Raw genomic sequence first — 105826 nt, 5'->3', positions numbered from 1 at the left:
AAGAAACTACATGTTATTTTTCGCTTCGACGCCATGTATGTTCAAGTTCAATGAACACGTGTGAATTAGTCGACTGTTTAACGTTCTTTGTACCAATACCATCCTCGTATCTGTACTATAAGTATACCAGTCTATATACAAGGTGCGCGTTTCCGCATACGGGTATTAGGACGTTCTATGACCTATGGTTTAGCGTTCAGGACGTCGAACGCATTTAGCAATAATACTGTTTTTTTTTCACTATTTCTCTACTCGCAAAAAATTACTAGTGGCTGAAAACTTAACTCGCAATCGGTATTTTTCACTCGCATTTTGCGAGTGTGCGAGTGTTAATTTCGAGCCCTGATTAGATACTATTGATCGTAATTTATTGATACAAAACAGAAATATACATTAGGAATAATGGCAATGGAATAAAAACACACAATACAAACGGCAATAAGTGAATCATCCATTCATATTTGACGTTTCATCACACTGATAATATATAGGCGGATAGGCGTGAATAAATATAGGATCTTGCATGAGTGGTCGTTTTGTATTTAATTTATTAAACGACTCATCTAAATAAAGATAAAAAACGAGGCTTGCCGAGTTTTTATCTTTATTTAAATGACAAGTTAAATAAATTCAATACAAAATGACCACGAATCTAAGATTCTATTTATAACATGACCAACAAATTTTCTCTTTATTTTATGCTCTTTTCACCTTTTTATTCACAATGTAAAAGAGTTTAACTGAAGAAATTCGCTGGAATAATGACGTAATTTCGTCACAAAAATGACGTCATTTCACAGTTATATAACTAGTGTAATAACACCTGTGTAATAAACAAAATTGAGCATTACGTTATTTCACTCCTGGAGCATAGGTCATGTTTTACTACCGTATATTAGGTGTGAATTATAACGGGAAACTTGCACACCGTTGATGTCACCTCTGTGCAACACAAAAAACAATATTATTTTATTTCAAGATAATTTATTCAGGTCAAATGTTTTCTTTACACGCATTTCAAGCGATTTCAAGATGTTTTTACATAAATGTAATACATAAACAAAATGAATGTCAGTTAAAGATTTATCATGCTTTATATAATACATTAACAATATTGAGAGTGACATGTAAAACCCTAGGTCGTGACCCCCTGCTCGAGTGTTAATTCTATAACTATCAATTAAAAATAATCTCTCTCTCTCTCTCTCTCTCTCTCTCTCCTCTCTCTCTCTCTCTCTCTCTCTCTCTCTCTCTCTCTCTCTCTCTCTCTCTCTCTCTCTCTCTCTCTCTCTCATACTCTCTCTCTCTCTCTCTAGGTCATTCATTGTGAGATTTTAAAATCACTATGTGCATTTATTTTGTTCACAGTAATTGGACGGCGTGTTTCTTGGATAGAATTCAAGAGTGTAAAGATTAAAATGGCCATAAATTATAATGGCATAATAATTCTTAAAACTCGCTATAAATCAGATTCTCTTGTTTTGTGAAGACAGCACGCAAAATATTCTTCTGTGTCAATGCAGCATGTGGGGGTATACGTCACGTCTGTGACAAAGCTCTAGTAATAATTGTTAACATGTAATGTTGTCATTTACTGCATTAATTAATATACATATCCCGTCACGATACGGTATTATTCATTGCACACCCATCCGCCTAAATATTATCAGTTGGACGAAACGTCTACCAATATCCAACACAAATATCAGTGGCACGAACTGGTAGTGGCACGAAACATCCATTAACCGAAATATGTATATGCGCGTTTTTTAAGAAGACATGTTTTGTACTTTACCAGACATTTTTATTAGTTACGATTATTAATAGCATCGGGAATCGCGATGATCATGCTAAATGCATTATTAAAAAAGGGAGGAATAATTTTAATTAAATTACCGGTATTCAAACATAGTATTTATGAAGGAATTGTCGAAAACACATTAAGAATCTGTTATCGGTATGAAGTCATAAAGAGCGCTCATAAAACATAACAAAACCAGGAAGCTTTTTTGTCTCTTGTAAACTTGACGTCGGAGCTAATGACGATTCTCATGCTAAATGCATGACCCTATGATATTGGGCAATCATACGAAGTCATTTTTAAATAACAGAAACACTTAAACGAACGTGGTAACACGAAAACATACGTCTTCTAATTTAACCATTAAGCATGACATTGGTATAAAAAAAGCTTTTGCATAAGACATGCTTTCTCCTGCTGGTGAAGATTTCTGCTAATTGTATGTTGGTAATCATATCCAGATATGACAGGTTTATTGTTGGCCAGAAACAACTGTCCACGCCATTACCTTCACTTATAAAATGCTTTCCGGGGATTCTCAAACTGATGGTACAAGTTTCTCATTAATTGTCATATTCCAAGCATAATATTAGTGCTACTGACTTTGTACTTACTAGTCGTGGTAGCATAATAAATAAAAAGTTGCATAAAATATATTAATCTGTGCTAACGAACTTTATCAATTTTGTTGATAAAAAATTAGGGGTTGGGGGAGAAATGAGGGACAGCGACACTTAACTCTTTAGTCAGGTCTGTTGTGCGCTGCTGAGAGTATCTAATCCATGGTAAAGAACGTCCAATCTTACACATGTTCCATTTGGCTGTTCTTTTTACCACAGTTGGTTAGAGTGTGGCTATGATATTATTTAGTGAAATTATCATTTTGATTGATAAATAATCATATTATAACGAAAAATAAACTTTTTTGAAAAAAAATATTTCACTATCAAATATATATATATATAACAAGGTATCCAACTCAAAATCACCCGAAAATGGGGTGCATCGCTTGAACAGCCATAACTTCATCAAGTATGCAGCGACTTTCACGATCTCGGTCTTATTCAACGCAGAAATTAATTTGATCGCCAGTGAAGATAGGCTATGTTTTCTTATCACTTGGTGCACACATCCCTGATCTGTCAATTACCCGTTGTGCCCAATCTAGCTGACATATAACCATACTAGTATTTTCTCTTTAAATTCAAACCTCCTCTAGAGTCATACTTAGTATATGATACATTTCTGTGAAAACTGTGTTGTAGATGATAAACATTTTATTATGAATTTACTTTGAAACTTTAGAGGAGGTTTGATTTCAAAGAGAAAATACTAGTAGGTTATATGTCAGTGACTGACATGTAACCATAATAGTATTTTGTCTTTGAAATCAAACCTCCTCTAGAGTAATACTTTATCTTACATTTCTTAATAAAGGTTTTTGATTTTCAGAGGTTGTTTTTCCTTCTAAAACATTATACATTTCTGAAATCTAAAGCTTAAAACATGTGTGTCAGTTTCACACTTCAAAAAGGTGCTGATTTACTTGTTATATAACATACATTTATAGCGCAAAATCACGTTTTTAAACGCATTAAAACTCACCTTGAACAGTGCTCAATAAAAAAATATACATTTGGCAGGGGCAACCCCTCCCGCACCCTCCCCATTGGGCCCCCAGTCAAACTTTCTTGTGTATGGCCCTGGATGCTTCATTTCTTACTTAACCTTATATTATAATAACATGGTGCATTTAAATTTATTAAATCTATCAATATTGTTTAACCCAGTATATATTGGATCAAATGGAACTGTAACAAATGAGGCAGTGAGTGGATGAACAGATCAAGCACACGAAACACATCTTTTTCGTGAATATTTACGCAATTATTGATTAATGTTGACATTTTACGCAGACCGTTACGTCTTAGTATTCTTTGCGTTGTATCTGTTTCCTGGGACTAGTTAAGTTATTTGCCTTGTTCCTGTTCGCGCTTAGTTCAAAACAAACACAACTTCGAAAGCTGCAATATTAAAATGAACCGTGATACACCCGATAATGAGTGGGAACTTAGTAAAGAAAATGTTCAGCCCATTAGACAAGGCAGAAAACTGTCGAGTTTAAACGCGGGACTAAAACAATACGGCGGTGTAGAAGATCAGCAAATTAAAGAAGAGAAACAGTATGTGCTTCAGTTTATTATATATAAATTATAAAGCCTCATCAGGGGTGTGAATGCTTGATTTTAATACCCATGCATGGCACGCTCCAAACCATATTAAATTTCCTTTCATTTATTAAGGTTTTCTTCTCAATTAAACCATTTTTTTATTAAATTAATTATTCCATCTACAGTGCTCACACTGGCCTCCAGAAAATAATAGCCATCATGTTTTCCTTAAAAAAATAATAGCCAAAACAGACGCGGACTTTTCCGCAAAACGGTACTGAAGGCAAAAAAAACAACAATGATTTTTATTTTATCTATGTTTTATTAAATGTTTATTCAGGGCTTTCCTTTGACCCGAGCTCCCGGGTTTTGACGCTTGAAAACTACAGAAGACCCCTTTTTGACTCTTGAGAAAATTACGTCATGCGTCACATTTGACCCGGGGGAATATACTGACTTGCGTCAACGAGATCAAAAGTTGTTAAGACTAAGCGATAATTGGCTCGGGGCGGAGTATCTCATTTAGTACACGCTAATCGTTAACGCCTGTTTCCAATCATCGAAGCACAAGTCCACCCAGTAGGCGGAGTTTGGTTAATTAAGAAATCTAGTATTGACCAATTAAAACACTGCTGGTTCGATGACGCGTGTATTAACTTTCCATTATTTATCATAGCGTTTGTTATCAGCTGTTTGCGGAAAAGACGTGTATTAAACCCACCTAGTTGCAATAATCCAACTCCCAGCTATTGACCCTCTGAGCTGTACGTATGTACTCATAAAAGCTCAGAGCATTTAAGAAGAACTATAAACCCACCAAAACAGAATGGACTCATTCGCGTCCGTTTTAATAATATTCAATATAAAATAATAACATCCATATCCACAGAACACCGTAAAGCATATTTTGAGATATTTCCAGAGTATGGCAGAATGTATTTCCAAAGCTAAATGCACCCATCACTGTTTTACTTCATGATTGCTCAGTTCAAAGACGCGCGAAAGTTATGCTGGCATATGTACTGTCTACAACGTCAAATTACACGCTTTGCATCAAAGTTGCTAAAAATAACTATGGAACCGATATAACTGACCTTGTGGCAAAGTGACAATTTTTGCATGAGCTAATTGATTACAAAATACATGTAGGCGTAATAATTGACCGTTTGAGAAGGCATAGAAAACGGCGTGTTTGTCGCACGTCTTCAGTGAAGATGGCACATGAAATAATTAAAGGGCGTCGGAATTTTTGATGGGATTAAATACGGAGGCACCTTTATCGGCGAGTAGAAATAATTTCCTTTTATAGTTTACCGATTTATATAGGCTTTTGTGTTTAGGTACCACCCGTATGTTGTTGTTTTTTTGTGATAGCCAGCGGAAATGTTTTTTTTTTCACATTTTGTATTTCATTCTTAATTTAATAGCCACGCGAAACGGTCAAACAAAGTTATTGGATAAAGTGTAATTGTGCAAAGTGTAATTGTGCTTGTGCATTCGGAAAATGTCGCAGAGAAACCTTTTCGAATTCGGAATCGGTAGTAACTCTGAAAGTGTGTGTAAGACGCCAACGACAAAGCGTACTTTAGATCTAAATGACAGTGCTCCTAACACCCCCAAACGTGCGAAAGTAGAACATATGACATATTACTCTGCTGTATACATGAAGTTAATGTTGTATTAGAATACATGTTGTGTATTTATTAATCATTGAAATATTGTGTTTAAATGCATAGTGTTGTAGTGACAGTAAAATGTAAGAAATAAATGTTAACATACATGTATCTTTTAATTTGTTGCTTTTTATATATTATATCTCAGTAATTTGCTTAAATTGCAAAAAATCGTTGACTCTCCTGCGTTATTATTAGGACTCTCAGAAGTTTGATTTTGACTCTTGAAAATATGGTCCCAAGAGTCCTTGACTCTTGAGATTTGAGGTCTAAGGAAAGCCCTGTTTATCTTTTGGATTTAAGTTATAATTTATTGTTAAAAACAAGCATACTATCAGCGTCATTTTCTAAAAAAATATCATGGCTTTACAATAAAGAATCAGAGCTCCAGATAAGGATTTGTGAAATTAGTAACGGTACTGCCACTGACAGAAAGAAAAGGAGTAACGCTTAAAATCAATTAGTACCTGTACTACCATATCCAAAAATACAGGTAGTACTGTACTACCCGTGTTCTTGGATATTGAAGGGTGAATAACTGACTTTACAGAAACATTTGCAGCAATTATAATAAATATATGTAGCTTCTTAAACAGTTACTGTATTATGTTTTCCAATCTGAATTATGATGCTTATACAACTACACATTAAAACTCATGACTAATACTATTTCTTCATTTTTCTAGACAAGAAAACACAAGCAAACTAGTAAGCTAAGTAAATGAACACTTATTTCACTGTCTTATCCGTTTCCCATCGTGTTTTCTAACGCTTTACGCCACCGATGCAATCAAATCGTTTAATATCGGGGCGACAATGTCTTTTTCTGGGTCTACAGATTTAATGTCAGGATGGTTAGAAGACACCGTATGTAGTCATTATATGACAACAAAGTGTTGTTTTGAGCCGCTTTCGGTTAAGCCGGCATTCAATTGCGCGCAGACATATCGTTTTTGACGAATTTACAAGTTACAGGAAATCACGCCACAGAATAGACAATAATATATGAATCCAGTCTTCAACTTTTCGGTAATTTAAATTAACGAAAAGCGCCGTTCGGTTAGAGACCAACAAATCACGCCGTGCTGATGCAGACGTACAGCTAGATTTTTTTCGTAAATGCGTAAAATGGATATTAATGTCGTAATTGTACGTCCAGTTTATAAAAATAAATGCGTTAATCTTCATGAAAAAGGCGTATTTACGGCTGTACGGCCCTTATCTGGAGCTCTGAAGAATACAATCAAGGTTGTGGGTGTGACATAACAAACCAGACTCAGCTACAGTAAACTTTACAACAAGCATAATATCACTTTAAAACGAATTATATCAGTTCTTTTTCTTAGAAAATATTATCGTGACTTTATAGAATACAATCAAGGTTGTGGGTGTTACTTTACAAACCAAACATCAGCTGCAGTTACATACATACAAGCATACGGCCCTGACTAACAACGCTGTTGAAATCGTTTGTTTCTTTATTGCAATCGCGAATTGCTTTACAACGATTAAAACAAGAGATGACAGTTAAATGATTCATAAACAAAACTTGCAAAATTGGAATTAAAATCGGTGAAATGAAATGTATTTTTAAATTGTAACGACAAATAGCCGTAATCACGGGGATACTTAGTTGATAGCGATTAAATAATTATTTCATCAAGCAATGCTCAACGTAATCTAATTGCAGAAAAAAACGGCGTAAAAAACAATACCAGCAAACAATTTTCACTGCGATTTTCGATAATGACTATAAAATAATAATTGGGGAAAAAATAATGAAGATCTAACCGTTACTGAGAATTGGTAAAGCACGGGGAGAATAAAGAATTTTTCTGAAATATATCACTTCTGTCGGACACTGATTGAGAAAAACGCTCTAGGCCACAATGTCGCAGAAGTTAAATGACGCGTTTATGACAATACACAGGGTCGAGTGTGTACACAGTAATCTCGTTATCGATTTGTCCTGCTTGATGGCCCGATTTACACACGTTTCGCACTTGCTGGAAAACTTGTAAAGGCAATTTTTATTTATGTATCCGATAAATAATCGCCATTTTTTTCTCGCCAATTTTAAGAAATAATAGCCAGTTGGATAAAATAATCGCCATTGGCGATAATGTCTGGCAGCATGAGCACTGCATCTAACATGAATAAAGAAGTAATGGTGATAATGTTTAATTCTAAGATTCAATGAAATTAATTAATTGACTTAAATATTTGACAAAGTACTCTTAAGAAAATAGTAGCCTAATAATAATATTTTAAACAAATGCACCAATTTTATATGTTGTAACTAACACAGTTTATAGAAAATACATTGGTTGAATTGCATTCGACAAAAATCACAATGTCATCTTTCATTTACATACTTCATTTTTAGCTCGGCTGTTTTCGGAGAAAACCCGAGGTATTGTCATAGCCAGCTCGTTGTCCGGTGTCTGCAGTCCGGCATCTACCGTCCGCCATGCTAAAACCTTAACATTGGCTCTACAATCAAAGTGCTTCTACCTACAACTTTGAAACTTCCAGTTTTTTTTATGGCAATTTTGGGGCTGATATTCGTCCCCATTCCCCTCAAAAAAGAGTATATATTTTCTCCCAATTTTGTAGAAAATTCCCCTCCAGAAGTTAAAAAAAATATTTTATTTTTTTTTAAAAAAAGAACTCTTATGATAAATATATCTCAAATTAATTTCATAAACAACTAACAAAGTATATAACAAATTAACATGATTTTGAATTATTATAAAGAGTTATATTAAATTAGTTTTTCCCACATCATGCAGCGGACTTTTCATATGAATTGCATTTTTCCCAAAATGACCAGGAAAAGACCTGATGTATCTATATTGTGTCAATATTTGTTGATAAAAACATTCCACTTTGGTCCATTTTATTGATAATAAATGCTCAAATTTGCCATTTTATCGATTAAAAAATCCCAATTAGAGTTGAGATGGCTAGGAAAACTGAGACTGTGCATGAAGGCTAAACTGTCTGAAACTAATGTTGAAAAAATCATTGATATATATTTAAGAAAAAGGAAAGGGAAATTCAGCTGTGAATATTACATTCATACATACATGTGTATTCATATAATAAATATCATAACATATAAAAGAGTGAATTTTTAATTTTCCCCTTTTCCTAAAAAGTGACGCGTTTTTCCCCTTTGGAAAGGCCCCCCCACCATTGCCCTATTTGTGAAAAAAAACACTGACTTCATATGTAGATGCACCTTGATGAGTTATACACGCCCCAACCATTTTTGGGTCACTAGGTCAAAGGTCAAGGTCACTGTGACCTCTAAAAAAAATCTGAAAATCTTTCATTTATCCAAAACTGCACCCGCAGCAGTGCACCAATTATGCGGTGCTCTTGTTTTATTTTCACGTCAAAATTGTGCTGCAAAGTCAAAATTATAACCCCAAAATATCTGCTCACAACTTATTTTCAAATATGACAAAAGCAAATGACACTAAAATGTCATTTAAAAATTGGGGATGAATTGTCCTTTGGGGTCCAAGAAAATCAAATTCTAGGGGTGAATTGTCTTGGGGTGAATAGTCCAAGATTCCCTATTCCCAATGCAGTGATTTTTTTGTTAAAAATTACTGCCGATATTCGGCTGCTTCCCAATCGCAAAAATCAACATTTTTTTCCCCCCAAAAAGCCCAAATTTCCACAATTTTTTTTTTTTTTTTTTAAAGAAATAAGTCTCTTATGACTTATGATTCCTTAACTCTAGATCTCAACTTTTTATTTAAACATCCTAAAAAATATCTAACTTTAATTTAGTCCTTTTTGTGGATAAATAATTTCCAAATTGGCCACTTATATCAATTAAAACAATCTCAGTTTGACTAGACTCCTTTTCCCAAAATGGCTAGAAAACACCCTGAACATGCATTCACTTAAAAACAATTTTAGTTCTGTTACTTATAATCATATTTATAATGCTTAATTTTTCCCAATTTCATGGTTTATCACACTATTTTTCCCAATGTCATGGTTAATCGCGCTAATTTTCCCAATTCAAATACCACAGGCTGTAAAAAATAAAAGCAAAAAAAATTACTGCAATGGAAAAAAAGTATTTATTTTTCCCAAATAGGACCTGAAAATTCCCAATTGAAGATTTCAAAGATGATATTTTAAAATACATAAAAAATATCAACATTTACCATTTTACAGTATAAGCACTATAATGGGGCATGTTGATTTTCTCTTTTGACATATTTCTTAGTATTGTGGTAGTCTGCATTTATAATATAAGTTTAAATACAATTCACCGTACAATTTTTTCACATTTATTGTCCGATCTTCATAAACACTTGGTCAGAAGATTTGTCCCAATGATATATTGGATGAGTTCAATAATGGTTCAGGTTGGTTAAAAAAGATTGGTGCTAGGGGGCAGGGCATTTTTAGCCCACCTGAGCACAATGTGCTAATGGTGAACTTTTGATCGTCTTGTGTCCGTCATGCGTTTTACGGCATCAACATTTCCCTTGTTGACACTTTAGAGGCCACATTTATTGTCCGATCATTATGAAATTTGGTTAGAAGTTGTGTGCCAATGATATCTTTGACAAGATAGGAAAACATACATACTTAAGTCTTATTGCTGTGTTTTTTATGAACTTTGTGTTGGGATTTTTTCTTGCAATTGTGAAAAGTAGCAAGTATAATCCTCTAATTGGTAAAATTCGCGCTGTGAAATCCCCAAATTGGGAAATTGGAATTGTGAATTGTGGGTAATTTGAGGTCTTATTAATTACAAACATGTCAACTGTCTCAATACATGTCAACTGTCTCAATCGCATACATGCAACCTCTCCCATCTTTATCCATTACTCTATAATCCAATATATGCAGATTTCCATTTTTAAAAGCAAATTATGGGTGGTTAATAAAGACAATACGAGTAGTCAAGAATGTCAATAACACAAACGTTTGCAATTTTCGAAAGTATCAAATGAATTTCTGCATATGATTCTAGATTTGATAAATTTAGTGCCCAATCAAAACAGTTGTATTCCAACATGCGTAAATCACCTGACACGGTTTGCACACGTCGTGTGCAGCTATTTTTGGTTACAACTTCTACATGAAATAAATGTATTTCTTTTTCCTGAAAAAAAGGGCATGAAAATTGGCGTTGATGTATTTATTTGTAAATAAAAATTTCGTAGCGGGTAGTACAACATTGAGATAATTTTAAAAGTTTCATTGTGAATTTCAACTAAACTTCCGGGGTATCTCACGAATTATTTGACATTGACATTTCCTCTTAATAAAATATAATTGAAACACGCTGTAATGTTACTGTTATGCTGTTTCAGTTCCTTCATTATTGAAACAATTATTGTATTGTATACTGACTGCACACAAATGTTGTAACATACTGATGCCAGGGTTTTTTATCTGATTTTGGGGAAAGGGCCTGGCCTTTTTTGAGGGGAAAAAAATCGCGCGAAACGTCGAATTTTGGGGGAAAAAATTGTGCGAAAAGCTGGATCTTGGGGAAAATAAGCAAAGTCTAAAATAATCAATTTAACATATTTTACTGTTTTTAAAACAAATTCAAGGCAACAGATAATTTAATTATGCAAGATTTTTCTAGTTTCTACAGTGGATCAGGATAACTTATATATTTAAAGGAAAAAAAAAAAAAACATTTTTTTTTTTTTTTTTTTTTTTTTTTTAGGGGAAAATGAAATCTAGGGGAAATTTTACCAGCTGAGGGGAAAAAAAATCCGAGGGGAAAGGGCCGATTTTCGGCGGGTCCCAAAGAAGGAAAAAAAAACCTGGATGCAGTACGTAAATTCAGACAGTACTTAAGTCGGACACAAGTAAATAAATGATTTAATACTCACTTGATTTCTTTGAAACTCAATATTTGTTGATAAAAGGGCAATTCATGAATTGCATAGATAAACACCTTGAGAGTTAATAGTATTTATCATCTAAACGCTTTATTTACGTTTCGGACTTTACGTACATTCCGAATTTAAGTACGCATACATGTGCACATACAAAATTGCCAGGTTTGGTTATTTGATTAATTGTACTTTTTTAGCTCACCTGAGCACAACGTGCTCATGGTGAGCTTTTGTGATTGCCTTTTGTCCGTCGTGCGTCGTCCGTTGGGCGACGTCAACATATGCCTTGTTCACTCTCTAGAGGCCACATTTATTGTCCAATCTTCATGAAATTTGGTCAGAAGATTGGTTTCAATGATATCTTGGATGAGTTCGAAAATTGTTACGTTTGCTTGAAAAACATGGCTGCCAAGGGGCGGGGCATTTTTCCTCATATGGCTAAAGCAAAATCTTGTTTACACTCTTGAGGCCACATTTATTGTCTGATCTTCATGAAACATGGTCAGAAGATTCATCCCAATAATATCTTGGATGAGTTCGAAAATTATGCCGGTTGGTTGAAAAACATAGCCGCCAGGTAGCGGGGCATTTTTCCTTAAATGGCTATAGTAAAACCTTGCTAACTCTCTAGAGGCCACATTTATTGCCCAATCTTCATGAAATTTGGTCAGAATGTTGGTCTCAATAATATCTTGTTTAATTTCGAAAATGGTTACGTTTGCTTGAAAAAACATGGCTGCAAAGGGGCGGGGCATTTTTCCTTATATGGCTATAGTAAAATCTTGTTTACACTCTAGAGGCCACATTTATTTTCTGATCTTCATGAAACTTGGTCAGAAAATTCATCCCAATAGTATCTTGTACGAGTTCGAAAATGATGCAGGTTGGTTGAAAAACATGGCCGCCAGGAGGCGGGGCATTTTTCCTTATTTGGCGTTAGTAAAACCTTGTTAACACTCTAGAGGCCATATTTATTTCCAATCTTGATGAAATATGGTCAGAAGATTGGCTTATTGATATCTTGGATGAGTTCGAAAATGGTTACGTTTGCTTGAAAATTATGGCCGCCAAGGGGCGAAGCATTTTTCCTTATATGGCTATTTAAGGATATAGTAAACACTCTAGAGGTCACATTTATTTTCCGATCATCATGAAACTTGGTCAGAAGATTTGTCTCAATGATATCTTGGATGAGTTCAAAAATGGTTTTGGTTGCTTTAAAAACATGGCCACCAGGGGCAGGGCATTTTTCCTTATATGGCTATACATGTAGTAAAACCTTGTTAACACTCTAGAGGCCACATTTATTGTCCAATCTTCATGAAATTTGGTCAGAATATTGGTCTCAATGATATCTTGGATGAGTTTGAAAATAATTTTGTTTGCTTGAAAAACATGGCTTCCTTTGGGCGGGGCATTTTTACTAATATGGCTATAGTAAAATCTTGTTAACACTCTAGAGGCCACATTTACTGTCCGATCTTCATGAAACTTGGTCAGAAGATTCATCCCGATAATATCTTGGATGAGTTCAAAAATGATGCCGGGTGATTGAAAAACATAGCTGCCAGGGGCTGGGCATTTTTCCTTATATAGCTATAGTAAAACCTTGTTAACACTCTAGAGGCCACATTTATTTTCTGATCTTCATGAAACTTCGTCAGAAGATTTTGTCCCAATAATATCTTGTTATCTCAGGTGAGCGACTTTGGGCCTTTCAGGCCCTCTTGGTGTTTAGATTACATTTGTTTAGGAAGGCATAAATAGAAGGAACACTCATATTGTTCCTTTTTTTTTCAGTTTCTTTGAGACAGAACTGAGAACATATTGTGGTGCTGATCCAATAGAAGTGTGGTACAGGTAAGTGTTATACAATCAATGTGGTTAAGCCACATTAGCCTTAATTCAGGACAATATCCTTCAAACATTTGGGCACTGTCAGACACAATATCTGAACAAGGGCTTGTCACAGTAGTGCCAAATCCCCGCCGAAATGTGTTTGCTTGTATGACATCATTTGTTTTAGAGAGTAGAATAATATTTGTAAAAACAAATAAATGGAGATAATTCATTATGCTCCGGACAAAAATTTACTTTGAAATTAAATAAAGGAAGATAATTCAAACACTAAGGTAGATAGAATTATGGTTCTTAATCACTGCACTTCTCCTACTTGCCATCTGTTTTTATTTCAAGTTTCAAGTAAATCCCTTCAGTAGATTAAGAGTTATGCTCCGGACAAAAATTTACTTAAAAATTATATAAAAGGGGAGATAATTAAAAAACTAAGGTAGATAGAGTTATGGTTCTTAGTCACTGCACTTTTCCTACTTGCCATCTGTTTTTATTTCAAGTTTCAAGTAAATCCCTTCAGTAGATTTAGAGTTATGCTCCAGACAAAAATTTACTTTAAAATTATATAAAAGGGGAGATTATTAAAAAACTAAGGTAGATAGAGTTGTGGTTCTTGGTCACTGCACTTCTCCTAGTTGCCATCTGTTTATATTTCAAGTTTCAAGTAAATCCCTTTAGTATATTTAGAGTTATGCTTCGAACAAAATTTACTTTAAAATTATATAAAAGGGGAGATAATTCAAAAACTAAGGTAGATAGAGTAATGGTTCTTGGTCACTGCACTTCTCCTAGTTGTCATCTGTTTATATTCTTAGTTTAAAGTAAATCCATTGAATAGATTTGGAGTTATGCTCCGGACAAAGTTTCGGCCGGACGGACAGGTCCAATTATTATATCCCCTGCAAAAAATTTTTCGGCGGGGATAAAAAAATACATTACAAAAGTTTGATTGAAACAAGTGTCCATGTCTAACATTTTTACCAAATGTCAGACAAGATAACAATCTAATCAGACATTGTGTTATTAGAAGTGTGTTATTAATTGCATTAAAAACAAGCGATGTGTTTGTGAAACACTATGTCCCCATATCTTTGACCTTGAAGGATGACCTTGAAATTGACCCCTTCACCACTCAAAATGTGCAGCTCCATGAGATACACATTGCTATGTTCAATATTCAGGGCCCTCAATCTATCAAATCTGCCGCCGAAAAAAATGTCCCCGTCTGAAAAGTATATTTTCCCCCCTGAAAAACTTATTTTTTCCCCCAAAGAAAATGACCAAAAAAAATGCTGATTTCTAGCTGAAAATTCACTCCAATATATCACGGTCCGTTATATTGCTTTGTCCTATTTATCACAAATAGGCTATGGTTACGGCTCAAAAAAAAGTGACGAGCATAATCCATAAATAACATGTTTTTATCTGAGAATTTGCCGAGATCAAATCAGTTTCAAGCTAGTATTTTACCCTTTTTCCACCCTCTTTAATTTTCTGTTTAATCCGACATTCATAATCCAGTTTTTACCAGATTGTTTGCTTTAATTGTACATCACTTTAACACCTGTGTACTGCGACAAACAATAACTCCACTTGCCAAACATCACAGGTCATTTCGGGTGTTACCATTCTCTCTTGAATTAGCTTTGAACTGACGAAACACACCAGTCCACACATGAAGGTTCAGGGGTTTTTTTTAGAGAAAGGGGAAGACGCTGGACGCTGGGTGAAAGGGGAAAAAGAGTGCGAAAGAGACATATTAGGGGAAAAAATAAAAACTGTTCATTTCAATGTCTATAACTCATCAAAAGAGGCTTGTCTCTGTCCTTTTTGTTCTTAAGCACATTTAACACGTATTAAAGTCAAAGTCCTTAATAAAGTTGCAGGTGTAGATCTAATAATGGGAACTGTTTTCAACTATATTTCTGTACTGGGGTCTGGGGACGATGTCAATTTTGTGATTTCAATTTCATGATGAATGGGTTGCTGATCTTGATCTTCTACAGTATTGGAAGGGAAAGGATCGGCAGCTGCTGATTGTCTACTTTCACTTTCACAATGTTCGATGTTGATTACCTCAGAATGCTGCTGGGTTATAACGGTTTTCGATGATTCTTTCTTAAAAAATGCCTCGATGCGTTCAGTATCTTCCGAGTCAGAATGTTTTATTTTGTTTGTGGAAGAATGCCAATTGTGAGACATTTTTTTCTGTTTTCACGTTTATATCTTGGCTTGCATATAGCCCGGATGAAAATTCGACTAGTTTCCGGTAATTAATTGACGAAACACGCTTCTCGCGCATCCAGTAAAATAGTCACATGATTATTACGATTAGTTGCCCAGTTTACATGACGTAATTTAAGAGCTATATTTAGAATAACTGGGATTCCCAGGTTTTTTGTGTTCGTCTGGAGAGAGAGAGAGCGAGATCGTTGTACTTGGTGCAAATTGGATAATTGTCGAATGCCAAAAGGAAAAATAAACATTTCTTTGAGGGAAAATGTCCCCTCATCCAAGCTTTAGTGAGGGATGAAGGGGCATTATTGGAGTATAGCCGGAGGCTGAGCATGTATAAATTAGCATATCGTTCTAGCGACTCGCTCTTTACAGAACCGGTTTAACCGATTGAAAATCATTTAATTGAGCGAACCCTATGACGTCAACAACCACATTTCTCATAAGTTTAAAGCTAGGCGTTTTTTGTGAATACCCGTATCATGGGAGGGAATCCAATACATATGGGATTAAAAAACAATCTTCATAAAATATGTAAAAGGGTTGGGTTTATACATGCTCAGCCTCCGGCTATACTCCAATAATGCCCCTTCATCCCTCACTAAAGCTTGGATGAGGGGACATTATTTTCGTATAGCCTTCAGCTTCACATGTATAAATTAGCATCTTTAAAGACAAAAAACGCCTGCATAAATAACAATTAGAACATATACTCAGTTTAAAAAAGAACAAATCAAAACCAACACTGAGCAATACCATATGCAAGAAAAATACATTTATTTTCCCAAATTTCATTGAATATCAAATTTGTAGGATACATGTAAATATCAACAAATTCAATAAGAAAATGAACATATGTAGCCTAACAACCACAATTATTGACATTACTGTAACAATGTCATAATGATGAAGTATTCATAAACAGAGAAAAATCCCGTCCTAATATTTAATTAAACGTTACTTTGAAAACACGCTGTTTACAAAACTTTTTGAATCAACAGACTCCCTCAAATAGAACTTTTTAAAATTCTTATCTGATGTCCAATCAGCTGTACTTAAGATGTCTTTAAGTCTACAACCTTTTGCATATGCAGCTGATGTAGAGGCACTTCGAAATGAATGTGCTTTAAAATAATCAGTGTTTATACCTGAAAGGTCCAACACACTCTTTAGCCATCTAGCAATAGTACTTGATGTAACTGCTTTATAAGTCACATAAGAAATGAACAATTTTGAAGATTTCCTAAGTGGTTTCGTAACTCTAATATAAAACAACAAAGAATGCAAAATGCATAATTTTTCATCCTTAAAATGTTCAATCTTCATAACATAAGGTCTACCTAACTTGGTAGTTTTCAATAAATTAGGCAACACACAAATAAGCACAGCCCCTTCTTTTTTCATACAAGACAAATCCATAGAAATCAAAGTTTGAGCTCTAGGTGCATTTCCTAATGCCAAAAGTGCAACCACTTTAAATGTTAACATTTTTAATGATAAATTACACAATGGATTCAAAGACTTTAAAAAATTCAATACAAGAGTAACATCCCACACAAACTGGTATCTAGGTACTGGAGGACGAGAATGAAAAACTCCCTTCATAAATTTCTGAATTAAAAAACAGTCTTTACACCACTTATTTCCAAAAAAGGGTAATGTTTGCATTAACATTGATTTATGAGTGTTCAACACAGAGTATGACTTGTTAATAGACCTTAAATGCTCCAAGTATTGAAGTACAGTTACTTCAGATGAGTTAAAGGGAGAAGTTTCCCTGCACATACACCAAGACATCCACTTCCGCCATGCAGAATCATACTGTTTGAGAGTTCCTCTTCTCCAGGCAGCCAAGATGATGGTTGTAGTCTCTGATGAAAGTCCTCTACAACGGAGGGCCTCCCCGATACAACTGCCGCGACCAAGTCGAGTCTCTTTGACAACGGGTGAACTTGTCCATTGTGTGGTAATGTCAGGATGTCTCGATGTCTTGGAAGTCTGACCGGAAAATCAGAAATAATTTCCATTAAACAAGGAAACCAAGGTTGTGTCCGCCATAAAGGAAATATAACAATTGCTCTGTCCACAGCATCTTCTTTAATTTTGCAGATTACCTTCCCTACTAATGAAAACGGTGGAAAAATATATGGTTTAGTATCATGCCATGACATATGAAAAGCATTAGCAAATATTGCACCTGGCTCTTGAAACCATGACACAAATAGCTCGGTTTGCTTGTTTAACCTTGATGCAAATAGATCAATCAACGGTGTAAAAAACTGACAGCAAATTCTTTCAAAAACCTGTTTCTTTAACATCCATTCTGATGAATCAGAAAAATTTCTGGAATAAAAATCAGCTTCAACATTTTTGACACCTGGTATGTGAACGGCTGTAATAAATATGTCCCTTTTAATACACCAATACCATACATCCCTGGCTATAGAGTCCATAACACTGCATGTCATTCCACCCATATCATTAATATACTTGATGGCGGTTACATTATCTGATTGGATTTCAATATGTTCATTACAATAGTCTGAATAAAGGGATTGCAAGACATTAAAAATTGCCATCAGTTCCAAAATATTTATGGATAATTGCATTTCATTTGTCGTCCATCTGCCATTAGCATATTTATTATTTTGGGTATTCACACCACCCCATCCTTGAAGAGAAGCATCAGTCTTGCAATGACAAGAAATGAGTTTTGGTTTTATGCTTTTACCATTTTTGTCTCGCACATTGTTAAGCCACCAGATAATGTCATTTCTGGATGATATTGACAACTGAATACTATTGTCAAAGTTTGAGTCTGAACACAAGCCAGTAAGCTTGTCTCTTTCTAAAGATCTATAATGTAAAGGCGCTTCTAACACTGCATTAAATGCATTAACTAACAACCCAATAAAAGACGCTAAATGTCTTACAACAACTAATTTTGTTTTTAACAACTTTTCAGCTTGTTTACGTATTTTCTCCAACTTTTCTTCTGTTAAAAATACTCTGAAAAGTACAGTGTCAATTACAAACCCAAAAAACACTATTCTTTGTGTGGGAACTAAAACAGATTTCTTGTCATTGATAGAAAATCCCAGTGATGTAAGAATATGGACAACTGTATCAGTATTGTTTTTGCAAGTCTCTTTGTCTTTATTCATTGTTAAAGAGTCATCAATATAGTACGAACAGCGTATCCCAATCTGACGAAAATATGAAAAGACTGGTTTCAACACTTTAGTAAACACATATGGTGCCGATGCTAAACCAAAACACAAACACACAAATTTATATAAATGGCCATTCCAATAAAATTTCAAAAACTTTTGACTTTCCGCATGTATTGGTATATGAAAATAAGCTTGCTCCATATCAACAGAAGTCAAAAAATCATCTTTTTGCAATAAATCAAGAACCACCTTAAAGGTTTCTTGTTTAAAATGATTGTATTGAACAAACTCATTTAAAAACTTTAAATTTATAACAGGTCGATATTTCCCGTTCGGTTTTGGAACAATAAACAGTGTTGAAATAAACTCGTTTGGTTCGTGTATAGTTTCAACAATGGCACCTATGTCTATCAAGGTCTTAATTTCTTCCTCCACAATCTTACCCTGTTCACTTATAAAGGGAATTTCCAAAGGCACTCTTTTTTGAATAGGTTGTTTATCAAAAACAATCCTGTAACCACTGACAGTATCTAAAACCCATTTATCTGAGGTTAATCTTCTCCATGAATCAATAAAGAACTGTGTCTTACCTACCATCGATCTATTTTCCACTTGGGGATTGGCCGTATCCACCTCGTCCTCGAAAACTGCCACCTGAGAGACCCCTTCGAAAAGGTCGCCCGCCTCTCTGTGGGTATGGTTGGAAACGGCCTACACCAGCGCCACCATAATTTGAATAATTGGAACTGCCTCTGTATGGCCTGTGAGTTGGACGTAGAGTCTTTGACTTCCACCATGGTTTTCCTGATCCTATATTAAACATTGAGTCACAGGCTTTCAGGTCTTTTGTAACATCATCTCCAAACAACTTGGTAGTGATTGGCATACTAACATTGCATAGTGATGCATACTTTTTATTCAGGTGTGGCCTAATACCATATCTGCGTTTAACAGAAATATTGTATTGCACTTGACCCATTAGAGTAAGGGCATCTGCAATATATTCCTTGCATTGAACTTTAACATTTGACTTTTTAACTGTTTCTGCCAGCTTGATAATGGGAACCATAGCAGCAGTCAAAATTGCCTGCACATCTTGCAGCCCCTTATCTGAGGCATGGCCTTTTCTATCCATTATACGCCACACCTCGGCATTAACAATAGGAGGGCAGGCTTTGTCAAGGTTCCCAGGAATTTTATATTTAGAAACAATTCCCTCAATGTCACAAGGTGTACTACAAGCTAAATTAATCATATTAGCAAGGGAATCAGCAATATGTTGACCCTTCTCCATTGCTTTGGTTTTGGGAGGCGACCATTCCTCGTCAGAATCACTATTGGAAAAAAGTTCATTACAAATTTTCCTTGCCACACTAGAGCCATGTTCATTGTCCGAAATGTGTTCATTATCCGAAATATGTTCATTGTCCGAAATGTCATCTCTATCAATTGAGACTTGAATATTGGGTCTGTCATAAAATGGTCTTCTGTCAGATTGCTCGGCAACTAAACCAAGCTTTTGTTTCAATACCAAAAGGTCTTCAGAAGACAAATTATTTAAGTCCATAGTTTGTTTTTTACTTTTCGAACATGAAGGCTTTTGCGAATCCGGTTTAGGTTTCTTTTTACTTTCAGGTTTGGATTTTTTAGAGGATTTTACAATCTTTTTCCCTTTCACCGGACTTTTATGTCGTTTTTCGGTACAGACATCGTCTGTACAAACATCAATTGTTTGAGCAACGTATGGCGTGTCGACAATGTCGAAACCAGAAAATTCAGTATCCGACGAGTCGGATAGTCTGAGGACATCGTCCCCACGAGTGCTGGTCATTTCAATTCCCAAAACCAAAGCTCTGGACAGCGTCCTTAAGCGCACTCAATATAAAATAAAAATCACCAAGTAAGACTTACCAACCGAACACGTGGTCCAAAAGAAGAATAGAATTAACGTGCACGATGTTGTCGCTTCGAGCGCTAAAACGATTATGAGAAATGTGGTTGTTGACGTCATAGGGTTCGCTCAATTAAATGATTTTCAATCGGTTAAACCGGTTCTGTAAAGAGCGAGTCGCTAGAACGATATGCTAATTTATACATGTGAAGCTGAAGGCTATACGAAAATAATATTATATTTTGGTGAAAAATGATATTTTTGGTGGGGAAATTGCATTTTGAGGGGAAAAATTCTGGTAGGGGAAGACGCCGAATATCGGCGTCACTTTCTTAGTAAAAAAACCCCCTGAGGTTTATACAATTACAACTGTAAATGTCACAAGTCATTATTGACCTATCACAACAAGGGGTGCGCATTAGATACAGTGTAAACTACTTGCTTTTAATTTAGAGGTAAAGATCCCTCAGTTTGTCAAAATGCACTACTATTAAAGCCCATGCTTTCCATGAGGATAAATGACGTCATTTTGTACATGGGTCTAATTTGTGCATGCTTTCTTGAACAATAAAACGTGACAATTGCTTTCGGATTACAAAATTAATTAAATTAAACCGTTAACGCATTTAAAAATACTTACATGGAATAATAATTTTGTTTTATACCAATTAATAACATATGGATATAACACATACTTCAATAAGGTAGGTAAATAGCATGTTTTGAGATTTCCAAACTATGCTAATGCATACATAAACATGCATGAATAACCTGACAATTTGTATGGAGCGCTGGATATATCACGGTTGCGATCTTTGGACCCCTTCAATCGCGAGATATTGGAGTTACAGTGTATTAAAACAAGTTTAAGACAAACTTTGCATGCAAATGGACACAGCACTAGCTTGTTTAAGGAACAAAAAGGACATAATGGTGGACTTTTGAATAAGATTACTGTTATATAGATTGAGTAAAAGTCCGCCTTTCTGTCCTATAGACAGTCACATGTTTATAACAGTAAAACACAGTTATTGTTTTTTGTTATAAAAATCCCCCCATTAACAAAAAATTCCCCCTTATAAGGGCTGCAGACCGCTTCCCCCAAAGTAGTGTGAGGGCACTGATATTACAAAAGTGTACACTAAATGAGCAATTTTTACCCATATATTTGACCTTGAAGGATGACCTTGACCTTTCACCACTCAATATGTGCAGCTCCATGAGATACACATGCATGCCAAATATGAAGTTGCTATCTTCAATATTGCAAAAGTCATGGCAAAATGTTAAAGTTGGAGCAAACAAAGCAACAAACCAACAGACAGGGCAAAAATAATATGTCCCCCAGTATTATGGTAGGTGACATAACAATAATGTGAAACAATTCATTGTCACAGTCAGTGCTCCAGCTAGCAATAAATAGAGGGGCGCCGCGCCCCTCTAAAATTTGACCCATTAAAAAGCGCCCCTCTATTTTCCCATCAAATGCCCTTTTGGCGAATTACCTTCTATCATAAGTTTCCAAAATCCGGTCACTCGACTGTTGTAAATTGCACAATCTCACAGCGGGGTACACATTATCTGCTAGGCATAAATAGCCAGTATCGATATTTCCGTCGCTGTTGACACCTATGATAGACACCTGTGTGTATTTAGAGAGTTATTGCCGCAGGGAAATAACGTTGCCATGGATGGCACGCGCTGTAAGCCGGTCGTATTATTTGTTAATTGCACTTTGTGTAAACTAGACACCGTGAAGGCGCGAAAAACCTGATTGAACTGAATTAATTTACGGGTGCAAAGAATATATTCGACTTCCCGATATTACATGTCGCTATATAGCAAATCTGCTGTGTATTTAGGATGCACACGTCGCTGTCAAGATTTTGTCTTAATGCACAAGGCCAATTTAAATAATGACTAACATTGGTCATTTAGGCTTGTTGAAAGCAATTTGATAACGTCACATTTTTTTAATATTAATGCACGCACATGTGCTTTTAATCCCATTTGAGATTATTATAATTGGCCGTTTTTTATTTTGCTTTTAATTTATTGTAACCGTTTGTAAAAAATATTTAAATAATGCCGTTGAATAAAAGTGTCTTCGCAAAAGAGAATGGAATGAACAAAGATTTATTTATATTGTAAAAACTATTCATACTGTAGTCATAACATCATTCGTATGTGCAATCATTGTCTGTGAATTATTATATTATAGATACATGGTTCATACAAAAGAAACAAACCGTAATCAGGGTCCTACACAAACACATCTTAATTGACACGTAATTGGCACTTAATTGGCAGTCGTTTCGAAACTATAATTTTAAGTTTGACTGTGCGAAGTCATGTGGCCCATGTATTAAGGTGTGAAGCTCCTTGTGATGCAAATTCTCGCATGCCAATTTGAAATGTCACAGACAGCAGTCGCCACAACACTTCTAAAAAACATATATATTTTGTTGCTTTTTAGACAAGAGTTATACCCAAATCGAATAGTCCAAAAACGCTGTCTAGAAAATTATTACAATATTGAATTTTCAAAATCTACGGCTTGTCAACAATCAAATTGTCAAGAATTGACGACATATTCGTCAAACATTAGAAAGAATATTTCAAGAAAAGAAATTGTCAAAACATAGAAAGAATTTAATAAATTGTCATTCACGTACAACATGCCTTCTTCAAAGCGGAAAGCAGAGGAAATGGAAAGGGAAAAGCTGAAAATCGCCAAGACCAACCAAAAGATTACTAATCTTTTCAAGACCTCGGGGGCGGCTAAAACCTCATCACCGCCGACAGCGACATCATCGGAGGCGATATCGTCTTCATCGGTGGCAGCGGCAACATCGGGGGCGGCTAAAATCTCATCACCGCCGACAGCGGTAACATCGGAGGCGATATCGTCTTCATCGATTGCAGCGGCAACATCGGGGGCGGCTAAAACCTCATCACCGCCGACAACGGCAACATCAGCGGCAGTGTCAACCCCATCTAAGTCCGGGCATCGCCTTGGGATGAAAGACACATGGAAGACGAAATACCCGTGGGCCATCTTCATCACATGTGCTGATCAGAATGAAGGCACAGTCGACGTAGTGCTCTGCGCATTGTGCAAGCGCCATCGCATCCATGGCAAGAATGGGAAGAAGACTTGGTCGGAAGATGGATATCGCCTTCTTCGTGATGACAAGCTCAAGGACCACCAGGACAGCGACCAGCACAAGGAAGCGATTGGCATAGAGCTGAATTTAACGATTCAAGAGGCTAGCGAAAAGATGACATCCGTTGCGACAGAAGCTATCATCGATGCGCTTCGATGCTTGTATTTTTTAATTTCAAACAATTTGCCACTCGATCTCCTGAAGAATGTCATGGACCTATGTATCGTGACAGGGTCCACTACACTTTCGCAGTTCAGAAAGTCCAAGAATGCCACATACTCCAGCTGGGACATCATAAATGAACTTCTATGCACGATCAACAAACACGTCGAAGAACAAGTCACTGGAGAAATCAAATCTAGTCCAACCTACTCACTGATGTGTGACGAGGTCGCCGATAACAGATCCATCAAGCACCTTGCCGTTTGTTCACGGTATATTGCACAGAGCGGGGACATCAAGACAGCGTTCCTTTTTGACAAGGAACTTCCTGTGGCCAATGCAGAGACGATTACGACAACTCTGCTGTCGTCGGTGGAAGAACTTGGACTACACACCAAGGACATGTCTTCGTTTGGATCAGATGGGGCTGCTGTGTTTACAGGGAAACGAAACGGCGTGGGGGCAAAGTTGAAAGAAGTGAACAGCTCGATGATAACTTATCACTGCCGAGACCACCGCCTGGCACTGGCATGCCGTGACACATACGCAAAGATACCCGCCATGAAGAAAACGGACAACCTTCTGGAGAACATCTACAAATATTACAAATACAGCTGTCCCAACACTGCAAGCCTGAAAGAGGTACAAACGGCATTTAAAGAGGCGCCACTGGCCATCAAACAAGCGAAACATCATAGATGGCTGAGTCACGAGGCGGCAGTTACATCCATCGTGAAGTCGTACCAGTCGATCGTGGTTGACTTAGAAAAAAAGACCATCAAAGATGACCCTGTAGGTAATGGGATCCTCAAGGAACTGAAGAAAACACAAACGCTACGATGTCTGCTCTTCCTGGCCGACACGCTGCCGATAGTTTCGACTCTGTCAAAATTTTTCCAAGGAGAGAAAGTTAACCTGGGCCAAGTTAAGATGCAAATGGAGAAGTCACTTCGCCTGCTTCAAGACAGCAAGGAGAAGATGGGTCCATGGCAGAATAAAGAGAAGACCATCACAGAGAAGATAGGACTCCACATCACCAGCGATGACGACAATGACTTCAAGACAACCATCAAGACGCCTTTCCTAGACATGCTGACAGAGAACATCAAGAACCGTTTTGAAGACAGCGATATCATCGAGAATTTAGCAATCCTGGACCTATCCCTTGAGGAGAACATTCCCGCCATGTACGGACTGAATGAGATGGAGGATATTGCCAGCCACTTCAACATAGAGCCAGAGGATCTGCAACTACAATGGGAAGATTTCTGCCAACTGATGAACTTGAAGACGAAGGACCAGAGGACCATGGACAACATCATCAAGGACTTCAAGAGAGAAGATACCGGCCTCATCTCACAGTACCCACTCATTTACAAGATAATGAGCACTGCCCTCGTGCTTCCACTTTCTACTGCCGAGGTGGAAAGGGTATTTTCCCAATTTAAATTGATAAAGACAGCCCACAGGTCCTCTCTCAAGACTGCAAACTTGACAAAAATAATGAACATTAAGTTGAATTGTTCTGAAGAAATGTTTGACAGAATCCTGAAAGGTGTGGCCAAAGACTTTATGGGTTCAAAGAAGAGACGCTTTTGAACTATTGTCAGTTTGATTCATTAAGAGGTTATGTTACACTCCTGGTTGTTATTGCTAATGTGATCTATTGACTTTGTGTTTTTTTTGTCTGACAAAAAACACAAATTCTATATTGAATAAGTATTACAGTAGGTGTATATTTCTATTTGTCTTCATATCTTCATTTTGTCTTCATCTTGATTTTCATTAGTTTTCTCATATTTGAACATGTCTTAAAATTGTTTTTGATTATCCAAAATAAAAGTTAGATATTATTGAATCCTGTTCTGCTTCATGATAATATAAGCGATGGTACAGCCATATCATAGGCTATATTTATGTAAATTAATACAAACACTAGAATAGCAATATATTTATTTTCTTTATTGCAAAAAATGAGGTACAGCATACAATTGATGAAATGCACTAAAGTTTACCATTTATAGTATAACCTAAGTATATACTTAAGTATATTAATAAAGATGCCCTTTTTTCCAAAACTACGCGTGAAATGTGCCCTTTTTGGGGAAAATCCCCTCTATTTTGAGAAGCTGGCTGGAGCACTGACAGTGTTTCTTTTTCATCATATTGAGAATGGGTTCCTTTTGATTTGGAAAAATGGAGGCGTTTTTAGTAAAACTTTTAATATCATTGGGAAATAAGTGTTTTGCTAACAAATACTTCAAAACTGAAAATAAAAGTGTTTTCAATATTATATTTACTAAGCTTCAACTTATAGAGCTGGATGGGAACTAAATATTGAAATCTAAAAAAATACTCTGTGGTTTGAATCTTTCAATTAATTGAAATGATTGTTGTTAAGATGCCAGGTCCATTTTTGATATGTTGCTTGGTGCATTATAATGATTGTTGCTTTGTTCATTGGCTCATTATGGTATTGCAGTATACTTAATGTGGAAAATTTTATTGATGTTATGTCTGCAGGTACATATTATGGGCGGAGCAGACATTTCCGCGGGGCGGGCCAGAGTCTGTGCTCACCAAGTTGCTGGAGCGCTGTGCCCGCCAGTTCAAGGACACAGAGAGCTACCGAAATGATGAGAGATACATCTATGTCTGGATGAAAATGGTATGCTGTACAAAAGTAATCATCTAAAAGTCCTACAAGCAATTTAAAATGATTTTTAGCACAATAAATTCTCCTGGAAAGCTTTTATAATTGCCTTTTGTCTGTTGTCGTTGTGTGTCTTCAACATTTACACTCTAGAGGTCGCATTATTGCCCAATCTGCACGAAACTTCAAAAAACAAAAATTCTTAGCATAGTTTTAAACTGGGTTATGTGTAGCCAGGACTAAGTCTTCAGGTCAGATTGAAGAAAATCATGTGAAGATTCTAAATGCCTCATTTATTGCCAAATCTCCATAAAACTAGGTAAAAAAACTTGTCCCAAGTATACACGCAAGAGTTTGAAGCTTGGTCAGTTGGGATAAAAAAACAAAAGGTCACATGGTCATATGAAAGAAAAAAAATTGTCAGCACTAGTGGCCTGATTTGTTGCCAAATCTCCTTAAATATATTATCTTGTTAACAAAATGTTTCAATTATTCATTATACATTTTATGGGTATTTTCACTTGCAGGCAGATATGTGCAACGAGCCCTTGGAGATGTACAATTTCATGTATGTACAGAACATAGGGTGTGAGCTGGCGTGTTTCTATGAGGGCTGGTCATCCATGCTGGAGCAGGTTGGCAACTTCAAGAAGGCTGATGCAGTGTTCCAGATGGGGCTAACTAAAGGGGCCCAACCACTGGACACCCTCAAGCACAAACATGAGTAAGCACTGACACATTTAAGTGCAAACACGAGAAAGAACTGACACATTAAAGAACACACATTAGCAAGAACTTGCACCCTTAAGTACAAACATTAACTAGAACGTACACATATTTCACACACGAGCAATAACTGGCACCCTTAAGTACAAACAGGAACAAAAACTGACACAATTTAGTACAAACACAAGCAAGAACTGGCACCCTTAAGTACAAACATGGTGAGCTTTTGTGATCGCCTATTGTCCGTTGTGCGTTGTGCGACGTCAACATTTGCTTTGTTAACTCTCTAGAGGCCACATTTATTGTCCAATCTTCATGAAATTTGGTCAGAAGATTTGTCTTATTGATATCTTGGAATAGTTCGAAAATGATTACGTTTGCTGGAAAACATAGCTGCCAAGGGGCGGGGCATTTTTCCTTATATGGCTATAGTAAAATCTTGTTAACACTCTAGAGGCCACATTTGTAGTCCGATCTTCATGAAACTCGGTCAGAAGATTCATCCCAATAATATCTTGGACGAGTTAAAAAATGATGCCGGTTGTTTGAAAAACATGGCCACCAAGAAGGGGGGGCATTTTTCCTTATATGGCTATTGTAAAACCTTGTTAACACTCTAGAGGTTGCATTTATTTTCCGATCATCATGAAACTTGGTCAGAAGATTTGTCCCAATGATATCTTGGATGAGTTCGAAAATGGTTTTGGTTGCTTTAAAAACATGGCCACCAGGGGCAGGGCATTTTTCCTTATATGGCTATATATGGCTATAGTGGAACCTTGTTAACACTCTCGAGGCCACATTCATTGTCCAATCTTCATAAAATTTGATCAGAAGATTGGTCTCAATGATATCTAAGATGAGTTCGAAAATAATTATATTTGCTTGACAAACATGGCTTCCAAGGGGCGGGGCATTTTTCCTTATATGGCTACAGTAAAATCTTGTTAACACTCTAGAGGCCACATTTACTGTGCGATCTTCATGAAACTTGGTCAGAAGATTCATCCCGATAATATCTTGGCTGAGTTAAAAAATTATGCCGGTTGGTTGAAAAACATGGCCGCCAGGGGGCGGGGCATTTTTCCTTATATGGCTATAGTAAAACCTTGTTAACACTCTAGAGGCCACATTTATTTTCTGATCTTCATGAAACTTCGTCAGAAGATTTATCCTAAAAATATCTTGTTATCTTAGGTGAGCGACTTTGGGCCTTTCAAGTATTCTTGTTTAACAAAATGGCAGCAATAATCCTTGTTTTTTTTTATTATGTTTTTATCACAATTGGGAATTTTATCATTTTTATACGCCCGTTTAAAAAAAACGGGACGTATCATAGTTTCACCTTGGCGGCGGGTGGCGTCCACAGCAGTGTCTGCTCTCTAATTCAAATAGTTTTCATCTGATCTTCACCAAACTTGGTCAGAAGTTTTATCTAGACAATATCTAGGTCAAGATCGAATACGGGTTATGCTGGGTCAAAAACTAGGTCACAGGGTCACTAAGTGTATTTTAAGTATATAGCATGGTGTCCGCTCTGTAATAGAAGTAGTTATCATCCGATAATCACCATACTTGGTCAGATGTTGTATCTAGACAATATCTAGGTCAAGTTAAAATATGGGTCATGCAGGGTCAAGGGGTCACTTAGTGCATTTCAAGCATTTAGCATGGTGTCCGCTCTCTAATTGAAGTAGTTTTCATTTGATCTTCACCAAATTTGGTCAGAAGTTGTGTCTAGACAATATCTAGGTCAAGTTCAAATATGGGTCATGCCGGGTCAAAAACTAGATCACGTGGTCACTTAGTGCATTTCAAGCATTTAGCATGGTGTCCGCTCTTTAATTGAAGTAGTTATCATCTGATCTTCACCAAATTTGGTCAGAAGATGTGTCTAGATGATATGTAGGTCAAGTCCAAATATGGGTCAATGTAAAGTTATCAAGTTGTCCAAAACCTTCAAATGGGCGTATCTTGTGACAGTTTGGCACTCTTGTTGATAGATTGAGACACTATTGTTTACTGTTACATCATAAAGAAGGAAACAACCTTTGTGCAAACATGTAAGAAGTGACACCTGAAAGTACAAACATGAATACAAACTCATATCCCCTAGTACTTACAAACTAAGTCAAAACCCACACCTTAAAGAACAAACACAATTAAGAACTTACCAAAATACATTTATTGAACAAACTGGTAGTGTCCACATGTGCTACAGATGGTACGTGTTTCAGGCAGTTCCTGCAGCGTGTTGCCCGGCGTGTGGCCACCAACATGGACTCTGGTCAGGACTCAGCCAGCCCCCCTCCGGAGGCAGAGGGGCAGCACCGCCAGGTTCTCTCTCAGCTGAGAACCCTTGGCAAGCACAAACAGGCACCTGTCAACAGGGCTGGATCTGCTATACGAGGTCTCATGGACTTCCTTGTGAGAAGTCTTGTTCATTAATTATAAATACGACTGAAGTATAGAGAATATTTTTATGCTTACTATATATATTGTTTATTGTGACAGTCTAGTAAATGACTATTGTCATGCCTTTTAGGCAGTGCTGGTGTGTTGGCTGGTGGCAGTGTTGCCCGGGCCAGCTTCAATGTGTCTGGTTGTAGTATCAAGGTCTACACCGATGAGAACCAGCCAGCCAGTGTGCTACCCCCCCCAGACAGGCCAATACAGCACAGGGCCCCATGAGAAGGCTGTAAACAAGGAGAATGAGAAGAAGGCAGGACAGTGGCACAAACACAAAGTGAGCACACTTGCAGGGTTCTCAATAACTTTTGAACCAACAGGCCAAAATGTGAAACCAACAGGCCTTTTAGGGGGGTCCGGGGGCATGCTCCCCCAGAAAATTTGAAAATTTAGCACTTGATTTCCTGAATTTTGGGCCATTTTATGGCTATTTTAATGGTCAACCAGGCACTTAAATTTGAGCATTTTTTGTGTGCATTTTATGAATTTTAGCTTTTTTTACTAACAAAAGATAAATGAAAAAAGCTCTTGGTTTGGGAATTGGGCCAATATTCGGCCCTACAGGAATGGGCGGAAAAGGCCTCAGGGTTTTTTCCACTTTTTTGGGAAGATAGCCCATGGCTTTGGAATTGGGAATTTTATCGGCATTTTCATGAAATTGGGAAAATAAATTCATTAGCCTTTTTTTCCACATGAAAAGTCCACTGATTAGGGAAATACTAAATTTGATATATCTCTTTATAATCATTCAAATTAAAAGAACAAAATCATATAATACTTTGTTAGATGTAATTGAATTGATATTGAGATAAAATATGGATAAGACTTCTTTCTAAAAAAAAAAAAAAAAAAAAAATTTTTTTTTTTTTTTTTTTTTTTTGGAATTTGGGTATTTTTTGCCACATTTTGGGAAAAAAGTATACTTTTTGGGATTGGGAACAGGGCCGAATTTCAGCTATAAAATCGGGCCAAAAAAAAACCTTGGCCTGATCGTCCGTCTACCATGCACATTTTGCGTGACACTTCTAGTTTGAAACGTAACTGAATTAAAACAAACTTTGACAACAACAAAAACTTTGCATTAACACAAAAAAGCAAGCAATCAGGAACAAGAACTCACCATGTGATGAAAAGAATGTCAAAATATTTTACTGCTTTTTGACGGATTCCAATTTGCGCCTTTTCATTGTGTTGTAATTCTAATGCGCTGTCGAATGTAGCCATCGACTCTTAGTGCTAACGAGATTAATGACATTTTAGTTTCCGGGAATGAAATGTTGGACTGAACCGGGTGTCTAATGATACGAAGGTCATTATTATGACTCAAAAAATCAAACCAGTAAAAAAAACGCGTTAAGGGAGATCATCAAGCGAAGTCTTTGCTTAATAGCAAGAAAGGTGCAAAATTACCGAAAAGACACGCAAATTTCAAAAAGTCAATTGCCGATTTTCGATCTGAGCGATTTTCAACCGGCCAAAATCTGATTTCAAACGGCCGATTTGGCCGGTGGCCAGCTCTTATTGAGAACCCTGACTTGCTTGCATACAAGATTAACTATGAATACATATCAGTGATGCATCATGCATCCATTATTTTCAATATCATAAAATATGTTCAATATTGTGATCTTTTTGTGTTGCTTTTTGCAACAGAAAAGTCTCAACAAAAGCATTTGCAATTGTTCATCTATAATATTAATATAATTATGTACTTTTGTGTTAAAACACTGGCACACATTTCAGTTGAAGTCAACGAGCATTGTTCCTGTGTCAGAGGTTCTTCCCTTCACAGTGCATGTGGATGATGAGGATAAGAACCTCAGGTGAGCTACCAAATGTGCACTGAACACGCATGATATTCATCCACACAAAAGTTTGCCACCTCATTTCTGGCTTGATTTTTCTCAAACTTTTACTAAAATTTACAGCCATATGACGTAAATGTTAAGATGATCGTTAAAGATGGAATTTCAGCTGCAATCAGTTTTCACAGAAAAATGGCTATTTTTAGAGTATTAAACATATAAACAAGATTTTTAGGCCCCCGGTAGGAGGGCATATAGTGATTGGTCTTTCCGTCCATCTGTCCGCCACACTTTGCGTTTAGGTTTCGAAAAATTCTCATAACTTCTATGTCACTTTAGATGTAACCTTCATATTTGGTATGCATGTGTATATGGACAAGGCCTTTCCATACGCACAAAATGTTGACCCCTGTGACTGTGACGTTGAACTTAGGGTCCGCATTTAGGTTTCGAAATCTGTGTTTAGGTTTTTAAAAATGCTCATAACTTTTATGTCCCTTAAGATATAACCTTCATATTTGGTATGCATGTGTATATGGACAAGGCCTTTCCATACGCACACAAATTTTGACCCCTGTGACCTTGACGTTGAACTTAGGGTCCGCGTTTAGGTTTCAAAATCTGCGTTTAGGTTTTGAAAAATGCTCGTTACTTCTATGTCCCTTGAGATATAACCTTCATAGTTGGTTTGCTTGTGTATATGGACAAGGCCTTTCCATACACACAAAAAATTTGACCCCTGTGACCTTGAACTTAGGGTCCGTGTTTAGGTTTCGAAATCTGCGTTTAGGTTTTGAAAAAAAGCTAATAACTTCTATCAAGTGATTATAGGGGGCATAAGTCATCCTATGGTGACAGCTCTTGTTGTTTTTTTTTTTATGGAAGCAAGAACGATCAGTGACCTGATCAGTGGATTTGACCGTGTCCAAACATTTATTATTGTGGCATCAGTGTCTGTGATTTATCTAATGTGTAAATGTCTTTAATAATCTCATCAGCATGTTATTATACCCCCATTCAAAGAAGAGGGGTATATTAAATGGTAGCTCGTCGGTAGATCAGTTTGTTTGCAATCAATAACTCGTCAATGGATTGATCGATTGGCTTGAAAGTTCACATGTGCATTGGCCTTGGACAGTAGATGACCCCTATTGAAATTGAGGTCACTAGGTGAAAGGTAAAGGTCACTGACACAATTAGTGTGAAAATCATTTCCGAGCAATAACTCGTCAACAAATTGACCCATTGGCTTGATACTTTACATGTACATTGGCCTTGGACAGTAGATGAACCCTATTGAAATTGGGGTCAAAAGGGCAAAGGTCAAGGTCACTGTCACAATTAGTGTGAAAATCATTTCCGATCATTAACTCGTCAATGAATTGACTGATTGGCTTGGTTCTTCACATGTGCATTGGCCTTGGACAGTAGATGACCCCTAAAAAAATTGGCGTCACTAGGTCAAAGGTAAAGGTTACTGTCTCAATAAGCATGAAAATCTTTTCTGATCAATAACTCGTCAAGGGATTGACAAATTGCCTTGATACTTGGCATGTGCATTGGCCTTGGACCGTAGATGACCGCTCTTGAAATTGGGGTCACTAGCTCAAAGGTCAAGGTCACTGTCACAATAAGTATCTAATCGTTTCTGATCAATAACTCATCAGCATATTGACTGATTGGCTTGATACTTCCCATGTGCATCGGCCCTGCACTGTAGATGACCTCTACATAAATTGGGTAACTAGGTCAAAGGTCAAGGCCACTGTATGAATAAGTGTCACAATCGGTTCTGATCAATAGCTTGTCAACCAATTGACAGATTGGCTTGAGACTTCCCATGCCTATTAGCCTTGGAAAGTAGATGACCCCTTCTAAATTGGGGTCACTAGGTCAAGGGTCAAGGTCACTGTCACAATAAGTGTGAAAATCATTTCCAATCAATAACTCATCAACAAATTGACTGATTCACATGTGTATTTGCTTTGGACAGTAGATGGCCCCTGTTGAACTTGGGGTCACTTGTTCAAAGCCCTGTTTGGGGGGCATATGTCTCCAACTGCTTGTCTGGGCCATAACTTTGTCATTTATTGTGAGACTTTAAAATTATTTGGCACATTTTTAGCCAGGTTTTCCGAAGGAAAAAACTGGTTATTAGATTGGCGAATGCGGGCTGGCAGGCGGGCGGGCGGAACAAGCTTGTCCGGGCCATAACTTTGTCGTTCATTGTGAGATTTTAAAATCATTTGGCACATTTGTTAACCATCATTAGACGGTGTGTCGCGCGAAAAAATTACATCAATATCTCCAAGGTCAAGGTCACACTTTGAGTTCAAAGGTAAAAAATAGCCATAAATGAGCTTGTCTTGGCTATAACTATGTCATTCATTATGAGATTTTAAAATCATTTGGCACATTTGTTCACCATCATGGGACGGTGTGTCGCACGAAAGAATCACGTCAATATCTCCAATGTCAAGGTCGCCTCGACTAAAAATAGATTTATTTTAAAACAAACTTACAATGGGGGTTAATTTTTTTTGTTCATTTCAAAAGTTCAGTTTGAGTTGTCTCCCTTTATCAGATTTTTTTTCACAATGAAAACCTGGTTTTGTGGCAATTTTGTCCCTTGTTTCACCATCATTGGACGGTGTGTCATGGGAAAGAATGATGTCAATATCTCCAAGGTCAAGGTCACACTTTGAGTTCAAAGTTAAAAAATGGCCATAAATTAGCTTGTCTGGGCCATAACTATGTCATTCATTGTGAGATTTTAAAATCAATAGGCACATTTGTTCACCATAATTGGATAATGTGTCATGCGAAAGAATTACGTCGATATCTCCAAGGTCAAGGTCACACTTTGAGTTCAAAGGTCAAAAATGGCCATAAATGAGCTTGTCCGGGCCATATCTATATTGTTCATGGTGAGATTTTTAAATCATTTGGCACATTTGTTCACCATCATTGGATGGTGTGTCATGCGAAAGAATAACGGTGATATCTGCAACGTCAAGGTCACACTTTGAGTTCAAAGGTGAAAAAAGGCCATAAATTATCTTGTCCGGGCCATAACTATGTCATTCATTGTGAGATTTTAAAATTACTGGGTCCATTTATTCACAATCATTGGACAGTGTGTCATGCCAAAGAATGACGTCGATATATCTAAGGTCAAGGTCATACATTGAGTTTAAAGGTCAAAAATGGCCATAAATGAGCTTGTCCGGGCCATAACTATATCGTTCATGGTGAGATTTTTAAATCATTTGGCACATTTGTTCACCATCATTGGATGGTGTGTCATGCAAAAGAATAACGGTGATATCTGCAACGTCGAGGTCACACTTTGAGTTCAAAGGTCAAAAAAGGCCATAAATGATCTTGTCCGGGCCATAACTATGTCATTCATTGTGAGATTTTAAAATTACTGGGTCCATTTATTCACAATCATTGGACAGTGTGTCATGCCAAAGAATGACGTCGATATATCTAAGGTCAAGGTAATACATTGAGTTCAAAGGTCAAAAACAGCCATAAATAATCTTGTCCGGGCCATAACTATGTCATTCATTGTGAAATTTTAAAATGACTCTGTACATTAATTTTGTTCACAGTCATTGGACCGCGTGTCATGCGAAAGAATTCAAGAGTTCAAAGGTCAAAAAAGGCCATAAATGATAATGGCACAATAATTCTTAAAAATAGCCAAAAATCTAAGCTTCTCTTGTTTTGTGAAGACAGCACGCAATATATTCTGTGTCAATGCAGCATGTGAGGGTATACATCACCTTTGAGACAAAGCTCTTGTTTGGTCAGTCCATCAGCAAAAACTTATATAACTCAACAAGTATATGTCATCACAAAACTGTTAATTATGATGACATAATTATGCCATATCTTTAATTTGTGAAAATTTCTAATGGCAGGTGACTTTTACTTAAAATAGAATGCTCATTATTCTGCAATTACTCAAATAAACATAGCATTTTTTATCATGTAAGTTGATAAACAAGTGAATTATTAAGTTTGATATACAAGTGACTATGAAGTGTAGATGTGCACATCACTTTTTAGCTCGACTTTTATATATGAAATATATATAGTGGAGCTATCCTACTCACCCCGGCGTTGGCGTTTCCGTGAGCGTGCAAATGTTAAAGTTTGCGTACTACCCCAAATATTTTCAATGTCCCTTGACATATTGCTTTCATATTTTGCATACTTGTTTACCATCATGACCCCAACCTATAAACAAGAGCAGACAACTGTATCAAGCATTTTGACAGAATAATTGCCCCTTTTATACTTTTAATATGTATATTATTGATAAATCTATGTTAAAGTTTGCGAACTACCCCAAATATTTCCTATGTCCCTTGACATATTGCTTTCATATTTTGCATGCTTGTTAACCAACATGACCCCAACCTATAAACAAGAGCAGACGACTGTATCAAGCATTTTGACAGAATTATTGCCCCTTTTATACTTAGAATATGCATATTTTTGATAAATCTATGTTAAACTTTGCGTACTACCCCAAATATTTCCTATGTCCCTTGTCATATTGCTTTCATATTTTGCATGCTTGTTTACCAACATGACCCCAACCTATAAACAAGAGCAGACAACTGTATCAAGTATTTTGACAGAATTATGGCCCCTTTTATACTTAGAATATGCATATTATTGATAAATCTATGTTAAAGTTTGTGTACTACCCCAAATATTTCCTGTGTCCCTTGACATATTGCTTTCATATTTTGCATACTTGTTTACCATCATGACCCCAACCTATAAACAAGAGCAGACACCTGTATCAAGCATTTTGACAGAATTATTGCCCCTGTTATACTTAGAATATGCATATTATTGATAAATCTATGTTAAAGTTTGCGTACTACCCCAAATATTTCCTATGTTCCTTGACATGTTGCTTTCATATTTTGCATGCTTGTTTACCAACATGACTCCAACCTATAAACAAGAGCAGACAACTGTATCTATCATTTTGACAGAATTATGGCCCCTTTTATACTTAGAATATGCATATTATTGATAAATCTATGTTAAACTTTGACAAAACAACACTTACCTAACATACCACAATGCACTCCACCCAAACCATCCCCCTCGCCCCCCCCCCCCCCCGACCTCCCCCCCGACCTCCCCCCCCCCCCACAAAAAAAAAATAAAATATTTTTATGTCCCCCACCCACTATAGTGGGGGACATATTGTATTTGCCCTGTCTGTCTGTCTGTTGGTATGTTGGTCTGTTTGCTCCAACTACTGTAAAATCATTAAAGTTCGTGTGGTACTAATTTTCGTGGATTTCGTGGTTCTGCCGAACCACGAATTCAAGTACCAACGATTTTTGATACATTTTAATCCGAAATCGGTCTTTTTTTAATGTCATTTCCGCCATTTTCTTTTGTTGTCGGTTGTCCGAGATATTTGTTTTTTGTAAAAGTAACTTCACTTCAGTAGGTCACATTACACTTTATCTCGACTAATTAAAATATTTCCAAATTGTAAATGTTGTTGTTATTTTCCACTAATTTGACGTAAATTATTTATGTTTGAACTAAGATGTTTATGATTACTTAGTATGATAAGAACTACGATGTTAATGATTAATCAGTATGAATAACAAGTACCGGTAGTGTGTTTATATAACATATCAATTTGTTCGCCATCCAGTGCATTAATAAAACACTAAAGTCGTGTGAGTTTTTCTTTTTTATTCATCAACGTAAATATACGTTTAATTCATCATGGTTAATAAATATAATGCATAGCATTAAACAAAAATAACAAGTCATATTGGTACTTACAGTTAAATATATGATTTCATTGCACATACTAATGCATTTACACGCATGAAATTTATCCCAGAATAGTACTTCTCAAGCACCATTATACTCACAAACACGTGCAGATTAATAGTACTAGTATTTAAGCACTAATGGTCAGTCCAGCTTTTCGGAAACCCGCCTGTATCAAGTCCCGACGCTCGGACATCTTGTCATGGGTGAAGATGAGCCACTCAGCGTGAATGGGCTTCAATGTGGATGTCCTCAGGTCCACGTTTGCACAAGAAGATGGATCGCCGTCCTTCTTTCCCTGGTTTCGTCACAGTAAGAAGCGTAATCCCCACGCTTCCATTTACGTCCAATGACCATTTCTTCTACTGCATTGTTAGCTGCCTGTGTTAATAAAGCTTCAGTCGTAGACAGAGCTTTTGCAGGGTCGGGCAATCCTGCCATAGTAGGAGAACGTGTCTGTACTTTTCCCGTTTTCAACCATTTTGAAAGAGACATTGTTTGAACGCTAGTTAATGCGATATGTTGTTTTATTGATAAGTGTTTGGTTAATAATGCTTTTATAATCAAGCACGGTATATAAACTGTACATCAACGACTATCCTCTTTTACGGGACGTCGTCCAATTAGTGCCAATTAAACTTAGAAGAGACATTACGGTTTTCACACGTGTATTTTTGGGACCTTATTACTCAATTGTTACGACTAGGGGACCTATTGCGCTGTGATTTACAAATACTGTTAAAACAACATTGATGGCAATTAGCGAGTGGGGACCCACAAGTGCGCCGCTTTATCGATCTTATCGACAATTATCGGAAACACTTTCACGCTTCAATGCACATTAACCTCGAGTCTTGCTGTCAACACAGATAAGCAGATTACCGGATATGCTTCGTTATTACTCTGGTTGTTTTATTAAAACTTTAATAATTATGACGGTAAGTTGTTTTTTTATTTGAAATCCACGAAATTACGTGTCAACGAATTAGTTGAATTTTATTTGAAATCCACGAAATTACGTGTCAACGAATTAGTTGTTTTTATTAAACCACGAAATTTCATACCGACGAATTTCTATACGTTTACAGTATAACATTTGCAATAACTTTTTCAATATTCAAGATAGCAACTTGATATTTGGTATGCATGTGTATCTCATGGAGCTGCACATTTTGAGTGGTGAAAGGTCAAGGTCATTCTTCAAGGTCAGAGGTCAAATATATGTGGCCAAAATCGCTCATTTTATGAATACTTTTGCAATATTGAAGATAGCAACTTGATATTTGGCATGCATGTGTATCTCATGGAGCCGCACATTTTGAGTGGTGAAAGGTCAAGTTCAAGGTCATCCTTCAAGGTCGAAGGTCAAAAAAAAAATCAAAGCGGCACAGAAGGGGACATAGTGTTTCTGACAAACACATTTCTTGTTTTTTTTTCTTATTTTTGAAAGATCATCTATTAAATGATCACATACCCACATTATACCCCCCCCCCCCCTCCATGATGGCTAACGTTATACTGCAAGCACTCGAATAGTCGAGCGTGCTGTCCTCTGACAGCTCTTATGTTCCCCAGTCTATACTCGGGGACATTATTTTTGCCCTGTCTGTTGGTTTGTTTATTGGTTTGTTTGTTGGTTTGTTTGCGTCAAGCAACTTGATAATTGGCATGCATGTGTATCTCATGGAGCTGCACATTTTGAGTGGTGAAAGGTCAAGGTCATCCTTCAAGGTCAAAAGTCAAATATATGGGTCAAAATCACTCAAACTTTTACATTGGCCATAACTTTTGCAAGGTCAGAGGTCAAACATATGGGGGGGACATAGTGTTTCACAAACACATATTGTTTCATCTCCATTACATGTGTTCAGATAAAAGGCAATAGGAACATAATGCAGAAAGAGCTTATACAGAATATTTTTATGCCCCCCTTCGAAGAAGAGGGGGTATATTGTTTTGCTCATGTCGGTCCGTCGGTATGTCCGTCAACCAGATGGTTTCCGGATGATAACTCAAGAACGCTTAGGCCTAGGATCATGAAACTTCATAGGTACATTGATCATGACTCGCAGATGACCCCTATTGATTTTCATCACTAGGTCAAAGGTCAAGGTTACAGTGACCCGAACTAGTAAAATGGTTTCTGGATGATAACTCAAGAACGCTTATGCCTAGGATCATGAAACTTTACAGGTACATTGATCATGACTCGAAGATGACCCCTATTGATTTTCAGGTTTCTAGGTCAAAGGTCAAGGTCACGGTGATTGAAATAGTAAAATGGTTTCCGGATGATAACTGAAGAACGCTTATGCCTAGGATCATGAAACTTCATAGGCGTATTGATCCTAACTCGCAGATGACCCCTATTGATTTTCAGGTCACTGGGTCAAAGGTCAAGGTCACGGTGACCCGAAATAGTAAAATGGTTTTCGGATGATAACCCAAGAACCCTTATGCCTAGGATTATGAAACTTCATAGGTACATTGATCATGACTCGCAGATGACCCTTAAAGATTTTCAGGTCACTAGGTCAAAGGTCAAGGTCACGGTGACTCAACTTAGAAAAATGGTTTCCGGATGATAACTCAAGAACGCTTATGCCTAGGATCATGAAACTTCATAGGTACATTGATCATGACTCGCAGATGACCCATATTGACTTTCAGGTCACTAGGTCAAAGGTCAAGGTCACAGTGACTTTACACAGTAAAATGGTTTCCGGATGACAACACAAGAAAGCTTACGCTTAGGATCATGAAACTACATAGGTACATTGATCATGACTCGCAGATGACCCCTATTGATTTTCAGGTCACTAGGTTTAAGGTCAAGGTCACAGTGCCAAAAAACGTATTCACACAATGGCTGTCTCTACAACTGACCGCCCATATGGAGGGCATGCATGTTTTACAAACAGCCCTTGTTTATGAAAAATAGCACTTAGGCCTCTTTATTTCCTCTATATACATAGTAAATGTTGTACTGTTCTAAGAATTTGTTTGTTTGAGTTTAACTTGGTAAGTTTTATTGTACTATTAAGGTTTATATTGATATCTATATCCCTCATTTTTAGAACTCCAGCAAAGGTACCTGATATTGGAAAACAGGTGTTAAGGTAGGTCATTTTTTATACTTCTGTAAACTAACCATTTTTAGGTGTTGAGAATACAGTATATTAAATTATTCCTATTATCAAAACGGTTATTGGAGAAAGGACTATTCTTCAAATTATGTTGGCTTTCTCTATTTCCGCATAAATACAGTCAATTATGATGAGAGAAGATGAAAATGTATGGAACATATTTTGTTTCAACAGATGTTTGGTTTTGTTATAATGTAGTTCGAGGAAAGAAGAGAAGTCAAGCACCAGCGACTATCTACAGACGATGTCTGGGGCCACCAGTGTGGAGGAGCGTCATGAGAGGCCCATGTACTGCAAGAGCAAGGTGTACTGTGGCCTGGAGGAGTTCAGTTTTGAGGAGTTACGGGCCATGATGTGGACACGCAAGCAGCACCAGGCACAGGAGAGGGCTCTCACAGGTTGTACACACAGCAGCTGTCTCCAACCTGATTGCCTTATATTCAGCTTCAATGTTTATCAACAACAAAATAATAAAAAAGGCTTAACTTTTTTGATGACAAACTTTAATATGTCAATTATCATAAGAGATTGTTTTTATGCCCCCAATGGAGGGCATATAGTGATCGGACTGTCTGTCCGTCTGTCTGTCTTGTCGTCACACTTTTGCGTTTAGGTTTCGAAAAAGGCTCATAACTTCTATGTCGCTTCAGATGTAACCTTCATATTTGGTATGCATGTGTATATGGACAAGGCCTTTCCATACGCACTAAAATTTTGACCCCTTTGACCTTTAACTAAGGGTCCGCGTTTAGGTTTCAAAAAAGGGTTTTTTGGGGGCGTATGTTCTCCAATGGAGACAGCTCTTGTTTTTCGTTAGGTTGGCGTTAAACCACCTTACTCAAAGGATTGCCTCTACTTAAGAGATGACTTCTAAGATAAATGATTGCCTCTACTAAGTTTTTTTCTTAAGACAAATGATTGCCTCTGCTAGAGAGTTTCTTCTTGACAAATGATTGCCTCTGCTAGAGAGTTTCTTCTTGATAAATGATTGCCTCTACTAAGTTTTCTTCTAAGACAAATGATTGCCTCTGCTAGAGCGTTTCTTCTTGACAAAAGATTGCCTCTACTTAAGACTTTCTTCTAGACAAATTATTGATTTGCCTCTACTAAAGTTTTCTTCTAAGAAAAATGATTGCCTCTACTAAAGAGTTTCTTCTAGACAAATAATTGTCTCTACTAAAGAGTTTCTTCTAGACAAATTATTGCCTCTACTAAAGAGTTTCTTCTAGACAAAAGAGTTTCTTCTAGACAAATTATTGATTTGCCTCTACTCATGGGTGTCCGCACACAGGGGCAAATGGGGTCAGCTGACCCCCCCCTGGAAAATCGGTGCGAGGAAAAATTATAATATGGAAAAATCTCGACGTGTAAAATTATGATTCCTGATTTGAACAATTTGGATCAGAATGACCCCTGGTTAGTTTCTTACGAAAATCAATTCCCATTTACATGTAAACAAATCATGGATGTGGTTATTGCACAATTTATTTACTCTCAAAACTTTCAAAAATGATAAATTCGTGCACAGTCAAGGGTAGAATTCTATAGATTAACATTTTTCAGTCCCTGAATAGGAAGTGAAGGCGACGTGGGTCTCTGCCAAATTTCTCAATGTTTTTTTGTATGAATACGTTCTTGTTGGTGTTGATCCGATCCCTGTGAACGCTCATCATGCATAATCCTGACAGCCTGTCATCGGACATTGTGGATCTTAGCCATGTCTTGACTCGTCTCAGCGTGCTAAATGAACCTTCCACCGTACAAGTGGTGGCGGGAAGGGTAAGTAATATAATCATAGCCTCAAGCACGGCTGGAAACAAATCCGTTTTTGTGACCAAGTCTACGAAATCTGACTCATTCTGTTCGACGGTTTCCTTCTTGCTAATGTCGTACCATTGCATTGCTTCTTGTCCAAAATTATCGATTTGATAAAATTCGTTGATGGTTCGGACTGTATATTTATAGTCTGATCGATCAATTTTTTTAATTTGGTTCGGATGGAGTTGAAATAACATAAATGCAGGCATATTCGTTTCTGGAAATCGACTTCCTAGAGACTGGATCAGTGAGTCCATGTACGGAATATAAATTGTGCATCGAAAGTAATCTTCACGGGTTCCACCAACATTTGCTCGGTGTACTTGACGGCCACATTGCCGTGGTATCGTCATTGTAATACCAATATCTTCGGCTGTTTTTAATGCCGGACCGAATATATCCTCCGCGAAAATCAAGTCCGCATTTTGCCGATGATCGGTGAACATCGATGTCAGATTATCAACGTGTTTTTTGACACCGATCATGTCTAATTGAACAGCCTGAAGTGCTTGCGTGATGGGCTCTAAAATGAATGAATATTTTGCTATTATGTGGAGCGATATCACAAATGTCGCTGTTCCACTAACTGTCCATAGCTGATGTGCAGTTTGTCGTCCTTTGGTATTCGTTTCGTTATGCGCTAAAAATTCTAACTGACAGCGTATTTCGATGAAATGGTCAGCAAAGATTCGTATACTTTTATACTTTGCAGTCCACCTTGTTTCCCATAACAATGGTGTGTTCGGAACAAGCCGTCTTCTCTTAGGGCTGTCTCTGAAATACTGAATGATTTCTTTCACGGTTCCTATGGTTTAACATACGTCAGAAACTGCATTGAGATCATTTACAACAAGATTAATACGGTGAGCCGAACAATGTACAAACACGGCGAGGGGATAATCAGCTTTAATACGGGCTTGTACTCCATTTTCTTTTCCAGCCATAGTCGAGCATCCATTGTATCCTTTGCCGCGTAGCTTGTTCAAGTTCAGACCGTACTTCTTGCACTGTGTTAAGATTGTCCCTGCAATAGTTTCTGCGTCCATTTCATCAAGTGCTGTATATCCAAGGAACTCTTCTCTTATGGCGAGTTTCTCTTCATCAAAAAATCTCAGTCCAAAAGAAAGTTGCTCCGTTCCCGAGATATCAGCAGTCTCATCCGCTGGCGCTAAGATTGAATCCAGTTGAATTGTTAGCTGCAGTAACAATATTATCCCTCACAGTCTCTTCACATAGACTAATCAGTTCATTTTGGATTTGAACCGAGGTATACTTGGTATTGTCACTTACATGTTCTATATGGCTCTTCAATACATCGTCACCAGATTCAATTCGGAACGATAACAAATCATTCAAATTGCCGGATTTGGAATCTTTACCCCTTAGTGCAATGTCATGGGTACCACAGAAGATAATGCTTGATAAAATTGGAATTAATTTTGCACGGTTCCTTGAAACATTTTCATTGAAGGCACTGTCCAATAAACTGTCGACACAACTTTCTGGATGTTTCGTGTTGGCAAGGAACTTGTTAGCATCCTCTTGAGATTGATGGTGCCAGGCACTACTCATGTGGTTTTTCGCAGCGTTATGGAAGTCGTTATACTTTCGACAAGGGGCACTGATGAAGGCGCCAGTTATGCCACGGTGAACAGGTTGTGGAAATAACACACATAGTTTACATACCGGTCCTTTCAGAATAGGCGAATACGCTATTGCGTCAACCAAGGATGGCGAAAACATCTATTTCCTTTGGAGTCTTCTAGAAAGTCGTAGTCAATAGGAGGTATGTATGCGTTTGTTAAAAGCTTATGGCGGGTATCACTAGAGATGACTGGATCGTTAGTGATGTGCTTCCCAATATCCATATCATGGCAGACTTGAACACTTTGAGCGGTTGGCGGTTGAGGATCGGGGGTAGCGCTAGTTAACGGTTCAGGATCGGGAGCAGAGCTGATTGACTGTTCGGAAGCTAGGTGTTGATTATCTGGCGAGGGCTATTTTGGCACAGATACGTTAACACTGCAGTCACGCTGTTTGCTACGAGGTGCTCCTTCGTATTCAGAGGAAGGATCAGGTTTACGCTTGGTGAAGTAATGGCTGATGTCCATGAAGTAATGGCTGATGTCCAATATAAAACGTCGGATATATCTGATTCTGAAAATAGAGATATTCATGATGGATTAACATGAGGCTCACAAAGCGAAGGCGAGCTGTAAAATCTATTGTATGATCAACATCATGATACAAACAATTGTAGAGATACGATATCATTATCTCCTCATGAAGCAATGAAATCATTTTCATTAATATATGTATACACTAATCAACCCGCAATGACAATCAGACCGTAGTACTAGAGGTATTAGAGTGAGTTCTAAATTGATAAGGATAAAAACATATTTTCAAAACATGCGCAGCCATGGATGTGTCAATGCAATCCCATCTATATATAGATGCCGCATTTTTTTATTATTACATAGTGTTTGAATATAAACTTATGTATTGTAAGCGATTAATAAACAAACTTTATATTCAATACAAATGCTCAATATTTACTTCTAATCACCAAATAAGAAGGCTGAGGGGAAGCCTATGATATTATGAAAACGAAAATAATTTATGATACTTTCATTATATGTACATCATGGGCGGCTATAACACCTCATAAACAAATGAAGTGTAGAAAGTGTTCACCTACTTCTGTGAAGATTTATTCAGGCTCTTCTGCAACACCAGCAAATCGATGACTGGAAACTGATTTTACAAGCTCCATCAATGGCCATCATTTGCCCATCATGCAACATTGGTTAAACTTATAACACAACACTCAACACTAAGATAATATTATTGTTCTGTTTTGTACTTTTTTGTAATAGTATTTTATTTTTACCACAAGTTTCAAAATATATATTCCAAATAAAACGGTTTGTTCTTTAACACATAATGTTAGGCCATATTCTTAGCCAAAATTCAACTATTGTTTGCTATTGCCTGGTCTTATTGCAACTTTTCCGAAAACTCCCTAAACAATGAGAATTTCTAAAGTATCAGGTTTCTGTATTATTTCAAAGAGATAGCATTGACATTACCATGAAGACAGAGTTTGGAAATGTGAACATCGAAACCATTTCACCTAATTAATAAAGACAATTAACCCAAGTTTATCAACACCACCGTGGTGTCTGGTAAATTACGGGTGAAATGCTCGCATTTCGAGATATTTAGTCAATTTATCAATTCTAAATCCTGACTCGTAACCTTCCAGATATATACTTCATGATGTATCATTATCTTGCCTTATTCTCGAAAAAATTTCACCTCCGGCCGCAAAGGGGGAACATCCCCCCCTTGACCGCCCATGCCTCTAATAATGTTTTCTTCTAACACAAATGATTGCCTCTGCTGCAGAGTTTCTTCTAGATAAATTATTGCCTCTACTAAAGTTTTCTTCTAGACAAATGATTGCCTCTGCTACATAGTTATACCCCCACAAACAAAGTTTAGGGGGGTATATAGGAGTGAACTTTTCTGTCAGTCGGTCCGTATTAGGTGTCCGCTCTCTAATTTAAAAAGTTTTCATCCGATCTTCACCAAACTTGGTCAGAAGTTGTATCTAGATGATGTCTAGGCAAAGTTCGAACATGGGCCTTGCCGGGTCAAAACCTAGGTCACGGGGTCACTTAGTGCGTTTTAAACATTCAGCATGTTGTCCGCTCTCTAATTCAAGTAGTTTTCATCCCATCTTCACCAAACTTGGTCAGAAGTTGTATCTAGATGATGTCTAGGCCAAGTTTGAACATGGACCTTGCCGGGTCAAAATCTCGGTCACGGGGTCACTTAGTGCGTTTTAAACATTCAGCATGTTGTCTGCTCTCTAATTCAAGTAGTTTTCATCCGATCTTCACCAAACTTGGTCAGAAGTTGTATCTAGATGTGTCTAGGCCAAGTTCGAACATGGGTCATGGCAGGTCAAAAACTAGGTCACGGGGTCACTTAGTGTGTTTTAAACATTGAGCATGCTGTTCGCTCTCTAATTCAAGTAGTTTTCATCCAATCTTCACCAAACTTGGTCAGAAGTTGTATCTAGATAATGTCTAGGTCAAGTTCAAATATGGGTCGAAAACTAGGTCACTGGGTCACTTAGTACGTTTTACACATTCAGCATGGTGTCTGCTCTCTAATTCAAGCAATTTTCATCCGATTTTCACCACACTTGGTCAGAAGTTGTATCTAGATGATGTGTAGGTCAAGTTCAAACATGGGTCATGCAGGGTCAAAAACTAGGTCACAGGGTCACTTAGTGCATTTTAAACATTGAGCATTGTGTCCGCTGTTTTTTGTGAAGACAACATGCAAGATATTCTGTGTCAATGCGGCATGTGGGGGTATTCATCACGTCTGTGACAAAGCTCTAGTTTCTTCTAGACAAATTATCACCTCTACTAAAGTTTTCTTCTAAGACAAATGATTGCCTCTACTCTAGAGATTACTCTTGAATCAAAGGGTTTTCACTTCTCTAGAGATGACTGCTGTGTCAAATATCTACCACTCCCCTAAAGATGAATTAAGGAGATCACTCTTTATACTGATTCCCTTACTGTGTGCTGCTATTGTGTGTTGTAGAGATGCGTGAGAGGCTGGAGAGGGAGCGGTTGCAGCTCCTGGAGGAGGCAGAGCGTATCCGTGCCCAGCGCCTCACACTGCAGCAGGAGGAGCAGGCCATGTTTGATGAGGCCAAGAGGAAGAGAGCAGAGATCAAACAGCAGTTACTCAGGGAACGGTAACAAACAGTAGAATGCACCATACAATGAACAGCAGCTACTCAGGGAACGGTAACAAACAGTAGAATGCACCATACAATGAACAGCAGCTTCTCAGGGAACGGTAACAAACAGTAGAATGCACCATACAGTGAACAGCAGCTACTCAGGGAACGGTAACAAACAGTAGAATGCACCATACAATGAACAGCAGCTACTCAGGGAATGGTAACAAACAGTAGAATGCACCATACAATGAACAGCAGCTTCTCAGGGAACGGTAGCAAACAGTAGAATGCACCATACAATGAACAGCAGCTACTCAGGGAACGGTAACAAACAGTAGAATGCACAAACAATGAACAGCAGCTACTCAGAGAACGGTAACAGACAGTAGAATGCACCATACAATTAACAGCAGCTACTCAGGGAACGGTAACAGACAGTAGAATGCACCATACAATTAACAGCAGCTACTCAGGGAACGGTAACAAACAGTAGAATGCACCATACAATAAACAGCAGCTACTCAGGGAACGGTAACAAACAGTAAAATGCACCATACAATGAACAGCAGCTGCTCAGGGAACGGTAACAAACAGTAGAATGCACCATACAATTAACAGCAGCTACTCAGGGAATGGTAACAAACAGTAGAATGCACCATACAATGAGCCATACCATTTTATGAGAGTATGACCTGCGTACATGTTTAATGTGTTTTTCATATCCATAAACTGGTCCACGTGCAGTTACTTCCCTTAGTGGATTCAATGAAGTCATTATGAACTTTTTTAATAACTCCAGCCTTCCAAAACTTTCCAAGCATAAATGGGGAACTGAATATGCACCAGTTTCCTCATGCATGCAGGGATAAAGGCAATGAATATTTCAATCCACTTTTCAAATTATACTATCTGCACTCTCTTGACAACAGCTTTATTTTATTGGCAACGTCAATGAAGTTAAGGTTATTTACTCAACACTTGCAAAAGATTATGCTGTAAATGTAAGTGTTTACCGTCAATGCTGTATGCTTGAAATACTTCAGTGACAATATGTTGGCAGTATTATTTTTTAGAAAATTTAGTTGGAATGAAATAACATAGACATGTAGGCAGTACGAACGAAACATCTATGAAAACAATGACTTATTCTGAAGATATATTTATCTGTCACGACACATTAATTCCAAACTAATTCCTCATTTCTTAATTTGCGCGGCTGCATTTCAAATTTGCACTAATCCACTGTTTAAACACATTTAAAATCCAAAACTGCTTATCCGAAGGTAAAGCCTCGTCATTCCTGATGATGACCGAATGAGGCATATGTAAAACACAAGCTTGAACGGTATGAAATCATATGAGATAATCGAATTATTTTGTCGATGTCGAATGAACAAGACATTGTTTTTAATGTTATTTTAATTTATTTTGGTACACGTGATTTGTTTATGCATAAATAGCGAAAATACACATTTTCTCGGACATGATCATCTGTAGGCGCTCAAAAAATCCGTTTCTGCCCTCGTGCTACTCACTCGGGCAGGAACGGATTTTTTGAGCGCCTGCAGATGGTCATGCCCTCGAAAACGTGAATTATCCCTATATTGAATACCTTATGTGAGAGTGTAGTTATTATTTATTGCCAGGTAAAGTGATCAATGAGATGTTTACGTGTGTGTTTTGTTTTAGTGAGCAGGAGGAGAAGCGCCACCATCAGGCTGTCTCTGACACCATCCAGAGCCGTGTACAGGAGCAGCAGGCTGTCTCTGACACAATCCGGAGCCGTGTACAGGAGCAGCAGGCTCGCACCCAGAGCTTCTCATCAGCAGCTAAATCTAGGTAAGTACCACATCCAGCAGGGGCCTTCCCTCACCTGGCTTGCAATTATTTAAGTTGAACCAATAATTGGCCAATATCCATCTTAAACCATGCTATAGTACAGGGCTCCCCCTGGCATAACATTTCCTTTGGCCAAATTTATGGTTGAACACAGAAATTCTTAACAATTTATCAGTATTACGGGTTATATGAAGAAAAAGTTATAACCAAATGGATTTTTTTAGTCAAATTTCCTAATTTGTAGCCATTTGCTAATTTGAAAAATGGAAGAGCAGGACCTGATTGTAGTTGTATAAACTAATGTTTTTTAGTTCGTGAAAGTAAAAATCGGGTCAAACATGGCTGAGAAGTGAGAGGGAGTTTTTGAACATTAACATATGCATTATTGCTGTTTTACTCCATTTAAAGAAAAGGCTACTTTGGAAATATTTTCATTTTCATAAACCATTAAATAAAGCTTTCAATTAGCTGTAAGTTCGAATTTTTCTTGTATCTGTAATATCTATCTTTTTAACAATTTATGTTCAGTATCAATATGACTTATCTTCTGTTTATGCCCCCATATAGTGATCCGTCTGTCTGTTTGTCACACTTTTTTGAAAAATGCTCATAAGATCTATGTCACTTCACATGTAACCTTCATATTTGGTATGCATGTGTATATAGACAAGGCCTTTCAATACGCACACAAATGTTTACCCCTTTGACCTTGACCTTGAATTTAGGGTTTTGCGTTTAGGTTTTGAAATCCGTGTTTAGGTTTTGAAAAATGCTCATAACTTCTATGTCGCTTCAGATGTAACCTAGATTTTTGGTATGCATGTGTATATGGACAAGGCCTTTCCATACGCACACAAATTTTAATCCCCTTGACCTTGAACGTAGGGTTTGTGTTTAGGTTTCGAAATCTGCGTTTAGGTTTCGAAAAATGCTCATAACTTCTATGTTGCTTCAGATGTAACCTTCATATTTGGTATGCATTTGTATATGGACAAGGCCTTTCCAAACGCACACACATTTTGACCCCTTTGACCTTGACCTTGAACTTAGGGTTCGCGTTTAGGTTTTGAAATCTGCGTATAGGTTTCGAAAAATGCTCATAACTTCTATGTCGCTGCTGATGTAACCTTCATATTTGGCATGCATGTGTATATGGACAAGGCCTTTCCATACGCACACAAATTCTTAACCCATTCGACCTTGACCTTGAACTTAGGGTCCGCGTTTAGGTTGTGAAATCTACGTTTAGGTTTCGAAAAATGCTCATAACTTTTATGTCGCTTCAGATGTAACCTTCATTTTTGGTATGCATGTGTATATGGACAAGGCCTTTCCATACGCACACAAATTAACCTTGAAGTTAGGGTCGGCATCTAGGTTTGGAAAATGTGTTGTGTTATTTAGCTGTTTTACATAACTATCAAAGCTTTTTTGGGGGGCATATGTCATCCTATGGAGACAGCTCTTGTTTTAAATAAATGTTGAACACTGGCAGCACCCAAAGCCACAATATGATTGGGAGTGATTTGCTCAGAATATGATGTGAGCTTAACCATTGAATGATTCACCACCTAAAGATACAGCTCTTACCAGATTTATGTTCACTTGCAAGTGCATTACAAAATGAACTAGGTGTCATACTCCATACAAACATGTTTGCTAGTTAAAACAATGCATATTTTATTTGTAATATTTTTAAGGTTTTAATTCACTTTTTATGCTCCCGAAGGAGGGCATATAGTGATCGGACTGTCCATCGGTCCGTCTGTCCGTCACACTTTGCGTTTAGGTTTTGAAAAATGCTCATAACTTTTATGTCTCTTCAGATAGCAACTTGATATTTGGCATGCATGTGTATCTCATTGAGCTGCACATTTTGAGTGGTGAAAGGTCAATGTCAAGGTCATCCTTCAAGGTCAAAGGTCAAAAAACAAATCTAAGGGAAGTAATAAGTTTTAAAGGGAGATAATTATCTGTACCTGCCAAATGATTAAAAAAAATCAAAGCGGCGCAGAAGGGGGCATTGTGTTTCTGACAAACACTTCTCTTATTTTCTTTATCAAACAATTTGAATCAATTAACTTATTCAAATTAGATAGCACTGTATCCAATAAACTATAGAGTCACTGGTTATTCCATATGTTACGCCTGAGGAAAGTAAAAGGCTGAAGTCATTAATTAACTAACCTACACCTCAACCTGAAGTCCATTAGTTACCCATAGCAGGGGTTTTGGACTCCAAGAGTCTTTATCCTCTATTCCTATAACTTCGTGCAGCCCTATAACATCGTGTACTTTTTTATGACGTAAACTTCTAAGCAACATTCAAACGAACGTGCCCGAAAACTGTTCACTTTTGTAACGCGAGAATTTCCACAGCCGATAAGACAAAAATCATGAGGAAAAAAAATAAATATGATATAAATTGTCCGTTTTTCTGACCTCGTTCCAAAGAAATAGCCAAAACAATGTTTAAAATCTGCACATTTCCTTCACCAGACGGCTATGTTTGTCAAGGTTTTGATCGTAAAATGTTTTAAGAGTAGTTTCCCTTGGAGGCCCGTCTCGAATTTGTATCGTGCTCTCTGTACTTTGCATTACAACACGATTAAAGTATGCTGTGTATGCGGGAAATTTTACCCCCAAATGATGACACGAGACCATACGTTAAGATCGTGTCCGGCCTATTGCGATAAAGGTTCTCACTGCGTCAATTTGGGATTTTGTCACAAAACAACTGTCATTAGAAGGGTGACAGCCTTTTATGCCCCCATTGTGAATAGAATTTTATTTAGCTATTTTCCGTTAGTAAATACACTTTATCTAGACCTCTGAATACAGTTATCACAGTTCATATTTCGTTTTTATGAAGACCAGTTTTGTTTAAACCATTATTTTCAATACAGTTTATTCACGAAATTCATCTAAAACAACACATATTTAATACAAATAAACACATATTCACAAAAACATATATCGGCTATTATAAACACATCCCAGGGCCTCGCTGTGACGTCATCAAAATCGTTGCACGATCTTATAGGGTAATTCTGTGTGACGCAGACTACCATATACATGAATGTTTAAAGGTACGTAACTCCATTATTATTATCTGTCAACCAACATATTTCACTCGTTATTTGTTAAACAAAAGATAAATCATAAAGTATATATCAAGTTTAGTTATTGTCTAATGAATTTTCATGAAAGATATGCCATTGAAATTTAAGGTGCACGAACTTATAGGTTTAGAGGCTAGATGTAAATACTCAGTTGGGTCAAATTTCTAGGAGGAATAGGCTTTAGCTTCACAGACATCAATCAAGAAAACCAAACATGAAGCAATAATAAGTGGTGGAGCTTTATTGAATTAGGAATTATTGGGGTGGGGGAGGCATTCAAAATTATGAATGGGAATGCTAGGTTGGCGCTAAGGAAAAAAAAGTAGTAGCCAAATTCCAGTTCTACAAAGACAACTCACGTAATAACCTACTTTGCTCAATGAACAACATAATTATCATCATAAATTTATAGGTATCGACAAGCATTGTATTAAATTATCAATCAAACCACATTTAAATAACTGATTTGTTACCTGAAATTAAATACTTGTTTCATGTTTTTGTTTTTAGCTCTACTGGCCGAAGGTCGCCTTGGTGTAATGGATATGGTGTTCGCCTAGCGACCGGGAGGTTACGGGTTTGATCCCCACCGTGGGAGCGTTCTTTAGATCTCTCCCAAAGACACCAAGTACTGGTTCTAGGCCCAGGAAATGGACTCGAGAGCATTTATATAAGCCTTAGGCTTTCGATGCAATCGAGCTAAACTAAATAGGTTTAAACTAAGAGCTTATGTTATGGCGCGGTTTCCGTCGTCCATGCGTGCGTTAGACTTTTTCTTGTTTACGCGATAAAGTCCACAGTTTCCATCCGATTATTTTCAAACTTGTCCTGTGTCTTTATATTAATGAGGACTCGAACCCTATTGAAAATTGGTTACATCAGAGTAAAAAGTCCAGAATTATCTCCCCTTGAATTTGAGAAAATTGTGAAATAAGGCTTGTTTACACAATTAAGTCCACAGTTTTCATCCAATCATTTCCCAACTTGCACAGTGGTTTTATCTTAATGATGAGTCAAACCCTATTGAAAATGAGCAATATCAGAGTTATAAGTCCAGAATTATCTCCCCTTGAATTTGAAAAAAAAGAGAAAATCTTTAACATTTTGCCATAACTTTTGCAATATTGAAGATAGCAACTTCATATTTGGTATGCATGTGTATCTCATGGAGCTGCACATTTTGAGGGCATATAGGTCAAGGTCATCCTTCAAGGTCAAACGTCAAAAAATAAATATCAAAGCGGCGCAGAAGGGGACATCCTGTTTCCGCACAAACACATTTCTTGTTTGTTTACATATAAAGTTCTATCCTTTTGAAACATCCACGGATGTTTAATATCATCAAGGGCCATTTGAAGTTTAACTTTTACGTTTCTTCTTGTTCATGCGATAAATTTCCTATTTGGGTCTGTTTATTTAAAACTTACTCAGATTGTTCATTCTATCAAGGGCTTGAGCCCTATTGATTCCAGCCAGTAGAGCGATTCAGGCTCTCATGGGCCTCTTGTTTTATGTGATTAAGTCCATAATTTTCATCCAATTCTTGGCAAACTTGCACAGTGTCTTTGTATCAATGAAGACTCAAACCCTTTTGTAAAAAGAGCAATATCGAAGTAATAAGTCAAGAATGACTTCCCCTTGAATATGAGAAATTTTGAAATCCCGCTTGTTTACGCAATTAATTCCACAGTTTTCATCTAATTATTTCCAAATTTGCACAGTTTCTTTGTATCAATGAGGACTTAAACCCTATTGAATATGAGCAGTATCGGAGAGATATGTACACAATAATCTCCCCTTGAAATTGAGAAAATTCTCCTTGTTTGCGCGATCATTCACAGTACACAATTTCCATCTTATTCTTTCAAAACTTGCACAGTGTTTATAGCAGTAGAGCGATTCTTGCCCTCATGGGCCTCTTGTTTCATTTTATGTACATTTATTTTCATGTATTGGCGATATACAATGTTTGAGCTTTTCCAGAGATTGTTTTCAGACACCACAGTCTTAGATTGGGTGGGTCTTGCCATGGGTTACTCCTATCTGCTCCCCTCCTTCCCCATCTCCCCAATATTTTTTACAAACATACTTGCCAAATAAGGTAGTCTTGTGCTTTTTGGTTCTTTAATAATACATTTACTGCAACGTCTTATTCGTGAATTGACATATTTTTCTATAGTTTTAATAGATCATTTATTGAAACGTAATTTCTTCAGTGTAAAATGTACTGCATTGCTAGTCTATATTTATTTACAGCACATGGTCTGTTGCAAAACGCACGCTTTCCATGTGTGGCACTTGACATTGCAGATGACAGCAATAATTGTGCGCTCTTTCTTAAAACACTGGTTTTACATGGCATACATGAAAAATGAATGGTTATTATCACCTGGCTGTAGAATTATTGGTGTAAATCAGTTCTATAAATAGATACAATGAAATATACATGCACTGGAATTAAATAGGTACGGAATCAAATTGTAAACGTGTTTTTCACAACTTACTCGCCATAAGTAACTAATTGCTCACCATTCGCAATTAACTTTTGATAAGTAACAATTGTGTACTGTAAAAAGGTGTGATGATGTCGCCTGAAACCATCTTTAATGTACTGTTCTTTTTCCCGTTTTTTATTGCTTAAATGGTAAAACTGTGAACTCTTACTTCATTTCCGACGTCAATTAAATATTATGTTCGCCAATTAAATGCCCCCATATGCATTTTTGTAATCAATTGGACAGTGAACATCACAGTTTTGCGTCTGGAAAGTTACCCAAGAATCCATGATGCATCTCACATGACTGTGTGATGTGACTTGATTATTCGAAACGCACGTCATGGTATCTGTTATCAGTTGATTATCTCTTACAACATGTTGCGTTTATTGTGATGACCCGTGAAAGAAGGTACCGAATTCTCTTTAAAAAAGGGAATAGTGAAACACTTATAGAGAAACATTGATTTGTTTGCTAATGTCAATCACTATTTTTGTTTAAATTTCAAACTTAAATCGCCAGCTGAAAGATTCAATTGCTGATGGCGATTTTGGCTATCGGAAACGCTGAGATAGGGAATGTGGCCCATATTATTGTGTGTTCAATTAGGGACGGAAAAAAATGTATTAAGCAAGACATTAAGCTATTCTGGTTAACTCATATTTTTTAGGGGAGGGTCACAGCAGTATTATGCTCCACTCCAGATCGCACATGGAATATACCTCTATGTTCATTACGCTAACGAAGGATCCATGTTAGTTTGTTGATATCTGGGAAAATGAAATGTTTAAACATTCCAACTTGAATTTCACTTATGTAAAAGAAGTGATAAGCAGATGATTGTGGAGTACAAACAAGCAACATTTGAAGGCACTTAAAATTTGAAACAAGAATGAAAAATTGTGTCATTTCTTCAACAAGGAATTTCCTTTCATAAGGGCTCACTATGCTTAAATGTTTGTATACATGATGAGAAAACCATCAACTATAGTCTGATATACAAGCAAAATTAACTCCTATTGGGTATTGATTGTTTACTTGATTCGTTTTTTGCTTTAAAGGGATAAAACTGTAGTGTGTAACCCATATTTTTGCTTTAAAAGTTCTGCTACTTCTTCAACATTATTGTGTCACTCATTTTACCCAGGTTTAAACTGTACTATTCATGAGCATGTATTTCACTATATCTTTGATTGTGATATTTTACAGCAATCGTCATACATTCATATAAATGAGTATTGTTATAAGTTCTTTCCAGTTCCAGACAGCAGTTGGTTTTCTGCGACATCACCACGAAAGGCAACACGGAGAACATCCAGCCAGCTAAGTCAAAGTATCTGCCTTCCAATGGATGGACCAGCACACAGCAGGCTGGGAATAGGGATTCTAGTTGTTCAGGGAGTCAGTACCCACAGTCTGCCCAGGCAGGGAACCAGTACCTACATTCTGCCCAGGCAGGGAACCAGTACCCACAGTCTGCCCAGGAAGCGAACCAGTGTCAGCAGACTGGCTCCAACAAGTTTCCACTGACTGGGTCTGGTGTTAGCAGTCAGATCACAGATGGTAGACGGAATCACAGTCTAAACTCCAGTAATCCAACTCCAAACTCTGTGCACAATGCCAACAGCTTTGAAAGGGTATGCAAAACAAATATTTAACAGATGTAAAAAGTACATGTGCTATATTCATGGTGTTGACAATTATCCTTATTAGATGAACTTTAATCCAAACCAACATAACAGAATTTAAATGTTCACAATTGTCAATGCATGACCCTTAGAAGCATGAAGCCTTTGTTGTGTGCTCAGTATACAGTCAATCTTGTATTAAGAGACCACTCAAGGGAGTAATCAAAAGTGGTCTCTTAATAAAACGGTCTTTGAATACAAAAGGCCATTCTGGAAGAATGCTTACCCTCAATTTTAATCTATATGAAGGATTATCTCTTTTATCCACAATGATTTTAACTTTTATAATAAAATGAATATAAACACAATACATAAACAATATTTTACTTATAATGTGTTTTATTTTTCACTTATTATAAATTATCATTTATTATAAATCAATTGTGTGTACATATTTATTTGCAAAAACAACATAGACAAGGAAATATTTTTCCTAAGAACAAAGAATTTTGCTAAAAATGTGTAACAGTCTACATATACATGTGTACAGCTAAAACTAGAAATAAATGTCAGAAGCCAAAAGCTATGATATATTATCACATGTATTTCTCTTTCCGTTTCTATATTGCGCGTTTTTGTTCACCTGACACATTATTTTCCACGTCTTCAAGCACCTCGGCTTTACGCTTAAGAATGTTCTGAATTTGGGTTTTTCCGACTCCAATCTCGTCTGCGATTTTACGTGCACTTATACTCTTTGACAATTCCAAAACCCGAATTTTCTCGTTCAACGTTAACACTTTTTGTTTTGACATTTTAATTTCTGCATGTACGCTTAAGGAAATCTAACTCGATTATGATACATAATGAGCTGAAAAAATTAAAACACGTCAATTGAAAACAAACAATCAGACCTGGTTGGAAAATTTATTAAGTAAATAACAATGTGATTGGCTTACAAATATCTACTAATTAGCATTATTACAAATTGGTAATGTACGGATTTCGACAGATGTTGCCGATTAATAGTTTATTTTCCGCACTTCTCAGGAAATGTTTGTCGCGTACAGTGCATTGTTTCTGCACCTGTTATCTATACTCGAGAAAAATCGGCATTGTCTCTTAACGATCCACATAGTAAACTATTTAAGCTGTAGACTGTGCGCAATACGTTCCCCTATTATTCAACTCAATAAATTAATACGCAGTCTACAACAATACCGGTCAGAACCGGTCAACGAGACAAAGCATAATCATAATGGTTGTGAAAACAAAGCAGAGGTGTAACAGTACATCTTATCGGCTTAGATAAACAATTAACACGGATTTGTCCCTGAAAGATCGATAGATTAACCACTTTTACCTCCTAGTGGTCGCTTAATACAAGATTCGGACATCAAAATACACACAAATCAGCGGTCGCTGGTCGCGTAAGACAAAAGTCGCTTAATACAATATCATTATATAGCGAAAAAGCTCCGTGGGATTTCAAAATGGTCGCATAAGACAAAGGTCGCTTAATACAAGTGGTCGCATCCACAAGATTGACTGTATGTAGTAGTTAGAATGTGTGCTCAGTATATGTACTAGTTAGACTGTGTGCTCAGTATATATACTAGTTAGTATGTGTGCTCAGTATATGTACTAGTTAGTATGTGTGCTCAGTATACTGTGAAACCATTTATTTTCGACAGCAGGAAATTCGTCATTTTAGCAAAACTGGGTTATCAGTGTATGTAGTAGTTAGTATGTGTGGTCAGTATATGTTGTAGTTAGTGTGGGCGCTCAGTATGCTATCTTGTTGATACATATTCTACAGACAATGCATGGTGGGGCGTCGCCCACAGTGAATACCAAGGAGGCCCTGCAGCTTGTGATGGGCATGTTCAACGGCTCCCTGGATCTGGAGCACTGCAAGGAACCAGACACCAGTCAAATTGACACACAGGACATCCCCAGTCATGGTAAGTAGCCAGACACCAGTCACATGGACACACAGGACATACCCAGTCATGGTAAGTAGCCAGACACCAGTCACGTGGACACACAGGACATACCCAGTCATGGTAAGTAGCCAGACACCAGTCACATGGACACACAGGACATACCCAGTCATGGTAAGTAGCCAGGCACCAGTCACATGGACACACAGGACATACCCAGTCATGGTAAGTAGCCAGACACCAGTCACATGGACACACAGGACATACCCAGTCATGGTAAGTAGCCAGACACCAGTCACATGGACACACAGGACATACCCAGTCATGGTAAGTAGCCAGACAATAGTCACATTGACACACAGGACATACCCAGTCATGGTAAGTAGCCAGACATTAGTCACATGGACACACAGGACATACCCAGTCATGGTAAGTAGCCAGACATTAGTCACATGGACACACAGGACATACCCAGTCATGGTAAGTAGCCAGACACCAGTCACATGGACACACAGGACATACCCAGTCATGGTAAGTAGCCAGACACCAGTCACATGGACACACAGGACATGCCCAGTCATGGTAAGTAGCCAGACACCAGTCACATGGACACACAGGACATACCCAGTCATGGTAAGTAGTCAGACACCAGTCACCTGGACACACAGGACATACCCAGTCATGGTAAGTAGCCAGACACCAGTCACATGGACACACAGGACATACCCAGTCATGGTAAGTAGCCAGACACCAGTCACATGGACACACAGGACATACCCAGTCATGGTTAGTAGCCAGACACCAGTCACATGGACACAGGACATGCCCAGTCATGGTAAGTAGCCAGACACCAGTCACATTGACACAGGACATACCCAGTCATGGTAAGTAGTCAGACACCAGTCACATGGACACACAGTACATACCCAGTCATGGTAAGTAGCCAGACACCAGTCACATGGACACACAGGACATACCCAGTCATGGTAAGTAGCCAGACACCAGTCACATGGACACACAGGATATACCCAGTCATGGTAAGTAGCCAGACACCAGTCACATGGACACACAGGACATACCCAATCATGGTAAGTAGCCAGACACCAGTCACATGGACACACAGGACATACCCAGTCATGGTAAGTAGCCAGACACCAGTCACATGGACACACAGGACATACCCAGTCATGGTAAGTAGCCAGACACCAGTCACATGGACACACAGGACATACCCAGTCATGGTAAGTAGCCAGACACCAGTCACATGGACACACAGGACATACCCAGTCATGGTAAGTAGCCAGACACCAGTCACATGGACACACAGGACATACCCAATCATGGTAAGTAGTCAGACACCAGTCACATGGACACACAGGACATACCCAGTCATGGTAAGTAGCCAGACACCAGTCACATGGACACACAGGACATACCCAGTCATGGTAAGTAGCCAGACACCAGTCTGACCAATACACATGCGGTGTTGCGGATGCTCTGGTTTTTAATATTTCGAACTGTGCTCATCAAGAATTGCAACTAGACTAAAAAAAAACAATTAGCTTAAGCTCAAATTTGGGACAATTGTCACCCCTGATTGAACAATCTGGATGAAACTTCAGATAAAGCAAGCTTGCATGGAGATCTAGGTATGGGATTGTCTTTGGCATGTGTGGGGAAAAACTGTTTTAATGTTACTAAAATAAAGAATAATGGCTTTATTGAAAATGGAAAATAAGACTTATTAATTTCTGAATATAAATTAATAACATTTATTTTCGCGGAAACGATTGTTGTATACTGGTTTCTATAGATACGACTACTTTGTCTGTTTTGTTATGCACAGATTGCCTTGGTCGAGATCGTTAGTACTATAGCATTACGCAATTTCCGTACCGCGTGATATGACCTCATTCCGCCTTTTGTTAACTGCCTGTGCTGGTGTTATGATTGTCAAAAACAAACGTTTACAATTATATCTCGAGCAATCTGTGGAAATTCCTTGAGGCAGAAAACGGAAGCAACGGGTATCAATGGAGGACTTTACCCGATTCCTTATCCAGGTAGTGTTATTTCTTGATTTTGGGGTAGATGTTTTGTGCATCATAAAGTGTTTCTTCAATCTTCAATACAAACAACGAAGCGGGGTGCGGTGTTAGTGGGGAATTTGTTACTACATTATGTCTTTATTTAGCCATTAATCTATAATTTGGGGCGATCCCTGAATACCGGTCAGTCACATGATTTACGGTGTTTAACAAACAATGACTTGGCGCACGCGCCAGTCTCGCTGTAGCAACTCATTGAGAGGGCTGATTATGTGAACGCGCTTAGTATATTCTATTTATTTTTCAAATAAATATTCAGAGCATTTGCGTTAAAAATGGACACAGTATTTTAAACAAATAATCTTAGTTAAGCTCACAAAATCATGTCATAAGGTTGTGACAATAAGCTATTCTAATTTAAGTACTGTAGCAAGTCTATTTTCTACTATTACAGTATTACGTATTTCATATATCATAATATTTAACATTGTCTTCAGACATTTCTTTTTCTCCTAACATAAACTGTTTCTAAAATTCACGATAATCCAATACTTAATTGTGTCTACCTTATTAATAGCTTGTTTTCAGTGTGATCCCAGTCTGTTATCATTCCCTTGCCGAACCACGACGTTTCCTGTATCTGGCATTTGTTATAAAAACATTTGTCCTACGCAAAGCCTCTATCGGAGATAATAGCGACAATTTTTTGTGGAAAATTAGCGAACACATATTTTCGTGAACGATTTTGTCTCACCTGTTGTTAAAATTGTTACCTTGATTTTATCAATGTCATAATTTCCTTTCAAAGAAATTTGGCATTAATTCGGGTAATATTTGTCACATAGAATTTTCTATTTTCAATACAAGTTAAACTCGCAGGTTTACAACACAAATTCTCAATATGATTTTTTACGAAAAGAGAAGTATATAATGTGTTATGACAGGTTATGTTATTCTCCTTCTTGGTACTCCTTCCCTAATTAAAAATTGTGCAGTTTAAGTAAACCATTACTTGCATCGTGAACAAGCAGAAAATTAATTTATTACACAGTGGCAATCGCTTGTAGGGTCCATTACTTCATTTGCAGGGAGATTCCATCCGGCCGCCCGTTTTACCTGCGGCATAACAAATGCCTTTCACCGCATTCATATAATGCAAACTGTTAGGCAAGACCTTGAAATGTGGTTAACATTTTTGGGCTAATACCATTAAGTGTTAATTTTTCATGACATTTTCCTTGCGGTCATATGTAAGTTGGTTTCTAGGGGAAATCGTGTAAACGTTACGTCGGTGTATACATACATTGATTTACTAAGTCTATTTACTCCTAAATTAAGTTGCTTCTAGGCTAAAGCTAAGTTGGCAATGCAAGCTGAAGCAATCTATTAATGCTATCCACGTTACTAAGGCTTTTCTGGATATTTGAATTTCAAGAGTAATTTAAATTTGTTGATTGCTCTTGGGGAGGTTGGTACATTATAATTTTGAGTAGAATACTTTTTCAAGTATGTTACACACTTGTCGCGAATTGCGATTAATTATACCTTGGGCGTGGATGATGGATCTAATATCTGATATTGTTCGAGAGAGAGTTTGTTGGGTTTACGATTAAATTTGCTCTGTTTTTAGCGAGATGACATTTTCGGCTGTGTATGTTGTGAATGTTGATAAGTGTGGGTCTGTTTTCACTCGGGTGTAAACTAATTCACATGTCACTGCTTAGATTTCCCAAAAACTGTTATACTTTGTTGAAACGCCAGGCTGCAATCTATAGGGCAAATTGGGCTACTTCTGTTAAAATGTGTTATTTAATTATGGTTTTGGTCATGTGTGGGTTTATCAGGATATAGGTAATGTTGACGCATTTTTTACACCTGTTCAAGGATCGCCTTATTTTTGTCACAAGCAACAATGGCCTGGGGGTTTATTCGACTCGTCACGGTGTCAGATTATAATCATTGCTTGTACAAAAAAATATTTTTCTCTTAAAAATTACCATTCTCCTATAGAAAGCGCTTGCAAAGTACAGCTGCTCCACCAACCAGTTTATTATTAAACCTGGACGACATCTTGGTATAGTGCATGCTTTTAGACATTGTCCACATTGTCTAATTGTAGAAATCACTTGTGTCATTGAAAACGAATTTCATGTATTTTTCATTGCTCTATTTTTAAAAAAATAAAAAATAAAAATAAACCAACAAACTATTATCTTTTTTCTTGGTATTGCGGACACAAGGAATAATTCGTTTTCTTAATCTTATGAAACGGAAACATTATCTACACTTGTATTAAATTGCATTAATTATATATACCGGTATCTTAAGGCAAAAAGTATATAAAAAAACATAAATATTCGTTTATATGCATTGAACATTTAAGCTTACAAGATAGAAGCCATACCGTACGAGAAAAACTTGTATGTGTCTAATCGCTGGTTGAACGATTCTTGGTATTAAAGGTCCGAGTTAAACAGTGTGTATTCGCTGGTTGAGCGATTATGGTGCTTACATGGCCATGTTGTAAAAAGTGTGACTTCGCTGTGTAAGCAAGTTAAAAAACCACGTCACAGGTCACCAATAGTTTGTCGTTCAACTCGTGACTTTCGTACTATACCGCACCAGAATTTGTGGGGGATAAATTTGCTGTGAAATTTATTGAGGCAGAAAATTCTGTTTGCCGGGGGATTGGAGGGGCATGCGTACTTATTCTACAACATTTATCTCTACAAACTAACCTTAGCGACAATGAATCAACACATTGGCTCGAATGGACTCTGGGCTTCAGGCGTAGTATATCAACCTAATTTAAAGGTTAAGCTTTAAAAATAGGAGCAATGCCGCAGGGAAAAAACTTGTATAGCGCTTATTGGTATTAAATGTCCGAGATAAAAAGTGGGTACTGGTCAAGTGACCATTAGTATTAAATGTCCGTGGTATTAAATGTCCAAGTTGTGTCCGCGTTAAAAAGTGTGTAATGGTCAAGTGACCATTGGTATTAAATGTCCGTGGTATTAAATGTCTGAGTTTAAAAGTGTGTAATGGTCAAGTGACCATTGGTATTAAATGTCCGAGTTAAAAAGTGTGTAATCGTCAAGTGACCATTAGTAGAGTGTGTAATGGTCAAGTGACCATTGGTATTAAATGTCCGAGTTAAAAAGTGTGTAATCGTCAAGTGACCATTGATATAAAAAGCGGTATGATCGCAAGTGTAGCGATCAAGTTAAAGTGTGATAAGTAAAAGTGTGATCGCAGGTGTAAGTGTAGCGATCAAGTAAAGTGTGATCGCCAGTGTAGTGATCAAGTAAAGTGTGATCGCAAGTGTAGCGATCAAGTAAAGTGTGATCGCAGGTGGAGCAATCATTGATATTAAGAGGTCAAGCAACTGGTAGAGCTAGGTCTAGCCCAATCAAGTAAATGGATTTTCCTGGCCCGGTCGCTTGATGATCAAGAGTATTTTTATTTGGGTAGGCGGTGTTGCTACTATAGCATCGTTACTTCACATCGGTAATTCAACGTGTGCTCTTCCACCCCCGGTAGGCATAATTTTCTTGCAGTCAACTTCCACGAGTGTATCATCCAATATTTTTCGGGGCTCCTGGTTACCAACAACTGTTATGGTTAACGCTGCGGCCATTATATCCCACTGTCTTACTTGCATAATATATTATATAGATCTGTTAGTGAATACTTTATACATGTACATTCGATTTCATTTGTGTGATGTTTATTGGGAGGCGAAATATATTGTAATCATGTCATTAAAACAAGTCAACTGAACAAAGGTGTTGTTTAATCGATATCGTTGCAGTCGTAAAATAAATGTCATATCATGCATATATGCTATATATATATTCCACCTTACCCTTATTTCACCGGTCATTTGACGTTTATTGTCATGATGGTCAAATTTCGGTTAAGGAAAAATCAGTAAAACATTGGAGACTTTATTTGAGAGTGTTAATAGCTACCCTGTTCTGGTTTCCAATGTTAGCACTCAAACAATTGTAGGGGCTGGTAAAGGCAGCTTGCCATTCCAAATCTATGATGAGTCCGAGGTGAAGTCAGTGCAACCTAGTGTGTCAATCGGACAGACCTGTGCCCCTGTGCCCTTCCAGATATACGATGAATCTGAGGGAAGGCCAACCCCAAAACAACAAAGTGATTCCATGGGAAAGCCTATCAAATCGGTCCCATTCCTGATATTTATGGAAGAGAACACTGCCAGGTAACTCTTCTCAATGGTATAACAGCCATTACAATGACAAATGTTTAAGCCCTTAGTTTGTTTGATGCCAGAAATTAAATCAAGTTGTAATTAGTTCAAGTTGGAGGAAATTCTAATGAGCATTGAATGATATATGCCCAACAGTGAGACTCATTGATGATATTTTTATCAGCAGCTGCAGCAGTATGAACCAGTCCCAGAATGTGTCTGTGAGGAGGCAGCGTGTGAAGACTGCCAGTGGGACAGACCAGGACTCCAGTCAGCGTCTCCAGGACAGAGCACTGTCCATGGTGAGGCACCATCTAACACTCTCACTATTTTTATTAATAAATGACTAATTGGATAAATATTTTTGGATAAATTGTTGTGTGTTATATTCTGATAAGTGAATATATCTAGGGTGAAAGTTAAGTGAGTACATTCAGGATAACATATGTGGTGATATGTGATATATACTGTGAAACCATTTATTTTTGTCGGCACCAAATTTTGTCATTTAAAAAAAAAAGAATATTTTGTCGGCACTTAAATTTGCAGATTTCTGGTTTTGAAAAGAAAATGAAAAAATGCGTTGGTCATTATCTGATTTTTTTGTAATACTTGAATTGTAACAAATTGTAGTGGGGAGAGGGGGGTTACTTGGGAGTCACTTGCATGACCTGTTTTTTATCACATGCCAATTAACTAGTGATTTTATGCTCCCCCTAAAAAATTTGGGGGGAGCATATAGTCGCCGCTTCGTCTGTGTGTCCGTCCGTCCTTGCAAAATTTTTGTCCAGGCTATTTCTCAGCAATTAATGACCCGAATTTAATTAAACTTTATGAGAAGCTTCACTACCAAGAGGAGATGTGCATATAATCAGCCAGTTCTGGTCAGATGATTTTTCACAGAGTTATGGCCCTTTAAAATTTTCCATAAAGTGTACATATAGTGCAATTCTTGTCCAGGCTATTTCTCAGCAACTAATGACCGGAATTCAATGAAACTTTATGGGAAGCTTCACTACCAAGAAGAGATTTTTCACAGAGTTATGGCCCTTTGAAATTTTCTATAAAAAAATTCTTGTCCCCCCAACTACTGTGCCCTCAAGACGTTTCCTTTTATCTGAATATATAGTGCAATATTGTGACAAAAAAAAACTTTGGGGAACATCACCCGTCTCCAACAGTTTCTTGTATTATCAGGTGATAGAAATGGGCCCTTATTATTACATTCCATTTAAAAGTTCATGGCTATGATAAGTGGATAAGTGGGACTAAATATTCCTTAGTTACTGATTCTGTTACTATTTATGTGCTATCAATCTTTTGAATCATCAACAGCTTTGACAAGTTTAACGAGGTATGTTTCATTTCAGTGTTATTTTTGGATAATATAAATTTAAATATTGTCAGCTAAAATGCAATCGAAAACGTAACAGGCACAGGTGAATTAAATAATTTAATCTTGACAATTTAGTTACCTGTAATTGTAAACAGAAATTAACTTTCATTTTTGCCCAGTATCAGAAAGTCCCTGGGAAGCAAGTTATTTGCATGACTGAGTATGACGCAATCAAATGTTGCTTTGTATCGTATTGCATTCAATCTTAATTAACAGATTGTCCATTGGTTGTTATAATTAAAATGAAACAGTACCTAATGAAACCTATTTCCCATAATGCACTTTACACTTCTGAAAAATTGCGTATGTTTGTGTTTATAAAATTAATTAACATATTTATTGTCTTAAATGGCTATATATATTTTTTTTAATGATGTAAATATATTGGATTATCGAACATAGATGCATATTAGAAAAGAGGTATGTATACAGTTATCAATATGGTTATCTGTATGCCTTCACACCCATGAAAAACACAATACACACAATGGCTAATAAAGTTGTTAACAGTTAGCGCTAATCCTTACTATTCTACCTAAACAAAGTCAGATGTTTTCAATACAGCTTTACTGCATTAGCGTTTTAATAGCTTAATTACGTTACCTGATATCATATGCTATTTACTCCGATAGGATCATAATTCATCCGGAATTTTCTGTCCGAGGAATCCCACACTTTTCATAAACCCGTCAGGTAGGTCAGAACGGTCACATAGTGCCGTGTAGCCGTACAACCAAAACATTACCCAGAATCCACTCTTATTCCGGATGCGATATACAAAGGCAGACATTTTTGTTATTGACTTAATTGTTGCTTCTGTTTCGCTGGATTCTTCTGTTTAACAGAATAGAGAAGTTTTTGTATTGCGTTAAAACATTCTCCGTATATATATCCGTGTATTTCTGTATTGTTTTGTGTATTTGTTTGTTTGTTCAAGGCAAAATATGCCTCAAACACGTGGCTGATGTGGACACATAAGGGCAGCATGGGACAACCATGGTAGCTGCCTGTCGTATGCAGGATGTACCCAGGATAACTGCTGCCCTTTCTGTGAGCATTGGTCTGCAGATACCTGGGCCATCAAATGTCGACCCTTCAAGAGTCGTGGACGCAACAAGAATAGTTCAGATCAAAGTAGGGAAAGTTCCGTTTGTCGGGACTTTTCACCACACGATCTTGACCATATGCCACCAGTAGCTGCCAGGTATCGGTCCTTACCCCGTGACGACACCGGACAAAATTTGCCCGGTCCGTTCATTGGGAATGACCAGTTGACCGGTCCGGAGACTTCACCAGTCACCGGTCAACATTGACCGGTCCGGTCACCGGTCATGCTATGACCGGTCACTGACCGGTCCGGTCACCAGTCATGCTATGACTGGTCCGGTCATTGACCGGTCCGGTCACCGGTAATGCTATGACCGGTCCGGTCACCGGTCATTGTAATGACCGATCCGGTCACCGGGTACCGGTCTGTGCCACAGACCGTTCCGGTCACCGTAGATGTTGACACTACCTTGTCAGTACTCCACAAAGGTAGACGCAGCCGCGTTTCTACTGTGAGTCACAGACGTAAACGTGTAGTGTCTGATGTTTCCGGCTACTCCTCCACCTCGGGCTCGTCGTATGACTCATCGTCTACTTCAAATAGCCCTCATCATTATCGGAGGGGACGTCGTTCACGCTCACTGAGTGTTTCTCGGCGTAGATTGCCTTGTAAAGAGCGATCACGCCAGCGCTCGGGGAGACGTTCGATCAGGAAACATCATTCCCAGCGCCGCCGAACAGTGTCTCGGCATCGCAGGGATAAGGGACATAGACCTTCCTCTATTTGGCGCTTTCGGACTCCTAGGTCCCCTAGTCGATCCTTCTCTGAGGAATCTATTGACACCCTTCCACGTGTGTCGGCCTCTATTTTGGCCTCAACACACACTTCAGCTGTTCCTACAACCACTGAGCATAATTTGTATTCAAACACTAGTTTGCATACATATTAAGCTCAAGGTACAGGGGTTAATCTAACCACTTCGGCTGCATTTTCAGCCCCACGGGTCTCTTCCACATTGCATAGAAGTATACCCCGGGCTGCCGCTACACCATCAAATCCCAATACTTTGTGGATCCAACAGTCGCCGGGAATCTTTGTCCCTTTTTCGACTGATCCTTTACCAGCGACCTTTGGTATTCAAAGTGAGTCTGCTGACTTGATCTCTGAGAGACCTAATTCACCAGCTATATCTTTGATGGTGCCGGAAAACGATTCTCTCATGATAGAAGCGAATGAATCTATTATTCCTACTTCTATATCCACCGGTTTCAATCAATCCAATGCTCCCGCAGACGGTTCGATTGAGGCGGGTTCGGAGTCTAATGAGGCCGAACTTTATTATTTGGCCTCCATCAATCAGGTATACGAACTTATGTTCAATACCTTAGATGAGGACTTCTGCCCCCGCCCTTCCTTGTCTCTCACAGGATCTGCGGTTACCGTTACAGAACAGGTAGCACGCAGACGAGAGCCCGGCAGGATAAGTAAGGCTACTTCCCGAGTGGATCTACACCTTCCTATTGGCTCTTCCACAATGGCTGTTTTCCAGTCACTTGAACCAGCCAATAAGCCTTCGCCATCTCCATGGAAAGCCCCTAAGGAGCTGACGGAGCCTAAACAGATGGACGGCGGGAAAAGTTATAAGGCCCCGGTACCCGACCCTGCTACCGGTTTGGACCTTTCCAAACTTCCGGTTCCTGATGCTGACATTAGTAAGCTGTCACTTACAATGCCTTCATCATCTACCCATACATCAGTCCCTTTTTCCCTGTTGGAAAATTGGGAGCTGAGAGAACGCCGTTCCATAGGTCTGGCTAACCAGCTAGATCTCATGGCAGCCACAGCCTTAGACTTTGTTTGGGAGCTCTCTGATTCAATCCCAGAGGAGCTCCGGGCCTTGTTGATACATCTTTCACGTACTACGCAGTGTTTATCTCACAATGCTGCGTCGTTTATGTCTGAGATGTTAAGGCTTCAGAGAGACCTCATCCTCTCTTCCTTGCCCAATAATTTCCTTTTGGAAACAGGCGTAAACTCCCTTCGAACTGCTCCACTAACAGCAGATTCTCTTTTCGGAGGGAGGATACAGTCGGCACTTACTGCTGATCGTGAAGATCAGATACATGCCTCCTTAGCTAGGAGCAACTCTGGCCAGCGCCCTGTGGTTTTTAAGCGCCCTGCTTCTAAGCCCCCAGGAGCCCCACCGGCCAAGAACGCTAAAAGGGACAGTTTCCCTACTAATCGTCCTTCTGCTCCACGTCAGCCCACAAATAGGCCTCCTTTTCAGAACAGAACAACTTCCTATCGGAAGCCTTCTGTAAACCAAAATTGGAGTAAGGGCAAACCCAATGCCGACAAGAAGTCATTTAATCCTTCTTCCGGCAAGGGTGGACCTCCTAAAGGTCAGCCCTAGGTCATACCCCTTTCTACCGCCACAACCTCTGATGCCGGAGGTACCAGTTGGGGCCAGACTTATGCACTTCGCAAATCGATGGCTCCAAATAACTTCGGACGCGTGGGTTCATTCTCTTGTCACACAAGGCCTCACTTTTCAATTCGAAAAAAGGCCCCCACTCTCTCGCGTCCCAATAGATCTGGTATCTCCGCATCCACAACTTCCAGACTCCATTCTCGGACTCCTGGAAAAACAGGGGGTAGAAAGGGTTCACGACCCTTGTTCTTCAGGATTTTACAGTTGCCTTTTCCTTGTTCAAAAGAAAAGCGGCTCCTGGAGACCAGTCATAGACTTAAAAGTGTTCAACACGTTTCTAGTCAAACCTACTTTCAAGATGGAGACTCCTGCCTTCATTCGGCCCTCCATCAAACCCATGCAATGGGGGGTTTCCTTGGACCTGGAAGATGCATACTTCCATGTTCCTATATATCCCAAATACCGGAAGTACCTGCGCTTCTCCTTTCGAGGCCAGGTCTACCAGTTTCGGGCGATGCCCTTTGGATTGGCCACAGCTCCACAAGTTTTCACCAAACTCATGGCCGCAGTGAGCGCACACCTCTGATTACACGGGGTTCAACTGCTTCAGTATTTCGACGATTGGCTCTTACATCAGCTCGATCGTCGACTGCTTCTGCTACACCTAGAGTTCTCTTGGAAGGAGCTCCTCTCTTTAGGACTCCTTCTCAATGTAGCCAAGTCAGACCTCATTCCCTCTCAGGATTTCATATTCGTGGGAATGAATTTTCTGACCCACATCAATCGGGTCAGGGTCTCACCGCAACGTGTATCAGACCTCCTTTTGAAGGTCAGATGGGTGCTGTCCCAATCTCATATCACAGCTCAAGATTTCCTCTCACTCAACGGTATCCTGAGCTCTGTAGCAGACTTCGTGCAGTTGGGACGTCTCTTCCTACGTCCTCTTCAGCACTATCTCTCAGCTCGATGGAAATGGTCTCCAGACAATCTGCTAACACAGATTCCCATCCTTCCGTCCTTAGTCCCCCACCTTCTATGGTGGCTAGACGAGGAGACCCTGTTGGAAGGAGTACCGCTTCTTCCCCCGCAACCGTCTTTACATCTCATAACGGATGCGAGCATGGAAGGTTGGGGCGCTCACCTGGAACCCCGCAGCCTGACATTATCAGGATTGTGGTCTCCTCAGGAGTCTCTCCTGCACATAAACAATCTCGAAATGCGAGCAGTCTTTCTAGCTGTTTCTCAATTCCAATCACATCTTCGAAACTCCTGTGTGATGGTATCGACAGACAACACATCAGTCGTGGCTTACATCCAGAAACAGGGCGGTACACACTCTCACTCCCTGTATCTGGAAACAATGAAATTACTTGTTCTTTGCAAGAGCCTAAACGTCTCTCTCTTGACCAAACACATACCAGGTCGTCTCAACGCCCTGGCGGACGGTTTGTCTCGCAAACACCAGTTACTTCCATCGGAATGGACACTTCATCAGGAAGTGGCCAATCAGATATTCCTCACATTCGGTTATCCACTGGTCGACCTGTTTGCGACCAGAGACAACCACAGACTTCCTCTGTATGTGAGTCCAGTGTACGAACCAGCAGGTGGGCGGTAGACGCGCTTTCGTTCGATTGGGATCAACTGGACGCTTACGCTTATCCCCCACCCATTCTAATTCCCCAAATCTTAGGGAAAATCAGTGTGAGCTCTTGCCGGATCCTCCTGATAGCCCCTTGGTGGCCCAGGAGATCCTGGTTCAACGACCTTCTCGGTCTCCTGTGCGAATTTCCCAGGTAACTCCCGCACAGGTCAGATCTCCTATCTCAGAGAGGCAGACTTCATTTGGATCCAGACATGTTCCACTTACACGTCTGGTCGTTATCAGGCAATCCCTGCAGAAGAAACGCTTTTCTGTCAGGGCTTCAACGCTCGTTGCCTCTGCAAGGAGAAAGTCCACCAGAGCAGTCTATGATGCTCGCTGGAAACTCTTCTCTAATTGGTGTGTTCGAGGGAAAATTGATCCCCTCAATCCCTCTGCTAGACGCATAGCGGATTTTCTAATCTATCTCTTTGATGATAAGAAACTTTCTCTTAGCTCCATCAAAGGATACAGATCTGTGCTTTCGCATACCTTGGCTTTTCGTAAGTCATCACAAGTCTGTGCTGACCCAGCCATTTCGGAACTGATCCGAGCCATGGAACTTAAACGTCCTGTGTCTCGTTCTCTTACCCCCAAATGGGATTTGGCTTGTTTTCTTGGAATCGCTTATTAAAGCTCCCTATGAACCCCTTAATCAGGCTTCTTTACAGTTCCTAACCTGGAAGACCGTTTTTCTTCTTACCATGGCTTCATCCAAACGTAGAAGTGAAATTCATGCTCTTTCTATCGAAGAAAGCCATCTTCGTTTTGATTCCTCCGATGGCTCTGTCACCTTGTTGTGTCAGCCAGGATTCCTTGCTAAAAATCAACTCCCCTCAATGGCTTCTAAACCCTTCAAGGTCCCAAGTCTTTCTAGAACTTGTGGTAATGAAGATGAAGATAGACTCCTCTGCCCTGTCAGGTCTTTGAAGTTCTATCTTAGTAGAGTTAAGTCTATTCGAGGTTCTCGCAAGAGACTCTTCATTCCCTTAAAAGGGGGGGCGATGTGTCTGCGGCTTCTATTTCCCGTTGGGTAGCCTCGACTATAAAAAGGGCTTACTCTTCTCTTTCTTCAAGGGATTCATCCCTTTTTAAGATTAGACCACATGAATTACGAGCAATGTCGGCTTCGTGGGCATATATTAATCATACCCCACTCTCTGACGTGCTTCAAGCTGCTTTCTGGAGGAATCAGACCACTTTTTCATCTTTTTATCTTCGTTCTCTGGAGTGCCAACAGGACAACTTGTATTTGTTGGGCCCCCTTGTGGTTGCACAAACGGTAGTATCTTCTACGGCATAGGTATATTACGCTTATCCGTGAATTAAGTTAATACCGTAATAACGAAGATTAGCTGAGAACCCGAGATATGGGTTCCGCTGTGATGGGGAGATTTTCGCGAACCTTCCCGCCTCAGCTGCAAATTCAGCATATGATATCAGATAACGTAATTAAGCTATTAAAACAAATTTTTCTAGTAAAATTCATTTTAATTAGTAATTACTTACCTGATATCGGTAAGTCCCACCTCCCACCCTGCTCTTCGTCTAATATTTCATATTTTTTATTGGAATAAGAGTGGATTCTGGGTAATGTCCCGTTTTGGTTGTACGGCCACACTGCACTATGTGACCGTTCTGACCTACCTGACGGGTTTATGAAAAGTGTGGGATTCCTCGGACAGAAAATTCCGGATGAATTACGATCCTATCGGAGTAAATAGCATATGATATCAGGTAAGTAATTACTAATTAAAATGAATTTTACTAGAAAAATTTGTTTTACAGAAAATGTCACATGTCAGTTAAGTACAAGGAATAATGTACCCCACGTCAGTTAAGTACACATTATAATGTACCCCACTTGGGGTAGACCGGATCTATCTTGATTACAAAACAGACGCAGGATGTGTGTGGATAATGTTGGATATAAATGTCTTATAAGCCTATGGTAATTTAGTCTTTATTTGTTTAAATGTTGGACATAATTATTTGTAACAGATTTAAATTCGTCAATCGGTCTTCTGACAAAATATAAGAACATTTATGTTTGGCGAATGAAAATGGTTTCACAGAAATAAAAATACTGTAATTATTCTTTCTTTAATGATTAAAATATACATTTCTGAATGGCACAGCCATTAGTTACCATATTTTTATACCCCCACAAACGAAGTTTAGGGGGGTATATAGGAGTGAACTTGTCTGTTGGTCGGTCGGTCGGTCTGTCGGTCCGTATTAAGTGTTCGCTCTCTAATTCAAGTAGTTTTCATCCAATCTTCACCAAACTTGGTCAGAAGTTGTATCTACATGATGTCTAGGCCAAGTTCGAACATGGGCCTTGCCGGGTCAAAATCTCGGTCAGGGGGTCACTTAGTGCGTTTTAAACATTCAGCATGTTGTCTGCTCTCTAATTCAAGTAGTTTTCATCCGATCTTCACCAAACTTGGTCAGAAGTTTTATCTAGATGATCTGAAGGCCAAGTTCGAACATGGGCCATGCCAGATCAAAAACTAGATCACAGGGTCACTTAGTACGTTTTACACATTGAGCATGGTGTCCGCTCTCTATTTCAAGTAAATTTAATCCGATCTTCACCACACTTGGTCAGAAGTTGTAACTAGATGATGTGTAGGTCAAGTTTGAACATGGGCCATGCCGGGTCAAAAACTAGGTCATGGGGTCACTTAGTGTGTTTTAAACCTCACCATGTTGTCTGCTCTCTAATTCAAGTAGTTTTTATCCAATCTTCACCAAAATTGGTCAGAAGTTGTATCTTGATAATGTCTAGGGCAAGTTTGAATATGGGTCATGCCGGGTCAAAAACAAGGTCACGGGGTCATTTAGTGCGTTTTAAACATCACAATGTTGTCCGCTCTCTAATTCAAGTAATTTTTATCCAATCTTCACCAAACTTGGTCAGAAGTTGTATCTAGATGATGTCTAGGTCAAGTTTGAATATGGGTCATGCCGGGTCAAAAACTAGGTCACGGGGTATTTTAGTGCGTTTTAAACCTCACCTTGTTGTCCGCTCTCTAATTCAAGTAGTTTTCATCCAATCCTCACCAAACTTGGTCACAAGTTTTATCTAAATGATCTCTAGGACAAGTTTGAACATGGGCCATTCCGGGCCTAAAACTAGGTCATGGGGTCACTTAGTGCTTTTTTTAACATTCAGCATGTTGTCCGCTCTCTAATTCAAGTAGTTTACATCCGATCTTCACCAAACTTGGTCAGAAGTTTTATGGAGATGATCTTAAGGCCAAGTTAGAATATGGGCATTTCTGGGTCAAAAACTAGGTCAAGGGGTCACTAAGTGCGTTTAAAAAAATTCAGCATGGTGTCCGCTGTTTTTTGTGAAGAAGACATGCAAAATATTATGTGTCAATGCGGCATGTGGTGGTATTCGTCACGTCTGTGACAAAGCTCTAGTTTATTCAGAATATACTGGTTCTATGTAACAGCTAGATTGACACTATTTGATGTAAGCTGTTTATCGTTTTCATTAGGGATTACACACAATTTCTGAGGGAAGATTTGACAAACTAAAAGTGAAATGATGCTTTTATTGCAGACTCGTCCCTTTTTTGATGATGATGGTATTGAGTCTCAGCCCCGAGACGATGTGACCCTTGCCCCTCTGGGCTCACACCTGAGCTTTGCAGAGGCAGCACGGTTTGCATCCACACCCTTCAACCCCAACAGCTCAGGTAGCAGGGCCAGGAAGATACCAGACCTTGATGAGAGCGCAATGGAGGTAGGAGTGCCAGGTTGTCGTTTAAATCAATAGATTATAGTATAATCTTCAGGGATTATGCAACAGATCTTCAGGGCTCCTATGTCATACAGCCTTAAGCAGTTCCTTCAAAAATATATATATATTTTAGCTCACCTGATCAAGGAATGCTCAAGGTTAGATATTGTTATCTTTTTTTGTCGGGAATAGTTTGTCAACTTTTAGTGGTAACTAGCTGAAATGTTCTCTAGAGGCCACATTCATCCAATCTTGATGAGACTTGGTCAGAAGTTTATTTATACAATATCTAAGATGATTTATATATAATCAGTTGTCTGGGCTTAAAAAAGTAGGTCACCAGACCAAACCTTGTTTCCACCATTTAGGCCACAATTTTCATGCTTTTTTTTATTTAACTTGGTAAGAATGTTTATCTTGACAGTATCTAGGCCCAGTTTGAATCTGGGTAATAGGTGTCATACAACTAGGTCACTAGGTAAAATATTTGAAAAACCTTGTTACCCCTCTCGATGCCACAGTTATGATGAACCATGGTTAGAATGTTTATGTTGACAATATTTAGAGTTTGAATATGGGTCAGGAGCGTCAAAAACTCTCAATAAGTCAAATCTTAGAAAAATCTTAACAATATCTTGGCTAAGTTGTAAGCTAGATCACATACATCTGGAAACTAGGTCACGAGATAAAATCTTTACAAAAAAATCTTACCCCTTCAGGGGTAACCATTATGTAGTTGTTTAACACAGAAAGTAATTTTTATCGTGTCCACAGAATTAATGCTGGTTTTAACCATTTTTGCGAATTTTTTTACAGGCTTTCTACTGGTCCCTACTTTTCCCTACTTTTCCCTACTTTTTTTTCTTAAACCTACTTTTCCCAACTTTTTTCAAAAATAGCCCTATTATCCCTACTTTTTCATTTTGCAAGTAAAATAAATAAAATGTAAAATGAATGCTTACATGATTCTTCTTTAGATATTTTCAGAATTTCCATCCATTATGAATCTTTTGTAATGAGTACAGTTCAGATGTGTTTGGGGATCACCTTGTGATGTCCATCCTTGAAAGCACCATGATTCCTTGGCTATTCAGTACAGACATACGGGTCTTTAGGTAAGATAATATCTTTTTATAGTGTGAAAATACATGTACTAAGTATGTTATATTTAATCATAACATATGTGCTTCTTGAAATAGAGGTGACAGATATGCACGCTTCATCTAGACTTTATACTGCCAAATTTCTTTTTTTCCCAATGATGCTACTAACTGAGGGAACCCACAAATGCCATGCTGTGTTTTAAACCTTATGGGTTAAATTCGTAATTGCAGATGCTGCTTTCCTTTCTTATTTTTTATATTTTATATTTTTTCTTATAAAATACATTTAAGTTTGTATGTTAAGCTTGCTTTTCCTTACTGTCATATTAATCATAAATAATGTTGTATGACCCCACAAAAAAGGGAGGGGGTGATTTGCCATTTTTTGTCTGTCCGTCCATAGCCCAAAGTTTGTGTCGCGTCGAACTCAAAAGTATAACTGCTAGAGCCATCTTTCTGTGAATACTTGTCAGCATGTGAACTTGTTTACCTGAGTATTTTGATGCAAGTGTATCAAATATCATCTATGGAGTTATGGCCCCTGATTTAGCAAACAATAGGAATCTTTGTGACAGAGCCAAATTGTGGGGGCATCTGTGTCCTATGGACACACATCTACTTTAAAATTAATAAATTTATTTGAATTTGATTAACACCGTGGCATTTGTAGTTTGATATAAGACACTGCATTTACCAACTGCTTTGACAAGCCTTGATGTTTGCTTTGTGTCAATACTAATGTTGCAGCAGTGACATACTAACAACTTAGATCCATACAATGTCCATTTTAATACTATAACTAGTCAGTTTCACTAACATAAAAATTACTCGTAACCACTCTTAATCATACAATTTGTATATGCATTTGCATTAAATGGCCGACATATGTGTTTACTAAATTCTTTAACACATTCATTGTCAATATTGGCCGTATTTTGGTTTTGAAAAAGAAATCGTAATAATAATTGATTATAGGGTAATGGATAGAATTGGAACTTGCAAAGATCTATCAATATAATATGTTTTTACATTGTACAGTATACTAAAAATGTGAAAATCTTCTCTTCTTTTTAGACCTCATTTTAACTTTTTGTGCTCTGATAATAGCAGTATTTTTTCCCTCGAAATGTATATAATTTGTTTACGGTCAGGGAGCATTGCCCCCCAGGCCCCCCATACCAGGGCCTTGCCCTGGACCCACAAGGGGGCCTAGGCGGCCCCCTTGATCCCTGGCATAATCAGTCACTATTCCACATAAATCCTTTGCAATCATAATGAAAATCCTGTATGGTTTGAAACTAATTTTGCTTAACCCTTTACTCCATGTATATAAATTTCAACACCTTAGCAAACGGAATAGACCTAAGTCTCTGTTTGCTTATACAATTATAATAAAAATATAATTCTTCACTATTGCCTGTGGTGAGAAAATTCTTTGTTTTAGTACTAGTGCAAGACTACTTAAATATTCATAGTGGGTGAAGTTTGGTACATATTCATGTAGGAAAAGGGTAATACTTAGGGCTTTTGTACTTTGCTTTATAAGATTAACAGTGTATGTTTTGAATGTCATGTTCATTATTGTATTCCATTGTGTAAATTGATGTTAAATGAGAAATAAAAATTTCAGGTGCCTGTATTTCAAGGATGGGCAGAACAAGGCATTCTCTTAGCATCAGATGGACTAGGATATGTATCAATTTAACGGTAATTCCAGCTGAAAAATGGTAATAATTTTTTTATTAAGCCCTACTTTTTAACAGTAAAAATCCCTACTTTGCCCTACTTTTTGCTAAAATCTTGCCCTACTTTTGCCCTAGTTTTTTGTAGAGAGGCATTAGAAAGCCTGTATTTCAAGTGCTTGTGTCAGAGACATCCATACCCAATATCTTTTTAATTGGTACCATGGCTGATGTTCATTCAGTATCTGATTTTTATTAATTAATGGGATCAAATAATGATGAAATTAAAGTTGCAAGTTTTGTATACCATCTGTACAACAACATTCATAACTTTGTATTTATATGTATATCTACCTGTGAAACAACATCAATTTGTATGTATATGTATATCTACCAAAATGTTTAATAAATAAGGATAAAAGAACTTACAGGGCAACTATGTGCTTGTATATAGTTTGTGTGTATTGTGTATTTTTGGGCCGGTGACCTGTATTTACTTAAAAAAAATCGTTGAGTTTGTCAACATTTATCATGTACTGCATCACTGTTCTGAGCACACATGTACATATCTGTCAATGCTGTCAGTTTATCTGTGCTGTGTAGGTGAATGATGGTGATGACCGGGCAGACATGAGTGGTGTGGAGTTCCAGGGGCTGGCAATCAACCCCCCAGTCCCCAGCACACACCCTGCATTGGTCTCCAGCACAGACCCAGTCATGGTCCCCGGCACGGACCCCACCTTGATGCCTGACACACACCCTGCCTTGATCCCCAGCACACCCCCCACGGACACAAGGGAACATTCACTCAACTTGTCGTCTAACGCATTCATGAAAGATCTTAGGTAAGTACAACAGAGAGCACAGTTGGGTGAGAATGTCTGCAGTTTTAATGCAACATGTGCAAGAATAACCTGAAACGATGACAAAATCTCTGAATATTGTTTTAAAATTACTAATAAATGTATTGATATTGGTTTACTGGTAATTTGATGGTTTATTGGAGTTTGCAATAAAAAAAAGTATAAAATCTTAATATTTGTTAAATAATAACTTGGTCTGATGTCTTCGTTTCAGTCCAATCATGGAGGGTTCCTCTGAGGACTCAAGTGCCAGCAGTAAGCAGGCTACACTGCACCATACGACGATGGAGGCCCGCAGCAGGCTGCACCTCACTCCTGTAGCAGACCAGACTGAGAACACGAGCGTATTGTTGGCAGCTGCTGCGGATGCAGTCAACGAGACTGCACACGAGATTGACGTCACAACATACATACCCCCTGTGATTGATGAGAAAACAGAACAGCTTGTGCCCATGTCCATTTGCATTGCAGACAGCAAGGATCCATTTGATAGAGCTGAGAAAGACAAAATACTGGCTGCCTTGAAACCTCCATTGCATCATTATGATAACTATAATGCACTGGACGAGGTCATCCCAAATATTAGGAAGAACGGCTATGTCAGCTTAGGTATGTATTTGCTGAATTTTGTTGGAAAAAAATATTCAATTTAAAATGGCTGTGGTGTTCTTAGATTATAATGTCTCTGGCATCATGATGTTGGAAGCATACATTGATTGTCCTAACAAAACTGTTTATTTATGCTTCATTGCATCAAAAGCATAAGGCTTATGAAAGTTATTGTTGCACTATTTCCTGTCAATTTAAGGGTAAAACCAGTTCTTGGTGTATCAAGTTTTGGGATTGCATCTGGGGCCTCTTGATCTCTTATTGCACACAATCCTTTAAACCACTGCTTGGGATTGCATCTGGGGCCTCATGATCTCTTGTTGCGCAATATCCTTTAAACCACTGCTGGGGATTGAATTTGGGGCCTCTTGATCTCTCGTTGCACACAATCTTTTAAACCACTGCTTGGGATTGCATCTGGGGCCTCTTGATCTCTCTTGCACACAATCCTTTAAACCACTGCTGGGGATTGCATCTGGGGCCTCTTGATCTCTTGTTGCACACAATCCTTTAAACCACTGCTGGGGATTGAATCTGGGGCCTCTTGATCTCTCGTTGCACACAATCCTTTAAACCACTGCTGGGGATTGCATCTGGGGCCTCATGATTTCTTGTTGCACACAATCTTTTAAACCACTGCTGGGGATTGCATCTGGGGCCTCTTGATCTCTTGTTGCACTCAATAATTTAAAACACTGCTGGGGATTGAATCTGGGGCCTCTTGATCTCTTGTTGCACTCAATAATTTAAAACACTGCTGGGGATTGATCTGTGACCTCTTGATCTCTTGTTGCACACAATCCTTTAAACCACTTCTGGGGATTGAATCTGGGGCCTCTTGATCTCTCCTTGCACACAATCATTTAAACCACTGCTAGGGATTGAATCTGTGACCTCATGATCTCTCGTTGCACACAATCATTTAAACCCCTGCTGGGGATTGAATCTGGGGCCTCTTGATCTCTTGTTGCACACAATCATTTAAACCCCTGCTGGGGATTGAATCTGGGGCCTCTTGATCTCTTGTTGCACACAATCATTTAAACCCCTGCTGGGGATTGAATCTGGGGCCTCTTGATCTCTTGTTGCACTCAATAATTTAAAACACTGCTGGGGATTGAATCTGGGGCCTCTTGGTCTCTTGTTGCACACAATCATTTAAACCCCTGCTGGGGATTGAATCTGTGACCTCTTGATCTCTAGTTGCACGCAATATCCTTTAAAACACTGCCACAGGGCATTTTTCCTTATATGGCATAGGAAAACCTTGTTAACACTCTAGAGGCCACATAATGACATTTATTGACTGATTATCATGAAACTTGTTCAGAAGATTTGTCCCTGTGATATCTTGGACAAGTTCTAAAATGGTTCAGGTTGGTTGAAAAACATGGCCACCAAGGAGCGGGGCATTTTTAACCAGGTTTTCCGAAGGAAAAAACTGGTTATTAGATTGGCGAATGTCAGCGGGTGGGCGGAACAAGCTTGTCCAGGCCATAACTTTGTCGTTCATTATGAGATTTTCAAATCATTAGGCACATTTGTTCACCATCATTGGACAGTGTGTCGCGCGAAAGAATTACGTCAATATCTCCAAGGTCAAGGTCACAATTTGAGTTCAAAGGTCAAAATGGCGATAAATGAGCCTGTCCGGGCCATAACTATGTCGTTCATTGTGATATTTTAAAATCAAATGGCACATTGTTGCACACAATCATTCAAACCCCTGCTGGGGATTGAATCTCGGGCCTCTTGATCTCTAGTTGCACACAATATCCTTTAAAACACTGCCACAGGGCATTTTTAGCTTGTCCAGGCCATAACTTTGTTGTTCATTGTGAGATTTTAAAATCATTTGGCACATTTGTTCACCATCATTGGACGGTAAGGCTATCACGTTTAAACGGTCGCGTTTCGTGTTTTGCTCATAAACGTTTACCAAAACAATAAACGTTTAAACGATAGTCAATATCAATATAATAAATATTGGGGTGCAAATAACGTAGCCGACTAGCCGTAGGAAGTATAGCGACGACGAACTGCGAAATCCGGGTACATGCGGTTAATCCGGGCTACCCAATTCGGCAGTAATTTATTTCTGATTGGTTAGAGGATGGCACAGACATGAACGGAAACTAACGGAAAATCTTCGCTACTTTCCAAAAATCTTACAACATTGCAACGAAACAGTGCGTATGCCGCCATCTTGAAATATTTTAAGTGATTGAGTAGCAAAGTAAAACACTGCGGTAGCATGTTGAAAAGCAATACTTTAACCAAATTATATATTGATTACGTTTTTGATAGTTAACTGGTTTTTCATTTTCTGCGGTCAAACGATATGCACATTGTATTTCATGTGCAAAATACGTACATTTTTTTCGGAGTGTTGTTTTCGGATGCAGTATTTTTCATCGATTTTACATTGTTTTCGACATTCTTTTTTTTATAGAATGACAAATACACATGTGGTGATACGGATGGTCTGGTTTATAATAGTTTATGGTTTTAATATGACGTATTGCGCGAATGGGATATGCGCTGAATATTACTTTCGTTTATTTCATTTCGTTTAAAGCGTTTAAAAAAATCTTTAAACGTGATACCCTTATTGGACGGTGTGTCGTGCGAAAGAATTACGTCGATTTCGTTAAGGTCAAGGTCACACTTTGAGTTCAAAAGGTCAAAAATGGCCATAAATGAGCTTGTCCGGGCCATAACTATGTCGTTCATTGTGAGATTTTAAAATCATTTGGCACATTTGTTCACCATCATTGGACGGTGTGTCTCGAGAAAGAATTATATCAATATCTCCAAGGTCAAGGTCGCCACAACTAAAAATAGATTTATTTTGAAACAACAGTGTAACTCTTTTTTTTTCAAATTGAAATCAAGGTCACCATGAGTAAAAATAGATTGCATTTGAAACAAGGGGGGGATAACAATGAACATTTTGAATTGTCTCCCTTTATCAGACTTTTTTTAATATTGAAAACCTGGTTTTGTGACAATTGTGTCCCTTGTTCTTTATATGGCTGTAGTAAAAACTTGTTAAACCTCTAAAACTCACATTTATAGTCCAATCTTCATGAAACTTGGTCAGAACATTTGTTCTAATGACATCTTGGAAACGTTTGAAAATGGTTCAGGATGGTTGAAAAACATCCCTGCCAGGGGGCAGGGCATTTTTCCATATATGGCTATAGTAAAACCTTGTTAATACTCTAGAGGCCACATTTATTGTCAGATCTTCATGAAACTTGGTCAGAAGAATTGTCCCAATGATAACTTGGATGAGTTCAAAAATTGTCCTTTTGGAAGAACATGGCTGCCAGGGGCGGTGCATATTTCCTAATATGGCTATTTAGGGCTATAGTAAAACCTTGCCTACACTCAAGAGGCCATATTCATTGCCGGATCTTCATGAAACTTGGTTAGAAGATTTTTCCCAATTATATCTTTGACAAGTTAAAAAAATGGTTCTGGTTGGTTGAAAAACATTGCCACCAGGGGGTGGGGCATTTTTCCTTATATCCTTAGTAAAAATGTGTTTACACTCTTAAAGTCACATTTAATGGCCAATCTTCAGAATATTTGTTTTAATGATATATTGGATGTGTACGAAAATGGTTGTGGGCAGGGTAGAGTAAAACCTTGTAAGAACTCTAACATTTACATTTATTGTTCACTCTTCATGAAAGTTGGTCAGAACATTGTTCTAATGACATCTTGGGCTGCACAGAACAGGTCAGGTCCTTTGTATCACAGTAGAGCTGTGATTCGATTACATTCAATTCGATTTCGATACCTAATGGTCCGGTTCGATTATTTTCGATTCGATTCAAATTTAACTTTTTGCTGCTTATTTTGCAAACTATTTCATGTTTGGTTTGTCCAGGGCATGAATTAATATGTTTGGTATTTTTTATTAACTTATTATGTTGTACATTTAAAGTGTTCAATTTTTTTAATAAAATTTAAAAACGCAACATTGTTTTATAAGTCAGTTTCATTTGACCCGTTGTCTCAGATTTTTTGCTAACGTGTTAAAAGAGCTTGTCGGGGGAGATGAAGATTTCACATCTGAAATATCAACGGAGTGTTTTCTCTTTAAATGTTGCCTCAAATTTGTAGTGCATCTAGATTTAGGGTAACTTATGTCAACAAAACACGTTTTGCAAGTTGCCTTTGCATCAGAACCTTCGCGAAACCCGAAATACTTTTGATTTTAATTTTAACGGTGCGTCTTTCAACGTGGTTGAAGAAGCCATTTTACTGACAGATGTAATGCTCAGCATGTTATTCGTTCATTCATTGGATGCCATATTGGCTATTGACCAATCACAAGACGTATAACAAATGACAAGAAAGTTTAGATGACGGATTTGGAAAGTAAGGTTTAAAATGCGGATCAATCGGGTTTGCAGTGAATCGAATTGGCCGTATTGGTATCGAAATCAAATCGGCGGCGTTGAACCGGTTTTTTGATGCATCAAACCGAATCGTTACAGCTCTCTATCACAGATGAGTGCCTTTGGGCCTTTCAGGCCCTCTTGTTCAAATACAAATTATTGTTTACCACCCAATTGGGACTGTGGAAGTGTGATTCTTTTATAATGAACATACTAGAATTTTCTGCATGAAGTGTGTCCATATATGTAATGTTCCTTGTGATATGAAGTTTTGAATGCACTTTTGATATTATCCCTCAATGAACATTGGTAAGGTTGTGCCCCTTTTCTTAGTTTTGTGACAATGTGTAGGCTATGAATGATAATGTCTTTGCATGTGTGTGTGTGCAGGTCTGCGGGTGTTTGAGATAGAGGACAAGGTGGGGGAGGGAGGCTTTGCCAAGATATTCCGTGCTGTGGACACCAACGACTGCTTTGACACTGTCTCCATTATCAGTAATTACGTGACTAAAAAGCTGGCCATCAAGGTAGGAAGTCAGCAATCTGCATTCATTTATTTTTCATATTGGCATAAATTGTATTACATCACTACACAAATATTTTGTTTTCTGGGCCAATTTGCAACTTCCTTACCAGAGCTTACATTTTAAATTCATGGCAGATGTTTTGTATATGGAAATTGTGAGGATCAGAAACTGTGATGGAGCTTTTGGTTAAAATAAAGGTGAACATTGATTGTATAATATATTGCAATTCAAGGCTTAGAGGCTGATACGGGGCCCCACAATAACTGTTTAATCTACAGGGTCAAGTGGCCTGCTACCCAAAGAAGATTGCATCCTTGACCTTGCAATTGATGTATTTTTGTTTAAAAAGTTATTTTAAAATGTAAATAAATGTTAAGAAAAAAAATCATTGGAGAAATAATTCCCAAGATATCATTTTTATGTCCCCCACTATAGTAGTGGGGGACATATTGTTTTGCCCTGTCTGTTGGTCTGTTGGTTGGTTGGTTGGTTGGTTTGCGCCAACTTTCACATTTGCAATAACTTTTGCAATATTGAAGATAGCAACTTGATATTTGGCATGCATATGTATCTCATGGAGCTGCACATTTTGAGTGGTGAAAGGTCAAGGTCATTCTTCAAGGTCAAAGGTCAAATATATGGGTCAAAATCGCTCATTTAATGTACACTTTTGCAGTATTTCAATATTCAAGATAGAAACTTGATATTTGGCATGCATGTGTATCTCATGGAGCTGCACATTTTGAGTGGTGAAAGGTCAATGTCATCCTTCAAGGTCAGATGTCAAATATATGTGGCAAAAATCGCTCATTTTATGAGTACTTTTGCAATATTGAAGATAGCAACTTGATATTTGGCATGCATGTGTATCTCATGGAGCTGCACATTTTGAGTGGTGAAAGGTCAAGGTCATCCTTCAAGGTCAGAGGTCAAATATATGTGGCCCAAATCGCTAATTTTATGAATACTTTTGCAATATTGAAGATAGCAACTTGATATTTGGCATGCATGTGTATCTCATGGAGCTGCACATTTTTAGTGGTGAAAGGTCAAGGTCAAGGTCATCCTTCAAGGTCAAATATATGGGTCAAAATTGCTCATGTAATGTCACTTCTGCAATATTGAAGCTAGCAATTTTATATTTGAAATGCATGTGTATCTCATGGAGCTGCACATTTTGAGTGGTGAAGGGTCAAGGTCAAGTCATCCTACAAGGTCAAACATCATAAAGGGGGACATTGTGTTTCACAAACACATCTTGTTAAAATTTTAAATATGAATGTCTGCTTTCATTGTATCTTCAAAAGAGGCGAAGATAAATAGCAGTGATTTTTTTTGTACTGTTTATGCTCACATATGCTAATATATCTAAGAATTAATTTAAAAACATGACATTTTATTAGCTGATCTATTTAAAAAAAAAAAAATATGAGCTATTGTCATCACCTTGGCGTTGGCGTCGGCGTCAGGTTAACTTTTGCGTTTAGGTCCACTTTTCTCAGAAAGTATCAATGCTATTGCATTCAAACTTGGTACACTTACTTACTATCATGAGGGGACTGGGCAGGCAAAGTTAGATTACTCTGGCATGCATTTTGACAGAATTATGTGCCCTTTTTATACTTAAAAAATAGAAAATTTTGGTTAAGTTTTGTGTTTAGGTCCATTTTATTCCTTAAGTATCAAAGCTATTTCTTTCATACTTGCAACACTTACTAATTATCATAAGGGGACTGTGCAGGCAAAGTTATGTAACTCTGACTGGCATTTTGACAGAATTATGTGCCCTTTTTATTGAAAATTTGGTTAAGTTTTGTGTTTAGGTCCACTTTATTCCTACAGTATCAAAGCTATTGCTTTCATTCTTGCAACACTTATTAACTATCATAAGGGGACTGTGCAGGCAAAGTTATGTAACTCTTACTGGCATTTGGACGGAATTATGGGGCCTTTATACTTAGAAAATTGAAAATTTGGTTAAGTTTTGTGTTTTGGTCCACTTTATCTCTAAAGTATCATAGATATTGCTTTCATACTTGGAACACTCGCAAACTATCATAAGGGTACAGTAAACGGACAAGTTGCATAACTCTGGTTGTCATTTTTATGGAATTATGGCCCTTTTTTGACTTAGTAACTTTGAATATATGGTTAAATTTTGTGTTTCGATCAACTTTACTTCTAAAGAATCAAGGCTATTTCTTTCAAACTTCAAATACTTTCATGCTATCATGAGGTTACTGTACCTGGCAAGTTGAATTTTACCTTTACTCTCAAGGTAAAATTATTAAATTTTGCTAAAATTGCCATAACTACTTTATTTATGATTAGATTTGATTGATACTTTGACAAAACTACTCTTACCTGACATACCACAATAGACTCCACCCAAACCATCCCCCGTGCCCCCCCCCCCCCTAATTTTTTTTTTTTTTTTTTTTAAAGATCATCTCACAAATGACCACCACACCCTCACACTTAACCCCCACCCCACCCCCCCCCCAAATTATTTTTTTTAATGGTTAAAAAACAAAAATATTTATTTTTATTATTATAAATTTGAAATACCGTCCATCCATCGCACCCAAGAATCCCCTCCCCCCCACCCACCCACCCCCCCCCCCCCCCCACCCCCATTTTTTTTTTTTGCATTTTTTTTTCGCATTTTGGGAAGATAATGTAATAAATGTCCACACCCCCACACTATACACCCCTCTTCACTCCACCCCTCCCTCCTTTGTGATTGAAATTGAGAGTCCCTTCACCTTTAAAAAGAAAATAGATGAGCGGTCTGCACTGGCACGGCGGTGCTCTTGTTTTATTTATATTTTATTTATTTATATTTTAAATTATATTTAATTTAATTCCATAGTAAATATTTTAGCTTTTCAATTTTTATGCCCCCAGATCGATAGATCGGGGGTTTATTGTTTTTGGCCTGTCTGTCTGTCATTCTGTTCCAAAACTTTAATATTACAGTAAAGATTTGCAATTACTTTTGAAATATTTAACATAGCAACTTCATATTTGGCATGCATGTGTATCTCATGGAGCTGCACATTTTGAGTGGTGAAAGGTCAAGGTTATCCTTCAAGGTCAAAGGTAAAAAAACAACAACACCAAAACTTTAATATTACAGTAAAGTTTTGCAATAACTTTTTAAATATTCAACATAGCAACTTCATATTTGGCATGCATGTGTTATCTCATGGAACTGCACATTTTGAGTGGTGAAAGGTCAAGGTCATCCTTCAAGGTCAAAGGTCAACAAAAAAAGCGGCGCATTAGGGGGCATTGTGTTTCTGACGAACACATCTCTTGTTAATATCTCCCTTTATCTAATTTTACAATAATATTTTAATTTGAACACTTAAGTATTCACTGTAAAATGAATAGATGAGTTTAAGGAAAAAACAGTGATCAAGAACAGTAACTGTTTATAGTCTTCTTTTTTGATTACCTCCCTTTCTTTCATTTCCATATATTTTATTCTCTACAGCATAACTCCAACACTATATAACTAATTGATCCTTGATATATAAATAGATGACTCGGGTTCCATGTTTTACATTCTTCTCCCTAAAACAAATGTTGTCATACAAGCAAACACATTTTGGCGCGGATTTGGCTCTACCGTGTCAAGCTCTTGTTAAACTAAGATCAGAGGTAAGGGAATAATTTGAGCACCTTCGAACCAATTAAAGTTAACAGAACAATGGACTACAGTTAATGTCCATCCCTAAGATGATTTCTTTTATACTTAGAAGTTTATTTATACTTTTATCCCCATAAAAGCTATGCAAAAACTGGATTTTTACTTTATTCAAAACACCATTTGTGATTGCATCATATTGTAAAATACAGAGTTCTTTTGTTTGTCAAAATAAAAATAATCATATTTTGATACATGATAAAGATTATAAAGTTACTAAATTGCCTTGCAATACAGTAGATTTTGCAGTGGTAATATAATGAAAGAGTTCTTACTTGTTGATGCAATTGTAGTTTTACTTTGTTTTTATTCCCTAAGCTTGATTGGGTATGTGTAGCATGTAGAAAAAATAATTACAAACTCATATACAGAAATGACTGTTTAAAGATTGAATGAGATGAATATGTGGTGTTGTATAATGTGTTGCAGGTAGAGGAGCCTGCTCAACACTGGGAGTTCTACATCTGTACAGAGCTGCACAGGCGCCTTGCCAAACTGAATGATCCTGTAGATGTGGTGAGTGACCTGTTAGGAGTTGGGGGATCTGTCAATTATAAGACAGTATTCAGATGGAAACCAGCTCCCATTACTTTGGACTAGTAATATCAAGCAGGGGACACAAATTCTTCAAGTCCGCTTGTTTTGACGAGTTAAATCTTGAAAGGAAGAGTTAATTTCCCAAAAGCTGTGACAAGTGAAACAAATCTGATGCAAAAACATGTATTTTCTAACCAATTTTTTTTTTTATTGAATAAAATTCCTTTTCTAACATCTTTTCAGAAAGTAGACCTCAAATGTTTTCTTCATGCTCTTTTATTCTCTGTTGAATCCGAAAATCATAATTTAATCCAATTCGGTCCAGATGCGTTTGCTTTTATTGTACTGACCTATCACAACAACCGTATGTCTGTAGATACCAACTCAACAACTAGATTTTAATAAAGAGAACAAGTTTCCTCATTTTCAAAATGCACTAATAATTTGTTTAGCAAAAGTAAAGATATTAGGGTTCTCTGCGCTACAAGGTTTTTATTATATCAAACATTAAAGACTATGCTTTTGCTTTCTGGAGGAAAAATGAGGTGATGTTGTACATTAAGTATAATTTTTGCATGCTTTCCAATCTATGACAAAACTGTGGTGTATTTACTTTAGGGAAACTTTTAAAGTCATATCGTCCCCTTGCAATTTTTACCTCACATATATTTGAAGGACGAGTGCATGTGTTTGCAGGACAAGTGAAAATTAAAATTGTAATTGAAAATGGATAAATTCTTATTGGGACAATTTTATATAATTTTATATAATTACATAAACTCTGTAATATGCATAACATATAACAAGTAAATTGTACGTGCCTATGTCTAAGGTTAGAATCAGTGATTTATAAACACCTCGGTGTATGGCCATTTGATTGAACATATTCAGTTGATCCCAACTTTGATAAATTTTACATGAGGCTTTTACCTAGATTCAATGTAGAGTAGTTCTGCGATAGCATCTTTGACCATATTATTAAATGTTTTTACTTTATCTCAGGAATATGTAATTGTGTTTTACTTGTAGCGTCCAGCAGTCATGAACATTGAAGACGGATATTTTTTCAAAAATGGCAGCATTTTAACATCAGAATACCAGCCCTATGGTACAATTCTGGTAAGAACCAAAGATAAGTTTATTAGACATTCAAAAATGGACGTCGTGCATACTCTATTTGTCTCACATGCTGATTGATGTGATTTATAGCATGCTTCAGTCTTTGTCAAACATAAAACAATACTCGCAGACTATTTGTAAGTCCTCTGCAGGGTCTAATGAAGCACACATTAAGAGAATGAATTTTAAGTTACAGGGGTCTTACTAGGATCTTTACACAGGACACCTAAGACTCCTTACTTGGAAAGTCAGTCCCAAAGGAAAAAGTAGGAGACCAATCGAAATTTCAGATGCCTTCAAATTTTCAGCAAAAATCTATTTATATAAGCAATGAATATGCATACAAACCATTGTTATAAACATACCACGTTTTAAATAAATTCAATTCATATATATTGTTGTTGTGTTGTGATTGTGTCATTTGCCAAAACATCAATATAAACTCTACCGTATTGATAACTGGATACATACGGCTCTACAAGTAGATGTAAATATATGATAATCCCATTTATGATACAGCTACATTGATATTTGCTTGATTAACCCTTTCCCTCTCAGAAGCAAAGTGAAAATTGCTATGTGCAAGCAGCATAAAACCTGAAAAGCCTGCGAGTAATTCGCAGTCTGTTCAGGTTTTATGCTGTAAGCTGCTCATCAGTATCTAAGGGTTGGCAATAAAGCCTTTAAATTGTGAATCAAATAAGAAAGGTCTTTAATTGAATTTAACTTTCTGAGGGACTACTAATGGGTCAAAATACGTATCTAAGAGGTTAAGGGTTGAGTGCTGCCTGATATATTTTGTATATCAGTTCAACAGGAAGTTGTAATTTCTGTCAATGTTTGGAGGTAGTTCATATCAATCGGAATCAACTATACTGTTATCATTTTTGTTAAAGTAGAATCAGATTTATAAGGATAAACTATTTGATACCAAGATGTTATATATTTGATAAACAAAAAGCATCATAAACAGCAAACAAAATATTTTACAAATATTAAGCACAAGTACTCGTGACGTCATTATTGGCGGGGGTTATTGTTTTTGCGTTGTCCGTCTTTCCGTCCGTCCGGAGCCATATCTTGGAAGTGCTTTGGCGGATTTCATTGAAACTTGGTATGAGTATATATATGGATTAGAGGATGATGCACGCCAAATGGCATTGTACACCATCTGTTAATAAGGGAGTTATGGCCCTTTGTATCTTGAAAAAATGCTTTTTTGTGTCCGGAGCCATATCTCGAAAGTGCTTTGGTGGATTTAATTGAAACTTGGTATGAGTATATATATGAATAAGAGGATGATGCACGCGAAATGGCATTGTACACCATTGGATAATAACAAGGTTATGGCCCTTTGTTTCTGGAAAAAATGCTTTTTTGTGTGTCGGGAGCCATATCTTGGAAGTTAATTGACGGATTTCATTGAAACTTGATATGAGTATATATATGGATAAGAGGATGATGCACGTTGGCGTTGTCCATCCGTCCAGAAAACTTTTGTGTCCAGAAGTATATTGGCGGGTGATATCAATTCAACAAATTTGCTTGTTTATATTACGATTGAATTAAACACAATACAATCCAACGTTTAATTGCATTATTTGTAGTCATGCAAAAAACGTGCGTCTTGGGGACTCTGGATTGGTTTGCAATTAGCATCCTTTGTCAAATGTATGCTTTCCAATATGCTTAATTTAGTGTTTGTGAGATCCCTGAGTTAGGGCTGTGTGTGTGTGCTGCAGGACATGGTGAACAAGAGCAAAAAGAATTTTGAGCACATGGTAGGCCAGCTGGAGCCAGTGATGGTGTACATGACGGTGGAGTTGCTGCATCTTGTGGAGAACCTGCACCGCTGTCACATCATACATGGAGACATCAAGCCTGACAACTTTCTCATCCTGCCTTTGTGAGTACCCTCTGTAGGACTGCTGATAATGTGCAAGTATGACATTATGAACTGTGGTGATGTATAACATGTGGTGGTTTATGAGCTGTAGTTATGTATAACATGTGCAGGTTTTTTTTTGGCCCGATTTTATAGCCGAAATTCGGCTATGTTCCCAATCCCAAAAAGTATACTTTTTTCCCAAAATGTGGCAAAAAAATCCCAATTTAAAAAAAAAAATGTTGTTTTTTTTTTTTTTTTTTTTTTAGAAAGAAGTGTCTTATGCGTATTTTATCTCAATTTTAATTTAATTACATCTAACAAAGTATTATATGATTTTGTTCTTTTAATTTGAATGATTATAAAGAGTTATGTAAAATTTAGTATTTCCCTAATCAGTGGACTTTTTTGGTGGAAAAAAAAAGGCCAATGAATTTATTTTCCCAATTTCATGAAAATGCCGATAAAATTCCCAATTCCAAAGCCATGGGCTATCTTCCCAAACAGTGGAAAAAAAACCCTGATGTGGTTGTTTATGAACTGTAGTCATGTTTAACATGTGATGGTTAATGAACTGTAGTCATGTATAACATAATGGGATTATGAACTGTAGTTATGTATAACATGTGGTGGTTTATGAACTGTAGTTATGTATAACATGTGATGGTTTATGAGCTGTGGTGATGTATAACATGTGGTGGTTTATGATCTGTAGTTATGTATAACGTGATGGTTTATGAACTGTAGTCATGTATAGCATGTGATGGTTTATGAACTGTAGTCATGTATAACATAATGGGGTTTATGAACTGTAGTTATGTATAACATGTGGTGGTTTATGAACTGTAGTTATGTATAACATGTGGTGGTTTATGAACTGTAGTTATGTATAACATGTGATGGTTTATGAGCTGTGGTGATGTATAACATGTGGTGGTTTATGATCTGTAGTTATGTATAACATGTTATGGTTTATGAACTGTAGTCATGTATAACATGTGATGGTTTATGAACTGTAGTCATGTATAACATGTGATGGTTTATGAACTGTAGTCATGTATAACAAAATGGGGTTTATGAACTGTAGTTATGTATAACAAGGTTGTTTATGAATTGAAGTTATGTATAACATGTGATGGTTTATGAACTGTAGTCATGTATAACATGTGATGGTTTATGAACTGTAGTCATGTATAACATGTGATGGTTTATGAACTGTAGACATGTTTAACATAATGGGGTTTATGAACTGTAGTTATGTATAACATGTGATGGTTTATGAACTGTAGTTATGTATAACATGTGATGGTTTAGGAACTGTAGTTATGTATAACATGTGATGGTTTATGAACTGTAGTTATTTATAACATGTGATGGTTTATGAACTGTAGTCATGTATAACATGTGATGGTTTATGAACTGTAGTTATGTATAACATGTGATGGTTTATGAACTGTAGTCATGTATAACATAATGGGGTTTATGAACTGTAGTTATGTATAACATGTGGTGGTTTATGAACTGTAGATGTGTATACCATGTGGTAGTTTATGAACTGTAGTCATGTATAACATAATGGGGTTTATGAACTGTAGTTATGTATAACATGTGGTGGCTTATGAACTGTAGTTATGAATACCATGTGATGATTTATGAACTGTGATGGTTTATGAACAGTAGCCATGTATAACATTAAGTAGTTTATGAACTGAGGTCATGTATAACATGTTGGGGTTTATGAACTGTTATGTATAAAATGTGAAGGTTATTAACTGTGGTGATGTATAACATGTGGTGGTTAATGAACTGTGGTCTTGTTTAACATGTGATGGGTTATGAACTGCCTATGTATACCATGTGATGGTTTATGATCTGTAGTTATGTATACCATGTGATGGTTTATGATCTGTGGTCTTGTATAACATGTTGGAGTTTATGAGCTGTGGTGATGTATAATATGTGGTGGTTTATGAGCTATGGTGATGTATACCATGTGATGGTTTATAAACTGTGGTTATGTATACTATGTGATGGTTTATGAAATCTGGTGATGTGTATGCTGCGATGGTGTATGAGCTGTGGTCTTGTTTAAAATGGGGTGGTTTATGAACTGTGTTGATGTAAACCATGTGATGGTTTATGAACTGTGGTGATGTATAATATGAGATGGTTTATGAACTGTGTTGATGTATAACATGTGATGGTTTATGAACAGTGGTGATGTATAATAGGTGAAGGTTTATGAACTGTATTGATGTAAACCATGTGATGTTTTATGAACTGTGGTGATGTATAATAGGTTGTGGTTTATGAACTGTGTTGATGTAAACCATGTGCTGGTTTATGAACTGTGTTGATGTATACCATGTTGGTGGTTTATGAACTGTGTTGACGTATACCATGTGATGGTTTATGAGCTGTGGTGATTTATAAAATGTTGGTGGTTTATGAACTGTGTTAATGTATTCCATGTTGGTGGTTTATGAACTGTGTGGATGTGTACCATGTGATGGTTTATGAGCTGTGGTGATGTAAACCATGTTGGTGGTTTATGAGCTGTGGTCTTGTATAACACGTTGGTGGTTTATGAACTGTGTTGATGTATACCATGTGATAATTTATTAACTGGGGTGATCTATAATATGTGATGGTTTATGAACTGTGTTGATGTATAATATGTGATGGTTTATGAACTGTGTTGATGTATACCAGGTGATGGTTTATGAACTGTGGTGATGTATAATATGTGGTGATTTATGAACTGGGGTGATGTATAATGTGTGATGGTTTATGAACTGTCGTGATGTACAGCATGTGAATGTTTATGAGCTGTGGTGATTTATAACATGTTGGGGTTTATTAGCTGTGGTGATGTATAACATGTTGGTGGTTTACAAGCTGTGTTGATGTATCACATGTGTTGAGGTGTATCACATGTGACTACCTATTTCAGCCCTAGGGTTCCGGAGAGTGATGACCCCCAGGTGGTGTTTGGAGGCTGCAGTCGCTTTGTGCAGCTCATTGACTTTGGGCGAAGTATTGACATGAGCAGGTACCCTCATGGCACCACCTTTCACACCAAGGTGAACACAGACTGCTTTCAGTGCATTGAGATGAAGACTAATCGACCCTGGACCTACCAGGTGAGTCTATGCAGTCTGTAACGAGTACATACTTGAACTATACCAGATGGAAACTCATAAGATTATATATCTATACAAGATGTTGAATACCCAATGATTGGTGCAAGGTGTTGAATGACATGATTTTCGATATGTGAGTTGTGTTGTTTCAGACGGACCTGTTTGGCCTTGCAGGCACCATCCATGTGCTGCTGCATAGCCAGTACATGAAGGTTTACCAGGAGGCAGGCGTCTGGAAAGTCACCTCAAGCTACAACAGGTCAGTCATGCTCTCCTGGGAGCAGAAGTATTTGAATATTAAACAAATCAAATTAAAAGGACCTACTTGGTCTCAACAGACTCTGTTTAAGCTAAGTTAATTATAAAAAAGCTACCATTTATTGGTTGAAATAAGAATTTTTTTATTCAGAGGGCTGAATTTCAGCTTATATTCAGGATTCTGAGGTAAACAATCTAGTCTTTGTTATCTGTATTCAGAAAGATTTTCTCTCACTGTGTTTTCTGTATACAGAGGTTGGCATTCTGACTTATGGAAGAAGCTGTTCACTGAACTACTGAATGTGCCCAGCTGTAGTGAGCTACCGGACCTGGCTGAGCTGAGACAGGAGTTTGAGCAGTTCTTTGTGACAGACCTCCTCCACAAGTACAACAGACTGTGTCCCATGTACAACAAGATTGTCAAGGGCTCTTAGTGAGCACGCCCTGAACATGTTCAAGGCTATTGCACCTGTGTATGAACTAGTATTATAATGTATATACAGCTGATTTGTATTAACAAAGTTGAAATTCTAGTTACTAGATCAGGAATGGTAGGCAGCATCAAACAGATGGTTTCTGATCAATGTCTTTAGTTTGCATTTGTTTTTGAGTCTTATCATGCTCAAGGTCACTGTTCTTAAAATACAAAAATGGTTTCTGCTCAATAACTTCAGTATAGATGAAAGTATTGCAATTAAATTGTATAGGAAGCTTACATGCAGACTTGGCATGGAATTGCCTTTGGGTCATTAGGGACAATAGCAGTCACTAACTTATGTTTGTAGTTACCAATACTGATAAACCTTTGATACTGCAAGCTTGCAAGGAGACCCATCTAGGGATTGAATTTTGTTAGATAGAGGTATTGCACAGACATTGTGTGTCTGTAGCTTCCATGCATACTTAGCTTGGGATTGCATTTATGGGATAGTGGGTCTAGGTCACTGTTTGCTTGGGATTGCATGTATGGCAGTGGGTCTAGGTCACTGTTTGCTTGAGATTGCATGTATGGCAGTGGGTCTAGGTCACTGTTTGCTTGGGATTGCATGTATGGCAGTGGGTCTAGGTCACTGTTTGCTTGGGATTGCATGTATGGCAGTGGGTCTAGGTCACTGTTTGCTTGGGATTGCATGTATGGCAGTGGGTCTAGGTCACTGTTAGCTTGGGATTGCATGTATGGCAGTGGGTCTAGGTCACTGTTTGCTTGGAATTGCATGTATGGCAGTGGCTCTAGGTCACTGTTTGCTTGGAATTGCATGTATGGCAGTGGCTCTAGGTCACTGTTTGCTTGGGATTGCATGTATGGCAGTGGGTCTAGGTCACTGTTTGCTTGGGATTGCATGTATGGCAGTGGGTCTAGGTCACTGTTTGCTTGGGATTGCATGTATGGCAGTGGGTCTAGGTCACTATTTGCTTGGGATTGCATGTATGGCAGTGGGTCTAGGTCACTGTTTGCTTGGGATTGCATGTATGGCAGTGGCTCTAGGTCACTGTTTGCTTGGGATTGCATGTATGGCAGTGGCTCTAGGTCACTGTTTGCTTGGGATTGCATGTATGGCAGTGGGTCTAGGTCACTGTTAGCTTGGGATTGCATGTATGGCAGTGGGTCTAGGTCACTGTTTGCTTGAGATTGCATGTATGACAGTGGGTCTAGGTCACTGTTAGCTTGGGATTGCATGTATGGCAGTGGGTATAGGTCACTGTTAGCTTGGGATTGCATGTATGGCAGTGGGTCTAGGTCACTGTTAGCTTGGGATTGCATGTATGGCAGTGGGTCTAGGTCACTGTTAGCTTGGGATTGCATGTATGGCAGTGGGTCTAGGTCACTGTTTGCTTGGGATTGCATGTATGGCAGTGGGTATAGGTCACTGTTAGCTTGGGATTGCATGTATGGCAGTGGGTCTAGGTCACTGTTAGCTTGGGATTGCATGTATGGCAGTGGCTCTAGGTCACTGTTTGCTTGGGATTGCATGTATGGCAGTGGGTCTAGGTCACTGTTAGCTTGGGATTGCATGTATGGCAGTGGCTCTAGGTCACTGTTAGCTTGGGATTGCATGTATGGCAGTGGGTCTAGGTCACTGTTAGCTTGGGATTGCATGTATGGCAGTGGGTCTAGGTCACTGTTTGCTTGAGATTGCATGTATGACAGTGGGTCTAGGTCACTGTTAGCTTGGGATTGCATGTATGGCAGTGGGTATAGGTCACTGTTAGCTTGGGATTGCATGTATGGCAGTGGGTCTAGGTCACTTTTTGCATAATTAAAGTTAACTTGTAAGTTGAACGCTGACTACCTGGTTTTGTGTCATGGCCATACTATTTGTATTCAATTTGTTGTTCTGAATAATTGTCTTAATATTATATGTTTAAACTGCATGTATAAATGGATTTCTATACTAACACATCAAGCATGTTTCAACTTTGGCACCGTTTACTTTGATTCAATATTAAAACGTCATTATATACTCATACGTTTGTAATTACTACTCCATAATACAAAAGTTTTTGTTTTTCATTTAGCACTTAAACTGATTATGGTGTAATATTGATTATTTATTGGCATAATCAGCAATACATTCTTTTAGCAAAAACACAAAATTTTCACATAAAAATTTCATATATGCATTCAGATGAAGTATATTGCTTTTTGCATTTCTGACTATTATACAACAAATATAGGAAAGTAAATCATAACATGCAACTAATGTTGATAGATGATAAACAAATAGGAAGCAAGAGAAGAATTTTTTCGCTTTTACATTGCAAAATAGATAATATTACTAACAGTTTCCATGTGTTACAATATTGAGAATACACATTTAAACAATTTTGTAGATCGTTAGCTGACTGCTACGACAACAGTGTCGTCAGCGTACAACAACACAAATGTTTAAAAAAAAAACATATTGTCATTTGAATAGGTATGAAAACTTAATCCATCTACGTATCTAATATGATCAAAATAAGAATGTAGGTCATTCAAAAAGAATGAAAATAGTATGGGCATTAAATTTTCTAATTGTCTTACTCCAACTGAACATGAAAAATAGTTTGATCTTTCACCATGGCACATGATTTGGCATTGTTGTACATATTTTTGACAATATTTAAGAACTTTCCACTTATACTGTGCTGGCCTAACTTATACCACAAAAAATAATGACCTATTGATTGTATCAAATGCAGCCTTTAATTCGATAAATGCACAAAACATTTTTTCTTTTGAGATCTAAGAATATTAATCAGCGCATATAAGACAAACATATTGTCAGCTGTTGAAAATGTTTACAGAAACCCGCTGGATGCTTGTCAATAAGGACAAATTTCAAGATGCATTTTTTCTATATCTCCACGTGCATGTGATACTTTCTCACACACAGTTGCTAACAGTTTGATAGACACTCCCAAAGAATGGCGTCAAAGGATTTTTCTTCGTTTCTGTCGAACGCAGGTTTTTACGTTATTAAATAGACAATAGACAATTGGAGAACTTTCTTGCTAGTAGACCCAAATGAAAAAAATCCTTCAAAACTTGTTAAAACCCCTGTCAGTTAAACACGTCTTATCTCAATATGGATGAAAAGCGTTACAAACGCTATATGTTTTACGATCTCGATTGATGATTGTGAATGAAAAACAAAATGTTTAACACTTTTCTTAGTCATGAATGTTGCTGTGCTTGTTTGAATATATTGCATGCATATTTTAATAGCTTAATTACGGAACCTGCTATCATATGCTACTCACCCCGAAGGATCGTAAATCATCCGGAATCTTTCTGTCCAAAGAATCCCACACTTTTCATAAACCCGTCGTTCAGGTCAGAACGGTCACATAGTGCCGTGTAGCCGTATAACCAAAACGGGATATTACTCAGAATCGCTCTTATTCCGGATGCGTTATACAAAGGCCGACATTTTTGTTATTGACTTAATTGTTGCTTCTGTTTCGCTGGATTCTTCTGTTTAACAGAATAGAGAAGTTTTTGTATTGTGTTTAAACATTCTCCGTATATATATCCATTTATTTCTGTATTGTTTTGTGTATTTGTTTATTTGTTCAAGGCAAAATATGCCTCAAACACGTGGCTCATGTGGACACATAAGGGCAGCATGGGACAACCATGGTAGCTGCCTGTCGTGTGCAGGATGTACCCAGGATAACTGCTGCCCTTTCTGTGAGCATTGGTCTGCAGATACCTGGGCCATCAAGCGTCGACCTTTGAAGAGTCGTAGACGCAACATGCATAGTTCAGATCAAAGAAGGGAAAGTTCCGTTTGTCGGGACTTTTCACCACACGATCTTGACCATATGCCACCAGGAGATGCCATGCATCGGTCCTTGCCCGGTGACGACACCGGGCAAAATTTGCCCGGTCCGTTCATCGGGAACCACCAGTTGACCGGTCCGGAGACTTCACCGATCACCGGTCAACATTGACCGGTCCGGTCACCGGTCATGCTATGACTGGTGTCGTCACCGGTCACTGACCGGTCCGGTCACCGGTCATGCTATGACCGGTCCGGTCACCGGTCATTGACCGGTCACCGGTCATGCTATGACCGGTCATTGACCGGTCCGGTCACTGGTCATGTAATGACCGATCCGGTCACTGGGTTCCGGTCACCGTAGATGTTGACACTACCTTGTCAGTACTCCACAAAGGTAGACGCAGCCGCGTTTCTACTGTGAGTCACAGACGTAAACGTGTAGTGTCTGATGTTTCCGGCTACTCCTCCACCTCGGGCTTGTCGTCGTATGACTCATCGTCTACTTCAACTAGACTCATCATTATCAGAGGGGACGTCGTTCACGCTCACCGAGTGTTTGTCGGCGTAGATTGCCTCGTAAAGAGCGATCACGCCAGCGCTCTGGGAGAAGTTCGATCAGGAAACATCATTCCCAGCGCCGCCGAACAGTGTCTCGGCATCGCAGGGATAAGGGACATAGACCTTCCTCTATTAGGCGCTCTCGGACTCCTAGGTCCCCTAGTCGATCCTTCTCTGAGGAATCTATTGACACCCTTCCACGTGTGTCGGCCTCTATTTTGGCCTCAACACACACTTCAGCCGTTCCTACAACCACTGAGCATAATTTGTATTAAACACTAGTTTGCATACATATCAGGCTCAAGGTACAAGGGTTAATCTAACCACTTCAGCTGCGTTTTCAGCCCCATGGGTCTCTTCCACATTGCATTGAAGTATACCCCGGGCTGGGGCTACACCATCAAATCCCAATACTTTGTGGATCCAACAGTAGCCGGGAATCTTTGTCCCTTTTTTGACTGATCCTTTACCAGCGACCTCTGGTATTCAAAGTGAGTCTGCTGACTTGATCTATGATAGACCTAACTCACCAGCTATATCTTTGATGGTGCCGGAAAACGATTCTCTCATGATAGAAGCGAATGAATCTATTATTCCTACTTCTGTATCCACCGGTTTCAATCAATCCAATGCTCCCGCAGACGGTTCGATTGAGGCGGGTTCAGAGTCTAATGAGGCCGAACTTTATTATTTGGCCTCCATCAATCAGGTATACGAACTAATGTTCAATACCTTAGATGAGGACTTCTGCCCCCGCCCTTCCTTGTCTCTCACAGGATCTGCGGTTACCGTTACAGAACAGGTAGCCCGCAGACGAGAGCCCGGCAGGATAAGTAAGGCGACTTCCCGAGTGGATCTACGCCTTCCTATTGGCTCTGCCACAATGGCTGTTTTCCAGTCACTTGAGCCAGCCAATAAACCTTCGCCATCTCCATGGAAAGCCCCTAAGGAGCTGACGGCGCCTAAACAGATGGACGGCGGGAAAAATTATAAGGCCCCGGTACCTGACCCTTCTACCGGTTTGGACCTTTCCAAACTTGCGGTTCCTGATGCTGACATTAGTAAGCTGTCACTTACAATGCCTTCATCATCTACCCATACAGCAGTCCCTCTTTCCCTGTTGGAAAATTGGGAGCTGAGAGAACGCCGTTCCATAGGTCTGGCTAACCAGCTAGATCTCATGGCAGCCACAGCCTAAGACTTGGTTTGGGAGCTCTCTGATTCAATCCCAGAGGAGCTCCATGCCTTGTTGATACATCTTTCACGTATTACGCAGTGTTTATCTCACAATGCTGCGTCGTCTATGTCTGAGATGTTAAGGCTTCGGAGAGACCTCATCCTCTCTTCCTTGCCCAATAATTTTCCTTTGGAAACAGGCGTTAACTCCCTTCAAACTGCTCCACTAACAGCAGATTCTCTTTTCGGAGGGAGGATACAGTCGGCACTTACTGCTGATCGTGAAGATCAGATACGTGCCTCCTTAGCTAGGAGCAACTCTGGCCAGCGCCCTGTGGTTTTAAGCGCCCTGCTTCTAAGCCCCCAGGAGCCCCACCGGCCAAGAACGCTAAAAGGGACAGTTTCCCTAATAAGCGTCCATCTGCTCTACGTCAGCCCACAAATAGGCCTCCTTTTCAGAACAGAACATCTTCCTATCGGAAGCCTTCTGTAAACCAAAATTGGAGTAAGGGCAAACCCAATGCGGACAAAAAGTCATTTAATCGTTCTTCCGGCAAGGGTGGACCTCCAAAAGGTCAGCCCTAGGACATACCCCTTTCTTCTGTCACAACCTCTGATGCCGGAGGTACCAGTCGGGGCCAGACTTATGCACTTCGCAAATCGATGGCTCCAAATAACTTCGGACGCGTGGGTTCATTCTCTTGTCACACAAGGCCTCACTTTTCAATTCAAAAAAAGGCCCCCACTCTCTCGCGTCCCAATAGATCTGGTATCTCCGCATCCACAACTTCCAGACTCCATTCTCGGACTCCTGGAAAAACAGGCGGTAGAAAGGGTTCACGACCCTTGTTCTCCAGGATTTTACAGTCGCCTTTTCCTTGTTCAAAAGAAAAGCGGCTCCTGGAGACCAGTCATAGACTTAAAAGTGTTCAACACGTTTCTAGTCAAACCTACTTTCAAGATGGAGACTCCTGCCTTCATTCGGCGCTCCATCAAACCCATGCACTGGGGGGTTTCCTTGGACCTGGAAGATGCATTCTTCCATGTTCCTATCCATCCCAACTACCGGAACTACCTGCGCTTCTCCTTTCGAGGCCAGGTCTACCAGTTTCGGGTGATGCCCTTTGGATTGGCCACAGCTCCACGAGTTTTCACCAAACTCATGGCCGCAGTGGGCGCACACCTCCGATTACACGGGGTTCAACTGCTTCAGTATTTCGACGATTGGCTCTTACACCAGCTCGATCGTCGACTGCTTCTGCTACACCTAGAGTTCTCTTGGAAGGAGCTCCTCTCATTAGGACTCCTTCTCAATGTAGCCAAGTCAGACCTCATTCCCTCTCAGGATTTCATATTTGTGGGAATGAATTTTCTGACCCACATCAATCGGGTCAGGGTCTCACCGCAACGTGTATCAGACCTCCTTTTGAAGGTCAGATGGGTGCTGTCCCAATCTCATATCACAGCTCAAGATTTCCTCTCACTCAACGGTATCCTGAGCTCTGTAGCAGACTTCGTGCAGTTGGGACATCTCTTCCTACGTCCTCTTCAGCACTATCTCTCAGCTCGATGAAATGGTCTCCAGACAATCTGATAACACAGATTCCCATCCTTCGGTCCTTAGTCCCCCACCTTCAATGGTTGCTAGACGAGGAGACCCTGTTGGCAGGAGTACCGCTTCTTCCCCCGCAACCTTCTTTACATCTCATAACGGATGCGAGCATGGAAGGTTGGGGCGCTCACCTGGAATCCCGCAGCCTGACATTATCAGGATTATGGTCTCCTCAGGAGTCTCTCCTGCACATAAACAATCTCGAAATGCGAGCAGTCTTTCTAGCTGTTTCTCAATTCCAATCACATCTTCGGGACTCCTGTGTGATGGTATCGACAGACAACACATCAGTCGTAGCTTACATCCAGAAACAGGGCGGTACACACTCTCACTCCCTGTATCTGGAAACAATGAACTTACTTGTTCTTTGCAAGAGCCTCAACGTCTCTCTATTGTCTAAACACATACCAGGTCGTCTCAACGCCCTGGCGGACAGTTTGTCTCGCAAACACCAGTTACTTCCATCGGAGTGGACACATCATCAGGAAGTGGCCAACCAGATATTCCTCACATTCGGTTATCCACTGGTCGACCTGTTTGCGACCAGAGACAACCACACACTTCCTCTGTATGTGAGTCCAGTGTACAAACCAGCAGCGTGGGCGGTAGACGCGCTTTCGTTCGATTGGGATAACTGGACGCTTACGCTTATCCCCCACCCATTCTAATTCCCCAAATCTTAGGGAAAATCAGTGTGAGCTCTTGCCGGATCCTCCTGATAGCCCCTTGGTGGCCCAGGAGATCCTGGTTCAACGACCTTCTCGGTCTCCTGTGCGAATTTCCCAGGGAACTCCCGCACAGGTCAGATCTCCTATCTCAGAGAGGCAGACTTCACTTGGATCCAGACATGTTCCACTTACACGTCTGGCCGTTATCAGGCAATCCCTGCAGAAGAAACGCTTTTCTGTCAGGGTTTCAACGCTCGTTGCCTCTGCAAGGAGAAAGTCCACCAGAGCAGTCTATGATGCTCGCTGGAAACTCTTCTCTTATTGGTGTGTTCGAGGGAAAATTGATCCCCTCAATCCCTCTGCTAGACGCATAGCGGATTTTCTAATCTATCTCTTTGATGATAAGAAACTCTCTTAGCTCCATCAAAGGATACAGATCTGTGCTTTCGCATACTTTGGCTTTTCGTAAGTCATCACAAGTCTGTGCTGACCCAGCCATTTCGGAACTGATCCGAGCCATGGAACTTAAACGTCCTGTGTCTCGTTCTCTTACCCCCAAATGGGATTTGGCTTGTGTTCTTGGATCGCTTATTAAAGCTCCCTATGAACCCCTTAATCAGGCTTCTTTACAGTTCCTAATATGGAAGACCGTTTTCCTTCTTACCATGGTTTCATCCAAACGTAGAAGTGAAATTCATGCTCTTTCTATCGAAGAAAGCCATCTTCGTTTTGATTCCTCCGATGGCTCTGTCACTTTGTTGTGTCAGCCAGGATTTCTTGCTAAAAATCAACTCCCCTCAATGGCTTCTAAACCCTTCAAGGTCCCAAGTCTTTCTAGAACTTGTGGAAATGAAAATGAAGATAGACACCTCTGCCCTGTCAGGTCTTTGAAGTTCTATCTTAGTAGAGTTAAGTCTATTCGAGGTTCTCGCAAGAGACTCTTCATTCCCTTAAAAAGGGGGGGGGCGATGTGTCTGCGGCTTCTATTTCCCGTTGGGTAGCCTCGGCTATAAAAAGGGCTTACTCTTCTTTTTCTTCAAGGGATTCATCCCTTTTTAAGATTAGACCGCATGAATTACGAGCAATGTCGGCTTCGTGGGCATATATTAATCATACCCCACTCTCTGACGTGCTTCAAGCTGCTTTCTGGAGGAATCAGACCACTTTTTCATCTTTTTATCTTCGTTCTCTGGAGTGCCAACAGGACAACTTGTATTTGTTGGGCCCCCTTGTGGTTGCACAAACGGTAGTATCTTCTACGGCATAGGTATATTACGCTTATCCGTGAATTAAGTTAATACCGTAATAACGAAGATTAGCTGAGAACTCGAGATATGGGTTCCGCTGTGATGGGGAGATTTTCGCGAACCTTCCCGCCGCAGCTGCAAAGTCAGCATATGATAGCAGGTAACGTAATTAAGCTATTAAAACAAATTTTTCTAGTAAAATTCATTTTAATTAGTAAATACTTACCTGCTATCGGTAAGCCCCACCTCCCACCCCGCTCTTCGTCTAATATTTTCATATTGTTTATTGGAATAAGAGTGATTCTGGGTAATATCCCGTTTTGGTTATACGGCTACACGGCACTATGTGACCGTTCTGACCTGAACGACGGGTTCATGAAAAGTGTGGGATTCTTTGGACAGAAAGATTCCGGATGATTTACGATCCTTCGGGGTGAGTAGCATATGATAGCAGGTAAGTAATTACTAATTAAAATGAATTTTACTAGAAACATTTGTTTTTAACTCCATTTTTTATCGTAATTTGGCCAAACTGTGAACAAGGCCCTTTAAAATGGTTCACGTTTTTATGCCCCCAGATCAATTGATCGGGGGCATATTGTTTTTTGCCTGTATGTCTGTCATTCTGTCCCAAAACTTTAACCTTGGTTAAAGTTTTGCAATTACTTTTGCAATATTGAAGATAGCAACTTGATATTTGGCATGCATGTGCATCTATGAAGCTGCACATTTTGAGTGGTGAAAGGTCAATGTCACGGTCATCCTTCAAGGTCAAAAGTAAAAAAAAATACAATCCAAGGGAAGTAATAAGCTTTAAAAGGGAAATAATTTCTAAACCTGCCAAATGATATATTGAAATATTATTTCAAAGCCGCGAAATAGGGGGCACTATGTTTCGTAGCGGATCCGTGGTCTAGTGGTAACACACTGGCTCCACAATCCAGAGATCGCCGGTTCGATCCCCCGCTGCACCTAACCTACTAACTCGTCTTTCGCTTGAGACGTTAAACCGAGGTGCAGTGTACTAGGTAATATACACCGGGCACTAAAAGACCCAGGGTCACGTCTGGAACGGGGTGTCTCCTGTATCTTGCACTATCCCCCGTAACCAACTAACACGTCTTTCTGGGGGCGATGGCCATATGGGAGACAATCCCGGTGCACTCGATAAAAAAATAATGAAGAAAAGAAAGAAGGGCACTATGTTTCTGACAAACACATCTCTTGTTTTACTGATATGTTTCCAGCTTGACCTTGAAGGGCTTATTGCTCATTTAATGAAATTAGTTTTCACTAAATGAAATTACTTACAATTGTAAGACGATTATTAAGAGGATGCCAGTTGTTGGAGGACATTTTCATACTCGACAGGCAATTTGGCTTATTACTCCCTCGCCACCTGAAGATTTATACGGAGATGTGCACGTTCTTAAATAGCGCAGTTTGCAAATTGCTTCATAAACGGTTGCTCAGTGTTTACTGTATACGCTTTGAAGTTTTGATATTGGGTTGTTTACTTTATCAGAATCATGAGTCGTGTTCTGAGAAAACTGGGCATAATGCATGTGCGTAAAGTGTCGTCCCAGATTAGCCTGTGCAGTCCACACTTCGGACTTCACAGGCTAATCTTGGACGACACGTTACGCATAT

The 105826-nt window shown here is 38.5% G+C and overlaps 2 protein-coding genes across 4 annotated transcripts; one reads left to right on the top strand and one right to left on the bottom strand.

The window, feature by feature from the left end:
- The first annotated feature begins 3762 nt into the window (after positions 1-3762).
- Positions 3763-97109, top strand: LOC127869968 (uncharacterized). Its single transcript, XM_052412627.1, has 32 exons — positions 3763-3984; positions 13337-13396; positions 26542-26686; positions 27199-27395; positions 29635-29807; positions 29943-30085; positions 30117-30143; positions 31610-31689; positions 40578-40619; positions 40845-41044; positions 47091-47247; positions 48925-49074; positions 55950-56328; positions 58139-58283; positions 64322-64538; positions 64711-64828; positions 74618-74800; positions 78186-78427; positions 78660-79054; positions 83857-83993; positions 88135-88221; positions 89272-89361; positions 91104-91267; positions 94200-94389; positions 94542-94648; positions 94901-95629; positions 95798-95839; positions 95924-96049; positions 96176-96259; positions 96344-96469; positions 96680-96763; positions 96848-97109. Exons 1-26 carry the CDS (start codon positions 3839-3841, stop codon positions 95079-95081), a joined length of 4155 nt encoding a protein of 1384 aa, XP_052268587.1. The 5' UTR covers positions 3763-3838; the 3' UTR covers positions 95082-95629; positions 95798-95839; positions 95924-96049; positions 96176-96259; positions 96344-96469; positions 96680-96763; positions 96848-97109.
- On the bottom strand, positions 16379-20908 carry LOC127868393 (uncharacterized). Of its 3 annotated transcripts, XM_052410141.1 has the most exons (3): positions 20710-20908; positions 19393-19608; positions 16379-17623 (listed from the first exon to the last, which is right to left on the bottom strand). In XM_052410141.1, the coding sequence occupies exons 2-3, from the start codon at positions 19393-19395 to the stop codon at positions 16583-16585; spliced, it is 1044 nt and encodes a 347-aa protein (XP_052266101.1). In that variant the 5' UTR covers positions 19396-19608; positions 20710-20908; the 3' UTR covers positions 16379-16582. The 3 variants fall into 3 exon arrangements, with proteins under 3 accessions (XP_052266101.1, XP_052266100.1, XP_052266099.1); XM_052410140.1 differs by lacking the exon at positions 20710-20908 and having other exon boundaries at positions 19389-20656; XM_052410139.1 differs by lacking the exon at positions 20710-20908 and having other exon boundaries at positions 19393-20653.
- Positions 97110-105826: the final 8717 nt, after the last annotated feature.

This window comes from Dreissena polymorpha, chromosome 2, assembly GCF_020536995.1.
Source record: "Dreissena polymorpha isolate Duluth1 chromosome 2, UMN_Dpol_1.0, whole genome shotgun sequence".
Taxonomy (NCBI): Eukaryota; Metazoa; Mollusca; class Bivalvia; order Myida; family Dreissenidae; genus Dreissena; species Dreissena polymorpha.
This window is presented reverse-complemented; position numbering and strand designations above follow the sequence as displayed.

Bases quoted from the DNA above. Each gene is read 5' to 3' on its own strand.
- LOC127869968 (XM_052412627.1), top strand. From the start codon at position 3,839: ATGAACCGTGATACACCCGATAATGAGTGGGAACTTAGTAAAGAAAAT. The intron at 41,045-47,090 runs GTTGTACACACA...TGTGTGTTGTAG, and splicing joins ACAGGAGAGGGCTCTCACAG to AGATGCGTGAGAGGCTGGAG. The intron at 49,075-55,949 runs GTAAGTACCACA...AGTTCTTTCCAG, and splicing joins TCATCAGCAGCTAAATCTAG to TTCCAGACAGCAGTTGGTTT.
- LOC127868393 (XM_052410140.1), bottom strand. From the start codon at position 20,629: ATGACCAGCACTCGTGGGGACGATGTCCTCAGACTATCCGACTCGTCG.